General features: G+C 55.3%; 8 protein-coding genes and 1 pseudogene across 8 annotated transcripts; 3 read left to right on the forward strand and 6 right to left on the reverse strand.

Moving 5' to 3' along the window:
* Positions 1-10,732: 10,732 nt before the first annotated feature.
* Positions 10,733-40,402, reverse strand: LOC136024269 (acrosin-like). Its single transcript, XM_065699484.1, has 5 exons — positions 40,208-40,402; positions 13,028-13,228; positions 12,223-12,488; positions 11,686-11,834; positions 10,733-11,142 (listed from the first exon to the last, which is right to left on the reverse strand). The coding sequence occupies exons 2-5, from the start codon at positions 13,204-13,206 to the stop codon at positions 10,783-10,785; spliced, it is 954 nt and encodes a 317-aa protein (XP_065555556.1). The 5' UTR covers positions 13,207-13,228; positions 40,208-40,402; the 3' UTR covers positions 10,733-10,782.
* Positions 25,586-26,124, reverse strand: LOC136024270 (glial fibrillary acidic protein-like). The gene has a single exon (XM_065699485.1). The coding sequence runs from the start codon at positions 26,122-26,124 to the stop codon at positions 25,666-25,668; it is 459 nt and encodes a 152-aa protein (XP_065555557.1). The 3' UTR covers positions 25,586-25,665.
* Positions 40,403-41,731: 1,329 nt separating the features above from the next.
* Positions 41,732-44,793, forward strand: LOC136024271 (acrosin-like). Its single transcript, XM_065699486.1, has 4 exons — positions 41,732-42,547; positions 43,088-43,353; positions 43,742-43,890; positions 44,434-44,793. Exons 1-4 carry the CDS (start codon positions 42,246-42,248, stop codon positions 44,791-44,793), a joined length of 1,077 nt encoding a protein of 358 aa, XP_065555558.1. The 5' UTR covers positions 41,732-42,245.
* Positions 44,794-66,324: 21,531 nt separating this feature from the next.
* LOC136024006 (kinesin-like protein KIF18B) lies at positions 66,325-82,340 on the reverse strand. Its single transcript, XM_065699060.1, has 16 exons — positions 82,037-82,340; positions 80,583-80,740; positions 80,029-80,133; positions 79,650-79,760; positions 78,058-78,255; positions 77,695-77,871; positions 77,212-77,293; positions 76,994-77,099; positions 76,552-76,672; positions 76,157-76,284; positions 75,226-75,440; positions 74,247-74,775; positions 74,116-74,146; positions 67,198-67,244; positions 66,918-67,009; positions 66,325-66,583 (listed from the first exon to the last, which is right to left on the reverse strand). The coding sequence occupies exons 1-16, from the start codon at positions 82,338-82,340 to the stop codon at positions 66,480-66,482; spliced, it is 2,508 nt and encodes an 835-aa protein (XP_065555132.1). The 3' UTR covers positions 66,325-66,479.
* Positions 82,341-86,803: 4,463 nt separating this feature from the next.
* On the reverse strand, positions 86,804-89,563 carry LOC136024272 (acrosin-like). The gene is made up of 5 exons (XM_065699487.1): positions 89,493-89,563; positions 89,050-89,250; positions 88,234-88,499; positions 87,707-87,855; positions 86,804-87,163 (listed from the first exon to the last, which is right to left on the reverse strand). Exons 1-5 carry the CDS (start codon positions 89,561-89,563, stop codon positions 86,804-86,806), a joined length of 1,047 nt encoding a protein of 348 aa, XP_065555559.1.
* An 11,396-nt stretch (positions 89,564-100,959) lies between these two features.
* On the forward strand, positions 100,960-105,394 carry LOC136024273 (acrosin-like). The gene is made up of 5 exons (XM_065699488.1): positions 100,960-101,138; positions 101,689-101,954; positions 102,352-102,500; positions 103,044-103,361; positions 105,245-105,394. The coding sequence occupies exons 1-5, from the start codon at positions 100,960-100,962 to the stop codon at positions 105,392-105,394; spliced, it is 1,062 nt and encodes a 353-aa protein (XP_065555560.1).
* A 7,664-nt stretch (positions 105,395-113,058) lies between these two features.
* Positions 113,059-117,816, forward strand: LOC136024274 (acrosin-like). Its single transcript, XM_065699489.1, has 6 exons — positions 113,059-113,129; positions 113,365-113,565; positions 114,106-114,371; positions 114,760-114,908; positions 115,452-115,769; positions 117,667-117,816. The coding sequence occupies exons 1-6, from the start codon at positions 113,059-113,061 to the stop codon at positions 117,814-117,816; spliced, it is 1,155 nt and encodes a 384-aa protein (XP_065555561.1).
* Positions 117,817-121,152: 3,336 nt separating this feature from the next.
* Positions 121,153-130,545, reverse strand: LOC136024009 (kinesin-like protein KIF18B; annotated as a pseudogene).
* Positions 130,546-133,646: 3,101 nt separating this feature from the next.
* On the reverse strand, positions 133,647-136,415 carry LOC136024275 (acrosin-like). The gene is made up of 5 exons (XM_065699490.1): positions 136,345-136,415; positions 135,902-136,102; positions 135,096-135,361; positions 134,550-134,698; positions 133,647-134,006 (listed from the first exon to the last, which is right to left on the reverse strand). The coding sequence occupies exons 1-5, from the start codon at positions 136,413-136,415 to the stop codon at positions 133,647-133,649; spliced, it is 1,047 nt and encodes a 348-aa protein (XP_065555562.1).
* Between the last annotated feature and the right edge of the window lie 3,140 nt (positions 136,416-139,555).

Below are 139,555 nucleotides of genomic sequence, written 5' to 3' on the forward strand. Positions count from 1 at the left end.
GACGCTTTGCACGCCCACCTCTTCTTCTGGTGCATGGGGAGGGATGGGGATGAGGGATGGAGGGCACAGTGGGAAGCGGGAGCTGGGAATCAGGGAATCAGCCAGGTTGGGAAAGACCTTCAGGAGCATCAAGTCCAATCATTGCCCTACCATCAAGCCGTGGCATGAAGAAGGAGGGGGGACAGCTTCCATTAGACCAGGTTGCTCCATGCCCCATCCCTCCTTCTCCGTTCAACCCATCCCAGTGTCCCAGCACCCTCACTTCATTATCTCCAACCTGAACTTCCCTGTTCCAGTTGGAACCCTTCACCCTCCTCTCTACACCCAAATGATGAAGAAGAACCCAGCCTTCCATGGTTCTGTTTCATCCCTGCATCCAGCTGGAGCATCCCGCTTCCAGACTTGGGATCTTCCCTTGGGACCTCACACGCTTCAATGCTGTATCCATCCCACCACAAGCACCCATCCCAGCTTGCAACACCCATCCCAGCACACTTTGGACCTCTCCCAGATCCCAGCACTGGTGTCCCCAGTGCCAGGAAAAGGGACTGGGGTCAGCGCTCACCCTTGTCCATGTTCCTGGGTTCCCATTCACCCCTCATCCCACTAAGATCCCAGGAAGATCCTATTAAGATCCCATTAAGATCCCATTAGGATCCCTTTAGGACCCCATTAACATCCCAGTAAGACCCCGTCAGGATCCCATTAGGACCCCACTAGGATACATTAAGAATCCATGAAGATCCTTTAAGATCTAAGGAGGATCCCTTTAGGACTCCATTAATACCCCATTAATATCCCTTTAGGATCCAATTAATATCCCATTAATATGCCTTTAGTATCCCATTAATATCCTATTAGGATGATATTAGGACCCCTTTAGGACCCCATTAAGATCCATTTAGACCCCATTAAGATCCCATCAGGATGCCATTATGACCCCGTTAATATCCCATTAGGATCCCTCTAGGGCCCCATTAAGATCCCATTGGGACCCCATTAATATCTCACAAGACCACCCTCCCGCCCCCATAGCGGCCCCCCCGAATAGGGACACAGTGAGCGGGGGGGGGTGGGGGGGCACAGCCCCTGAGGTAGTCAGTGCGATGGAGGGGGGGTCAGTGGCAGGCTCAGTTTGGCACCGGGAGGGAGGGGATGGGGGGGTCCTGTCTCAGTGGGGTGCCACAGAGCGGCTCCTGTCCCCCCCCCACCATAGCAATGCTCAGTGGGGGGGACGACCCTCATCCATCACCCTGGTGGGGGGGGGGGGCATTAATGTCATGGGGGGGCAATAAGGGTTGGGGTTTAAGCTTCAAGCCCCAGGGTGATTTGTGGGGTGGCACCCTTAGGCCCATAGAGACCCCCCCCCACAATGGGGTGGGTGGTCCTGGATGGGGGAGGGGGTGGTCCCAGTCTGGGGGGAGGCCATGGTTGGAAGCATCCATTGGGAAGGTGCTAAAGTGGGGGGGGTGGGGACGGTCATGGGGGGGCACCCATCTCCAGCAGTTTTGGGGGGGGATGTCCACCTTTTGGGGGGGGCCCAATTACGGGGCGGACGGGGGTTTTGTAGTGGTCTTGATGGGTGTCCCTCCGCTGGGACCAGTGGCTTTTTACAGCCACAAGAGGTTGAGTTGTTACCCCTGTCAAAGTGCATCTGGATCTGCAGTCTCATTCTAGAGCTCAAACCCAGCTGTCAGGGCAGAAAGCGAACTGTTCTTTACCTGTTTATCTGCTAGGGTAGGAGCACGAGGGAAGAACTTGCATTAAGAGTGTTTGTTTTGTTCGGTTCCAGTGGCTCAGACAGTTTCTTATTGATGGAGCCCTTAAGCAGGGGCTGAGCGTGGAGATCCAGAAGAAAGAAGGGGGAGATGTGGGCAGTGGCGGCCATGAGACTGGCGTGAAAAAGAGCTCAGGAATGAGCCCTGAGGCCTTGGTGCTGTGACCAGCCCTGGCCCGAGGAGCTGGGGCCTTGGAGGGCAGAGGATGTGGGGGCTGTGCGAGGTCTGCAGCATGGAGATTGGACTGTTTACCTGGAGAGTTTCACAGGGGCCAGTGAGACGGAGCGTTGTATGGATGTGCAGGTTGGAAAGCACCGGACAAGGGGATAGAGAGGGCTGGGTTGTGACAAAGGTGGATTTGAGTCTCCTCATCAGCTCGAGTCCGTGCCGTGCTGCGCCCCAGTGCGTGCTGCTGGGATGGATCCCTGCTCACACGGCTCCCACGCACGTATCCGCAGGCAGGCGTGCACATCCATGCGTGTGCACATCTCACACACACACGTGCACATCCATGCGTGTGCACATCTCACACACACACGTGCACATCCATGTGTACCCATGCGCCCAGGGAAGCTCACACGTGCGCTTCCATCCCTCCACAGCCATGTGCAGCACACATGTGCCTGCCCTCGCACGTGTGTGCCCTGGGCAGATGCACACCCACGCTGCGGTCCCTGCCCATGGCCGCAGCCCTAGAGCTGCACACGCTCATCCACCCTTCCATGAGTGCACCAGGCACAGGCACAGCCACCCTGCTCTGCACACGCGGGCACCCATGGCCAGGGCACCCATGGCCACAGCCCCCGGACAGCCCCAGCATGAGCATGGACAAAGTGGGGTCTGGAGGCACAGGGCTGTAAGGGACATGGGGGTCCACACGGATGCCACCACAAGAGGCAGCCAGGATGAAGCTGGGGACAGGGGGTCACTGTAGGGATGCTGAGGACAGGGATGGGGACAGCTCGCACAGGCTGGCAGCGAGGTGGCATCTGATGGCTGGGAAAGGCTCCCTGAGTGCTGCAGCACAGGGACAGCAGCCAGGCCCTGCTGGACCACAGCCACCAGCACCGGGACACCGACAGCATCCGGACAGGGACGGTTGTGGCAACAGTCATGGGTGCGACCTGTGGGCACCCAGAGGCACTGCTTGCAGTGGGGCACTGTGGTGGCACTGGGGCAGCGCTGAGTTTACACCCATTGCCCCTTGTCCTAGCACTGGATATCACTGAGAAAAGCCTAGCTCCATCACCCTGACACCTACCCTTTACATATTTGTAAACTCTGATGAAGTCACCCCTCAGTCTCCTCTTCTCCAAGCTAAAGAGACCCAGCTCCCTCAGCCTCTCCTCATAAGGGAGGTGTTCCACCCCCTTCATCATCTCTGTGGCTCTGCGCTGGGCTCTTTCAAGCAATTCTGTGTCCTTCTTGAACAGAGGGGCCCAGAACTGGACGCAATATTCCAGATGCGGCCTCACCAAGGCTGAGTGGAGGGGGAGGAGAACCTCTCTTGACCTACTATCCACACCCTTTCTAATGCCCCCTAAAATGCCATTTGCCTTCTTGGCCACAAGAGCACATTGCTGGCTCATGGTCATCCTCCTGTCCACCAGGACCCCCAGGTCCCTTTCCCCTTCGCTGCTTTCCAGCAGGTCAGCCCCCAACCTGTGCTGGTCCATGGGGTTGTTCTTCCCCAGGTGCAAGACTCTACACTTGCCCTTGTTGAATTTCATCAAGTTTCTCCCCGCCCAACTCTCCAGCCTGTCCAGGCCTCGCTGAATGGCAGCACAGCCTTCGGGTGTGTCAGCCACTCCTCCCAGTTTTGTGTCCTCAGCGAACTTGCTGAGGGTGCACTCAGTTCCCTCATCCAGGTCCTGGATGAAAATATTAAACAGCACCGGTCCCAGCCGCGACCCCCGAGGGACTCCACTAGTCACAGACCTCCAGCTAGATTCTGCGCCATTGACCACAACTCTCTGCCTTCTTCCTTTCAACCAGTTCTCGATCCACCTCACTACTTGATCGTCAAGCCCACACTTCCTTTGCTTATCTATGAGGATGCTGTGAGAGACAGTATCAAATGCCTTACTGAAATCAGGAAAAACCACATCTACCGCTCTACCTTCATCCCTCCACCTAGTCACTTCCTCATAGAAGGCTATAAGGTTGGTCAGACGTGACTTCCCCTCATAAAACCATGTTGGCTGTTCTTAATGACCCCCTCATCCTTGATATGGCTAGAGATGGAGTCAAGAATAAGTTGTTCCATCCCCTTTCCAGGGATGGAGGTAAGGCTGACCGGTCTATAACTACCCGGGTCCTCCTTCTTGCCCTTCTTATAGACTGGTGTGACATTTGCCATCCGCCAATCCTCAGGCACGTCTCCCAGCACAGCCCCCTCTTAATGAGGCAAAGTGTCGTGGTTTAAACCCAACCACAAACCTCTTTTACTCACTCCCCTCCTTCTTGCCCTCCCCCTGCTTCTGGAGGGACGGAGAGGAGAATCGAAAAGAATGCAACTCCCACGGGTTGAGATAAGAACAGTTTAGTAACTAAGGTATAACACAAATCACTGCTGCTACCACCAGTAATAATAATTATAAAAGAAATAACAAGAGGAAAGAATACAACACCTCAATGCCAGCCGACCAATAACTCGCCCCACTCCCCCCAGCCGAGCACCGACCGATACCTCGTCCAACCCTGCAGTCCCTCTCGCCCTTCCGGGTAACTCCAAGTTACCTCCTGGGCATGACGTGCTGTGGTATGGAATACCTCTTTGGCTAGTTTGGGTCAGGTGTCCTGTCTCTGCTTCCTCCCAGCCTCCCCTCCTCCCTGGCAGAGCAGGAGGCTCACAAAGTCCTTGGCCAGACCAAACATTCGAGCAGCAACTGAAAACATCGGCGTTATCAGCGCTGTTCCCAGGCCAAAAGATCAAAGCACAGCACTGTACTAGCTCCTAAGAAGGAAAAAACTGACTGCTGCTGCTCAAACCATGACACAAAGGAACCAGTAACAGGCTGGAAGGTTTAAGGGGAGGCTTCCAGGCTGGGAGCAGGCAAAGGCGAAGGCGCCGCTGCCAGGCAGGAAAGGGCAGGAGGAGCCGGTGCCCCCGGTCCCCACGGGACTGCAGCACACCCGGAGCCACGGCCCCTCCGTCCTGCTCCCACCACACTTGCCCATCTTGGAGGGTGGCTACGAGGAGCTGGTGCAGGCAGCCAGATGTGTGCCAGCGCCCACGTGTGCCAGCGCCCACATGTGCCTTGGCAAGGCAGCAAAGGGGGTCAGGGGGTGCAAGGGACAAGTGCAGTCCCAGGGTAGGGATGCTCAGAGCTCTCTGCCCCAGGCCTGGGGCTTTGCAAGCAGCCGGAGCAAGGGGGACACAGAGAGCAGGGCGGCAGCAGCAGGGTTTTAGCAAGGGGGGAACAGCACCGAAGCACCCAAAGCAGCAGGGGCTGGGCCTGCACTCCAGGACACGGCCCAGGCTGGACGCCCCCAGCACAGCAAAGGGGCAGAAGGCACCCGCAGGAACCCCTGCATGAGCGGGGAAGCCACGATGGAGCTCAGCCCCAGGAGCAAGGGCCTTTGCCAGGCCCAAACCCAGCTCCCCCCAGGAGGGGGGCAAGAAGAAGCAGCTGATGTCTCTGCTCAGCCCTCTGCTTTGAACCAAACTATTTATGAACGACAATAGATCATCTGCTGCAAAACACATCCAGGGCTGGGCTGGGAATGGGGGACAGGGAAAGGGGGACAGGGAATGAGGACAAGGAATGGGGGACAGGGAATGGGGACAGGGCAGGGACTTGGGGGTGACTGTGAGGAGAAGAAACACTTAAGGGGAGCGCTGTGGGGCTGCAAGGAGGACGCAGAGGAAGGAAGAAATCTGGTAACTGGGTTAGGGACACGGGGAGGGGTCCGGGAGCCGTCAGCGCAAGAGCTTCATTGGCTGGGGGCGGGCGCAAGGGGTTGGGGACAGTTCCTTGGGTCTCCTCCTGCTGCCCTTCCGGGTGCTGTTCCCCCAGCGAGGCTCTGAGGAAGACAAGAGCAGAGAAACAGATGAGGCAGCTCCTGGGCAACAGCAGCAAACCCAGAGCCCCTCCTGAGGAGGATCCAAGCCTCCTCCTGATTGGGAGGAAACTCCAGGAACAAACTTGCCAGCAAAGATTTCAAGCTGACAAGCAGGTATTCTTTATTGCGGCGCCGGGAGACACGGGGGAGAGCTCCTCCTAACGTGTGTCTCCCCCTGTTGCTCCACAGGCTGTCCTTATCTAGTCCCTGGGCACACATACATTACGTCATTTTCCAGAAAGTTCCCCGCATGCGTACAGAATTGTGGCGGTGGTCTCTGAGGGTCGTTTACTTCCTCCAACAATCTTCATCACTTCTGGCAGCCTTTGGAGCATGCGCAGTAGATGCTCATACCAGTTTAATTGGTTCGTTAGCACAGGAGACATAATAATCCTCCTATCCTCCTACTTATCAGTTAGTTTAACTGTAGCCCATCCTGGACACCTGCCATTCCCAGATACTCCTTATCCCTGTGTCCTGCTCTTCTAGCCTGTTTTTCTTAAAACTCTGTCAACTATAACAATTTATCTTGCACAAGAATGCTCAGTGTGTTCTCCAGCTGCACTCTATTTTTTTTCGATGTACCATGCACTTCAGTAATTTTCCATTGCTACTGTTACAAAGCCATCAAACTTAGCATTACTTAAAACTGATTCTAAAGGTTTTTATATTCCATTTTGTGATTTTCTGTCCCCCTTGTTTCAAATCCCCCCTTTTTCTGTCCTTTTGCAAATTCTTTTGCAACATTTTATATATTACCATTACCATCAAAAGTCTTTTGAAATAATTTCCCGTTTCTACTTGGCGCTTAATTTCACTCCTTTTCCAGTCTTCATAATTTATCATAGCATTTACAACACCAGAGAGAACATTGTATCATACCACAAGTAATCAATAGTAAAATAATTAACACCAATATAGCTGCAACCAGTTGCCTCAACCAGGAGAGATCAGGTAATCATGAAGTTAACCCTTTCCATATTTTTTTTCAAAACCCCAGGAGGTGTCATCCATGGCCATTTCATGAAATATCTTAGTTTGTTTCCAAATTTCCTCCAGATCTGTTTCAATTCTGCCACTTTGGTCTATATAGGAGCAACAACTTTCACTGATTATGGAACAAACCCCTCCTTGTGATGTCAATAACATGTCTAGAGCCATTCGGTTTTGTAATACCACCTTAGATAGGCTAGTTATCTCTCGTTCTGCCTGGATTATATCAATGTTTTTACTTTCCATTTCCTCTATGGTTGCTGAGATATTTATAATTCACTTATTCCCAAAGATAGAATTAGCCCTCTTACAAAACTATGAAATGCAGTGTGCTGTTCAATAATAGGGTTAAACCCTTGCTTAATCTGTTTAGCAAAATTGGGTATTACAGCACCTAAGGTGCATGCCCCCGTCTAGTTGAGGGCTAGAGTCTTATAAGCATTTTCTCCACATAACCAATACCATCCTTTCCCTTTAGGAATGGGCCACCACTGAATTACGATACCATCTATATTAATAGTGTGATTGCAATTTGAATGGTGACCTACATCTGTGGCATTTAAACAAGCATGATCTCCTACCCTGGTTCCCAGTGTAATACATCTTTGTGCACAGGTGTAATATTTATTACCTGCATTAAGATTAACTATTCCAAATTTTAACTTTTCCTTCGAATACAGATTGCTAGTGTTCACCCACAAATTTGTCCATGAGACAGTGTTAGGAATTGGAACTCCAATTAATGGGAGATCCAGGCTTTCTCCTGATTTAGGCAACTGTGCACACACCCAACAGTCACTACGATTGAAAACCTTAGTGATATTCTGCACTAATTTCAGGTATAAGTTCTGGTCCCAAGCTTGTGCTCCGGTTATCATATGAGTCCTAATTGTGACCGACGCAATTTCACACGCAAGGGTCCTGAAGGCTTGACCTGCCATGTCTTCTCTGGCTCTGGTGCTTTCTTTATTCTTGAGTAATGTATTCAAGCAGGTTGTTCCTTTATCTTCACTGCTGTAAAGGTGGTCAGTAATCTCTGGTACGGTCCGCTCCACTTCTCCTGCAGAGGATCTCCAGAAAAATTCCTAACATAAACCCAGTCTCCAGATCTGAAAGGGTGGATCGGATAGTGTGGGAATCGCCCAGAGACGAGCTCATCAGATGATGACCGACAAGTCTCGTTTATTGCTAAGCAGATCGATACTTATATACCTTGCTTGCATGTTTATAGTTTGGTTACAGAGAGATCATTGGCTCATAGCTTTTACATGTTACAAGATCATTGGTTTGTAGCTTCTACATTTTTGCAGCTACACCGTGCACCCCCCCACCATCCTCCTTCTCATGCACTTATCACTTAGTGGCCTTGGCTGTGATTGGTCATAGTATGTTGCTGTTTGCCGGTGTCCTTCAGTTCCTCATTATCTGGCGTGAGAGGTTTGCACCATGTTCTACACAGATGTCTTGTTCCAGCTCGTTGACGGGAGTGTGACCTTTTGACCTTTTTCGACAAGCCAATCCTCCACACCCATTCAGCACCGTTACCCGTTCAGCACCATTACCCGTTCAGCACTGTTACCCATTCAGCACCCTTACGCTCAGCCCCTTGGACAGAACTCCCGTGGGTCAACACAGCCCCACAACACCAGCCCTTACACCCTGGGTTAGGTGCACGTGCCCATCCCACACCCTCCGCCACTGTCCCCAGGGGCCACCCATGTCCCCATCACCACCCTGGTACCCAGCAGTACCTGGTCCCCAGGGCTACCCTGGTCCTGGTGACCACCCTGGTCCCTGGGGACACCCCGATTCCCACATTAGTCCTAGGTGGCACCCTGGTCCTTGTTCCTACCATGGTCCCCATCACCACACTGGTCCCCAGAACAAGCCTGATCACCATCCCCGCATCCACCCTGGTCCTGGCGATGCTCCTCACACCCATCCCCAGTGGCCACTCTCAATCCTGTCCCAGCGGCCACCTTGGTCCCTGGGGGCATCCTGTGGTGGTCCCCCTGCTCCCCATCACCACTCTGCTCCTGATCATCCTCCTGGTCACAGCGGCCACCTTGAGCCCACGCCTGCCCCAAGCCAGGCAGCTCCTTACTTGTGCTGGAGGCTGCCGAGGTCCTGGCTGAGGTTGTCCCTCTGCATCTCCAGATGGGCCTTGGCAGTGGCCAAGTGCTCCACGCGGCCCCGCAGCTCACGCAGCTCTTCCGGTAGACGTCGGCCACACGCGAGGGCTCCTGGTCCCGCGCCTGGTTCAGCTCCAGCGCCAGCCCCCAGTTCTGCTGCTCCGGCAGCCGGACCTTCTCGACGGAGCTGGCGAAGCGGTCGTTGAGCTCCATCAGGTCCACCTTCTCCTTGCTGCGCGTCTCCCTGAACTCCGAGTTGAGCGCAGTGGCCAGCGAGAAATCCATCCTGCCCGTGCCCATGCGGGGACCCAGCCGGGTGCTGCGGGGCGCCCGGAGCCGCGCCGGGGAGCTGGCGGGGAGCACCCGGTGCAGCGGGGCGGCAGTACCGGAGCGGCGGCTGTAGGAGGACAGGCGCTGGCTCTCCATGACGATGGGATGGGCGCGATGCGCCGGGATGAGGGGTTTTATGGAGCCCCGGAGCCCCCGTCCCGCCGGCACTGGCCACTGGCCACAGAGCTGGAGGGATGGCACAAAACCCAGCCTCTGCGGCGCCTGCAGGGGTGAATGTGCCCTGGCACCCGGCCTGGGCACCGGGAACCGCCTGCCCCATCCACAGGCTCTGCTGGGATCCGGGGAGGGCCCGAGACAGCCAGCATGGGGAGCACAGAGCACGGCCATCCCTACCCATCCCTTCTCCATCCCCATCCCGGCTCCATCCCTACCCACGGGGCAGCCGGTGGGGTTCACTGGGCGCAATGCCCTGGGGACACGGGGTGCTGGGTCCGAGGTGTCACAGGGTGCCCGCTGCAGTGCCAGGGCTGTGCCTGCACCCTGGGGATCCATCCAGCAGCGTCTTGAGGTGCTCAGGGTAGGGAGAGCCCCTGGGCAGGCTCAGGGGTGGGTGTGCACCCCCCCGCCATCAGCCCCATCAGCTCCGTCAGCCCCATCACCTCCATCAGCTCCATCAGCTCCACCAGCTCCATCAGCCCCATCAGCTCCATCAGCTCCAACATCTCCATCAGCCCCATCAGCTCCATCAGCTCCATCACCTCCATCAGCCCCATCAGCTCCATCACCTCTATCAGGATATCTATCTCTTCTTTCCTCTTGTTATTTCTTTTTTCATTATTATTATTGGCGGTAGCAGCAGTGATTTGTGTTATACCTTAGTTACTAAACTGTTCTTATCTCAACCCGTGGGAGTTGCATTCTTTTTGATTCTCCTCTCCGTCCCTCCAGAAGCAGGGGGAGGGCAAGAAGGGGGGGAGTGAGCAAACGAGGTTTGTAGTTGGGTTTAAAGCACGACACTTGTGAGGTCCCAAGGGAAGATCCCAAGCCTGGAAGCAGGATGCTCCAGCTGGATGCAGGGATGAAGTGGGATGCTCCAGCTGGATGCAGGGATGAAACAGAACCATGGAAGGCTGGGTTCTCCTTCATCATTTGGGTGTGTTCGAACTGGAACAATGAAGTTCAGGTTGGAGATAAGGAAGTGAGGGTGCTGGGACACTGGGATGGGTTGAACGGAGAAGGAGGGATGGGGCATGGAGCAACCTGGTCTAATGGAAGCTGTCCCCCCTCCTTCTTCATGCCACGGCTTGATGGTAGGGCAATGATTGGACTTGATGCTCCTGAAGGTCTTTCCCAACCTGGCTGATTCCCTGATGCCCAGCTCCCGCTTCCCACTGTGCCCTCCATCCCTCATCCCCATCCCTCCCCATGCACCAGAAGAAGAGGTGGGCGTGCAAAGCGTCCCCTCTACGGGAAAACGAGGCAACTTTACTGCAGTTCAAGCCAACTGCAGGCGATGCCGCTCCTCAAGTCTTCTTCCCCCCTAGACCCTGCAGCAACTCCCGCACCCGAGTGGCGAATTCCACCAGCACCCGAACCGGGAACGAGCAGAAGCCACTGATGCTGGAGGCCGTGGGCGCCGGCATCGTCTCCTGGGTGGGAGTGTGGGAGACGTGCTGGTGGCTCCATGTCGGGGGCGTGGCGGAGGCTCCCGCGGAGCGGAACATCCCCAGCTGGTAGAGGATCCACTCATGGAAGTGCTGCGTTGAGGTGTAGACCCCCGGATGGTTGGCCCTGGCGCAGCCGCGGCCCCAGCTCGTCAGCCCCACAACCCAGAAGAAGTTGGCGCGCTTGTCCCGGCACATGAGGGGACCGCCGCTGTCACCCTATGGAGGAGAAGGAGAGAGGATGAGGATGGGGATGGGTGGCCATGGCAACGCCGGAGGGGACCGCCACTCTCCCCTGTGGGGATGGAAGGGTTCTCCTTCATCATTTGGGCGTGAAGGGGGACCTTCCACATGGATTGGAGCCGTAGGATGAGGAGTGATGGGTTCCAACTGGAACAGGGGAGTGTGGCTTGAGATAAGGAGAAGTTGTTCCATATGAGGGTGGTGGGACACTGGCATGGGTTGGATGGAGAAGGATGGATGGGGCTTGGAGCAACCTGGTCTAATGGAAGGCGTCCCTGCCCCTTGCTTCCACCTGGATGCTTTAAGCTCCTTCACAACCTAACCCATTCCATGAACCCGTGCTCATGACACGGTTTAGTGGTGGAATCTCGATGCTCTTAAAGCTCCAGCCTCTATGGTCTGTGCGCAGGGATGACGGCCCAGGAGGCGGATGCGCTTCCGCAGCTGGGATAAGGGGGGATGCAGAGCAAGGCCCTGAGGATGGGAGAGGAGAAGGGAGCCCCGATGGCACACCCCTACCTGGCAGGTGTCGATGCCTCCCTGCGGGTACCCAGCACAGAGGTTGTGTCTCTTGATGGCCCCTCGGTACCAATTGGTGCTGTTGCAGAGCTTGACATCGATGAGGCGGACCTTGGCCTCCTGCAGGGCTGATGAGGACGATGCCCCCGCTGTGGGGACACAAAGGGGGTCAGGGCTGGGGGTACAAGGGATGGCTTTGGGGTATTGGGGGCTGAGAAGCTCAATGGGATCCATCAACACCCCCCCACGGCCTGGGCTGCATCCTCTTTGCTCAGTATCCTCAACATAAGGAGGACGTGAAGGGACCTTCAGTGATGGGACAAGGGCTGATGGTTTCCAGCTCAACCAGGAATGCTCAGGTTGAACAGAATGAAGTGGTGGGACACTGGGATGGGTTGGATGGAGAAGGCTGCGATGACTCCATCCCCAGTTGGAGCAACCTCCAATAGGCCTGGATGAGCTTTACCCTCCCTTCCATCCCATTCCATGAACCCATGACCCAGCATTCCAAGGCCAACGGGGCCGTCGGGCACTCACTTCTGGCCTCCCTCGCGCCCCATCCGCTGATGAAGCACTCGGAGAGCTGGGATAGCCTGAGCGTCGCATCGGGCACGCAGGCCAGCTGCACGTGGTACCCGCACTGCACCGGCTGGTCCAGCTCCACCAAGGCGATGTCGAAGCCGCCGGAGATGCCGGTGTAATATTCATGGACCACGACCTGCCGTATCCGCCGCTTCTGGGTCTCGGCATTGGCCCAAGCCAGGTCCGTGATTCCAACCATCACGAACCAATCCGTGGTGAAGCTGGGAGGGAGTGGAAGAGCAGGGGTTGGAGCCGTAGGACAAGGCTGATGGGTTCCGACAGGGACTTGCAGGTTGGAGATAAGGAAGGGATTCCCTGTGAGGGTGCTGGGGCTCTGGGATGGCATGGACGGAGAAGGTTTGGATGCTCCATGCCTGGCAGTGCTCAAGGCCGGCTTGGAGCAAGCTGCTTTACGGAAGGCATCCCTGCCCATGGCAAGGGGTTGGAAGTGGGTGATCCCAAGCTCCTTTCCAACCCAACCCAGCCGATTCCATGATCCATTCGATCCTGTGCCATTCCATTCCATCTCATTCCATTCCATTCTAATCCATTCTAAGGAGAAGAGGGGTGGGAAGGAGTCACATTCCTGGTGCTTCCCAAAGGAAAGCACTGCCCCAGGGTGCCTTAGGCTCAAGGGCTGTCAAGCTGGAAGCAGCCTTCTCTTGTGCACTCTTCCCAGTGCATCCAGGATGGGGAATCGGACAGGATGGGAGCTGCTCCTGGGCTATTCCCTAAGGCTGGAATCCCTCCTCTGCCTTACTTTTGCCCGACGAAGCAGTGAGCAGCCGTGAGGACCCACTGGGGGGTGATGAGGGACCCCCCGCAGATGTGCGAGGAGCCGGTGCCCCTGGGGAACTGGATGCTGACGATCCATGGCCAGGCGCCCTGCTGCGCATCCACGCCTCCGACGATGCGTGACGTCCCATAGTAATCAGCCATGGGACGGGTACCGCAAGTGCCTCTGGAAGCAGAAGCCCAACACTTGATGGTTAGCGATGAAGGGCGAGCATGGTCCCACCCCACTGGTGCCGCAGGTACAAGGGACCCTATGGGGTGCCCCATAGCTGCGCTGTGCTACCACATGGGGTGATGGCAAGGAAGTGGTGCTCCCCCAATCCCACCATCCCACTGGTGTGCCCCTGGCTGGGAGCAGCAGCATCTCCCTATGGAATAGCAGGAGCCCCGGGGCCTGGTGCCACTCACCCACAGCTGTCCCAGGAGCCTCGCACCAGCCAGGCCGAGGCCAGCAGGATGACGGCACGGAGCAAAGCCATCGCTGCCAGCACCGCTAAGGGTGACAACAAGGAGCTGCAAGCACCACTGCACCCAAAGCACAACTGCCCCAGGGACACGGGTGCTGGATGCAGGTCCCTTGGAGCTGGTGCTGATGTCATAGAGAGGCAGGTTCCATGGGGGGCGGTTCAGTGGGGGGGAGTGGGGCGTGACCATGAGGGGTTCCATGGTGTGGGGGGGCATGCTGAGACGGGGGTGTTCTGATGGGCTTGGGGTGATTTGAATCCCTATGGGATGCTCTGGAGCCCTGTGGGATGCTCTGCTTGTGGGATGCACTGAATCCCTCTGGGATACTCCGGAGCTCTGTGGGATGCTCTGAATACCTCTGGGATGCTCTGGAGCCCTATGAGATGCTCTGAATACCTCTGGGATGCTCTGCTTGTGGGATGCTCTGAATCCCTCTGGGATGCTCTGGAGCCCTATGGGATGCTCTGAATCCCTCTGGGATGCTCTGCTTGTGGCATGCTGTGGAGCTCCCTTGTGCCACCAGCTCCTTCCCAAGATCCATACACCAGAGAACATCCACACTGCAGCACAGAGGTGTGGGATCATGGAGTCATGGAATCCTGGAGTCATGCAACGGGTTGGGTTGAAGGCACCTTAAAGCTCTTCCAGGTCCAACCCCTTCCATGGGCAGGAACACCTTCCATAGAGCAGGATGCTCCAAGCCCAATCCAACCATGCCCGCTCCCAAGAACACCCCACAAACCCAATTAACTTGGACGGTTTTACCTCAAGGGTTTCAAACCAGTCCAGCCATGTTTGGAAATCAGTGCACACACAGCCAGAATCATGGAAGCCACCCACTCAGACGGGGACTCTGGTACAATACGGGGACGCCCTAGGAACTGCCCCAGGAACAGAGGAAGAACGTGTCCAGGGGATGGTGGGATTCTTGAAGCTCCTGGGACTGAACGGTTATCGGGGATCCAGATTAAAGGCCCAACTAATTCAAACCCGAGTTTCCTCCTTAGGATATGAAGTAACAGGAGGACAGAGAGAACTTGGAATCGCCGGAAAAGAAGCCCTTTGTCAAACTCCACGACCGTTGACCGTCAAGGAGCTCCGGATGTTCCCGGGAATGACGGTATGGGGCAGACTTGAGATCCACGATTACGGTGTTCTGGTAGGACCACGCTAGGAACTGTTAAAAGGAAACCCTCCCTCTTTGGAACGGACTGATGCAGCAGAGGGGGCTTTTAGAAATTCAGGAAGAGAGCAAATGAGAGCTGCAGCTCTGGGACTTCCGGATGCAAACCAACCCTGTTGGCTGTATTCTGATGGAAAACAAGGAACAGCCTCGGGGGTCCTGGCTCAGGGACCCTAGAAAAGGGCAGTGGCATCGTTTGCGAAAGAGCTGAATGAAGCGAGCAGAGCACGGCCCGGATGCCTGAGGGCTGTGGCGGCGGTTCTCATGAATACGGAAGAGGCCGCAAACTCTCCTTGGGACAGAAGATGACTGTACTGGTGTCCATGTTGTATCGGCAGCCCTGGAACAGAAAGGAGCCCACTGGTTATCTCCTTCACGGTTTTCAAAGTACCAGGCCACCCCTGTGGAACAGGATGATATAGAAATTGTGGTCACCGATGTGGTGAACCCAGCATCCTTTCTGCAGGAACCACTAACACACGAGTGCTTGGCCACTGGAGAGACTGCGCATTGGAGCCCACCAGATTTGGTTCTTGGTTTACTGATGGGAACCGCTCCATGAAAAAGGGTGATCGAAAGGCAGGATATGCCCTTACCACCACTTGACAGGTAACAGAAGCTAAACCTTTACCAGCAAACCCCTCTGCCCGGAAGGCAGAAATAACAGCATTATCGAGAGCCTGGAACTGGCTAAAGACAAAAGGATCAATATTTGGGCTGATTCTAAATACGCGTTTGGTGTGGTCCGTGCACACGGAGCCATCTGGAAAGAACGAGGGCTTTTGAACAGCCAAGGGAAACAGATTAAACGTGCTGCAGAAACTGCTGTTCGGCTGCCTGAGGAAGGAGCTGTTATGTATTGTAGAGGGCATCAACACGGTGACCCTGATCAGGAAATCGGAACTAATTTGGCCGATTTGGAAGCCAAACGAGCATCTGAACAAGGTAAAATCATGTCCTTAATCCCTGACGGCAAACTGACAACTGGGAAATCTGAACCCAGATATTCAAAAGGGGATGAAAAGCTGACTGAAGAACTGAAAAGACAGGAAAACAAAGAGGGCTGGGTTCAGATAGCTGATGGGCCCACTGTAATTGCCTATAATCCACTCTGGAAGCTGGTTCAGGAGGAACATAATGAAACTCATTGGCTGAAAACAGAAATCAAACTGGGACAATCGGGTGAGGAAGTTCTCTTGGACAGCAGTGGCAAATAGATTTTTCTGAATGACTGAGCAAAGGAGGTTATTGCTATTTGTTGGTGTTCAAAAGAATATTGGGGACAAGAGCGACAGGTTTGGATTTTCCATTTCACCCTTGCAGACCTGGAGACCGGGGTTAAGAAGATTATACCTGTGTACAAAGCAGTGCCACAGGTGTAAGTCACTGTTCAAACTGCAATCACTCTATGAATATTAGATGGTTTCGCAGTTCAGTGGTGGCCCGTTCCTGAAGGGAAACGATGGGATGGGTTATGCGGAGAAAATGCTCATAATACTCCACCCCGACTGGAAGGGGGCATGCACCTTAGGTGCTGTGGTACCCATTCTTGCTAGTATTGGGTTCACAAGGGGGGGGTTGTTCCATAATCAATGGTTCCTACATAGATCAAAGTGGCAGAATTGAAACAGACCTGGAGGAAATTTGGAACCAAACGGAAATATTTCATGCAATGACCAACGATGATACCTCCTGGGGTTTTGAAGAAATCTGGTGTCGTAGTTTAAACCCTACCACAAAAGCTCGTTCACTCACTCCCCCCCCCCCCTTTTCTCTTTCTCCCTCTTTCTTTCCTTCCCCCCACCCCAACCCTCCCCGCTCCTGGAGGGATGGGGAGGAGAATCGAGAGAATGTAACTCCCACGGGTTGAGGTAAGAACAGCCCAGTAACTAAGGTATAACACAAATCACTGCTGCTACCGCCAACTGATAAGAGAAAATAGCAAGAGAACACGATACCACCGCCGAGCGAGTTCGAGCCCCCCGAAGTGAGACCGTGCCCTTCCGGGTAACTCCCAGTTACATCCTGGGCATGCCGTGCTGTGGTATGGAATACCTCTTTGGCTAGCTTGGGTCAGGTGTCCTGCCTCTGCTTCCTCCCAGCCTCCTCTCGTCCCCGGCAGAGCATGAGGCTCACAAAGTCCTTGGCCAGAATAAACATTATTTGACAACAACTAAAACCAATCGGTGTTATCAGCTCTGTTCCCAGGCTGGAAGTCAAAACACAGAGCTTGCGCCAGTTACTAAGAAGGAGCAAAACGGCTCCTGGTAAACCCAGGACAGGTGTCGTGTGTGTTCCATCAGAAGTGTGCTCCGCACCTCTTGGCTGTAAGCGGTGCAGGATGGCACCACGTTGTAAGCTCAAGCTCTAATCAGCAGAAACATCGGAAGCAAGGAATGTCCCTGTTGTCTGTGCCCCCAAACACACAGGAAAGGAACCACAGGCATCTCCGTAGCTTGTGATTTGAAAGGTTAAAGGGGGGCACTTAAAAACCCAACTGGTTCCAATTAGGGGAGGCCGTTCCAGGACATGGAATGGAAATGCCACGTGGACTTCACTTACCTTGACCCATGGTCTCCTATAGGAATTAGCAGTCAGTGTTTGGACTTGTAAAGACATCAACAGGAGTACAAAAAGGACTGTGTGACCTGAGCACACTTGTTTTGGCTTTAATGAAAGGAAGGGTATAAAAAACACAAGGGTACTCGATATAAAGGCTTCTTGGTGGAATTTGGGTGTTGGGAGAGTCGTGTCTGGCTTTCCCGGTCGGGATCTGTAAATGAAGGAAGAAGGGTGCTTTAAAACACCTTCACCGACAAGAAAAGCACTCCCTGAACAATACGAAATGCCGTGGCTTTCTCTGAAGCTTGCAAGTAGAGAAAAATCACTGAGTAATTATTTTGATTGCCAATTATCTCCACTATTATCCTGCTGTTCTGTTCTCAGTCCCTTCTGAACTCACTTTTGCTGCCCTTTGGAGGATACAACAGCTTCCCCAGCATCCAAAAGAGGGTTATTCATTGATATAGCCTTCAGATTGATGCAGTTTGAATTACAGTATGTTAAGGTGAAAAGTCTGGTCTCCTCGTTGCACCTAAACAGTGTGGAAATCGCTGAAGTGCCCATCTTTGTCCCTAAAATGGGAAGTTTGTAATTGTTACTGTACTGTTGTTAAGATTTAACAGGTGCAAAATCTTTGCAAGTCACTGGTTGTGAATCGTGTGAAACTGCCACGTCCTGCTAAAAAATACTGATTTATTATGCTATTTATTTGATGGGCTTGTCAGATCTATAGCATTTGAATTGTTTTTAACCCTTACATATTACCTAAGGAGTAAATTTAGTCTGTTCACGAAGATGAGACCTCACCTGGAGCATTGTGTGCAGTTCTGGTGTCCTCAACATAAAAAGGACATGGAGCTGTTAGAACAAGCCCAGAGGAGGCCACGAGGATGATCAGGGGCTGGAGCACCTCCCGTATGAAGACAGGCTGAGGAAGTTGGGGCTGTTCAGCCTGGAGAAGAGAAACTGCGTGGAGACCTCAGAGCAGCCTTCCAGTATCTGAAGGGGGGCTATAGGGATGCTGGGGAGGGACTCTTCGTCAGGGACTGTAGTGACAGGACAAGGAGTAACCGGTTAAAACTTAAACAGGGGAAGTTTAGATTGGATATAAGCAGGAAATCCTTTCCTGTTAGGGTGGTGAGACACTGGAATATAACCCCCATTTTCAAGAAGGGCAAAATGGAAGACCCGGGGAATTACAGAGCAGTCAGTCTCACCTCCATGCCTGGTTAAATCTTGGAGCACATTCTCCTGGATGGCATGCTAAGGCACATGAAAAACAACAAGGTGCTTGGTGGCAGCCAGCATGGCTTCACTAAGAGGAAATCCTGCCTGAGCAATTTGGTGGCCTTCTATGATGGGGCTACAGAGTTGATGGATAAGGGTAAAGCAGTTGATGTCATCTACCTGGACTTGTGCAAAGCGTTTGACACTGTCCCACACGACATCCTTCTCTCTAAATTGGAGAGATATCAATTTGATGGATGGACCACACGGTGGATAAAGAACTGGCTGGACGGCCACACACAAAGAGTTGTGGTCAATGGCTCGATGTCCGGCTGGAGACCGGTAACGAGTGGTGTCCCTCAGGGATCGGTGTTGGGACCGGTCTTGTTTAACATCTTCATCGCTGACGTGGACAGTGGGATTGAGTGTGCCCTCAGCACGTTTGCCGATGACACCAAGCTGTGTGGTCCGGTTGATACGCTGGAGGGAAGGGATGCCATCCAGAGGGACCTTGACACGCTTGTGAGGTGGGCTGATGCCAGCCTTATGAAGTTCAACCACGACAAGTGCAGGGTCCTACACCTGGGTCGGAGCAATCCCAGGCACAGCTACAGACTGGGCAAAGAAGAGATTCAGAGCAGCCCAAGGAGAAGGACTTGGGGGTGCTGGTCAATGAGAAAATGAACATGAGCTGGCTGCAGTGTGCGCTCGCAGCCCAGAAACCAACCGGATCCTGGGCTGCATCCAACCAGCAGGTGGAAGGAGGTGATCCTGCCCCTCTACTCTGCTCTTGTGAGACCTCACCTGGAGCATTGTGTGCAGTTCTGGTGTCCTCAACATAAAAAGGACATGGAACTGCTGGAACAAGTCCAGAGGAGGCCACGAGGATGATCAGGGGCTGGAGCACCTCCCGTATGAAGACAGGCAGAGGAAGTTGGGGCTGTTCAGCCTGGAGAAGAGAAGGCTGCGTGGGGACCTAATAGCAGCCTTCCAGTACCTGATGGGGGCCTATAGGGATGCTGGGGAGGGACTCTTCATCAGGGACTGTAGTGACAGGACAAGGGGTAACGGGTTAAAACTTAAACAGGGGAAGTTTAAATTGGATGTAAGGAGGAAATTCTTTCCTGTTAGGGTGGTGAGGCACTGGAATGGGTTGCCCAGGGTGGTTGTGAGTGCTCCATGCCTGGCGGTGTTCAAGGCCAGGTTGGATGAAGCCTTGTGTGGGATGGTTTAGTGTGAGGTGTCCCTGTCCATGGCAGGGGGGTTGGAACTGGATGATCTTGAGGTCCTTTCCAACCCTAACTATTCTAGGATTCTATGATTCTATGTGTGTGCACATCACACACACACACGTGCACATCCATGCGTGTGCACATCTCACACACACATGTGCACATCCATGTGTACCCATGCGCCCAGGGAAGCTCACACGTGCGCTTCCATCCCTCCACACCCATGTGCAGCACACATGTGCCTGCCCTCGCACGTGTGTGCCCTGGGCAGATGCACACCCGCGCTGCGGTCCCTGCCCATGGCCGCAGCCCTAGAGCTGCACACGCTCATCCACCCTTCCATGGGTGCACCAGGCACAGGCACAGCCACCCTGCTCTGCACACGCGGGCACCCATGGCCAGGGCACCCATGGCCACAGCCCCCGGACAGCCCCAGCATGAGCATGGACAAAGTGGGGTCTGGAGGCACAGGGCTGTAAGGGACATGGGGGTCCACACGGATGCCACCACAAGAGGCAGCCAGGATGAAGCTGGGGGCAGGGGGTCACTGTAGGGATGCTGAGGACAGGGATGGGGACAGCTCGCACAGGCTGGCAGCGAGGTGGCATCTGATGGCTGGGAAAGGCTCCCTGAGTGCTGCAGCACAGGGACAGCAGCCAGGCCCTGCTGGACCACAGCCACCAGCACCGGGACACCGACAGCATCCGGACAGGGACGGTTGTGGCAACAGTCATGGGTGCGACCTGTGGGCACCCAGAGGCATTGGTTGCAGTGGGGCACAGTGGTGGCACTGGGGCAGCGCTGAGTTTACACCCATTGCCCCTTGTCCTAGCACTCGATATCACTGAGAAAAGCCTAGCTCCGTCACCCTGACACCCACCCTTTACATATTTGTAAACTCTGATGAGGTCACCCCTCAGTCTCCTCTGCTCCAAGCTAAAGAGACCCAGCTCCCTCAGCCTCTCCTCATAAGGGAGGTGTTCCACCCCCTTCATCATCTCTGTGGCTCTGCGCTGGGCTCTTTCAAGCAATTCCCTGTCCTTCTTGAACAGAGGGGCCCAGAACTGGACGCAATATTGCAGATGCGGCCTCACCAAGGCTGAGTGGAGGGGGAGGAGAACCTCTCTTGACCTACTATCCACACCCTTTCTAATGCCCCCTAAGATGCCATTTGCCTTCTTGGCCACAAGAGCACATTGCTGGCTCATGGTCATCCTCCTGTCCACCAGGACCCCCAGTGTGGGAATCGCCGGGAGACGAGCTCATCAGATGATGACCGACAAGTCTCGTTTATTGCTAAGCAGATGGATACTTATAGACCTTGCTTGCACGTTTATAGTTTGGTTACAGAGAGATCATTGGCTCATAGCTTTTACATGTTACAAGATCATTGGTTTGTAGCTTCTACATTTTTGCAGCTACACCGTGCACCCCCCCACCAGCCTCCTTCTCATGCACTTATCACTTAGTGGCCTTGGCTGTGATTGGTCATAGTATGTTGCTGTTTGCCGGTGTCCTTCAGTTCCTCATTATCTGGCGTGAGAGGTTTGCACCATGTTCTACACAGATGTCTTGTTCCAGCTCGTTGATGGGAATGTGACCTTTTGACCTTTTTCGACAAGCCAATCCTCCACAATTCCCCCTTTTTCTTTATAAAGGAATAAGGACTGAGTCAGGAGTCGTTGTAAACAAGCAGAACAACATTGCAAAGCATAACAAAGTAACAAACCCCCTATAACTATGAGACCTATAACAGCGAAGCAGCTTGTAAAGCAAACGTATATGCAGCTCTATGAAGTGAAACTTCTAAAATCAGCTAAATATTTCTGAAGCGCTATAAGCGGGTTACATAAAAGATAATTTGACAGACTATACAAAAAGTCTTTGTTTCAGCCAACTCTGGCGAAGATGCCTTATAGACTGACAACCACCACAATACAATTCTACTGTAGGGTCACACTGATGACAAAACTACAGAGTTATCGAAGCACTTGTTGTATCACCAATCTCAGTTGTACCACTATATGCCTGTGGCCATGGACCGGATCTAGGAGGGCGACCGTGCTCAATGAAAGCTCTGTGTTGACTAAGGAGTTCAGTTCTTCTATTAGTGGCTGTAGCGCTCGGCGCAAGCAATGCTCCTCCCGGGCCTGCGAGTCAGGGTCCATACACTAGCTCGGAGACGCCGTCACTGGAGCTTCTGCAACAGCCGGTCTTAGTCACTTGGATGGTACCCACAAGGGTCCTGCAGGAGCACAAACACAGGCGTAACCACGGCCCAGATATATTACTTCTGCCGGTCCCTGCCACAAATCTGTATTAGGATCTCGATAGTACGCCTTAAAAGAAGGCTTTATCTTCTGCGCTTCTGTTTGTACAAAGTGCTTAATAACCGCTGGAGTTTGTTCATCACCAAAGATGCATAAATAATTTAACGTAATTTCACCCATATAATCAGCATCGATGACACCTGGAACAATGAATAGTCCTTTCAACGCAGATGATGATCTCCCCAGTAGCAAGGCTAGTCTCATAGATTCTTTTAACAATTCTGGACCTAGCTGGACTTGAGCCTCCTTAGTGGAGAACTGTCCAGTTCCCATCAGGTGTTGTAATTGCACCCCAATCAGGGGATCTCCCTGGCCTTGCTGAACTGCAACTGCCTCTTGACAGGCTTCCTGCCAATACATGTTCCATAACAACAACTGCGAAGGGGTGAGGATTAATTTCAAAATACTTTTAATATAACAGCAAATCCGTTCCCCAAATACATGACAACATCTGCCTAGTGGGTTCAAACTGAATGCCTGTAGAAATAACAGTTTGCCTTTACTGAGATAGCAATTTCCAATTTAAGGGAGACATTTCAGCATTTACTACCTGACCTTGAGCGTTAATCTGATACTTAACAGGAAAGGCGAGAATCTTTTCCTGCAACGCCTGCAAACAATCAAAATCATTGTTTGACAGGGCCTCTCTCTGAATAGATTTCCAGTCTATCACCTGGATTCGCATTTGTCTACCTGTGCTCTGCAACTTTACCTTTTTTCCTTCTCTCCCCCCCCCCCTTTTTTTTTTTTTTAAAGTTGTTCACCCTGCTTTGCACGGCTACAAACAACAGCCTGCTCGGCAAGCAGCTACAGCTGCCTGCCTGCTTCAGCAGCAGCCATAAATACCTGTCAGCAACCACACTTTTGCGTTAACCCTTTCTTGCCTGAAATGTTAAACCACTACCTGTTAAAAACTTTTACATGAACACGATAACAAAAAAAATACATAGAACACCATCTGCTCTCATCACACACACACACATACGTATGCATATGGGATCCCACAAGCACATTTCACACAACTACAATATTTGAAACACAAAATCCAGACAATCATTACTCGCACTACACAGTCCCACGTACAGGACATGGCACAAGGACTCTCTGAAGACTATCAGGAAACCAGCTCCAACAAGCATCATCGCAGTGTGAGGTGGCAGGCTCAGCCCTAGCGAGTGTCCCCACAGAAGCTCTGCCTCCCTCACATTGCATGAGGCTTGGGCTTTTATACTGATCAAAATGCACACTCATTCTGACACAGGTGGCCAGTCTATGTCAGAAGAAGTGGCCAGCAATATCTATAAAGGTTTCCAAGCATCAATAGAATCATAGACATTTGCTAACTTCTAGTACATGAGTATCACAGACAGACTGTATCAAATGAGTTGTATATGGGACCCCAAGTCCATGGTCCGTCACAGTCCGCTACAGTCCTCCCGATACCCCTGATAAGGGCATACGAGAGACCTTCCCACCACGGGTCTTGATCCAGCACATACATCACAGGGAAAGCACACAATACATCTGCATCCCACACCCATCTCGCTTCTCCCTTTACAGCTGTCCATTTATCATGAGGATCTGGGGGATATAAATCAGGCTTCTTTTCCGGCTCCATGTCAAAAGGATCATCCAGGTCAGCATCAGAATTAACAGGCGTCAGAACTTCAGAAGCAGCAACAGCAGCCTGATGAGCACGCACAGGCTCCTTCTTGGGGTCAATAGGGTCCGGGTCAAAAAGACTGTCTTAATCTCGGTCTTCAGACTTTGCAGCCGCGGTGGCAACTGGCAGAGGCTCAAGGGTGGCCAGGGGTGGCGGGGTGACACTGGGTTCCACGATCTCGCTTTTTGACTTTAACATCTCTAAAATAGTTCTCCAAATGACCAACAAATGTTTCACAGTGTCACTGCCCTCCGTGGCTGTGTTCTTCGGAGCTTTCCCGATCCCTGCTGTCTTCCCAGCCTTTTGTTTTAACAGGGTATTATACATAGCTTGCCAAATCTTATCTCCAAATTTTCGCCATTCTGCTAATTCATGGACAGTGTGAGGGTTAACAAAACATCCCTTAGACTGCCCATAAGCTAACAGTCCCTGCAGCTCTTTCTGCAGGTCGATCCCTTTAACCTGCCGCTTTTGTAAGAAGGCAGTAAATAAATCATACGCCGCTTGCCTTTCCATACCTTTGCGTGCTTGTTGCAGCCCCTTCAGGTTTCGGCGGCGCGTACCGGCCGGGCTCGTCTATACGGTCACCCAGGGTCCGGCGCTTAAAATCCTGAGATCTTGGCGCTTTGACCGTCCTGTGGCTGCGATCAGGACCCGAGCAGAACTTACGTCGTCCCACCGTGGGGTTCGAGGGATCACGCCGGGGTCACCATTTGTGGGAATCGCCCCGAGACGAGCTCATCAGATGATGACCGACAAGTCTCGTTTATTGCTAAGCAGATGGATACTTATAGACCTTGCTTGCATGTTTATAGTTTGGTTACAGAGAGATCATTGGCTTATAGCTTTTACATGTTACAAGATCATTGGTTTGTAGCTTCTACATTTTTGCAGCTACACCGTGCACCCCCCCACCATCCTCCTCATGCACTTATCACTTAGTGGCCTTGGCTGTGATTGGTCATAGTATGTTGCTGTTTGCCGGTGTCCTTCAGTTCCTCATTATCTGGCGTGAGAGGTTTGCACCATGTTCTACACAGATGTCTTGTTCCAGCTCATTGATGGGAGTGTGACCTTTTGACCTTTTTCGACAAGCCAATCCTCCACACCCATTCAGCACCGTTACCCGTTCAGCACCATTAACCATTCAGCACCGTTACCCATTCAGCACCGTTACCCGTTCAGCACCATTACCCATTATCCATTCAGCACCGTTACCCGTTCAGCACCAATGCCCATTCAACACCATTACCCGTTCATCACCGTTGCCCGTTCAGCACCGTTACCCATTCAGCACCATTACCCATTCAGCACCAATACCCATTCAACACCGTAACCCATTCAGCACCGTTACCCATTCAGCGCCGTTACCCGTTCAGCACCATTACCCGTTCCGCACCATTACCCGTTCAGCACTGTTACCCATTCAGCACCCTTACGCTCAGCCCCTTGGACAGACCTCCCGTGGGTCAACACAGCCCCACAACACCAGCCCTTACACCCTGGGTTAGGTGCACGTGCCCATCCCACACCCTCCGCCACTGTCCCCAGGGGCCACCCATGTCCCCATCACCACCCTGGTACCCAGCAGTACCTGGTCCCCAGGGCTACCCTGGTCCTGGTGACCACCCTGGTCCCTGGGGACACCCCGATTCCCACATTAGTCCTAGGTGGCACCCTGGTCCTTGTTCCTACCATGGTCCCCATCACCACACTGGTCCCCAGAACAAGCCTGATCACCATCCCCGCATCCACCCTGGTCCTGGCGATGCTCCTCACACCCATCCCCAGTGGCCACTCTCAATCCTGTCCCAGCGGCCACCTTGGTCCCTGGGGGCATCCTGGTGGTCCCCCTGCTCCCCATCACCACTCTGCTCCTGATCATCCTCCTGGTCACAGCGGCCACCTTGAGCCCACGCCTGCCCCAAGCCAGGCAGCTCCTTACTTGTGCTGGAGGCTGCCGAGGTCCTGGCTGAGGTTGTCCCTCTGCGTCTCCGGATGGGCCTTGGCAGTGGCCAAGTGCTCCACACGGCCCCGCAGCTCACGCAGCTCCTCCCGGTAGACGTCGGCCACACGCGAGGGCTCCTGGTCCCGCGCCTGGTTCAGCTCCAGCGCCAGCCCCCGGTTCTGCTGCTCCGGCAGCCGGACCTTCTCGACGGAGCTGGCGAAGCGGTCGTTGAGCTCCATCAGCTCCACCTTCTCCTTGCTGCGCGTCTCCCTGAACTCCGAGTTGAGCGCAGTGGCCAGCGAGAAATCCATCCTGCCCGTGCCCATGCGGGGACCCAGCCGGGTGCTGCGGGGCGCCCGGAGCCGCGCCGGGGAGCTGGCGGGGAGCACCCGGTGCAGCGGGGCGGCGGTGCCGGAGCGGCGGCTGTAGGAGGACAGGCGCTGGCTCTCCATGCCGATGGGATGAGGGGTTGCGATGCGCCGGGATGAGGGGTTTTATGGAGCCCCGTCCCCCCCGTCCCGCCGGCACTGGCCACTGGCCACAGAGCTGGAGGGATGGCACAAAACCCAGCCTCTGCGGCGCCTGCAGGGGTGAATGTGCCCTGGCACCCGGCCTGGGCACCGGGAACCGCCTGCCCCATCCACAGGCTCTGCTGGGATCCGGGGAGGGCCCGAGACAGCCGGCATGGGGAGCACAGAACACGGCCATCCCTACCAACCCTTCTCCATCCCTACCCACGGGGCAGCCGTGCCCTGGGGACACGGGGTGCTGGGTCCGAGGTGTCACAGGGTGCCCGCTGCAGTGCCAGGGCTGTGCCTGCACCCTGGGGATCCATCCAGCAGCGTCTTGAGGTGCTCAGGGTAGGGAGAGCCCCTGGGCAGGCTCAGGGGTGGGTGTGCACCCCCCCGCCATGCACACACACGAGGCTCTCCTGTGGTTCTGCCGCCTGATGATGCTGATGCTGACCTGGATGCTCCTTTGGAGCCGGGGCCTCTGGATCCGGGCAAGGAGCCTGGTTCACATCCCACACATCCTTATGACAAACGGGCAGCTGTAAAGGGAGAAGGGAGAGGGGCAGGGATGCGGATGGACAGAGAGCTTTCCCGGTGGCGTGTGTGCCGGAGCAGGACCCGCTGTGGGAAGGTCTCTGCTATGCTCTTATGAAAGATACCAGGCGAATGGTGACGGACCATGGACCCGGGGCCCCATAGACAGCTCATTTGACAGGGTCTCTCTGGGATACTCACGTACCAGGGGCTGGCACATACAAATAGATCCATGTTGTCATCGACCCCTGGAGACTTTTCCAGCCTGATCGTCCATCCTCACAGGGTCCTGGCGCCACGTTCTGTGCAGGGGGCTGTGGAGTGGCGTAATGATGGTCCGGGTTTTGTGTTTCAAACACTGCCATTGTGGGGAGTGTGCTTGTGCGATCCCATGCGTGTGTCTGTGTCCGTGTGCGTGTGTGTTGGTGGCAGGCAGTGTTCTGTGTGCTTTCTGTTGTCGGGTTCCCACATTAGTTTTTAAGGGGTTGGAAGCAGCAGTGCGGCCCCCTCAGCTGTTGCATCACCGTGTGCAAAAGAAGCTGCCTCCCGATCCGCTTCCCAGCGCTCCAGCGGTGGCACGGCCGGGATGGACACCGGAGCCGTGCAGTGAAGGAAAACAAACCCAAACCCTTTCCATCTATGGGAGCACTGGGGCAGTTTGTAGAGACCCCACAGACAAGGCCTAAAGAGCGCCTGCAGCACGCGGGGCACACGGGAGGAGCCCTGCTCAGTGTGTTTAAAGTGACCTGGGGGTGAATCCAGGGCTGGGAGGAACGGATGGATCGGGTGACACCAGAGCTGCTGGCTGGAACAGCGAGAGGGGCAGCGCAGCCCCAGCTCCATCAGCCCCGGCACCTCCATCGGCTCCATCAGCTCCATCAGCTCCATCAGCCCCATCACCTCCATCAGCCCCATCACCTCCATCAGTTCCATCAGCCCCATCACCTCCATCAGCTCCATCAGCCCCATCAACTCCATCAGCCCCATCACCTCCATCAGCCCCATCGGCTCCATCAGCTCCATCACCTCCATCAGCTCCATCAGCTCCATCAACTCCATCAGCCCCATCAGCTCCATCACCTCTATCAGCTCCATCAGCTCCATCAGCCCCATCACCTCCATCAGCCCCATCAGCTCCATCAGCTCCATCAGCCCCATCAGCTACATCAGCTCCATCACCTCCATCACCTCAATCAGCTCCATCAGCTCCATCAGCTCCATCACCTCCATCAGTTTCATCAGCCCCATCAGCTCCATCAGCCCCATCAGCTCCATCAGCTCCATCAGCCCCATTAGCTCCATCAGCTCCATCACCTCCATCAGCTCCATCAGCTCCATCACCTCCATCAGCTCCATCAGCTCCATCAACTCCATCAGCCCCATCAGCTCCATCACCTCTATCAGCTCCATCAGCTCCATCAGCCCCATCACCTCCATCAGCCCCATCAGCTCCATCAGCTCCATCACCTCCATCAGTTTCATCAGCCCCATCAGCTCCATCAGCCCCATCAGCCGCATCAGCTCCATCAGCCCCATTAGCTCCATCAGCTCCATCACCTCCATCAGTTTCATCAGCCCCATCAGCTCCATCACCTCCATCAGCTCCATCACCTCTATCAGCTCCATCACCTCTATCAGCTCCATCAGTTCCATTAGCCCCATCAGCTCCATCAGCTCCATCACCTTCATCAGCTCCAACGCCTCCATCAGCTCCATCCCCTCCATCAGCTCCATCAGCCCCAACAGCCCCATCAGCCCCATCAGCTCCAACGCCTCCATCAGCTCCAACACCTCCATCAGCTCCATCCCCTCCATCAGCTCCATCCCCTCCATCTGCCCCATCAGCTCCATCAGCCCCATCAGCTCCATCAGTTCCATTAGCCCCATCAGCTCCATCAGCTCCATCACCTTCATCAGCTTTATCACTTCCATCAGCTCCATCACCTCCATCAGTTCCATCAGCCCCATCAGCCCCATTAGCCCCATCAGCTCCATCACCTCCATCAGTTCCATTAGCCCTATCAGCTCCATCAGCTCCATCACCTTCATCAGCTTTATCACCTCCATCAGCTCCATCCCCTCCATCAGCTCCATCCCTTCCATCAGCCGCCAGCCAAGCAGCATCGGGGGGCAGGAGAAGAAGAAAACAAACCGAGACGACGCAGCCCTGGAACAGGAAGGAGCCAGTGCAGCTCCTGTGCTTCCAACCTGCCGGGCCCTTTAACCGCGGGGAATGGCCCAGCCGACTCCTGCAGTGTTAACACTGGGCCGCTTGCTCCTGCGGCTGCTGAACGCTCCTTGTGCATCAGGACGCCTCTGCCCTAAGGAAACCCTTCAACCTGCTGATAACCTGCGGGGTATTTGTGTCCTCCTGCCTACAGGTCCATGGCGGCTGCCTGCAGCGCTTGTCAAGCCTTGCCATGGGCTGGGCAGGGGAGTGGAGGAACCGGATGCCTCAGCTGCAGGAGCTGCCCGTGAATACCCCGAGCAGAAGGAGGCAGGAAGAGAGAAACGAATGATTGCAAAGCATCACTTGGGGGCAGCTGAAAGGTCACAGCTTCAATGTGTGTGCTTGTAACGTAGCAGTGAGCAGAGGCGGTGGTTTTGTGTGTACAGCACCTGTATTCACTGGCCAGGAGCTGATGAGAAACTGCACCTTGCATGGATTTGTCCCTTGTAAAAGAGGTGCTGGAGCGTGCACATTTGCAGCAGCTGCTAGAAACTGCTAAGGCAAAAGCCAGAGAGATTCCAACAGGATGGCAGTGTTCTAAAGCAGGCATCGAGAGCAGATCCATGGAACAAAACAGGGGCAGCTCAGGGTTAACCCCCAAGAACGCACAGTGAAAGTGTGGGATGTTTGGGATGTTTGGGATGCTGGATGGAGGACGGAGCTCCTGTACTGCGCCAGGGCAGCACCCACATGTGCCTTGGCAAGGCAGCAAAGGGGGTCAGGGGGTGCAAGGGACAAGTGCGGTCCCAGGGTAGGGATGCTCAGAGCTCTCTGCCCCAGGCCTGGGGCTTTGCAAGCAGCCGGAGCAAGGGGGACACAGAGAGCAGGGCGGCAGCAGCAGGGTTTTAGCAAGGGGGGAACAGCACCGAAGCACCCAAAGCAGCAGGGGCTGGGCCTGCACTCCAGGACACGGCCCAGGCTGGACGCCCCCAGCACAGCAAAGGGGCAGAAGGCACCCGCAGGAACCCCTGCATGAGCGGGGAAGCCACGATGGAGCTCAGCCCCAGGAGCAAGGGCCTTTGCCAGGCCCAAACCCAGCTCCCCCCAGGAGGGGGGCAAGAAGAAGCAGCCGATGTCTCTGCTCAGCCCTCTGCTTTGAACCAAACTATTTATGAACGACAATAAATCATCTGCTGCAAAACACATCCAGGGCTGGGCTGGGAATGGGGGACAGGGAAAGGGGGACAGGGAATGGGGACAGGGAATGGGGGACAGGGAATGGGGACAGGGAATGGGAGACAGGGAATGGGGACAGGGCAGGGACTTGGGGGTGACTGTGAGCAGAAGAAACACTTAAGGGGAGCGCTGTGGGGCTGCAAGGAGGACGCAGAGGAAGGAAGAAATCTGGTAACTGGGTTAGGGACACGGGGAGGGATCCAGGAGCCGTCAGTGCAAGAGCTTCATTGGCTGGGGGCGGGCGCAAGGGGTTGGGGACAGTTCCTTGGGTCTCCTCCTGCTGCCCTTCCGGGTGCTGTTCCCCCAGCGAGGCTCTGAGGAAGACAAGAGCAGAGAAACAGATGAGGCAGCTCCTGGGCAACAGCAGCAAACCCAGAGCCCCTCCTGAGGAGGATCCAAGCCTCCTCCTTCCCACCCCTCTCCAAGGACCCTTCCCAAGGCTGAGGCTGCAGCCAGGAACAGCAAACCCCAAACGGCCTCTTCCAGCAGCACCAAACATCCCATTCCCAGGTGTTTGCCCCCCCAGACTAGAACGGGGCTGGCACAGCAGCAGCTCGCCGAGGCAGGGAGCTCCCATCGGGGCTTGCTTCTCCTCTCCCATCCGCGGGGCCTTGCTCTGTATCCCCCCTTATCCCAGCTGCGGAAACGCATCCGCCTCCTGGGCCGTCATCCCTGCGCACAGACCATAGAGGCTGGAGCTTTAAGAGCATCGAGATTCCACCACTAAACCGTGTCATGAGCACGGGTTTATGGAATGGGTTAGGTTGTGAAGGAGCTTAAAGCATCCAGGTGGAAGCAAGGGGCAGGGACGCCTTCCATTAGACCAGGTTGCTCCAAGCCCCATCCATCCTTCTCCATCCAACCCATGCCAGTGTCCCACCACCCTCATATGGAACAACTTCTCCTTATCTCAAGCCACACTCCCCTGTTCCAGTTGGAACCCATCACTCCTCATCCTACGGCTCCAATCCATGTGGAAGGTCCCTCTTCACGCCCAAATGATGAAGGAGAACCCTTCCATCCCCACAGGGGAGAGTGGCGGTCCCCTCCGGCGTTGCCATGGCCACCCATCCCCATCCTCATCCTCTCTCCTTCTCCTCCATAGGGTGACAGCGGCGGTCCCCTCATGTGCCGGGACAAGCGCGCCAACTTCTTCTGGGTTGTGGGGCTGACGAGCTGGGGCCGCGGCTGCGCCAGGGCCAACCATCCGGGGGTCTACACCTCAACGCAGCACTTCCATGAGTGGATCCTCTACCAGCTGGGGATGTTCCGCTCCGCGGGAGCCTCCGCCACGCCCCCGACATGGAGCCACCAGCACGTCTCCCACACTCCCACCCAGGAGACGATGCCGGCGCCCACGGCCTCCAGCATCAGTGGCTTCTGCTCGTTCCCGGTTCGGGTGCTGGTGGAATTCGCCACTCGGGTGCGGGAGTTGCTGCAGGGTCTAGGGGGGAAGAAGACTTGAGGAGCGGCATCGCCTGCAGTTGGCTTGAACTGCAGTAAAGTTGCCTCGTTTTCCCATAGAGGGGACGCTTTGCACGCCCACCTCTTCTTCTGGTGCATGGGGAGGGATGGGGATGAGGGATGGAGGGCACAGTGGGAAGCGGGAGCTGGGAATCAGGGAATCAGCCAGGTTGGGAAAGACCTTCAGGAGCATCAAGTCCAATCATTGCCCTACCATCAAGCCGTGGCATGAAGAAGGAGGGAGGACAGCTTCCATTAGACCAATTTGCTCCATGCCCCATCCCTCCTTCTCCATTCAACCCATCCCAGTGTCCCAACACCCTCACTTCCTTATCTCCAACCTGAACTTCCCTGTTCCAGTTGGAACCCATCACCCTCCTCCCCACACCCAAATGATGAAGGAGAACCCAGCCTTCCATGGTTCTGTTTCATCCCTGCATCCAGCTGGAGCATCCCACTTCATCCCTGCATCCAGCTGGAGCATCCTGCTTCCAGGCTTGGGATCTTCCCTTGGGACCTCACAAGTGTCGACCCAACTACAAACCTCGTTTGCTCACTCCCCCCCTTCTTGCCCTCCCCCTGCTCCTGGAGGGACGGAGAGGAGAATCAGAAAGAATGCAACTCCCACGGGTTGAGATGAGAACAGTTTAGTAACTAAGGTATAACAGAAATCACTGCTGCTACCGCCAATAATAATAATGATAAAGGAAATAACAAGGGGGAAAATGCAACACCTCAACGCCAGCCGACCAATAACTCGCCCCAGTCCCCCCAGCAGAGCACCGACCGATGCCTCCTCCAACCCTGCAGTCCCAGCCCTTCCGGGTAACTCCCAGTTACATCCTGGCCATGCCGTGCTGTGGTATGGAATACCTCTTGGGCTAGTTTGGGTCAGGTGTCCTGTCTGATTCCTCCCGGCCTCCCCTCCTCCCTGGCAGAGCAGGAGGCTCACAAAGTCCTTGGCCAGACCAAACATTCGAGCAGCAACTGAAAACATCGGCGTTATCAGCGCTGTTCCCAGGCCAAAAAACGAAACCACAGCGCTGCACCAGCTACTAAGAAGGAGAAAAATGACTGCTGCTGCTGAACCCAGGACATTCAGAAAAATCTATTTGCCACTGCTGTCCCAGAGAACTTCCTCACCCGATTGTCCCAGTTTGATTTCTGTTTTCAGCCAATGAGTTTCATTATGTTCCTCCTGAACCAGCTTCCAGAGTGGATTATAGGCAATTACAGTGGGCCCATCAGCTATCTGAACCCAGCCCTCTTTGTTTTCCTGTCTTTTCAGATCTTCAGTCAGCTTTTCATCCCCTTTTGAATATCTGGGTTCAGATTTCCCAGTTGTCAGTTTGCCGTCAGGGATTAAGGACATGATTTTACCTTGTTCAGATGCTCGTTTGGCTTCCAAATCGGCCAAATTAGTTCCGATTTCCTGATCAGGGTCACCGTGTTGATGCCCTCTACAATACTTAACAGCTCCTTCCTCAGGCAGCCGAACAGCAGTTTCTACAGCACGTTTAATCTGTTTCCCTTGGCTGTTCAAAAGCCCTCGTTCTTTCCAGATGGCTCCTTGTGCATGGACCACACCAAACGCGTATTTAGAATCAGCCCAAATATTGATCCTTTTGTCTTTAGCCAGTTCCAGGCTCTCGATAATGCTGTTATTTCTGCCTTCCGGGCAGAGGGGTTTGCTGGTAAAGGTTTAGCTTCTGTTACCTGTCAAGTGGTGGTAAGGGCATATCCTGCCTTTCGATCACCCTTTTTCATGGAGCGGTTCCCATCAGTAAACCAAGAACCAAATCTGGTGGGCTCCAATGCGCAGTCTCTCCAGTGGCCAAGCACTCGTGTGTTAGTGGTTCCTGCAGAAAGGATGCTGGGTTCACCACATCGGTGACCACAATTTCTATATCATCCTGCTCCACAGGAGTGGCCTGGTACTTTGAAAACCGTGAAGGAGATAACCAGTGGGCTCCTTTCTGTTCCAGGGCTGCCGATACAACATGGACACCAGTACAGTCATCTTCTGTCCCAAGGAGAGTTTGCGGCCTCTTCCGTATTCATGAGAACCGCCGCCACAGCCCTCAGGCATCCGGGCCGTGCTCTGCTCGCTTCATTCAGCTCTTTCGCAAACGATGCCACTGCCCTTTTCTAGGGTCCCTGAGCCAGGACCCCCGAGGCTGTTCCTTTTTTCCATCAGAATACAGCCAACAGGGTTGGTTTGCATCCGGAAGTCCCAGAGCTGCAGCTCTCATTTGCTCTCTTCCTGAATTTCTAAAAGCCCCCTCTGCTGCATCAGTCCGTTCCAAAGAGGGAGGGTTTCCTTTTAACAGTTCCTAGCGTGGTCCTACCAGAACACCGTAATCGTGGATCTCAAGTCTGCCCCATACCGTCATTCCCGGGAACATCCGGAGCTCCTTGACGGTCAACGGTCGTGGAGTTTGACAAAGGGCTTCTTTTCCGGCGATTCCAAGTTCTCTCTGTCCTCCTGTTACTTCATATCCTAAGGAGGAAACTCGGGTTTGAATTAGTTGGGCCTTTAATCTGGATCCCCGATAACCGTTCAGTCCCAGGAGCTTCAAGAATCCCACCATCCCCTGGACACGTTCTTCCTCTGTTCCTGGGGCAGTTCCTAGGGCGTCCCCGTATTGTACCAGAGTCCCCGTCTGAGTGGGTGGCTTCCATGATTCTGGCTGTGTGTGCACTGATTTCCAAACATGGCTGGACTGGTTTGAAACCCTTGAGGTAAAACCGTCCAAGTTAATTGGGTTTGTGGGGTGTTCTTGGGAGCGGGCATGGTTGGATTGGGCTTGGAGCATCCTGCTCTATGGAAGGTGTTCCTGCCCATGGAAGGGGTTGGAGCTGGAAGAGCTTTAAGGTGCCTTCAACCCAACCCGTTGCATGACTCCAGGATTCCATGACTCCATGATCCCACACCTCTGTGCTGCAGTGTGGATGTTCTCTGGTGCATGGATCTTGGGAAGCAGCTGGTGGCAGAAGGGAGCTCCACAGCATCCCACAAGCAGAGCATCCCAGAGGTATTCAGAGCATCTCATAGGGCTCCAGAGCATCCCAGAGGTATTCAGAGCATCCCATAGGGCTCCAGAGCATCCCAGAGGTATTCAGAGCATCCCACAAGCAGAGCATCCCATAGGGATTGAGAACATCCAACAAGCTGAGCAACCCATCGGGATTCAGATCATCCCACAAAAAGAGCATCCCATAGGGTTTCAGAGCATCTCACAAGCAGAACATCCTACAGGGATTCAGGTCATCCCACAGGCAGAGCTTCCCATAGGTATTCAGAGCATCCCACAGGCAGAGCATCCTATAGGGACTCAGAGCATTCCACAAGCAGAGCAGCCCATACAGATTCACAGCATCCCACAAGCAGAGAATCAATCCCATGGGGATTCATAGCATCCAGTAGGTCTCCAGAGCATCCCACAGAGCTCCAGAGCATCCCACAGGGATTCAGAGCATCCCATAGGGCTCCAGAGCATCCCATAGAGACTCAGAGCATTCCACAAGCAGAGCAGCCCATACAGATTCCGAGCATCCCACAAGCAGAGCATCCCATTCGGATTCACAGCATCCCACAAGCAGAGAATCAATCCCATAGGGATTCACAGCATCCCACAGGGCTCCAGAGCATCCCACAGAGCTCCGGAGCATCCCAAAGGGATTCAGTGCATCCCACAAGCAGAGCATCCCACAGGGCTCCAGAGCATCCCATAGGGATTCAAATCACCCCAAGCCCATCAGAACATCACCCGACGCAATTTCATACGCAAGGGTCCTGAAGGTTTCACCTGCCATGTCTTCTCTGGCTCTGGTGCTTTCTTTATTCTTGAGTAATGTATTCAAGCAGGTTGTTCCTTTATCTTCACTGCTGTAAAGGTGGTCAGTAATCTCTGGTACGGTCCGCTGCACTTCTCCTGTAGAGGATCTCCAGAAAAATTCTTAACATAAACCCAGTCTCCAGATCTGAAAGGGTGGATCGGATAATCCAAACCTCTTGCTCTTGTCCCTACTATTCTCTTATTTATCTCTTCCAATTGTTTTCCTAAATTTATCAAAAACTGTCGTAGATAGCCTTCTCTCACTTCCTGAAGACTTTCCCCTGTAAACTGGGACTGATATGGTCTTCCATACAAAATCTCAAATGGGCTAACCTCTTCTTTTGACCGAGGTTTAGTTTGAATTCTTAATAGAGCCAGTGGTAACGCCTGGTACCAATATAAATTTGTTTCCTGACATATTTTACTAATCTGTTTAATCAGATGGTTCATCTTTTCTACTTACCCACTGGCCTGAGGCCTGTATGGAACACGTAGTTGCCAATCAATTTCAAATTTTTTTGCTAATTTCTTGTGACAATTTTGCACTAAAGTGTTAACCTCAGTCTGAAGAAACTGCCTCTGGTACTCCAAAACGAGGTATGATCTCGTTAAATAATATTTTAATCGCTTGTCTTGCATTATTTATCCTACAAGGGAATGCTTCTGGCCAGCCTGAAAAAGTATCCTTTAACACCAACAAATATTGATAACCTCCTTTTCTTGATAATTCAGAAAAATCTGTTTGCCACTGCTGTCCCAGGTAACTTCCTCTCACAATTGTCCTAATTTGATTTCTATTTTCACTTTTAGGATTATTCTTAAGACATAGCTGACATTGTTTTGTCACTTACTGAACTACAGTATATAGATTTCTTCCTACAATTTGTTTGTTTAAGTGTTTATACAAAGAGTTACTATCACAATGAGTTTTATTATGTCCCCCCTGAACTAACTTCCAGAGTTGGTTATAGGGGGTTACAATTCTCCCATCAGGTATCTGAACCCCACCCTCTTTATTTTCCTGTCCTTTTAGATCTTGAATCAATTTTCTATCCTCTTTTGAATATCTAGGTTTAGATTTCTCAATTGTTAGTTTGCCATCAGGGATTAAGGACATGATTTTAGATTGTTCAGCTGCTCGTTTGGCTTCAAAATCGGCCAAATTATTTCCAATTTCCTGATCAGAGTCACCTTGATGTCCTTTACAGTACATAATAGCTACTTGTTCAGGTAGCTGAACAGCTTCTAGTAATTGTAGAATTTCTGTAGCATGTTTAATCTGTTTCCCTTGTGTATTCAAAAGTCCTTGCTCTTTCCAGATAGCACCTCGTGCATGGACCACACCAAATGCGTATTTAGAATCAGTCCAAATATTTATCCTTTTATCTTCAGGCAGTTCCAGGGCTCTCGTTAATGTTATTATTTCTGCCTTCTGGGCAGAGGTGTTTGCTGGTAAAGGTTTAGCTTCTATTACCTGTGAAGTGGTGGTAACGGCATATCCTGCCTTTCGTTCACCTGCTTTCGTTCATGAAGCTACTACCTCAGTAAACCGAGAATCAGCGCCTTCCAGAGGTTTTTCTTTCAAGTCTGGTCGGCTCAAATACACAGTCTCTATGGTGGCCAAGCAATTGTGTGTTAGTAGTTCTGTCAGTTGTTCCTGAAGAAAGGATGCTGGATTCACCACATCGGTGACCACAATTTCTGTATCATCCTGTTCCACAAGGGTGGCCTGGTATTTTAAAAACCGTGAAGGAGATAACCAGTGGGCTCCTTTCTGCTCCAGGACTGCTGATACTGCATGGGACACTAGCACAGTAATCTTCTGTCCCAAGGTGAATTTGCGAGCCTCTTCAATATTTATGATGACTGCGGCCACAGCCCTCAGGCATCCGGGCCATCCTTTGCTCGCTTCATCCAGTTGTTTTGAAAAATATGCCACTGCCCTTCTGTATGGTCCTAGTTTCTGAGCAAGGACCCCCAAGGCTATTCCTTGTTTTTTATAGGAATATAGCCTAAAGGATTTAGTCACATCTGGAAGTCACAGAGTTGCAGCTCTCACTGGCTCTGTTTTTAAATTTTTAAAAGCCCCTCTGCTGTATCAGTCCGTTTTAAAGAGGGAGGGTTTCCTTTCAACAGTTCATACAGTGGTCTTACCAGAGCACCATAATCATGGATCCAAAGTCTGCACCCATCCGGTCATTCCCAGGAATGCCTGGAGCTCCTTGGTGGTTGACGGTCATGGAGTCTGACAAAGGGCTTCTTTTCTAGCAGCTCCAAGTTCTGTCTGTCCTCCTGCTATTTCATATCCTAGGTAGGAAACTCAGGTTTGGATTAGTTGGGCCTTTCATTTGGATACCCAATAACCATTCAGTCCCAGAAAATTGAATAATTCCACTGTCCACTGGATACATTCTGCCTTTGTTTCTGTAGCAATTAACAGGTCATCCACATATTGTAACAGAGTCCCGTCTGAGTAGGTGGCTTCCGTGATTCTAGTTCTCGTGCTAGCTGATTTCCAAACATTGCTGGACTGTTTTAAACTCTTTAGGTAATACTGCCCAAGTTAACTGAGTTTCCCTTTCTGTGTCAGGATTTTCCCATTCAAAAGCAAATAACTTTGGCTTTCTTTGGCCAATGGTAAGCAAAAGAAAGTGTCCTTTAAGTCCAGGATGGCAAACCATTTCTGATTATTATTCAGTTTAGCCAATAAGTCATACAAATTAGCTACTACTGGACGAATATACTCTGCTGTTTTGTTGATTGCCCTGAGATCTTGAACCAATCTGCACCTTTTGCCATCATATTCCTTTAGTGTCCAGATAGGAGTGTCATATTCCAAGTCACATTCAATTAATAATCTATATTTTAAAATGTATCAGTGATCGTTGATTCCCTTTGATCTTCTAATTTTGAGGGATATTGTTTTATTCTAATTGAGCAAGGCTCCCCCTCCTTTTTATTGACACTTTAAGAGGCAAAGCATTTTTCGCCTTACCTGGAACTTCAGATGCCCATACTCCCAGATATACCTGATTAAGTTTTTCTTCTATTGCAGGGAGGTCCTCCTGTTTGCTTTTCTGCTGAATTAAAGATAAACTCAAAACTGCAATTAATTGATTATTTTTAACTCTAAATTCCATTTTGCCTTCTTTAAATGTTGCTTCTCACCCTAATAAAGATTTAAGAGAATTTGGCATGCATAAAAATTTATGCATTCCTATTTGTTTTCCCAATTTGTACTTTAAAGGTTTCAGAAAGAATGCTTCACTTTTTTTTTTTTCCTGGTGGCCAGTAGCTCCCACATCTGTAGCGAATTCTTTTCTCTCTGATTTAATACCAAATAACTTGCTCCTGTAATTGCTAAAATTCCACTTTATTTCCTCTAGTCCCTAGTTTTAATTTAACCAGTGGATCTGGTAAGGTAGATTCCCCAGGTCCCCGTCAGTCTAGTTGCAATTCAGTCACCGGATCCACCCCATGGCACTGCCCCCCCACCCAGGGCAGTCTCACTTCCAGCGTCCAAACTCCCCACAGCCCGCACACCGATCCGCTTCCACAGAAGAAGAGCCCACTCCCCCACCTCTGCCCGACATCCCTCCTCCCAGGCTCAAACACAGGAGCTGCTCGAGCTCCCCTCCTTTCCCCCTTGGTTTTCCCTTTTGTTTTTTATCTCACAGTTGCTCACCCTGCTCTGCAGAGGCTGCAGGTGCCTGCCTCTGCAACAGCACTTCTGCTTTAACCTTTTCCTAACTCTGAATGTGAATCTGCCGCTTTTTGCCAGTGGCAGCAATCTCTTCCTCCTTATCAATATCAGATAGGACAGGTGCAGAGGGTGCTCCTCTCAGAGGTACCTGTGACACATACTTTTCCAACCTACCTTCCTGATTACTGTTTTTTTACTTTAAACATCTTTCCCCAATATCACAGGCTGAACAGCATCTCTCCATCTTAACTTTCAGTTTTTCCCTGTCCTTTTCCAAAGCGAAAATTAAGGGATCTGGCAGAGCTATATTAATTCTGCATTCAGTCCCTCACTCCACGTGGTTTCTTAAAGTGAAAAACACATCTGCATACATTACTTCATCCCATTTTCCTTGCCACCTCAAAACAACATTAATTGTAACAATATATTATAGTTCAGAGTTCCATTTTCAGGCCATTTTCCCTGATTTTCCAAAATATACAAAGGCCACCATCGGTTACAATATTTTACCAATGTTTTCTTATTTACCGAGCCCCCAGGAGACCCTCCAAGTTACTTCCAGTGTGCCAAAATGCACCCTAAAAGACTCTTTTTCAAGATCTCTTCACTCTGCTGACTTTCCATTATCAGTCTCACATTCACACACACACACGGGATCCCACAGACACACTGCACACAGTTACAACCCTGGAGACAGAGACTAAAATTCTATCAAACAAACAACAGTTAATAACACAGTTATAGCATCCTGTCACCAATACCAAAGCACACGACCAAAATCCTTAACGTAACAAGCCACAAAATAAATCAAATACCAACAAGATCCAAAACCATTTCCACAAGACACCCCCTGCGTTTTGTAGGACCCAAACCACAAGAAGCCCCCTGCTTCTTGTGGGTGTATACCAGACGGACGCTAGCAGCCGGGTATTCGCCTTTACCCACGAGATTTCCTATATCTCGATTTACGGAAGGCTTCCAAACCTTGCGTACGCTTACCAAACCAACCCAATTACCAATGCAGTCTTTATGCAAGATGCCCCTGCACCTTACAGACCATACAAAAGAAAAGAATACCTTTGATGAAGATGGTCCTTGTCTGCTCCTGCAGTGATCCGAATGAGTCGAGGGGTCCCTCCGGGAAAAATTCCCGAGGGCCCTAGGGAGCCCTGTCCTCAGTGGGTCCTGCAGCCGAGCAGAGAGGGTCCCATCTGGGTCGCCAGATTGATTGGGAGAAAACTCCAGGAACAAACTTGCCAGCAGAGTTTTCAAGCTGACAAGCAGGTATTCTTTATTGCGGCGCTGGGAGCCACGGGGGAGAGCTCCTCCTAACGTGTGTCTCCCCCTGTTGCTCCACAGGCTGTCCTTATCTAGTCCCTGGGCACACATACATTACGTCATTTTCCAGAAAGTTCCCCGCATGCGTACAGAATTGTGGCGGTGGTCTCTGAGGGTCGTTTACTTCCTCCAACAATCTTCATCACTTCTGGCAGCCTTTGGAGCATGCGCAGTAGATGCTCATACCAGTTTAATTGGTTCGTTAGCACAGGAGACATAATAATCCTCCTATCCTCCTACTTATCAGTTAGTTTAACTGTAGCCCATCCTGGACACCTGCCATTCCCAGATACTCCTTATCCCTGTGTCCTGCTCTTCTAGCCTGTTTTTCTTAAAACTCTGTCAACTATAACAATTTATCTTGCACAAGAATGCTCAGTGTGTTCTCCAGCTGCACTCTATTTTTTTCTATGTACCAGGCACTTCAGTAATTTTCCATAGCTACTGTTACAAAGCCATCAAACTTAGCATTACTTAAAACTGATTCTAAAGGTTTTTATATTCCATTTTGTGATTTTCTGTCCCCCTTGTTTCACTCCTTCCCACCCCTCTCCAAGGGCCCTTCCCAAGGCTGTGGCTGCAGCCAGGAACAGCAAACCCCAAACGGCCTCTTCCAGCAGCACCAAACATCCCATTCCCAGGTGTTTGCCCCCCCAGACTAGAACGGGGCTGGCACAGCAGCAGCTCACCGAGGCAGGGAGCACTCCCAGCGCCCATCACGCTGCAGGGAAAGGGCTTCCCTGGGTGCCTGCCTGGGTGCGGAGGAGCACAGGGCTCACCTGGGATGTGGGAGGGCTGCACACAGCTCTTGCTGCTGCGCTGCAGTTGGGCAGTGCAGCTCTGGAGGCCCCCCGGGCACAGCAGGGCGACGCTGGCACAAGGGAGCTCCAAGGCATCCCACAAGCAGAGCATCCCAGAGGTATTCAGAGCATCTCATAGGGCTTCAGAGCATCCCACAGGGATTCAGAGCATCCCATAGGGCTCCAGAGCATCCCATAGGGATTCAGACCATCCCCCAAGCAGAGCATCCCATAGGGATTCAGATCATCCCACAAGCAGAGCATCCCATAGGGATTCAGAGCATCCCACAAGCAGAGCATCCTATAGGGACTCAGAGCATTCCACAAGCAGAGCAGCCCATACGGATTCATAGCATCCCACAAGCAGAGAATCAATCCCATAGGGATTCAAAGCATCCAATAGGGCTCCAGAGCATCCCACAGAGTTCCGGAGCATCCCAAAGGGATTCAGTGCATCCCACAAACAGAGCATCCCACAGGGCTCCAGAGCATCCCACAGAGCTCCAGAGCATCCCATAGGGATTCAAATCACCCCAAGCCCATCAGAACACCCCCGTCTCAGCATGCCCCCACACAGCATGGAACCCCTCATGGTCACGCCCCACTCCCCCCCACTGAACCGCCTCCCATGGAACCTGCCTCTCTATGACATCAGCACCAGCTCCAAGGGACCTGCATCCAGCACCCGTGTCCCTGGGGCAGTTGTGCTTTGGGTGCAGTGGTGCTTGCAGCTCCTTGTTGTCACCCTTAGCGGTGCTGGCAGCGATGGCTTTGCTCCGTGCCGTCATCCTGCTGGCCTCGGCCTGGCTGGTGCGAGGCTCCTGGGACAGCTGTGGGTGAGTGGCACCAGGCCCCGGGGCTCCTGCTATTCCATAGGGAGATGCTGCTGCTCCCAGCCAGGGGCACACCAGTGGGATGGTGGGATTGGGGGAGCCCCACTTCCTTGCCATCACCCCATGTGGTAGCACAGCGCAGCTATGGGGCACCCCATAGCGTCCCTTGTACCTGCGGCACCAGTGGGGTGGGACAATGCTCGCCCTTCATCACTAACCATCAAGTGTTGGGCTTCTGCTTCCAGAGGCACTTGCGGTACCCGTCCCATGGCTGATTACTATGGGACGTCACGCATCGTCGGAGGCGTGGATGCGCAGCAGGGCGCCTGGCCATGGATCGTCAGCATCCAGTTCCCCAGGGGCACCGGCTCCTCGCACATCTGCGGGGGGTCCCTCATCACCCCCCAGTGGGTCCTCACGGCTGCTCACTGCTTCGTCGGGCAAAAGTAAGGCAGAGGAGGGATTCCAGCCTTAGGGAATAGCCCAGGAGCAGCTCCCATCCTGTCCGATTCCCCATCCTGGATGCACTGGGAAGAGTGCACAAGAGAAGGCTGCTTCCAGCTTGACAGCCCTTGAGCCTAAGGCACCCTGGGGCAGTGCTTTCCTTTGGGAAGCACCAGGAATGTGACTCCTTCCCACCCCTCTTCTCCTTAGAATGGATTAGACTGGCATGGAATGAGATGGAATGGAATGGCACGGGATCGAATGGATCATGGAATCGGCTGGGTTGGGTTGGAAAGGAGCTTGGGATCACCCACTTCCAACCCCTTGCCATGGGCAGGGATGCCTTCCGTAAAGCAGCTTGCTCCAAGCCGGCCTTGAGCACTGCCAGGCATGGAGCATCCAAACCTTCTCCGTCCATGCCATCCCAGTGCCCCAGCACCCTCCCAGGGAATCCCTTCCTTACCTCCAACCTGCAAGTCCCTGTCGGAACCCATCAGCCCTTGTCCTACGGCTCCAACCCCTGCTCTTCCACTCCGTCCCAGCTTCACCACGGATTGGTTTGTGATGGTCGGAATCACGGACCTGGCTTGGGCCAATACCGAGACCCAGAAGCGGTGGATACGGCAGGTCGTGGTCCATGTATATTACACGGGCATCTCCGGCGGCTTCGACATCGCCTTGGTGGAGCTGGACCAGCCGGTGCAGTGCGGGTACCACGTGCAGCTGGCCTGCGTGCCCGATGCGACGCTCAGGCTATCCCAGCTCTCCGAGTGCTTCATCAGCGGATGGGGCGCGAGGGAGGCCAGAAGTGAGTGCCCGACGGCCCCGTTGGCCTTGGAATGCTGGGTCATGGGTTCATGGAATGGGATGGAAGGGAGGGTAAAGCTCATCCAGGCCTATTGGAGGTTGCTCCAACTGGGGATGGAGTCATCGCAGCCTTCTCCATCCAACCCATCCCAGTGTCCCACCACTTCATTCTGTTCAACCTGAGCATTTCTGGTTGAGCTGGAAACCATCAGCCCTTGTCCCATCGCTGAAGGTCCCTTCACGTCCTCCTTATGTTGAGGATACTGAGCAAAGAGGATGCAGCCCAGGCCGTGGGGGGGTGTTGATGGATCCCATTGAGCTTCTCAGCCCCCAATACCCCAAAGCCATCCCTTGTACCCCCAGCCCTGACCCCCTTTGCGTCCCCACAGCAGGGGCATCGTCCCCATCAGCCCTGCAGGAGGCCAAGGTCCGCCTCATCGATGTCAAGCTCTGCAACAGCACCAATTGGTACCGAGGGGCCATCAAGAGACACAACCTCTGTGCTGGGTACCCGCAGGGAGGCATCGACACCTGCCAGGTAGGGATGTGCCATTGGGGCTCCCTTCTCCTCTCCCATCCTCAGGGCCTTGCTCTGCATCCCCCCTTATCCCAGCTGCGGAAGCGCATCCGCCTCCTGGGCCGTCATCCCTGCGCACAGACCATAGAGGCTGGAGCTTTAAGAGCATCGAGATTCCACCACTAAACCGTGTCATGAGCACGGGTTCATGGAATGGGTTAGGTTGGGAAGGAGCTTAAAGCATCCAGGTGGAAGCAAGGGGCAGGGACGCCTTCCATTAGACCAGGTTGCTCCAAGCCCCATCCATCCTTCTCCATCCAACCCATGCCAGTGTCCCACCACCCTCATATGGAACAACTTCTCCTTATCTCAAGCCAGACTCCCCTGTTCCAGTTGGAACCCATCACTGCTCATCCTACGGCTCCAATCCATGTGGAAGGTCCCTCTTCACGCCCAAATGATGAAGGAGAACCCTTCCATCCCCACAGGGGAGAGTGGCGGTCCCCTCCGGCGTTGCCATGGCCACCCATCCCCATCCTCATCCTCTCTCCTTCTCCTCCATAGGGTGACAGCGGCGGTCCCCTCATGTGCCGGGACAAGCGCGCCAACTTCTTCTGGGTTGTGGGGCTGACGAGCTGGGGCCGCGGCTGCGCCAGGGCCAACCATCCGGGGGTCTACACCTCAACGCAGCACTTCCATGAGTGGATCCTCTACCAGCTGGGGATGTTCCGCTCCGCGGGAGCCTCCGCCACGCCCCCGACATGGAGCCACCAGCACGTCTCCCACACTCCCACCCAGGAGACGATGCCGGCGCCCACGGCCTCCAGCATCAGTGGCTTCTGCTCGTTCCCGGTTCGGGTGCTGGTGGAATTCGCCACTCGGGTGCGGGAGTTGCTGCAGGGTCTAGGGGGGAAGAAGACTTGAGGAGCGGCATCGCCTGCAGTTGGCTTGAACTGCAGTAAAGTTGCCTCGTTTTCCCGTAGAGGGGACGCTTTGCACGCCCACCTCTTCTTCTGGTGCATGGGGAGGGATGGGGATGAGGGATGGAGGGCACAGTGGGAAGCGGGAGCTGGGAATCAGGGAATCAGCCAGGTTGGGAAAGACCTTCAGGAGCATCAAGTCCAATCATTGCCCTACCATCAAGCCGTGGCATGAAGAAGGAGGGGTTGAGATAAGAACAGTTTAGTAACTAAGTAACTAGTAACTAAGGTATAACAGAAATCACTGCTGCTACCGCCAATAATAATAATGAAAAAGGAAATAACAAGAGGAAAGAAGAGATAGAGATCCTGATAGAGGTGATGGAGCTGATGGGGTGATGGAGGTGATGGAGCTGATGGAGCTGATGGGGCTGATGGAGATGTTGGAGCTGATGGAGCTGATGGGGCTGATGGAGCTGATGGGGCTGATGGAGCTGATGGGGCTGATGGAGATGTTGGAGCTGATGGAGCTGATGGGGCTGATGGAGCTGATGGGGCTGATGGAGCTGATGGAGCTGATGGAGCTGATGGAAGTGATGGGGCTGACGGAGCTGATGGGGCTGATGGAGTTAATGGAGCTGATGGAGCTGATGGAGGTGATGGGGCTGATGGAGCTGGGGCTGCGCTGCCCCTCTCGCTGTTCCAGCCAGCAGCTCTGGTGTCACCCGATCCATCCGTTCCTCCCAGCCCTGGATTCACCCCCAGGTCACTTTAAACACACTGAGCAGGGCTCCTCCCGTGTGCCCCGCGTGCTGCAGGCGCTCTTTAGGCCTTGTCTGTGGGGTCTCTACAAACTGCCCCAGTGCTCCCATAGATGGAAAGGGTTTGGATTTATTTTCCTTCACTGCACGGCTCCGGTGTCCATCCCGGCCGTGCCACCGCTGGAGCGCTGGGAAGCGGATCGGGGGGCAGCTTCTTTTGCACACGGTGATGCAACAGCTGAGGGGGCCGCACTGCCGCTTCCAACCCCTTAAAAACTAACACGGGAACCCGACAACAGAAAGCACACAGAACACTGCCTGCCACCAACACACACGCACACGGACACAGACACACGCATGGGATCGCACAAGCACACTCCCCACAATGACAGTGTTTGAAACACAAAACCCGGACCATCATTACGCCACTCCACAGCCCCCTGCACAGAACATGGCGCCAGGACCCTGTGAGGATGGACGATCAGGCTGGAAAAGTCTCCAGTGTCGATGGCAACATGGATCTATTTGTATGTGCCAGCCCCTGGTACGTGAGTATCCCAGAGAGACCCTGTCAAATGAGCTCTCTATGGGGCCCCGGGTCCATGGTCCGTCACCATTCGCCTGGTATCTTTCATAAGAGCATAGCAGAGACCTTCCCACGGCAGGTCCTGCTCCGGCACACACGCCACCGGGAAAGCTCTCAGTCCATCCGCATCCCTGCCCCTCTCCCTTCTCCCTTTACAGCTGCCCGTTTGTCATAAGGATGTGGGGGATGTGAACCAGGCTCCTTGCCCGGATCCAGAGGCCCCAGCTCCAAAGGAGCATCCAGGTCAGCATCAGCATCATCAGGCGGCAGAACCACAGGAGAGCCTCGTGTGTGTGCATGGCGGGGGGGTGCACACCCACCCCTGAGCCTGCCCAGGGGCTCTCCCTACCCTGAGCACCTCAAGACGCTGCTGGATGGATCCCCAGGGTGCAGGCACAGCCCTGGCACTGCAGCGGGCACCCTGTGACACCTCGGACCCAGCACCCCGTGTCCCCAGGGCATTGCGCCCAGCAAACCCTCCGGCTGCCCCATGGGTAGGGATGGAGCCGGGATGGGGATGGAGAAGGGATGGGTAGGGATGGCCGTGCTCTGTGCTCCCCATGCCGGCTGTCGCGGGCCCTCCCCGGATCCCAGCAGAGCCTGTGGATGGGGCAGGCGGTTCCCGGTGCCCAGGCCGGGTGCCAAGGCACATTCACCCCTGCAGGCGCCGCAGAGGCTGGGTTTTGTGCCATCCCTCCAGCTCTGTGGCCAGTGGCCAGTGCCGGCGGGACGGGGGGGACGGGGCTCCATAAAACCCCTCATCCCGGCGCATCGCGCCCATCCCATCAGCATGGAGAGCCAGCGCCTGTCCTCCTACAGCCGCCGCTCCAGTACTGCCGCCCCGCTGCACCGGGTGCTGCCCGCCAGCTCCCCAGCGCGGCTCCGGGCGCCCTGCAGCACCCGGCTGGGTCCCCGCATGGGCACGGGCAGGATGGATTTCTCGCTGGCCACGGTGCTCAACTCGGAGTTCAGGGAGACGCGCAGCAAGGAGAAGGTGGAGCTGATGGAGCTCAACGACCGCTTCGCCAGCTCCGTCGAGAAGGTCCGGCTGCCGGAGCAGCAGAACCGGGGGCTGGCGCTGGAGCTGAACCAGGCGCGGGACCAGGAGCCCTCGCGTGTGGCCGACGTCTACCGGGAGGAGCTGCGTGAGCTGCGGGGCCGCGTGGAGCACTTGGCCACTGCCAAGGCCCATCTGGAGACGCAGAGGGACAACCTCAGCCAGGACCTCGGCAGCCTCCAGCACAAGTAAGGAGCTGCCTGGCTTGGAGCAGGCGTGGGCTCAAGGTGGCCGCTGTGACCAGGAGGATGGTCAAGAGCAGAGTGGTGATGGGGAGCAGGGGGACCACCAGGATGCCCCCAGGGACCAAGGTGGCCGCTGGGACAGGATTGAGAGTGGCCACTGGGGATGGGTGTGAGGAGCATCGCCAGGACCAGGGTGGATGCGGGGATGGTGATCAGGCTTGTTCTGGGGACCAGTGTGGTGATGGGGACCATGGTAGGAACAAGGACCAGGGTGCCACCTAGGACTAATGTGGGAATCGGGGTGTCCCCAGGGACCAGGGTGGTCACCAGGACCAGGGTAGCCCTGGGGACCAGGTACTGCTGGGTACCAGGGTGGTGATGGGGACATGGATGGCCCCTGGGGACAGTGGCGGAGGGTGTGGGATGGGCACGTGCACCTAACCCAGGGTGTAAGGGCTGGTGTTGTGGGGCTGTGTTGACCCACGGGAGGTCTGTCCAAGGGGCTGAGCGTAAGGGTGATGAATGGGTAACGGTGCTGAATGGGTAACGGTGCTGAATGGGTGTGGAGGATTGGCTTGTCGAAAAAGGTCAAAAGGTCACACTCCTGTCAACGAGCTGAAACAAGACATCTGTGTAGAACATGGTGCAAACCTCTCACGCCAGATAATGAGGAACTGAAGGACACCGGCAAACAGCAACATACTATGACCAATCACAGCCAAGGCCACTAAGTGATAAGTGCATGAGAAGGAGGATGGTGGGGGGGTGCACGGTGTAGCTGCAAAAATGTAGAAGCTACAAACCAATGATCTTGTAACATGTAAAAGCTATGAGCCAATGATCTCTCTGTAACCAAACTATAAACATGCAAGCAAGGTCTATAAGTATCCATCTGCTTAGCAATAAACGAGAGTTGTTGGTCATCATCTGATGAGCTCGTCTCTGGGCGATTCCCACACTATCCGATCCACCCTTTCAGATCTGGAGACTGGGTTTATGTTAGGAATTTTTCTGGAGATCCTCTACAGGAGAAGTGGAGCGGACCGTACCAGAGATTACTGACCACCTTTACAGCAGTGAAGATAAAGGAACAACCTGCTTGAATACATTACTCAAGAATAAAGAAAGCACCAGAGCCAGAGAAGACATGGCAGGTCAAGCCTTCAGGACCCTTGCGTGTGAAATTGCGTCGGTCACAATTAGGACTCATATGATAACCGGAGCACAAGCTTGGGACCAGAACTTATACCTGAAATTAGTGCAGAATATCACTAAGGTTTTCAATCGTAGTGACTGTTGGGTGTGTGCACAGTTGCCTAAATCAGGAGAAAGCCTGGATCTCCCATTGGAGTTCCAATTCCTAACACTGTCTCATGGACAAATTTGTGGGTGAACACTAGCAATCTGTATTCGAAGGGAAAGTTAAAATTTGGAATAGTTAATCTTAATGCAGGTAATAAATATTACACCTGTGCACAAAGATGTATTACACTGGGAACCAGGGTAGGAGATCATGCTTGTTTAAATGCCACAGATGTAGGTCACCATTCAAATTGCAATCACACTATTAATATAGATGGTATCGTAATTCAGTGGTGGCCCATTCCTAAAGGGAAAGGATGGTATTGGTTATGTGGAGAAAATGCTTATAAGACTCTAGCCCTCAACTAGACGGGGGCATGCACCTTAGGTGCTGTAATACCCAATTTTGCTAAACAGATTAAGCAAGGGTTTAACCCTATTATTGAACAGCACACTGCATTTCATAGTTTTGTAAGAGGGCTAATTCTATCTTTGGGAATAAGTGAATTATAAATATCTCAGCAACCATAGAGGAAATGGAAAGTAAAAACATTGATATAATCCAGGCAGAACGAGAGATAACTAGCCTATCTAAGGTGGTATTACAAAACCGAATGGCTCTAGACATGTTATTGACATCACAAGGAGGGGTTTGTTCTATAATCAGTGAAAGTTGTTGCTCCTATATAGACCAAAGTGGCAGAATTGAAACAGATCTGGAGGAAATTTGGAAACAAACTAAGATATTTCATGAAATGGCCATGGATGACACCTCCTGGGGTTTTGAAAAAAAATATGGAAAGGGTTAACTTCATGATTACCTGATCTCTCCTGGTTGAGGCAACTGGTTGCAGCTATATTGGTGTTAATTATTTTACTATTGATTACTTGTGGTATGATACAATGTTCTCTCTGGTGTTGTAAATGCTATGATAAATTATGAAGACTGGAAAAGGAGTGAAATTAAGCGCCAAGTAGAAACGGGAAATTATTTCAAAAGACTTTTGATGGTAATGGTAATATATAAAATGTTGCAAAAGAATTTGCAAAAGGACAGAAAAAGGGGGGATTTGAAACAAGGGGGACAGAAAATCACAAAATGGAATATAAAAACCTTTAGAATCAGTTTTAAGTAATGCTAAGTTTGATGACTTTGTAACAGTAGCAATGGAAAATTACTGAAGTGCACGGTACATAGAAAAAAAATAGAGTGCAGCTGGAGAACACACTGAGCATTCTTGTGCAAGATAAATTGTTATAGTTGACAGAGTTTTAAGAAAAACAGGCTAGAAGAGCAGGACACAGGGATAAGGAGTATCTGGGAATGGCAGGTGTCCAGGATGGGCTACAGTTAAACTAACTGATAAGTAGGAGGATAGGAGGATTATTATGTCTCCTGTGCTAACGAACCAATTAAACTGGTATGAGCATCTACTGCGCATGCTCCAAAGGCTGCCAGAAGTGATGAAGATTGTTGGAGGAAGTAAACGACCCTCAGAGACCACCGCCACAATTCTGTACGCATGCGGGGAGCTTTCTGGAAAATGACGTAATGTATGTGTGCCCAGGGACTAGATAAGGACAGCCTGTGGAGCAACAGAGAGACACACGTTAGGAGGAGCTCTCCCCCGTGTCTCCCGGCGCCGCAATAAAGAATACCTGCTTGTCAGCTTGAAAACTTTGCTGGCAAGTTTGTTCCTGGAGTTTCCTCCCAATCAGGAGGAAGCTTGGATCCTCCTCAGGAGGGGCTCTGGGTTTGCTGCTGTTGCCCAGGAGCTGCCTCATCTGTTTCTCTGCTCTTGTCTTCCTCAGAGCCTCGCTGGGGGAACAGCACCCGGAAGGGCAGCAGGAGGAGACCCAAGGAAGTGTCCCCAACCCCTTGCGCCCGCCCCCAGCCAATGAAGCTCTTGCGCTGACGGCTCCCGGATCCCTCCCCGTGTCCCTAACCCAGTTACCAGATTTCTTCCTTCCTCTGCGTCCTCCTTGCAGCCCCACAGCGCTCCCCTTAAGTGTTTCTTCTCCTCACAGTCACCCCCAAGTCCCTGCCCTGTCCCCATTCCCTGTCCCCCATTCCTTGTCCTCATTCCCTGTCCCCCTTTCCCTGTCCCCCATTCCCAGCCCAGCCCTGGATGTGTTTTGCAGCAGATGATCTATTGTCGTTCATAAATAGTTTGGTTCAAAGCAGAGGGCTGAGCAGAGACATCGGCTGCTTCTTCTTGCCCCCCTCCTGGGGGGAGCTGGGTTTGGGCCTGGCAAAGGCCCTTGCTCCTGGGGCTGAGCTCCATCGTGGCTTCCCCGCTCATGCAGGGGTTCCTGCGGGTGCCTTCTGCCCCTTTGCTGTGCTGGGGGCGTCCAGCCTGGGCCGTGTCCTGGAGTGCAGGCCCAGCCCCTGCTGCTTTGGGTGCTTCGGTGCTGTTCCCCCCTTGCTAAAACCCTGCTGCTGCCGCCCTGCTCTCTGTGTCCCCCTTGCTCCGGCTGCTTGCAAAGCCCCAGGCCTGGGGCAGAGAGCTCTGAGCATCCCTACCCTGGGACCGCACTTGTCCCTTGCACCCCCTGACCCCCTTTGCTGCCTTGCCAAGGCACATGTGGGCTCTGGCACACGTGGGCGCTGGCACACATCTGGCTGCCTGCACCAGCTCCTCGTAGCCACCCTCCAAGATGGGCAAGTGTGGTGGGAGCAGGACGGAGGGGCCGTGGCTCCGGGTGTGCTGCAGTCCCGTGGGGACTGGGGGCACCGGCTCCTCCTGCCCTTTCCTGCCTGGCAGCGGCGCCTTCGCCTTTGCCTGCTCCCAGCCTGGAAGCCTCCACTTAAACCTTCCAGCCTGCTCCTGCTTCCTTTGCCTCATTAAGAGGGGGCTGTGCTGGGAGACGTGCCTGAGTATTGGCGGATGGCAAATGTCACACCAGTCTATAAGAAGGGCAAGAAGGAGGACCCGGGTAGTTATAGTTTTATGAGGGGAAGTCACGTCTGACCAACCTTATAGCCTTCTATGAGGAAGTGACTAGGTGGAGGGATGAAGGTAGAGCGGTAGATGTGGTTTTTCTAGATTTCAGTAAGGCATTTGATACTGTCTCTCACAGCATCCTCATAGATAAGCAAAGGAAGTGTGGGCTTGACGATCAAGTAGTGAGGTGGATCGAGAACTGGTTGAAAGGAAGAAGGCAGAGAGTTGTGGTCAATGGCGCAGAATCTAGCTGGAGGTCTGTGACTAGTGGAGTCCCTCGGGGGTCGGGGCTGGGACCGGTGCTGTTTAATATTTTCATCCAGGACCTGGATGAGGGAACTGAGTGCACCCTCAGCAAGTGCGCTGAGGACACAAAACTGGGAGTGGCTGACACACCCGAAGGCTGTGCTGCCATTCAGCGAGGCCTGGACAGGCTGGAGAGTTGGGCGGGGAGAAACTTGATGAAATTCAACAAGGGCAAGTGTAGAGTCTTGCACCTGGGGAAGAACAACCCCATGAACCAGCACAGGTTGGGGGTTGACCTGCTGGAAAGCAGCGAAGGGGAAAGGGACCTGGGGGTCCTGGTGGACAGGAGGATGACCATGAGCCAGCAATGTGCTCTTGTGGCCAAGAAGGCAAATGGCATCTTAGGGGGCATTAGAAAGGGTGTGGATAGTAGGTCAAGAGAGGTTCTCCTCCCCCTCCACTCAGCCTTGGTGAGGCCGCATCTGGAATATTGCGTCCAGTTCTGGGCCCCTCTGTTCAAGAAGGACAGGGAATTGCTTGAAAGAGCCCAGCGCAGAGCCACAGAGATGATGAAGGGGGTGGAACACCTCCCTTATGAGGAGAGGCTGAGGGAGCTGGGTCTCTTTAGCTTGGAGAAGAGGAGACTGAGGGGTGACCTCATCAGAGTTTACAAATATGTAAAGGGTGGGTGTCAGGGTGATGGAGCTAGGCTTTTCTCAGTGATATCCAGTGCTAGGACAAGGGGCACTGGGTGTAAACTCAGCGCTGCCCCAGTGCCACCACTGTGCCCCACTGCGAGCAGTGCCTCTGGGTGCCCACAGGTCGCACCCATGACTGTTGCCACAACCGTCCCTGTCCGGATGCTGTCGGTGTCCCGGTGCTGGTGGCTGTGGTCCAGCAGGGCCTGGCTGCTGTCCCTGTGCTGCAGCACTCAGGGAGCCTTTCCCAGCCATCAGATGCCACCTCGCTGCCAGCCTGCGAGCTGTCCCCATCCCTGTCCTCAGCATCCCTACAGTGACCCCCTGCCCCCAGCTTCATCCTGGCTGCCTCTTGTGGTGGCATCCGTGTGGACCCCCATGTCCCTTACAGCCCTGTGCCTCCAGACCCCACTTTGTCCATGCTCATGCTGGGGCTGTCCGGGGGCTGTGGCCATGGGTGCCCTGGCCATGGGTGCCCGCGTGTGCAGAGCAGGGTGGCTGTGCCTGTGCCTGGTGCAATCATGGAAGGGTGGATGAGCGTGTGCAGCTCTAGGGCTGCGGCCATGGGCAGGGACCGCAGCGCGGGTGTGCATCTGCCCAGGGCACACACGTGCGAGGGCAGGCACATGTGTGCTGCACATGGCTGTGGAGGGATGGAAGCGCACGTGTGAGCTTCCCTGGGCGCATGGGTACACATGGATGTGCACGTGTGTGTGTGAGATGTGCACACGCATGTATGTGCACGTGTGTGTGTGAGATGTGCACATGCATGGATGTGCACGTGTGTGTGTGAGATGTGCACTCGCATGGATGTGCACGCCTGCCTGCGGATACGTGCGTGGGAGCCGTGTGAGCAGGGATCCATCCCAGCAGCACGCACTGGGGCGCAGCACGGCACGGACTCGAGCTGATGAGGAGACTCAAATCCACCTTTGTCACAACCCAGCCCTCTCTATCCCCTTGTCCGGTGCTTTCCCAACCTGCACATCCATACAACGCTCCGTCTCACTGGCCCCTGTGAAACTCTCCAGGTAAACAGTCCAATCTCCATGCTGCAGACCTCGCACAGCCCCCACATCCTCTGCCCTCCAAGGCCCCAGCTCCTCGGGCCAGGGCTGGTCACAGCACCAAGGCCTCAGGGCTCATTCCTGAGCTCTTTTTCACGCCAGTCTCATGGCCGCCACTGCCCACATCTCCCCCTTCTTTCTTCTGGATCTCCACGCTCAGCCCCTGCTTAAGGGCTCCATCAATAAGAAACTGTCTGAGCCACTGGAACCGAACAAAACAAACACTCTTAATGCAAGTTCTTCCCTCGTGCTCCTACCCTAGCAGATAAACAGGTAAAGAACAGTTCGCTTTCTGCCCTGACAGCTGGGTTTGAGCTCTAGAATGAGACTGCAGATCCAGATGCACTTTGACAGGGGTAACAACTCAACCTCTTGTGGCTGTAAAAAGCCACTGGTCCCAGCGGAGGGACACCCATCAAGACCACTACAAAACCCCCGTCCGCCCCGTAATTGGGCCCCCCCCAAAAGGTGGACATCCCCCCCCCAAAACTGCTGGAGATGGGTGCCCCCCCATGACCGTCCCCACCCCCCCCACTTTAGCACTTTCCCAATGGATGCTTCCAACCATGGCCTCCCCCCAGACTGGGACCACCCCCTCCCCCATCCAGGACCACCCACCCCATTGTGGGGGGGGGGTCTCTATGGGCCTAAGGGTGCCACCCCACAAATCACCCTGGGGCTTGAAGCTTAAACCCCAACCCTTATTGACCCCCCCATGACATTAATGCCCCCCCCCACCAGGGTGATGGATGAGGGTCGTCCCCCCCACTGAGCATTGCTATGGTGGGGGGGGGACAGGAGCCGCTCTGTGGCGCCCCACTGAGACAGGACCCCCCCATCCCCTCCCTCCCGGTGCCAAACTGAGCCTGCCACTGACCCCCCCTCCATCGCACTGACTACCTCAGGGGCTGTGCCCCCCCACCCCCCCCCGCTCACTGTGTCCCTATTCGGGGGGGCCGCTATGGGGGCGGGAGGGTGGTCTTGTGAGATATTAATGGGGTCCCAATGGGATCTTAATGGGGCCCTAGAGGGATCCTAATGGGATATTAACGGGGTCATAATGGCATCCTGATGGGATCTTAATGGGGTCTAAATGGATCTTAATGGGGTCCTAAAGGGGTCCTAATATCATCCTAATAGGATATTAATGGGATACTAAAGGCATATTAATGGGATATTAATTGGATCCTAAAGGGATATTAATGGGGTATTAATGGAGTCCTAAAGGGATCCTCCTTAGATCTTAAAGGATCTTCATGGATTCTTAATGTATCCTAGTGGGGTCCTAATGGGATCCTGACGGGGTCTTACTGGGATGTTAATGGGGTCCTAAAGGGATCCTAATGGGATCTTAATGGGATCTTAATAGGATCTTCCTGGGATCTTAGTGGGATGAGGGGTGAATGGGAACCCAGGAACATGGACAAGGGTGAGCGCTGACCCCAGTCCCTTTTCCTGGCACTGGGGACACCAGTGCTGGGATCTGGGAGAGGTCCAAAGTGCGCTGGGATGGGTGTTGCAAGCTGGGATGTGTGCTTGTGGTGGGATGGATACAGCATTGAAGCGTGTGAGGTCCCAAGGGAAGATCCCAAGTCTGGAAGCGGGATGCTCCAGCTGGATGCAGGAATGAAACAGAACCATGGAAGGCTGGGTTCTTCTTCATCATTTGGGTGTAGAGAGGAGGGTGAAGGGTTCCAACTGGAACAGGGAAGTTCAGGTAGGAGATAATGAAGTGAGGGTGCTGGGACACTGGGATGGGTTGAACGGAGAAGGAGGGATGGGGCATGGAGCAACCTGGTCTAATGGAAGCTGTCCCCCCTCCTTCTTCATGCCACGGCTTGATGGTAGGGCAATGATTGGACTTGATGCTCATGAAGGTCTTTCCCAACCTGGCTGATTCCCTGATTCCCAGCTCCCGCTTCCCACTGTGCCCTCCATCCCTCATCCCCATCCCTCCCCATGCACCAGAAGAAGAGGTGGGCGTGCAAAGCGTCCCCTCTACGGGAAAAGGAGGCAACTTTACTGCAGTTCAAGCCAACTGCAGGCGATGCCGCTCCTCAAGTCTTCTTCCCCCCTAGACCCTGCAGCAACTCCCGCACCCGAGTGGCGAATTCCACCAGCACCCGAACCGGGAACGAGCAGAAGCCACTGATGCTGGAGGCCGTGGGCGCCGGCATCGTCTCCTGGGTGGGAGTGTGGGAGACGTGCTGGTGGCTCCATGTCGGGGGCGTGGCGGAGGCTCCCGCGGAGCGGAACATCCCCAGCTGGTAGAGGATCCACTCATGGAAGTGCTGCGTTGAGGTGTAGACCCCCGGATGGTTGGCCCTGGCGCAGCCGCGGCCCCAGCTCGTCAGCCCCACAACCCAGAAGAAGTTGGCGCGCTTGTCCCGGCACATGAGGGGACCGCCGCTGTCACCCTATGGAGGAGAAGGAGAGAGGATGAGGATGGGGATGGGTGGCCATGGCAACGCCGGAGGGGACCGCCACTCTCCCCTGTGGGGATGGAAGGGTTCTCCTTCATCATTTGGGCGTGAAGAGGGACCTTCCACATGGATTGGAGCCGTAGGATGAGGAGTGATGGGTTCCAACTGGAACAGGGGAGTGTGGCTTGAGATAAGGAGAAGTTGTTCCATATGAGGGTGGTGGGACACTGGCATGGGTTGGATGGAGAAGGATGGATGGGGCTTGGAGCAACCTGGTCTAATGGAAGGCGTCCCTGCCCCTTGCTTCCACCTGGATGCTTTAAGCTCCTTCCCAACCTAACCCATTCCATGAACCCGTGCTCATGACACGGTTTAGTGGTGGAATCTCGATGCTCTTAAAGCTCCAGCCTCTATGGTCTGTGCGCAGGGATGACGGCCCAGGAGGCGGATGCGCTTCCGCAGCTGGGATAAGGGGGGATGCAGAGCAAGGCCCTGCGGATGGGAGAGGAGAAGGGAGCCCCGATGGCACATCCCTACCTGGCAGGTGTCGATGCCTCCCTGCGGGTACCCAGCACAGAGGTTGTGTCTCTTGATGGCCCCTCGGTACCAATTGGTGCTGTTGCAGAGCTTGACATCGATGAGGCGGACCTTGGCCTCCTGCAGGGCTGATGGGGACGATGCCCCCGCTGTGGGGACACAAAGGGGGTCAGGGCTGGGGGTACAAGGGATGGCTTTGGGGTATTGGGGGCTGAGAAGCTCAATGGGATCCATCAACACCCCCCACGGCCTGGGCTGCATCCTCTTTGCTCAGTATCCTCAACATAAGGAGGACGTGAAGGGACCTTCAGCGATGGGACAAGGGCTGATGGTTTCCAGCTCAACCAGAAATGCTCAGGTTGAACAGAATGAAGCGGTGGGACACTGGGATGGGTTGGATGGAGAAGGCTGCGATGACTCCATCCCCAGTTGGAGCAACCTCCAATAGGCCTGGATGAGCTTTACCCTCCCTTCCATCCCATTCCATGAACCCATGACCCAGCATTCCAAGGCCAACGGGGCCGTCGGGCACTCACTTCTGGCCTCCCTCGCGCCCCATCCACTGATGAAGCACTCGGAGAGCTGGGATAGCCTGAGCGTCGCATCGGGCACGCAGGCCAGCTGCACGTGGTACCCGCACTGCACCGGCTGGTCCAGCTCCACCAAGGCGATGTCGAAGCCGCCGGAGATGCCCGTGTAATATTCATGGACCACGACCTGCCGTATCCGCCGCTTCTGGGTCTCGGCATTGGCCCAAGCCAGGTCCGTGATTCCGACCATCACAAACCAATCCGTGGTGAAGCTGGGACGGAGTGGAAGAGCAGGGGTTGGAGCCGTAGGACAAGGGCTGATGGGTTCCGACAGGGACTTGCAGGTTGGAGGTAAGGAAGGGATTCCCTGGGAGGGTGCTGGGGCACTGGGATGGCATGGACGGAGAAGGTTTGGATGCTCCATGCCTGGCAGTGCTCAAGGCCGGTTTGGAGCAAGCTGCTTTACGGAAGGCATCCCTGCCCATGGCAAGGGGTTGGAAGTGGGTGATCCCAAGCTCCTTTCCAACCCAACCCAGCCGATTCCATGATCCATTCGATCCCGTGCCATTCCATTCCATCTCATTCCATTCCATTCTAATCCATTCTTAGGAGAAGAGGGGTGGGAAGGAGCCATATTCCTGCTGCTTCCCAAAGGAAAGCACTGTCCCAGGGTGCCTTAGGCTCAAGGGCTGTCAAGCTGGAAGCAGCCTTCTCTTGTGCGCTTTTCCCAGTGCATCCAGGATGGGGAATCAGACAGGATGGGAACTGCTGCTGGGCTATTCCCTAAGGCTGGAATCCCTCCTCTGCCTTACTTTTGCCCGACGAAGCAGTGAGCAGCCGTGAGGACCCACTGGGGGGTGATGAGGGACCCCCCGCAGATGTGCGAGGAGCCGGTGCCCCTGGGGAACTGGATGCTGACGATCCATGGCCAGGCGCCCTGCTGCGCATCCACGCCTCCGACGATGCGTGACGTCCCATAGTAATCAGCCATGGGACGGGTACCGCAAGTGCCTCTGGAAGCAGAAGCCCAACACTTGATGGTTAGCGATGAAGGGCGAGCATGGTCCCACCCCACTGGTGCCGCAGGTACAAGGGACCCTATGGGGTGCCCCATAGCTGCGCTGTGCTACCACATGGGGTGATGGCAAGGAAGTGGTGCTCCACCAATCCCACCATCCCACTGGTGTGGAATACCAGGAGCCCCGGGGCCTGGTGCCACTCACCCACAGCTGTCCCAGGAGCCTCGCACCAGCCAGGCCGAGGCCAGCAGGATGACGGCACGAAGCAAAGCCATCGCTGCCAGCACCGCTAAGGGTGACAACAAGGAGCTGCAAGCACCACTGCACCCAAAGCACAACTGCCCCAGGGACACGGGTGCTGGGTGCAGGTCCCTTGGAGCTGGTGCTGATGTCATAGAGAGGCAGGTTCCATGGGGGGGGGTTCAGTGGGGGGGAGTGGGGCGTGACCATGAGGGGTTCCATGGTGTGGGGGGGCATGCTGAGACGGGGGTGTTCTGATGGGCTTGGGGTGATTTGAATCCCTATGGGATGCTCTGGAGCCCTGTGGGATGCTCTGCTTGTGGGATGCACTGAATCCCTCTGGGATGCTCCGGAGCTCTGTGGGATGCTCTGGATCCCTGTGGGATGCTATGAATCCCTATGGGATTGATTCTCTGCTTGTGGGATGCTGTGAATCCGAATGGGATGCTCTGCTTGTGGGATGCTCGGAATCTGTATGGGCTGCTCTGCTTGTGGAATGTTCTGAGTCCCTATGGGATGCTCTGGAGCCCTATGGGATGCTCTGAATCCCTGTGGGATGCTCTGGAGCCCTATGGGATGCTCTGAATACCTCTGGGATGCTCTGGAGCCCTATGAGATTCTCTGAATACCTCTGGGATGCTCTGCTTGTGGGATACTCTGAATCCCTCTAGGATGCTCTGCTTGTGGCATGCTGTGGAGCTCCCTTGTGCCACCAGCTCCTTCCCAAGATCCATACACCAGAGAACATCCACACTGCAGCACAGAGGTGTGGGATCGCGGAGTCATGGAATCCTGGAGTCATGCAACGGGTTGGGTTGAAGGCACCTTAAAGCTCTTCCAGCTCCAACCCCTTCCATGGGCAGGAACACCTTCCATAGAGCAGGATGCTCCAAGCCCAATCCAACCATGCCCGCTCCCAAGAACACCCCACAAACCCAATTAACTTGGACGGTTTTACCTCAAGGGTTTCAAACCAGTCCAGCCATGTTTGGAAATCAGTGCACACACAGCCAGAATCATGGAAGCCACCCACTCAGACGGGGACTCTGGTACAATACGGGGACGCCCTAGGAACTGCCCCAGGAACAGAGGAAGAACGTGTCCAGGGGATGGTGGGATTCTTGAAGCTCCTGGGACTGAACGGTTATCGGGGATCCAGATTAAAGGCCCAACTAATTCAAACCCGAGTTTCCTCCTTAGGATATGAAGTAACAGGAGGACAGAGAGAACTTGGAATCGCCGGAAAAGAAGCCCTTTGTCAAACTCCACGACCGTTGACCGTCAAGGAGCTCCGGATGTTCCCGGGAATGACGGTATGGGGCAGACTTGAGATCCACGATTACGGTGTTCTGGTAGGACCACGCTAGGAACTGTTAAAAGGAAACCCTCCCTCTTTGGAACGGACTGATGCAGCAGAGGGGGCTTTTAGAAATTCAGGAAGAGAGCAAATGAGAGCTGCAGCTCTGGGACTTCCGGATGCAAACCAACCCTGTTGGCTGTATTCTGATGGAAAACAAGGAACAGCCTCGGGGGTCCTGGCTCAGGGACCCTAGAAAAGGGCAGTGGCATCGTTTGCGAATGAGCTGAATGAAGCGAGCAGAGCACGGCCCGGATGCCTGAGGGCTGTGGCGGCGGTTCTCATGAATACGGAAGAGGCCGCAAACTCTCCTTGGGACAGAAGATGACTGTACTGGTGTCCATGTTGTATCGGCAGCCCTGGAACAGAAAGGAGCCCACTGGTTATCTCCTTCACGGTTTTCAAAGTACCAGGCCACCCCTGTGGAACAGGATGATATAGAAATTGTGGTCACCGATGTGGTGAACCCAGCATCCTTTCTGCAGGAACCACTAACACACGAGTGCTTGGCCACTGGAGAGACTGCGCATTGGAGCCCACCAGATTTGGTTCTTGGTTTACTGATGGGAACCGCTCCATGAAAAAGGGTGATCGAAAGGCAGGATATGCCCTTACCACCACTTGACAGGTAACAGAAGCTAAACCTTTACCAGCAAACCCCTCTGCCCGGAAGGCAGAAATAACAGCATTATCGAGAGCCTGGAACTGGCTAAAGACAAAAGGATCAATATTTGGGCTGATTCTAAATACGCCTTTGGTGTGGCCCATGCACACGGAGCCATCTGGAAAGAACGAGGGCTTTTGAACAGCCAAGGGAAACAGATTAAACGTGCTGCAGAAACTGCTGTTCGGCAGCCTGAGGAAGGAGCTGTTATGTATTGTAGAGGGCATCAACACGGTGACCCTGATCAGGAAATCGGAACTAATTTGGCCGATTTGGAAGCCAAACGAGCATCTGAACAATGTAAAATCATGTCCTTAATCCCTGACGGCAAACTGACAACTGGGAAATCTGAACCCAGATATTCAAAAGGGGATGAAAAGCTGACTGAAGATCTGAAAAGACAGGAAAACAAAGAGGGCTGGGTTCAGATAGCTGATGGGCCCACTGTAATTGCCTATAATCCACTCTGGAAGCTGGTTCAGGAGGAACATAATGAAACTCATTGGCTGAAAACAGAAATCAAACTGGGACAATCGGGTGAGGAAGTTCTCTGGGACAGCAGTGGCAAATCGATTTTTCTGAATGACTGAGCAAAGGAGGTTATTGCTATTTGTTGGTGTTCAAAAGAATATTGGGGACAAGAGCGACAGGTTTGGATTTTCCATTTCACCCTTGCAGACCTGGAGACCGGGGTTAAGAAGATTATACCTGTGTACAAAGCAGTGCCACAGGTGTAAGTCACTGTTCAAACTGCAATCACTCTATGAATATTAGATGGTTTCGCAGTTCAGTGGTGGCCCGTTCCTGAAGGGAAACGATGGGATGGGTTATGCGGAGAAAATGCTCATAATACTCCACCCCGACTGGAAGGGGGCATGCACCTTAGGTGCTGTGGTACCCATTCTTGCTAGTATTGGGTTCACAAGGGGGGGTTGTTCCATAATCAATGGTTCCTACATAGATCAAAGTGGCAGAATTGAAACAGACCTGGAGGAAATTTGGAACCAAACGGAAATATTTCATGCAATGACCAACGATGATACCTCCTGGGGTTTTGAAGAAATCTGGTGTCGTGGTTTAAACCCTACCACAAAAGCTCGTTCACTCACTCCCCCCCCCCCCTTTTCTCTTTCTCCCTCTTTCTTTCCTTCCCCCCACCCCAACCCTCCCCGCTCCTGGAGGGACGGGGAGGAGAATCGAGAGAATGTAACTCCCACGGGTTGAGGTAAGAACAGCCCAGTAACTAAGGTATAACACAAATCACTGCTGCTACCGCCAACTGATAAGAGAAAATAGCAAGAGAACACGATACCACCGCCGAGCGAGTTCGAGCCCCCCGAAGTGAGACCGTGCCCTTCCGGGTAACTCCCAGTTACATCCTGGGCATGCCGTGCTGTGGTATGGAATACCTCTTTGGCTAGCTTGGGTCAGGTGTCCTGCCTCTGCTTCCTCCCAGCCTCCCCTCGTCCCCGGCAGAGCATGAGGCTCACAAAGTCCTTGGCCAGAATAAACATTATTTGACAACAACTAAAACCAATCGGTGTTATCAGCTCTGTTCCCAGGCTGGAAGTCAAAACACAGAGCTTGCGCCAGTTACTAAGAAGGAGCAAAACGGCTCCTGGTAAACCCAGGACAGGTGTCGTGTGTGTTCCATCAGAAGTGTGCTCCGCACCTCTTGGCTGTAAGCGGTGCAGGATGGCACCACGTTGTAAGCTCAAGCTCTAATCAGCAGAAACATCGGAAGCAAGGAATGTCCCTGTTGTCTGTGCCCCCAGACACACAGGAAAGGAACCACAGGCATCTCCGTAGCTTGTGATTTGAAAGGTTAAAGGGGGGCACTTAAAAACCCAACTGGTTCCAATTAGGGGAGGCCGTTCCAGGACATGGAATGGAAATGCCACGTGGACTTCACTTACCTTGACCCATGGTCTCCTATAGGAATTAGCAGTCAGTGTTTGGACTTGTAAAGACATCAACAGGAGTACAAAAAGGACTGTGTGACCTGAGCACACTTGTTTTGGCTTTAATGAAAGGAAGGGTATAAAAAACACAAGGGTACTCGATATAAAGGCTTCTTGGTGGAATTTGGGTGTTGGGAGAGTCGTGTCTGGCTTTCCCGGTCGGGATCTGTAAATGAAGGAAGAAGGGTGCTTTAAAACACCTTCACCGACAAGAAAAGCACTCCCTGAACAATACGAAATGCCGTGGCTTTCTCTGAAGCTTGCAAGTAGAGAAAAATCACTGAGTAATTATTTTGATTGCCAATTATCTCCACTATTATCCTGCTGTTCTGTTCTCAGTCCCTTCTGAACTCACTTTTGCTGCCCTTTGGAGGATACAACAGCTTCCCCAGCATCCAAAAGAGGGTTATTCATTGATATAGCCTTCAGATTGATGCAGTTTGAATTACAGTATGTTAAGGTGGAAAGTCTGGTCTCCTCGTTGCACCTAAACAGTGTGGAAATCGCTGAAGTGCCCATCTTTGTCCCTAAAATGGGAAGTTTGTAATTGTTACTGTACTGTTGTTAAGATTTAACAGGTGCAAAACCATTGCAAGTCACTGGTTGTGAATCGTGTGAAACTGCCACGTCCTGCTAAAAAATACTGATTTATTATGCTATTTATTTGATGGGCTTGTCAGATCTATAGCATTTGAATTGTTTTTAACCCTTACATATTACCTAAGGAGAAAATTTAGTCTGTTCACGAAGATGAGACCTCACCCGGAGCATTGTGTGCAGTTCTGGTGTCCTCAACATAAAAAGGACATGGAGCTGTTAGAACAAGCCCAGAGGAGGCCACGAGGATGATCAGGGGCTGGATCACCTCCCGTATGAAGACAGGCTGAGGAAGTTGGGGCTGTTCAGCCTGGAGAAGAGAAGCTGTGTGGAGACCTCAGAACAGCCTTCCAGTACCTGAAGGGGGCCTATAGGGATGCTGGGGAGGGACTCTTCGTCAGGGGCTGTAGTGACAGGACAAGGGGTAACGGGTTAAAACTTAAACAGGGGAAGTTTAAATTGGATGTAAGGAGGAAATCCTTTCCTGTTAGGGTGGTGAGGCACTGGAATGGGTTGCCCAGGGTGGTTGTGAGTGCTCCATGCCTGGCGGTGTTCAAGGCCAGGTTGGATGAAGCCTTGTGTGGGATGGTTTAGTGTGAGGTGTCCCTGTCCATGGCAGGGGGGTTGGAACTGGATGATCTTGAGGTCCTTTCCAACCCTAGCTATTCTAGGATTCTATGATTCTATGTGTGTGCACATCTCACACACACACGTGCACATCCATGTGTACCCATGCGCCCATGGAAGCTCACACGTGCGCTTCCATCCCTCCACAGCCATGTGCAGCACACATGAGCCTGCCCTCGCACGTGTGTGCCCTGGGCAGATGCACACCCGCGCTGCGGTCCCTGCCCATGGCCGCAGCCCTAGAGCTGCACACGCTCATCCACCCTTCCATGGGTGCACCAGGCACAGGCACAGCCACCCTGCTCTGCACACGCGGGCACCCATGGCCAGGGCACCCATGGCCACAGCCCCCGGACAGCCCCAGCATGAGCATGGACAAAATGGGGTCTGGAGGCACAGGGCTGTAAGGGACATGGGGGTCCACACGGATGCCACCACAAGAGGCAGCCAGGATGAAGCTGGGGGCAGGGGGTCACTGTAGGGATGCTGAGGACAGGGATGGGGACAGCTCGCAGGCTGGCAGCGAGGTGGCATCTGATGGCTGGGAAAGGCTCCCTGAGTGCTGCAGCACAGGGACAGCAGCCAGGCCCTGCTGGACCACAGCCACCAGCACCGGGACACCGACAGCATCCGGACAGGGACGGTTGTGGCAACAGTCATGGGTGCGACCTGTGGGCACCCAGAGGCATTGGTTGCAGTGGGGCACAGTGGTGGCACTGGGGCAGCGCTGAGTTTACACCCATTGCCCCTTGTCCTAGCACTGGATATCACTGAGAAAAGCCTAGCTCCATCACCCTGACACCCACCCTTTACATATTTGTAAACTCTGATGAAGTCACCCCTCAGTCTCCTCTTCTCCAAGCTAAAGAGACCCAGCTCCCTCAGCCTCTCCTCATAAGGGAGGTGTTCCACCCCCTTCATCATCTCTGTGGCTCTGCGCTGGGCTCTTTCAAGCAATTCCCTGTCCTTCTTGAACAGAGGGGCCCAGAACTGGACGCAATATTGCAGATGCGGCCTCACCAAGGCTGAGTGGAGGGGGAGGAGAACCTCTCTTGACCTACTATCCACACCCTTTCTAATGCCCCCTAAGATGCCATTTGCCTTCTTGGCCACAAGAGCACATTGCTGGCTCATGGTCATCCTCCTGTCCACCAGGACCCCCAGGTCCCTTTCCCCTTCGCTGCTTTCCAGCAGGTCAGCCCCCAACCTGTGCTGGTCCATGGGGTTGTTCTTCCCCAGGTGCAAGACTCTACACTTGCCCTTGTTGAATTTCATCAAGTTTCTCCCCGCCCAACTCTCCAGCCTGTCCAGGCCTCGCTGAATGGCAGCACAGCCTTCGGGTGTGTCAGCCACTCCTCCCAGTTTTGTGTCCTCAGCGAACTTGCTGAGGGTGCACTCAGTTCCCTCATCCAGGTCCTGGATGAAAATATTAAACAGCACCGGTCCCAGCCCCGACCCCCGAGGGACTCCACTAGTCACAGACCTCCAGCTAGATTCTGCGCCATTGACCACAACTCTCTGCCTTCTTCCTTTCAACCAGTTCTCGATCCACCTCACTACTTGATCGTCAAGCCCACACTTCCTTTGCTTATCTATGAGGATGCTGTGAGAGACAGTATCAAATGCCTTACTGAAATCAAGAAAAACCACATCTACCGCTCTACCTTCATCCCTCCACCTAGTCACTTCCTCATAGAAGGCTATAAGGTTGGTCAGACGTGACTTCCCCTCATAAAGCCATGTTGGCTGTTCTTAATGACCCCCTCATCCTTGATATGGCTAGAGATGGAGTCAAGAATAAGTTGTTCCATCACCTTTCCAGGGATGGAGGTAAGGCTGACCGGTCTATAACTACCCGGGTCCTCCTTCTTGCCCTTCTTATAGACTGGTGTGACATTTGCCATCCGCCAATCCTCAGGCACGTCTCCCAGCACAGCCCCCTCTTAATGAGGCAAAGGAAGCAGGAGCAGGCTGGAAGGTTTAAGGGGAGGCTTCCAGGCTGGGAGCAGGCAAAGGCGAAGGCGCCGCTGCCAGGCAGGAAAGGGCAGGAGGAGCCGGTGCCCCCGGTCCCCACGGGACTGCAGCACACCCGGAGCCACGGCCCCTCCGTCCTGCTCCCACCACACTTGCCCATCTTGGAGGGTGGCTACGAGGAGCTGGTGCAGGCAGCCAGATGTGTGCCAGTGCCCACGTGTGCCAGAGCCCACATGTGCCTTGGCAAGGCAGCAAAGGGGGTCAGGGGGTGCAAGGGACAAGTGCGGTCCCAGGGTAGGGATGCTCAGAGCTCTCTGCCCCAGGCCTGGGGCTTTGCAAGCAGCCGGAGCAAGGGGGACACAGAGAGCAGGGCGGCAGCAGCAGGGTTTTAGCAAGGGGGGAACAGCACCGAAGCACCCAAAGCAGCAGGGGCTGGGCCTGCACTCCAGGACACGGCCCAGGCTGGACGCCCCCAGCACAGCAAAGGGGCAGAAGGCACCCGCAGGAACCCCTGCATGAGCGGGGAAGCCACGATGGAGCTCAGCCCCAGGAGCAAGGGCCTTTGCCAGGCCCAAACCCAGCTCCCCCCAGGAGGGGGGCAAGAAGAAGCAGCCGATGTCTCTGCTCAGCCCTCTGCTTTGAACCAAACTATTTATGAACGACAATAAATCATCTGCAGCAAAACACATCCAGGGCTGGGCTGGGAATGGGGGACAGGGAATGGGGACAGGGAATGAGGACAAGGAATGGGGGACAGGGAATGGGGACAGGGAATGGGGACAGGGCAGGGACTTGGGGGTGACTGTGAGCAGAAGAAACACTTAAGGGGAGCGCTGTGGGGCTGCAAGGAGGACGCAGAGGAAGGAAGAAATCTGGTAACTGGGTTAGGGACACGGGGAGGCATCCGGGAGCCGTCAGCGCAAGAGCTTCATTGGCTGGGGGCGGGCGCAAGGGGTTGGGGACAGTTCCTTGGGTCTCCTCCTGCTGCCTTTCCGGGTGCTGTTCCCCCAGCGAGGCTCTGAGGAAGACAAGAGCAGAGAAACAGATGAGGCAGCTCCTGGGCAACAGCAGCAAACCCAGAGCCCCTCCTGAGGAGGATCCAAGCCTCCTCCTTCCCACCCCTCTCCAAGGGCCCTTCCCAAGGCTGTGGCTGCAGCCAGGAACAGCAAACCCCAAACGGCCTCTTCCAGCAGCACCAAACATCCCATTCCCAGGTGTTTGCCCCCCCAGACTAGAACGGGGCTGGCACAGCAGCAGCTCGCCGAGGCAGGGAGCACTCCCAGCGCCCATCACGCTGCAGGGAAAGGGCTTCCCTGGGTGCCTGCCTGGGTGCGGAGGAGCACAGGGCTCACCTGGGATGCGGGAGGGCTGCACACAGCTCTTGCTGCTGCGCTGCAGTTGGGCAGTGCAGCTCTGGAGCCCCCCCGGGCAGGGCAGGGCGACGCTGGCAAAGAGAAAGGGACCATTTCAAACCCGCAGGGCTCAGGGCAGAGGCCCCCCTCATCCCCAGCTGGCACAGGGGAGGTGGCACAGACACAGGCAAGGATGGGGGCTCGAGCCCCAGCGGGGAGCAGAGGCAGGAGCTGCCTGCACGGAGCACTGAGGGGCACAGGGGGCTGGTGCCTGTCTCACCTCTCCACTCGCCTCCGCTTCAGCGCAGGTGCTTTGGGGATGGAGGATGTTATAAATTGAGACCACAACGGATCATAATGCAATTGAAATTTTATTAATTATAGCAAGTAGAATATGAGCAAAGACAGCGCTGGACGACAGGGGAGTCTGCGCTCCGCCAACTGCCGTGTTAAATATTTCAAACAGCCCCTTTTTATACATCTTTACTTCTTTGTTCATGAAATAGTGCAAGTACTCTGCGCATGCTTCAGTTGTTGTTAGGGGGTAGTTTCCTGCCTCCTGGTGATCGATGAGACCAAGGTGAGAAGTTTTCCTCCTTTGATCCTTCATCCATATGTCTTTGCAGGGAGTTGTTAGTCTTATCTCTGCCAGTTCCTGGGACATCTTGCGGCTATCTTATCTTGGCCAGCTGTGTTTTATCTCTGTCAGTTCCTTTACATTTGGCTTAACATATATCTTAATAAACAATACACTAGTCTATAGTTTCTCACATGGAACATCTTACAGCTATCTTTAGGCAACATCTACTATGTTTGCATAAGCGATAAGCGATTGCGGTTGGCGACTGTTAGTCTATGTAAGCTGTGTCCGGTGACTGTTTGAGTAAGCAGTTTCATACTTTTTATTGCCTAACCTTTACATTGGGCTTAACATAAATCCTAATAAACAATATCCTAATTTATAGTTTCTCACAATCCCCCCTTTTTCTTTTATCCTATTATTGTTTATTAGATGCTGCTTTCATTTTCAGAATTGTAAGCCAACCTTTTTCCACACTCCCAACATTTACCATAACACTCACAAGGTAATTCCTTACAATCACAGGTATATTTTTTTACGTGGCATGACACATTCACAACAATCTTCATCCTCATCAATAGATACACTCTTATATTTTACCCCAGATCTCGTAGTTAAAATAAGCAGTTTAGCTATGTCAAACCCTTCTCTAATAAAGTGTAAAATATAGCGTAATATACAAGGCCCAAATATAAGTCTCAGAATCAACATGATAAGCGGTCCTGCTAGAGTAGACAACAAAGTGGTTAGCCAAGGTGAGACATTAAACCAGTTTTCATACCATGACCTGCTCGCCTCACGATCTTTCTTACGTTGATTTAACCTTTTCCGGAGTTCTATATTAAGGTTGTACAGGGAATTCAGGTTGTCCCGTCCCAGTGAAAGTGGTTATCACTTTGGATGTTTCTCAGGATATTAATTCCCACTTTAATGGTTCATGCGGGTTTCCATTTGCTTGGGTTATTATCAATAACAAAACTAATGGTATACCAGGAAAAAAGGGTGTCTGTCAATTTTGCCAATTTAAGTAGATTTTTACCAGTCCTGGGGAAGTTCGGCCATTGCTGGTTTTGCATCCCATTGTTCTGGTTCTTTTCTCCACAGTTTATTCCTCCTCTGCCTCGCCCGTCGACTCGGTTGCTTCGAGCCACGGGGTGTACCATCTTCTCGGCAGCAAGGGAATTCTTCAGGAGAACAGCTGTTTCGGGCTTTCTGCCTGTTTACATAGGCTTCCCACTTTGCAGCCTTAACTAATGGGGCAAAGCAAGATACAGTTAGTACTTCCCTTCTACACTTTATAATCAAAATTTCGGCTATAAAGGGGACTGGTTCATTGGAGTGGTAACAATAATATTGAGGGTTTATTCCTTTGGCAAAAATCTCCCACCACTCATGGGATTCCCAAATAATTTCTTGTTTTAGACTCTAATTGTTTTAATTTCCACTCAGTGAGAGTTCTTTGGATTTTCCAACACTGTGTGCAAACTCCTATTGGAGGGCATCCACATTCATAGTGTGTCCACCATTTATCCTGACATACCTTACACCTAAAACAAACAAATGGATAACAATTGCAATTCAAATTATTACACCTAATTCGTATATCTAGAGTACATACATTATTTACATCAGCATATCTTCTATATTCACTATTGTGTGGTTGCATAAGTTTAACAATTTCCTTCAACACACTTTGTACGTTTCCATATATAATAGAAAAGAGGAGAAATAATTATAGCAAATATAAACAGCAATACACACTTTATACCAAAAGATAATGCGGCAAAATAATTAAATAAAGTTTCTATTATTACGTTATCTTTTCAGGGTTATCTTGGTGTCCCCTGGAGTACTGATTACTTTCCAGTGGGGTCTCGTCACTGGGCCTTTAATGCGACTGGCTCCATTATTTTCTGGCCATTAAACAAATAATGTCCCAAATATTTCACTTTTTCCTCCACAAATTGTAACTTTTCTTGTGATACCCGTAGGCCCTTTTGTGCAGGAAAGTTTAGAAATCGAATGCTTTCTTTTCTTACATCCTCCTTATTATTCCCTGCTATGAGCAGATCATCTACATACTGTAACAGCACGTTCCCCGTTTGTACCTGGTATTCTTTTAAGAGCTCTTCCAGGTATGTTTGTAGCCCATATCCCTGGGAATACCTGATCCAGTATATTTTCAATCTGACTTCTCCCTCGACATGATTAGTGATCAAAATTAAGCTTTTAACATCTCTATATACTGTTGGTCCTTTACTTTTAAAGTGATCTCGCCTCCTTTGAAAGTAATGGTTGCTCCCAAGTGTTCTAACAAATCTCTCCCCAAAAGAGCTTTTGCGGAGTTAGGCATATACAAAAACTTATGGATGCCCCATTGTTTTCCCAATTGATATTTTAGTAGTTTACAAAAATAAGCCTTTTCACTTTGGCCAGTCGCCCCTTTTATCATCATATAATCGTCCCCAAAGGTATTAAAGCTTTGTTTAAAACTGAATACATTGCACCTGTATCAACCAAAAATTCCATTATAACCAGTGGATCTGCTAGGGAAGATTCCCCTGGTCCCGTCAGCCTAGTTCCAATTCAGTCACCCGAGCCACCCCATGGCACTCCCACTAGGGTAGTCTCACTCCCAGCTTCCAAACTCCTCATAGCACTCACACCGATCCGGTTCCACAGAAGAGGAGGTCACTCCCCCACTTCTGTCCGACATTCGTCCTCCACCAGTTTTAAAGCAACCAGCGCAGCCATGGCTGTAGCACGACCCAGCTTTTTCTTTTCTACCTATTTCCAATTCCTATACACTCTCCATGCTTCCTCCTTCACTCCCATCCACATTTATTCATCAATCGTTCAATCCCGTCTGTCAACATGTCTGTCTGCCTGCCCCAGCACCCATCTCATGCTCAAACACAGGAACTGCGGGAGCTTCCCTCCTTTCCCCTTTGGTTTTTCCTTTTTTATTTATTTATTTGTTATTTTTCACAGGTGCTCACCCTGCTCTGCAGGGGTTACAGATGCCCGCCTCTGCAACAGCACTTCTGGTTTAACCCCTTCTTAACCCTGAATGTGAATGTGCTGCTTGTTGCCAGTGACAGCAATTTCCTCCTCCTTATCAATACCTGATAGGACAGAGGCAGAGGGTGCTCCTCTCGGAGGTACCTGTGATATATAATTTTCTTGATGACTGTCCCAATATCACAGGCTGAACAACATCTCTCCATCTTAGCTTTCTGTTTTTCCTTGTCCTTTTCCAAAACCAAAATTAGGGATCTGGCAGAGTTATATTAATTTCACATTCTGTCTGCCACTCCAGGTGCTTTCTTAAAGTGAAACATATCTGCATACATTACTTCATTGCATTTTCTTGGCCACCTCAAAACCAACATAAATTGTAAAAAAAATGCATTAAAATTCAGAGTTCCATTTTTAGGCCATTTTTCCTGATTTTCCAAAGTTTATAAAGGCCACCATTGATTACAATATTTTACCAATGTTTTCTTGTTTACCGAGCCCCCAGAAGAACCTCCCAGTTCTTTCCAATGTGCCAAAATGTAACCCGATGGGCTTTTCTTCAGAATTCCCTTGTTTTGACCGGCTCCCATTTCAAACAATCTCTTACAAATCTCTATAGCTTCTCTTTCCCGGTGCTCTGCAAATGCACTTAAAATATGAGAGCACCCACACACAAGTTTTATGATATTCTCAGGGGATTCAGTAAGATAGTATCTCTGGGTTCTGCAGATCAACTCCCCTGTCGTTAGAACATAGTTTCAGTTCCAGCAAAATTTACACTGCCCTAGTATCCACAGCAGGTTCCACTGTTCAAAACTTATTATGCACTCATATGTCAGGTTACGAAGGTTTTCCTAATATCCCCCGTTGATTGTCCCAAAAAGAGAGACATTAATTGTTGTATTCCCATTTTATTTTTTTTTTTTTTTTTTTTTTGTAACCACATCTTCTCAAATTTTCTTTGATACCTTTTATAAACCCTTTCTCAGTTTTTCATTCTAACTTCTCGGAAGTCCGCCAGGATTTTGTGGCTTTTCTCCACAAAGTAATCTTTTATTTCTGGTCACCGATTAGGTAATTATAATTTTCTACCTGGCAGTGTTTTGTAAGACACCCCGAGCAGTATCTGCCCCACCGCTGTCCTGAGTGGCAATATCCACGTGAAATGCCACCCGTCCCATACAGTTACACTCCTACAAGGCACATACTCTCACAGGGCATATAGGAAATTCCCTTGCCCTTGTATTTCGTAAAATTATCCACTGCGGGAGGGGTAGCCGGACCTTCCCCCGCTTTCTAAGCTGCTTGATGGTTATACACAGACAAGACACAGGACAGAAAAACATAAACGCTTCGTCCGTCTCCGGCCGCTCCCCTCGCGGAGACACGGAACCGCGGATTAGGACTCCACACTCGCTTCGTAGCTACGCTACGTCTCAGTCACACAGAAACACATGGGATCCCACACACTCACGCTATGGTTCCGCTTGCCCTTCTCCTGCTTCCTACACGGTCATTAGCAGGTCCGCCCTGGCTCCCAAAACTTAGGATGCAGCGAAAACCCGGGCTCGCCCGATCCGCCTCCAGGATCGCTCGCAGCCGCGCTATCGGTCGACGAGCCCCCCAGCTTGCAAGCCCTACCTGCCACGGGGAACTCCGCTGTGCGCCAGACGTCTCTGCACGCCTTACCAGCAGCCCCGGGCCACGCGTACGCCCTACAGGCCCCCCAAAGTACCTAAATTCCAAGCATACCGCCTCTCCGCAGCCGGCGCAGGTCGCTGTCTGTCCCCGCAGTGAGCGGATGAGAAGCGGAGCTCCCCCAGGCAAGCGGCCTGGGGGGGGGCTTAGGATATCCGCTCCTCACCCGATCCTGCAGCCGAACAGAGGCCTCCTGGCTGGCTCGCCAAATTGATACGCGGATTGACTCCACAACTCGTTAAAGTTGTAAAGTAGGTATGCTTTATTCAGCGCTGAGGTGCATGGGGATCGTTCCTCCAAAGTATGCACACCCAGGGTCGTTTTTCCTTTACATTTATTCCCTTACGCCTATACATATTTAGTATCTGTCCCCGCTTCATATTATACCTTCTTTTTCTTTTGTTTAGGTTTTTTTTTTTTGTTTTTGTTTTTGTTTTTGTTTTTTTTTTTATCTCATTCAGCGGGTAAAGTCTAGCTCCCGGTCTTTTTAGCCACACTTCCGCATATTGACTCTCCTCAAGGTTAAGGGGTTTTTTATTATTAACCCAGAGGTTTAATTGCTGTCTTACCCAATCTTCTTCTGACCCATAGATTGGCCAAAAAACATTTTTTAAAAATCTTCTTCCCTCCCCATATCTTAGTACAATATTCTATCATTTTTTGCTTATCTTCCCCTAAGGTTCCAGGGAGACATCTCCAATTGTCTAAGATATATGCCAGAGGGGTATTCTTAGGTACAATGGGTACCCATCCCATGGGAGTCGAAGGCTTGCTGCCCTTCGCCCCCATCTTCTGGAATATCTCCGAACACACACTCACTCGCTCCCCCTTGTTCCTGGCCCAGTCCCTCGCGGGAGATGGGAACCGCAGTACTTAAGGGTCCACACTCGCTTGGTTCAGTATATCGAACCTCTCATTCGTTATATTCCAGGAAACCCAATCCCGCCCGAACGGTAAACCCGCGAACAATCTCTGCCGTGAACAATTTCACTCTGCAGTCCTCCGCCGCGAACTATTTCGCTCTGCGGAAAGTTTCGCAATATACTTACGCGTCCTGCGTCTTCGTCCGGACTCCCGTGCACAGAATTTTTATGGGATTTTACCGGTTCCTTCTTTGCTCATATTCTAGCATTTAGGTTCGTCGGTAAGGATGAGGTAAGCTGTTGGTCGCGGGGCCGCGAAATGTCGCGGGGCGCCTCCCCGGAGGACCAAAGCCCACCGTTCCTTATCCGAGTCACGGCACCAGAAATTGTTATAAATTGAGACCACAACGGATCATAATCCAATTGAAATTTTATTAATTATAGCAAGTAGAATATGAGCAAAGACAGCGCTGGACGACAGGGGAGTCTGCGCTCCGCCAACTGCCGTGTTAAATATTTCAAACAGCCCCTTTTTATACATCTTTACTTCTTTGTTCATGAAATAGTGCAAGTACTCTGCGCATGCTTCAGTTGTTGTTAGGGGGTAGTTTCCTGCCTCCTGGTGATCGATGAGACCAAGGTGAGAAGTTTTCCTCCTTTGATCCTTCATCCATATGTCTTTGCAGGGAGTTGTTAGTCTTATCTCTGCCAGTTCCTGGGACATCTTGCGGCTATCTTATCTTGGCCAGCTGTGTTTTATCTCTGTCAGTTCCTTTACATTTGGCTTAACATATATCTTAATAAACAATACACTAGTCTATAGTTTCTCACATGGAACATCTTACAGCTATCTTTAGGCAACATCTACTATGTTTGCATAAGCGATAAGCGATTGCGGTTGGCGACTGTTAGTCTATGTAAACTGTGTCCGGTGACTGTTTGAGTAAGCAGTTTCATACTTTTTATTGCCTAACCTTTACATTGGGCTTAACATAAATCCTAATAAACAATATCCTAATTTATAGTTTCTCACAGAGGAGCTCTTCATGGCCAGCGCTGGGATGGGGGCTCTGTAGCCAAGGAAAAGAGGGTCAGCGCCAGGGGATTCCCCCAGGCTGCAGGGCCGCAGATCCCCAAACGCACACTGAGCCCATCCAGGGCAGCACTTACCTAGGCATGAAGGGGCCCTCCTGCTTTGCTTGCTGGCACTGCCTCTTCTCCCTGTCCAAGCACTCTGAGTGGCGGACGGGAAGGGGCCCGATGGCGCTGGGGGATCTGCTGTCCGGGCAGACCTCAAAGGTCACATTGAGCTCATGGGCAGGCGGGGAGCACAGGTTCTGGGCAGCTGACACTGCCGGGGGCACACGGCTTTGGGGGACTGGTGCTGGGCAGGATTTGGGGGTGTAACCCAGTGGCACCGGGGAGCCAGGGGATGCTGGAGCTCCTGCTTCAAGCCAGGAAGTGCCAGGGCTCTCCGGACTGGGAATCTCCGCTGCCTTCCCACATCCCTGCTGCTGTTTCAATTGCCTCTTGACGCTGCGGCGAGGTCCTGATGGGGAGGCACTGCCCAGCCCAGACTTCCTGCTCTCAATCGGGCTGGAAGCCATGAGCACACGGCCGGAGAACGGAGCAGGCTGCTGCAGGCACTGCGGGGTGGGACTCAGCACCGGGGCACCGCACACGGTGACAGATGCCTCATCTAAAGCAGCAGGAAAGAAGCAGTCACCCCTCTGCCTGCAGCTCCCAGGAATGCCCGGAGCTCAGGGCATCCCCCTCTCCTCCAGCACCGCTCACTGGACTCTGCCCAACAAGCCCCACGGCAGTCACTTCCCAGCGGGGGTTTCCACCAAACCACATTAAACCCAGAGGAAAAGAGCCAGCACAAGGAATCCTGCCCCTGGCAGCCCAAAGGCACCAGCCTGCTCCCAGAGCAACTGCCTGTGGCAATGCCTGAGCTCTCCCAGGAACATGGGGTCTGCGCAGCCCACAGCTCGGCTGCTGGGTCCATGTGTTCGCAAGGAGGATGAGGAGGAAGAGCTCAGGCCTGGGCACACGTAGGCCGAGGACACAGCCAGGGTGACTTGGGCAAACGAACCACGGAGACAAAGGAGAGGGGCCAGCACCGACTGTCCCAGATCCAAATCCTCACCATCACAGCTCCACTTCGTCCTCTTGGCTGGGGGGGCCTCGCTGAGCTCTGCAGACCTGCTCAGAGGCCCGGCTTGCTCAGGGCTCCCACCAGTGTCCTGAGGGACCAGCTGGGCCAGTTCCTCAAGCACGAGGACCAAGTCAGGGGTGAGGAGGTTGGCAGCCTTCAGGACGGAACAGAGCTTCCGGATGCCACTCAGGCCAGAGGCCACAGGCCTGGGGACAGAGACAGGAACCAGTGAGCAGGAGACTTGAGCCAGTGTCACCAGGAACAGAGGCTCAGCACCACCAGCATCACCTCCGAGACACCAGCTCAGGTGGGGCAGGGCCCATTAGCAGAGCTCTGGGGGAAGAGAAGCCAATGGAAGCTGCGAGGTGCCCAAATGACAATCACTTGCTGGAGAAGAGCGAGCTGTGCGCTCAGCGCCTGCTTACAAGGGACCAGCCGGCACCTACAGACTTTTTGCTGCCCTTCAGGCACTCAATAGCTCGGCTGGAGACAGATCCAGGCCCACACCAAGGGCGGCTTCCCCCAGGAGACCTTTCTAAAGAGGTTCATTCTGCCAAGATGCTCGGGCAGAGCCATGAGCAGATGGTGCTGGGGGAGCCCTGCCAGGGCAGGACCCGGGGGAGCCAAGGCTGCAGCAAAGACTTCAGAGGCAGTTTCAGAACCAACAACACACACTTAAGGCTCCAGCAGTTGCTGTGCCTGGAAACCTTCGCAGCTGGCATTTCCAGCAGAGATTATTCCATGGGATTAGATCCCAGGAGCCAAATCCCTTCTTGTACAGGGCAGGCAGTCATCTGAAAGCAAAGATGTGGGCCCACCTTCATCTAGACCATCCCCAGGATGGTTACATGCAACAGCAGGGTGGACAGTCCACCTTCCCCAGGCAACCAAGAGGACACAGGGAGGGCAGGAGGACACTCACTTCTCTGTGCAGTGGCCGGACAGCCCCTGCAGTTTACTGCTTCCACCAAGCCTTGGCTGCTTCAGTCCCAGCCGCAGATCTGCCCGAAGGGATGCTCTGGGTCTGCTGGCAGGCATTGCCTCTGGAGCCTGGAGCAATCACCCAACATTCCTTACCCATCCAGCCCAGGGTAGCCCACATTTGAGCTGAGTTTGGTCCCCAAGATGCTTGTTCCCTGGGAAGTTAAGGGGTTTCGCTAGCAAACCACAGCCCAGCACGTGCTGAGCCAGGACACATGGACCCGCCGAGCTCCTGCCACCGCCCAGCAGGCCCAGTGCATCCCGTGAGAGCCCCAGCTTCTTCTGGGCCCTGCTCATCACGCCAAACCCTCCTGTGCTGCCCATCCCTCCTCTCACCTCTCCCTCCAATTCCAGCTGCATCTGAACACGCAAACCAGCCTGCAGCTCCTGCTGCTCTCCATCATTCTCCCCCTCATCATCGAGGGCCAAGCATGTCTTTGGGACAGCTTCCTCCAACCTACAGAAGCCAGAGAAGCCGGCACTGAGCCAGAGAAGATCCTCTGGTGAAGCACCATTTTGCATGACAAGTCTTGGGATGGATCAAACACAAGACTGGGCCTTTGCAACCCAGCGTCCCTTGGTGCTTGCGTGCTCTGCTCCAGCAGGTTCAGAACCAAACCCGACCACAGTCGAGATGATGCTGCACACCAGCGGCTCCTCTGCTTTCTGACAGGCACTAGGCTCTTACCAGCACTAAAACCCTGCAGGCTCCTTGACACAGGGGACACCAGGAGGTCACACACAAAAGCTCTCTTGCTTCTTTTCCCCCCAGCCTCACCTGGGCAGCTCCACTGGGCTCACGCTGGAGGGAGCCTGGGGCCCTGCTGCCTGCTTCTCTGCCTCTCGGGCAGCATCCTCATAAGCACGAAGCTTTGCCTTGCCACCTGCAAGGAAGGATCCTCTGTTTGCTCAGATGGTTTTATGACCCCTGGAGCTCAGAGGTTTGCATCCCAAACAGACCATAGCTGAAGGCAGAGCCCTGCCCTCCCCACCAGCATCTCACCTCCCCTTTCAGCTGCTCACACATCTCCACATATCCACAGACGTGGGAGGCAGAGCTGCGCGTGCTGCTCTTCAGCTGCAGAGACAGGGACGAGACAGAGGTTAAAGAAGCACTGGGGCAGCACACACCCTCTCCTGACACCGGAGCAGGGCAGCTCCTCAGCCTCCTCCAGGATGCAGGGTCCCCATGGAGCCCCGGGCTGCCTGCAGCAGACACAACCTGCACTCAGGGACCTACTGCCACAGTCACAAGCCTTTCTAGGCTCTGGGCCGGGGAGCTTTAGCAGAAGCCTAGGCACACACTGTCTGCAGCTCCATCAGCTGCTTTCTGCCCAGAGCAGCACCCCAGGGCTGGAAAACTCACGCTGGGTAAGGGAGGCTCCCACTGATCTCCCCCAGCACGCAGCAGACTCCCTCCCATCCATCAGCAGCTCCCAAACACACAACGCATCACCACCACCACCACCAGCTCCTCACTGACAGCTTGATCTCCTTGGCCCTGCTGGCATACTTGAGTGTGTTGTAGGTGTCCTCATAGGCCAGCACAGAGGCGCTCACCGCCGCCACCATGACGCTGCGGCAGTTGCCACCCAGGCAGTCCTTCAGCAGGCGCGTCAGCTTGCTGTCCCGGTACGGGATGTGGCTTTGCTTGCTCTGTAGCAAGAGATCCAGGACCTGCTCAGCTCTTGGCCCTTGGGCACTCAGCTCCTAACCCTGAGGCACAAGGGGATGGCTGCGCTCACCCCCAGCACCAGCAGCACTGACACTTGAGGACACGGCTCACATTCAGCCAGCCCAGGGAGCCAGAGCCCAGCAGGGCCATGTGGGGAACAGCGTTACCTTCGCATCAGCCAAGGCGTTGATGACGTTGATGAGGGCCAGCAGCAAGCGGTTGATGTTGGCCCCCTCCCGCAGCCGCTCTCCCCCGGTGTTGGCGACCGACGCCCGCTCTGAGCCTGCCAGGTCGATCAGGCTCATCTTGGCCACCTTCAGACCCCGACTGAGGCTGCCAGTGCAGTCGTGCTGCTTCACATGGATCTGTGAGGACAGACATGGGTGAGGCCGCAGCTCCACAAGGCTCATGGGGGCCGTGGCTGGAGGCGGCTCAACAGCAGGGCAAGAGGCTGATGTTTAGAACAGGATGGCCAAGTGGATCGTGTGGGCTGTGGGGCAGAGAGGAGCCTGACACGCCAAGAAGAGAAGCCAAAACCTCAGTGAGGGGACAAACAGCAAAACCATGGAAGGGGTCCTGCAGGAAGTGACAGAGCTGTGGAAAATAATCAGCATCTCCTATGCGTGGTGCACAAGCAGGGCAGAGCCGGCTGGGTCTCCAAAGGGCAAAACACCACCCACAGCCCCAGCACCAGTGGATTTTGTCAGACTCAAAGCACCAGTGGGGGGGCTACAAGCCCTCAAAAGAAGGGGCTTTCTGTGCCCCCTTGCAGGCATCAGCCAGGGCTTTCAGTGCTGAGCCCAGATCCCAGCTGGTAAGGGCGAGGAGGGACACAGCCACCAAGACTCATCTGGCAGCATCCTTCCTCTTCTGCATCCCGGAAGGTCTCCCTGGAGAATGCAAATACTTTCCCCACAGCCTTCAAACACACTCAGCCCCCAAGGAACAACGCCTGCACAGACTGGAGATGCCATGGAAGTGCTGGAGCCCACTAACAGGTCCTGCATCCTCACCCGACTGTGGCTCGCCTGCCAGGAGGCAAAGCTGGCAGCGGGAAGGGCACATTTCCAGCACAGCGAATGGATTCACAGCAGGCAGCAATCCAGCACCCCCCAACAAACCCAGCTGGGATGCCAGCTGGAAAAGCATCCAGACACCTGGACTTCCCCCTGGAAGCAGCCACGGGAGAGACACCAGGTTTAGACTGAAACTGCAGTCAGAGCCCTCCGTCTGCGCACGCAGCCGTGACCGCCCTGCTCATTCAGGAGAGGGCCCGGCTGCAACTGAAACCAACTGGCAGGTTTGCACAGGAGAGCACCAAGAAACTGGGGAGCCAATTCACAGAGCCCCTGCGGGAGGGCAATTCCCAGCTCAGTGCCAAGGAAGACACCATGGAGGAGACAGCCTGCTCCAGGCACCCTTTGCTATGGCTCAGGTTTCAGGGACAGCTCCCACACCTTGAGTCAACAAGAGTGAAAAGCACACAGTGAAGTTTCAGCCCCAAGAGACAGAACACCAAGCTGAGAGCGTGGAGCTGCCTGGGAGGCGTGGCCACCAGCATGACCAGTACCTCCCGTTCTGCAGCAGCATGGCCAGGGCCCTGCTCAGACCCATACCTCTGTTTGCAGGGCTACAACCACTCTGCTTTACCCCATGGCACATGAGGAGCAGGGGCAGGAACCCCAGGCCTGGCATGGCCTTGCTTCCTCGTCTCTTTTTAAGCACAAACCCCTGTGACACTGCAGCCACCAGCCCTCACCTGGAAGATGGCATGCGAGTGGGAGGAGACAGCGTTGGCATCAGTGGGATGCTGCGTCCGGTTTCTGTTGCCATTGGCCAACATCTCCAGAAGCTGCTCTGCTGAGGCAGGCTGGGAGAGAACAGGGAGAGGGATGATACCAGTGTGCCCCATCTGCAGGCACAGACACAACCCGGCCCAGAGCACCCACAACTCCGGCATCCTGCAGCACCGTGGGCCTCGTTTCAGCTCAGGCTCATGTTTGCTGCCAGCCAGGAGCTGTGCAGGTGGCACCCCCCTATCTTCAGACACCCCCATCTCCAGCACACGTCTGCTTTCAGAGCTGGTGGGGTGCAGCACTGCCCGTTTTTATACCTGGTGTGCCCATTTTAATACCTACCTGGTGGAAGGAGAGGCCCTGAACCACAGCTCCTCGCTCAGGATCCTCCCGGATGGCTGGCGGTCCCTTGGGCTCCAGCAGGTCATAGATCTGTTCGTTGTACACCTGAAGCAGGGAACTCACTGTAAGGCCGAGGTTTGGCTCCCCAGTGGTGAGCAGGGAGAGGAGCTCTGTAGCCCAGGGTCACACATGACCTCGTGTCCCACTCCCAACACCCCCTCCAGGACGTCACTGCACCCAGAGCCGCTGATGGTGCCCTAGGGGACAGCTCAGGAGGGCTTTCAGAGCAACGCACTTGGCCACAGCTCCTCTAAAGCCTTTCCAGCCAGGAACCCCTCATTGCTACGTGCACCGTGGCAAGGAGGAGAAAATGCCCCGATTCCAGACAGGAGAAACCAGGAACACCAGTTCATTGAACTGGCAGGCTGAGCATGCTTCCAGCTGGGCTCTAGGGCTGCCCTGGGGACACTGGGTACCCTGAACGTGGCACTACAGGGTCTGCATCAACCCCGAATCTTAGTGACAGTGACCCAGTTGCGGCAGCCACAATGCACCTCCTGGTAGGAGACTAGGACCTCACAGCTCTTCTCCTGCTTTCTGGCCTCCATCCTCCTGTACAGCTCCACCATGGTGAAGTACATGATGCCAGGGCTGTGCTCCGAGCCCAGCATGGTGTGGGTTTTCCCTGCTCCGGTCGCGCCATAGGCAAACACTGAGAGGAGAAAGGGCGGATGGGTGAAAGCCTGACTGGGAGCAGCAGAACGTCCGCTCCTTGCTGCAGAGGAGATGTGGAGATCTTCCCGCAGCAACCCCTGCAGCAGGGCTCGCTCACAGGCTCCCAGAGACGAGGCAAAGCCCATTACCCTCTGCACTACCGGCAGGAGCCTTCAGTGCAGGTCATTTCCTCAGTTCAGCCTCTCCCATTTAGCAGAAGCAGAATGGGTCCCCAAACCATCACCGCTTGGATGCTGCAGTCGCCTCCAAACTCTTCCCTTTAATAAACCAAGCAGCCCCATTCCCCCATCTCTCACCAGAATGGGTTTCTCCATCCAGCCCTCGTAATTCATCTCATTTTTCCACCCCAGCCTTTCAACACCCTCTTTAAAGCATCACCATCAGAGCAGGACACACTGATCTAGAGAGCCTCAGCCCTTCTCCCTGTTAGCAGCACTCGGTGCCTCGCAACTCTCTCCTTGAGGATCCTGGAGCTCTTTTATGCAGATAGAGACACGAGACGTGCCTGCCAGGTGGGCACGGTGACAGAGGCAGGCTTCAGCGCCTCGCCGAGCACACGGGGAGCCAGGAATAGCATCCTGCAGCGCCAGGGCCCCGCTCGGCACACGAGGAGACGGGAGCGTGGTGTCACCTGCTCGGTGCCTGCCTTACACAAGTGATGGGCTCATTAAGGCACCGTCGGCTGACGGCCTGCAAACGGCACAGGGGCTGCAGCACCATGAGAGGAGCTTTCAGGCCCAGCTTCATGGAGCTGCCAGCCTGGGGGATGCTCAGGAGGGGCACAGCAACCCCCAGAGCTCCCCAAGAAGTGGCTGCTTCACCCCAGATCCCCCTCCGAAACTCAGCATCCCCTGTGGATGCAGCCCCACATCCAACCTACCTTCACTCCTGCCACAGTGCTCTGCTTACTCCCCTTCAGGTCAGTGCCCACCACAACCAACAGGTCCCTCCCAGTCACACAGATCCCAGCCTGCACCCAGCTCCTGGGTTATCCCATCACAAGCGCAAGGCTTCCCACTCCTCTGTGTTAAGCTACACACCATTCTGGTTCGCCTTCCCCAGCCCAGCCGGGGCTCTCCCACAAACCACATCACATCCTGACCACACTTGCCATCACTAAGGGATGCCACCGACCAGTTGAAGGCTGCAGGTTTTGCACTGCTCTTGTGCCTCCCCCCACCACCTGCCTGCGGGCCCCCAAACTAAACCCACAGCTCTCCCAACAGACGGGGCAGGAGCTCCCAAAGGCTCCAAGCCATTCGGCAGCTCTCACCAGAGCAGTTGTAGCCCTCGAGGACGCTGTCCAGCAGCTCGGAGGTGGTGTGCTGGAACACCTCCTCCTGCGTGGCCTCTTCCCCGAAGACCCGGTCAAAGACAAAGTCCAGGCCCTTGCCCTTGGGCCCACGCGCGGGCAGCGCGCTGCCGGGGGGAGCCCCGGGCCCCGCGGGGGTGAGGACGATGCCGCGCTGGTTAACGACGTGCACGACCTGGGGCAGGGCCTGCTCACTGCGGGCCAGGGGCCACACACGCACCACCACAGCCACGGTGCCCTCCTCGGGCGGGGGGCACGGCCCCATGGGGGCAGCAGGGGCAGGCACCAGGGGCAGGCACCAGGCTGGCAGCAGGGGCAGGCACCAGGCTGCTGGCACGGCTCAGCTCCGAGCTCCGACGTCTCTCAACGGACCTCGCACACCCTGGGGGAGGGCAACGGCTCAGCGCGGGGGAAGCGTTTAAAGCAGGGGGGTCTTGAAGCTGGGCAGGGCCCTGCGCACCCCCCCTGCCCCAACCCCAGAGCCACCGCTGTAACCCCCAACTGCCTCCCCCACGGCCCCACATCCCCCCCACCCCGGCACCGACCCCCGACCCCCCTCCGGGCCCCCACAGCCACTCACCCCCTCCAGGGCCCTGCCCCACCGCCCTCCCTGATGCCTCGGACCCCTCACACCGGCTCCCCTCCGGCCCCACATCGCCCCACATCGCCCCCTAAGCCCCACTCGCTCGCCCCCGCCATAGCCCCCACCTCCTCTCTCCATTACCCATTCAGCACCGTTACCCAATCAGCACCATTACCCGTTCAGCACCATTACCCGTTCAGCACCATTACCCATTCAGCACCGTTACCCGTTCAGCACCGTTACCCATTCAGCACCGTTACCCTTTCAGCACCATTACCCGTTCAGCACCGTTACCCATTCAGCACCATTACCCGTTCAGCACCGTTACCCTTTCAGCACCGTTACCCGTTCAGCACCGTTACCCGTTCAGCGCCGTTACCCGTTCAGCGCCGTTACCCATTACCCATTCAGCACCGTTACCCTTTCAGCACCATTACCCATTCAGCACCGTTACCCATTCAACACCATTACCCTTTCAGCACCATTACCCGTTCAGCGCCGTTACCCGTTCAGCACCATTACCCATTCAGCACCGTTACCCGTTCAGCACCGTTACCCATTCAGCACCGTTACCCATTCAGCACCGTTACCCATTCAGCACTGTTACCCATTCAGCACCGTTACCCATTCAGCACCATTACCCGTTCAGCACCGTTACCCATTCAGCACTGTTACCCATTCAGCACCGTTACCCGTTCAGCACCGTTACCCATTCAGCACCGTTACCCGTTCAGCAACATTACCCATTCAGCACCGTTACCCGTTCAGCACCGTTACCCGTTCAGCACCGTTACGCTCAGCCCCTTGGACAGCCCCCCCCCACGGGTCAACACAGCCCCGCGACTCCAGCCCCTACACCCTGGGTTAGGTGCACGTGCCCATCCCACACCCTCCACCACTGTCCCCAGGGGCCACCCATGTCCCCATCACCACCCTGGTACCCAGCAGTACCTGGTCCCCAGGGCTACCCTGGTCCTGGTGACCACCCTGGTCCCTGGGGACACCCCGATTCCCACATTAGTCCTAGGTGGCACCCTGGTCCTTGTTCCTACCATGGTCCCCATCACCACACTGGTCCCCAGAACAAGCCTGATCACCATCCCCGCATCCACCCTGGTCCTGGCGATGCTCCTCACACCCATCCCCAGTAGCCACTCTCAATCCTGTCCCAGCAGCCACCTTGGTCCCTGGGGGCATCCTGTGGTGGTCCCCCTGCTCCCCATCACCACTCTGCTCCTGACCATCCTCCTGGTCACAGCGGCCACCTTGAGCCCACGCCTACCCCAAGCCAGGCAACTCCTTACTTGTGCTGGAGGCTGCCGAGGTCCTGGCTGAGGTTGTCCCTCTGCGTCTCCAGATGGGCCTTGGCAGTGGCCAAGTGCTCCACGCGGCCCCGCAGCTCACGCAGCTCCTCCCGGTAGACGTCGGCCACACGCGAGGGCTCCTGGTCCCGCGCCTGGTTCAGCTCCAGCGCCAGCCCCCGGTTCTGCTGCTCCGGCAGCCGGACCTTCTCGACGGAGCTGGCGAAGCGGTCGTTGAGCTCCATCAGCTCCACCTTCTCCTTGCTGCGCGTCTCCCTGAACTCCGAGTTGAGCGCCATGGCCAGCGAGAAATCCATCCTGCCCGTGCCCATGCGGGGACCCAGCCGGGAGCTGCGGGGCACCCGGAGCCGCGCCGGGGAGCTGGCGGGGAGCACCCGGTGCAGCGGGGCGGCGGTGCCGGAGCGGCGGCTGTAGGAGGACAGGCGCTGGCTCTCCATGCCGATGGGATGGGCGCGATGCGCCGGGATGAGGGGTTTTATGGAGCCCCGTCCCCCCCGTCCCGCCGGCACTGGCCACTGGCCACAGAGCTGGAGGGATGGCACAAAACCCAGCCTCTGCGGCGCCTGCAGGGGTGAATGTGCCCTGGCACCCGGCCTGGGCACCGGGAACCGCCTGCCCCATCCACAGGCTCTGCTGGGATCCGGGGAGGGCCCGCGACAGCCGGCATGGGGAGCACAGGGCACGGCCATCCCTACCCATCCCTTCTCCATCCCCATCCCGGCTCCATCCCTACCCATGGGGCAGCCGGAGGGTTTGCTGGGCGCAATGCCCTGGGGACACGGGGTGCTGGGTCCGAGGTGTCACAGGGTGCCCGCTGCAGTGCCAGGGCTGTGCCTGCACCCTGGGGATCCATCCAGCAGCGTCTTGAGGTGCTCAGGGTAGGGAGAGCCCCTGGGCAGGCTCAGGGGTGGGTGTGCACCCCCCCGCCATGCACACACACGAGGCTCTCCTGTGGTTCTGCCGCCTGATGATGCTGATGCTGACCTGGATGCTCCTTTGGAGCCGGGGCCTCTGGATCCGGGCAAGGAGCCTGGTTCGCATCCCCCACATCCTTATGACAAACGGGCAGCTGTAAAGGGAGAAGGGAGAGGGGCAGGGATGCGGATGGACTGAGAGCTTTCCCGGTGGCGTGTGTGCCGGAGCAGGACCCGCCGTGGGAAGGTCTCTGCTATGCTCTTATGAAAGATACCAGGCGAATGGTGACGGACCATGGACCCGGGGCCCCATAGAGAGCTCATTTGACAGGGTCTCTCTGGGATACTCACGTACCAGGGGCTGGCACATACAAATAGATCCATGTTGCCATCGACCCCTGGAGACTTTTCCAGCCTGATCGTCCATCCTCACAGGGTCCTGGCACCACGTTCTGTGCAGGGGGCTGTGAAGTGGCGTAATGATGGTCCGGGTTTTGTGTTTCAAACACTGCCATTGTGGGGAGTGTGCTTGTGCGATCCCATGCGTGTGTCTGTGTCTGTGTGCGTGTGTGTTGGTGGCAGGCAGTGTTCTGTGTGCTTTCTGTTGTCGGGTTCCCGTATTAGTTTTTAAGGGGTTGGAAGCAGCAGTGCGGCCCCCTCAGCTGTTGCATCACCGTGTGCAAAAGAAGCTGCCCCCCGATCCGCTTCCCAGCGCTCCAGCGGTGGCACGGCCGGGATGGACACCGGAGCCGTGCAGTGAAGGAAAACAAACCCAAACCCTTTCCATCTATGGGAGCACTGGGGCAGTTTGTAGAGACCCCACAGACAAGGCCTAAAGAGCGCCTGCAGCACGCGGGGCACACGGGAGGAGCCCTTCTCAGTGTGTTTAAAGTGACCTGGGGGTGAATCCAGGCCTGGGAGGAACGGATGGATCGGGTGACACCAGAGCTGCTGGCTGGAACAGCGAGAGGGGCAGCGCAGCCACAGCTCCATCAGCCCCATCACCTCCATCAGCTCCGACAGCCCCATCACCTCCATCAGCTCCATCAGCTCCATCAGCCCCATCAGTTCCATCAGCCCCATCAGCTCCATCAGCCCCATCAGCTCCATCAGCTCCAACATCTCCATCAGCCCCATCAGCTCCATCAGCTCCATCACCTCCATCAGCCCCATCAGCTCCATCACCTCTATCAGGATATCTATCTCTTCTTTCCTCTTATTATTTCCTTTATCATTATTATTATTGGTGGTAGCAGCAGTGATTTCTGTTATACCTTAGTTACTAAACTGTTCTTATCTCAACCCGTGGGAGTTGCATTCTTTCTGATTCTCCTCTCCGTCCCTCCAGGAGCAGGGGGAGGGCAAGAAGGGGGGGAGTGAGCAAACGAGGTTTGTAGTTGGGTTTAAAGCACGACACTTGTGAGGTCCCAAGGGAAGATCCCAAGCCTGGAAGCAGGATGCGCCAGCTGGATGCAGGGATGAAGTGGGATGCTCCAGCTGGAGGCACCATGGAAGGCTGGGTTCTCCTTCATCATTTGGGTGTGTTCCAACTGGAACAGGGAAGTTCAGGTTGGAGATAAGGAAGTGAGGGTGCTGGGACACTGGGATGGGTTGAATGGAGAAGGAGGGATGGGGCATGGAGCAACCTGGTCTAATGGAAGCTGTCCCCCCTCCTTCTTCATGCCATGGCTTGATGGTAGGGCAATGATTGGACTTGATGCTCCTGAAGGTCTTTCCCAACCTGGCTGATTCCCTGATTCCCAGCTCCCGCTTCCCACTGTGCCCTCCATCCCTCATCCCCATCCCTCCCCATGCACCAGAAGAAGAGGTGGGCGTGCAAAGCGTCCCCTCTACGGGAAAACGAGGCAACTTTACTGCAGTTCAAGCCAACTGCAGGCGATGCCGCTCCTCAAGTCTTCTTCCCCCCTAGACCCTGCAGCAACTCCCGCACCCGAGTGGCGAATTCCACCAGCCCCCGAACCGGGAACGAGCAGAAGCCACTGATGCTGGAGGCCGTGGGCGCCGGCATCGTCTCCTGGGTGGGAGTGTGGGAGACGTGCTGGTGGCTCCATGTCGGGGGCGTGGCGGAGGCTCCCGCGGAGCGGAACATCCCCAGCTGGTAGAGGATCCACTCATGGAAGTGCTGCGTTGAGGTGTAGACCCCCGGATGGTTGGCCCTGGCGCAGCCGCGGCCCCAGCTCGTCAGCCCCACAACCCAGAAGAAGTTGGCGCGCTTGTCCCGGCACATGAGGGGACCGCCGCTGTCACCCTATGGAGGAGAAGGAGAGAGGATGAGGATGGGGATGGGTGGCCATGGCAACGCCGGAGGGGACCGCCACTCTCCCCTGTGGGGATGGAAGGGTTCTCCTTCATCATTTGGGCGTGAAGAGGGACCTTCCACATGGATTGGAGCCGTAGGATGAGCAGTGATGGGTTCCAACTGGAACAGGGGAGTCTGGCTTGAGATAAGGAGAAGTTGTTCCATATGAGGGTGGTGGGACACTGGCATGGGTTGGATGGAGAAGGATGGATGGGGCTTGGAGCAACCTGGTCTAATGGAAGGCGTCCCTGCCCCTTGCTTCCACCTGGATGCTTTAAGCTCCTTCCCAACCTAACCCATTCCATGAACCCGTGCTCATGACACGGTTTAGTGGTGGAATCTTGATGCTCTTAAAGCTCCAGCCTCTATGGTCTGTGCGCAGGGATGACGGCCCAGGAGGCGGATGCGCTTCCGCAGCTGGGATAAGGGGGGATGCAGAGCAAGGCCCTGCGGATGGGAGAGGAGAAGGGAGCCCCGATGGCACATCCCTACCTGGCAGGTGTCGATGCCTCCCTGCGGGTACCCAGCACAGAGGTTGTGTCTCTTGATGGCCCCTCGGTACCAATTGGTGCTGTTGCAGAGCTTGACATCAATGAGGCGGACCTTGGCCTCCTGCAGGGCTGATGGGGACGATGCCCCCGCTGTGGGGACACAAAGGGGGTCAGGGCTGGGGGTACAAGGGATGGCTTTGGGGTATTGGGGGCTGAGAAGCTCAATGGGATCCATCAACACCCCCCCACGGCCTGGGCTGCATCCTCTTTGCTCAGTATCCTCAACATAAGGAGGACGTGAAGCGATGGGACAAGGGCTGATGGTTTCCAGCTCAACCAGAAATGCTCAGGTTGAACAGAATGAAGCGGTGGGACACTGGGATGGGTTGGATGGAGAAGGCTGCGATGACTCCATCCCCAGTTGGAGCAACCTCCAATAGGCCTGGATGAGCTTTAACCTCCCTTCCATCCCATTCCATGAACCCATGACCCAGCATTCCAAGGCCAACGGGGCCGTCGGGCACTCACTTCTGGCCTCCCTCGCGCCCCATCCGCTGATGAAGCACTCGGAGAGCTGGGATAGCCTGAGCGTCGCATCGGGCACGCAGGCCAGCTGCACGTGGTACCCGCACTGCACCGGCTGGTCCAGCTCCACCAAGGCGATGTCGAAGCCGCCGGAGATGCCGGTGTAATATTCATGGACCACGACCTGCCGTATCCGCCGCTTCTGGGTCTCGGCATTGGCCCAAGCCAGGTCCGTGATTCCGACCATCACGAACCAATCCGTGGTGAAGCTGGGACGGAGTGGAAGAGCAGGGGTTGGAGCCGTAGGACAAGGGCTGATGGGTTCCGACAGGGACTTGCAGGTTGGAGGTAAGGAAGGGATTCCCTGGGAGGGTGCTGGGGCACTGGGATGGCATGGATGGAGAAGGTTTGGATGCTCCATGCCTGGCAGTGCTCAAGGCCGGCTTGGAGCAAGCTGCTTTACGGAAGGCATCCCTGCCCATGGCAAGGGGTTGGAAGTGGGTGATCCCAAGCTCCTTTCCAACCCAACCCAGCCGATTCCATGATCCATTCGATCCCGTGCCATTCCATTCCATCTCATTCCATGCCATTCTGTGCCATTCTAATCCATTCTATGGAGAAGAGGGGTGGGAAGGAGCCACACTCCTGGTGCTTCCCAAAGGAAAGCACTGCCCCAGGGTGGCTTAGGCTCAAGGGCTGTCAAGCTGGAAGCAGCCTTCTCTTGTGCGCTCTTCCCAGTGCATCCAGGATGGGGAATCGGACGGGATGGGAGCTGCTCCTGGGCTATTCCCTAAGGCTGGAATCCCTCCTCTGCCTTACTTTTGCCCGACGAAGCAGTGAGCAGCCGTGAGGACCCACTGGGGGGTGATGAGGGACCCCCCGCAGATGTGCGAGGAGCCGGTGCCCCTGGGGAACTGGATGCTGACGATCCATGGCCAGGCGCCCTGCTGCGCATCCACGCCTCCGACGATGCGTGACGTCCCATAGTAATCAGCCATGGGACGGGTACCGCAAGTGCCTCTGGAAGCAGAAGCCCAACACTTGATGGTTAGCGATGAAGGGCGAGCATGTTCCCACCCCACTGGTGCCGCAGGTACAAGGGACCCTATGGGGTGCCCCATAGCTGCGCTGTGCTACCACATGGGGTGATGGCAAGGAAGTGGGGCTCCCCCAATCCCACCATCCCACTGGTGTGCCCCTGGCTGGGAGCAGCAGCATCTCCCTATGGAATAGCAGGAGCCCCGGGGCCTGGTGCCACTCACCCACAGCTGTCCCAGGAGCCTCGCACCAGCCAGGCCGAGGCCAGCAGGATGACGGCACGGAGCAAAGCCATCGCTGCCAGCACCGCTAAGGGTGACAACAAGGAGCTGCAAGCACCACTGCACCCAAAGCACAACTGCCCCAGGGACACGGGTGCTGGGTGCAGGTCCCTTGGAGCTGGTGCTGATGTCATAGAGAGGCAGGTTCCATGGGGGGGGGTTCAGTGGGGGGGGAATGGGGCGTGACCATGAGGGGTTCCATGGTGTGTGGGGGCCTGCTGAGACGGGGGTGTTCTGATGGGCTTGGGGTGATTTGAATCCCTATGGGATACTCTGGAGCTCTGTGGGATGCTCTGGAGCCCTGTAGGATGCTCTGCTTGTGGGATGCACTGAATCCCTTTGGGATGCTCCAGAACTCTGTAGGATGCTCTGGAGCCCTATTGGATGCTTTGAATCCCTATGGGATTGATTCTCTGCTTGTGGGATGCTATGAATCCATATAGGATTCTCTGCTTGTGGGATGCTCTGAATCTGTATGGGCTGCTCTGCTTGTGGAATGCTCTGAGTCCCTGTAGGATGCTCTGCTTGTGGGATGCTCTGAATCCCTATAGGATGCTCTGCTTGTGGGATGATCTGAATTCCTATGGGATGTTCTGCTTGAGGGATGGTCTGAATCCCTATGGGATGCTCTGCTTGTGGGATGGTCTGAATCCCTATGGGATGCTCTGGAGCCCTATGGGATGCTCTGAATCCCTGTGGGATGCTCTGGAGCCCCATGAGATGCTCTGAATACCTCTGGGATGCTCTGCTTGTGGGATGCCTTGGAGCTCCCTTGTGCCAGCGTTGTCCTGCCATGCCCGGGGGGCCTCCAGAGCTGCACTGCCCAACTGCAGCGCAGCAGCAAGAGCTGTGTGCAGCGCTCCCGCATCCCAGGTGAGCCCTGTGCTCCTCCGCACCCAGGCAGGCACCTAGGGAAGCCCTTTCCCTGCAGCGTGATGGGCGCTGGGAGTGCTCCCTGCCTCGGTGAGCTGCTGCGGTGCCAGCCCCGTTCTAGTCTGGGGGGGCAAACACCTGGGAATGGGATGTTTGGTGCTGCTGGAAGAGGCCGTTTGGGGTTTGCTGTTCCTGGCTGCAGCCACAGCCTTGGGAAGGGCCCTTGGAGAGGGGTGGGAAGGAGTGAAACAAGGGGGACAGAAAATCACAAAATGGAATATAAAAACCTTTAGAATCAGTTTTAAGTAATGCTAAGTTTGATGGCTTTGTAACAGTAGCAATGGAAAATTACTAAAGTGCATGGTACATAGAAAAAAAATAGAGTGCAGCTGGAGAACACACTGAGCATTCTTGTGCAAGATAAATTGTTATAGTTGACAGAGTTTTAAGAAAAACAGGCTAGAAGAGCAGGACACAGGGATAAGGAGTATCTGGGAATGGCAGGTGTCCAGGATGGGCTACAGTTAAACTAACTGATAAGTAGGAGGATAGGAGGATTATTATGTCTCCTGTGCTAACGAACCAATTAAACTGGTATGAGCATCTACTGCGCATGCTCCAAAGGCTGCCAGAAGTGATGAAGATTGTTGGAGGAAGTAAACGACCCTCAGAGACCACCGCCACAATTCTGTACGCATGCGGGGAACTTTCTGGAAAACGACCTAATGTATGTGTGCCCAGGGACTAGATAAGGACAGCCTGTGGAGCAACAGAGAGACACACGTTAGGAGGAGCTCTCTCCCGTGTCTCCCGGCGCCGCAATAAAGAATACCTGCTTGTCAGCTTGAAAACTTTGCTGGCAAGTTTGTTCCTGGAGTTTCCTCCCAATCAGGAGGAGGCTTGGATCCTCCTCAGGAGGGGCTCTGGGTTTGCTGCTGTTGCCCAGGAGCTGCCTCATCTGTTTCTCTGCTCTTGTCTTCCTCAGAGCCTCGCTGGGGGAACAGCACCCGGAAGGGCAGCAGGAGGAGACCCAAGGAACTGTCCCCAACCCCTTGCGCCCGCCCCCAGCCAATGAAGCTCTTGCGCTGACGGCTCCCGGATCCCTCCCCGTGTCCCTAACCCAGTTACCAGATTTCTTCCTTCCTCTGCGTCCTCCTTGCAGCCCCACAGCGCTCCCCTTAAGTGTTTCTTCTGCTCACAGTCACCCCCAAGTCCCTGCCCTGTCCCCATTCCCTGTCCCCCATTCCCTGTCCCCATTCCCTGTCCCCCATTCCTTGTCCCCATTCCCTGTCCCCCTTTCCCTGTCCCCCATTCCCAGCCCAGCCCTGGATGTGTTTTGCAGCAGATGATTTATTGTCGTTCATAAATAGTTTGGTTCAAAGCAGAGGGCTGAGCAGAGACATCGGCTGCTTCTTCTTGCCCCCCTCCTGGGGGGAGCTGGGTTTGGGCCTGGCAAAGGCCCTTGCTCCTGGGGCTGAGCTCCATCGTGGCTTCCCCGCTCATGCAGGGGTTCCTGCGGGTGCCTTCTGCCCCTTTGCTGTGCAGGGGGCGTCCAGCCTGGGCCGTGTCCTGGAGTGCAGGCCCAGCCCCTGCTGCTTTGGGTGCTTCGGTGCTGTTCCCCCCTTGCTAAAACCCTGCTGCTGCCGCCCTGCTCTCTGTGTCCCCCTTGCTCCGGCTGCTTGCAAAGCCCCAGGCCTGGGGCAGAGAGCTCTGAGCATCCCTACCCTGGGACCGCACTTGTCCCTTGCACCCCCTGATCCCCTTTGCTGCCTTGCCAAGAGCACTCACAACCACCCTGGGCAACCCATTCCAGTGCCTCAGCACCCTAACAGGAAAGAATTTCCTCCTTACATCCAATTTAAACTTCCCCTGTTTAAGTTTTAACCCGTTACCCCTTGTCCTGTCACTATAGTCCCTGATGAAGAGTCCCTCCCCAGCATCCCTATAGGCCCCCATCAGGTACTGGAAGGCTGCTATTAGGTCCCCACGCAGCCTTCTCTTCTCCAGGCTGAACAGCCCCAACTTCCTCCGCCTGTCTTCATACGGGAGGTTCTCCAGCCCCTGATCATCCTCGTGGCCTCCTCTGGACTTGTTCCAGCAGTTCCATGTCCTTTTTATGTTGAGGACACCAGAACTGCACACAATGCTCCAGGTGAGGTCTCACAAGAGCAGAGTAGAGGGGCAGGATCACCTCCTTCCACCTGCTGGTTGGATGCAGCCCAGGATCCGGTTGGTTTCTGGGCTGCGAGCGCACACTGCAGCCAGCTCATGTTCATTTTCTCATTGACCAGCACCCCCAAGTCCTTCTCCTTGGGCTGCTCTGAATCTCTTCTTTGCCCAGTCTGTAGCTGTGCCTGGGATTGCTCCGACCCAGGTGTAGGACCCTGCACTTGTCGTGGTTGAACTTCATAAGGCTGGCATCAGCCCACCTCACAAGCGTGTCAAGGTCCCTCTGGATGGCATCCCTTCCCTCCAGCGTATCAACCGGACCACACAGCTTGGTGTCATCGGCAAACGTGCTGAGGGCACACTCAATCCCACTGTCCACGTCAGCGATGAAGATGTTAAACAAGACCGGTCCCAACACCGATCCCTGAGGGACACCACTCGTTACCGGTCTCCAGCCGGACATCGCGCCACTGACCACAACTCTTTGTGTGTGGCCGTCCAGCCAGTTCTTTATCCACCGAGTGGTCCATCCATCAAATTGATATCTCTCCAATTTAGAGAGAAGGATGTCGTGTGGGACAGTGTCAAACGCGTTGCACAAGTCCAGGTAGATGACATCAACTGCTTTACCCTTATCCATCAGTTCTGTAGCCCCATCATAGAAGGCCACCAAATTGCTCAGGCAGGATTTCCTCTTAGTGAAGCCATGCTGGCTGCCACCAAGCACCTTGTTGTTTTTCATGTGCCTTAGCATGCCATCCAGGAGAATGTGCTCCAAGATTTAACCAGGCATGGAGGTGAGACTGACTGCTCTGTAATTCCCCGGGTCTTCCATTTTGCCCTTCTTGAAAATGGGGGTTATATTCCAGTGTCTCACCACCATAACAGGAAAGGATTTCCTCCTTATATCCAATCTAAACTTCCCCTGTTTAAGTTTTAACCCGTTACCCCTTGTCCTGTCACTACAGTCCCTGACGAAGAGTCCCTCCCCAGCATCCCTATAGCCCCCCTTCAGATACTGGAAGGCTGCTCTGAGGTCTCCACACAGCTTCTCTTCTCCAGGCTGAACAGCCCCAACTTCCTCAGCCTGTCTTCATACGGGAGGTGCTCCAGCCCCTGATCATCCTCGTGGCCTCCTCTGGGCTTGTTCTAACAGCTCCATGTCCTTTTTATGTTGAGGACACCAGAACTGCACACAATGCTCCGGGTGAGGTCTCATCTTCGTGAACAGACTAAATTTACTCCTTAGGTAATATGTAAGGGTTAAAAACAATTCAAATGCTATAGATCTGACAAGCCCATCAAATAAATAGCATAATAAATCAGTATTTTTTAGCAGGACGTGGCAGTTTCACACGATTCACAACCAGTGACTTGCAAAGGTTTTGCACCTGTTAAATCTTAACAACAGTACAGTAACAATTACAAACTTCCCATTTTAGGGACAAAGATGGACACTTCAGCGATTTCCACACTGTTTAGGTGCAACGAGGAGACCAGACTTTCCACCTTAACATACTGTAATTCAAACTGCATCAATCTGAAGGCTATATCAATGAATAACCCTCTTTTGGATGCTGGGGAAGCTGTTGTATCCTCCAAAGGGCAGCAAAAGTGAGTTCAGAAGGGACTGAGAACAGAACAGCAGGATAATAGTGGAGATAATTGGCAATCAAAATAATTACTCAGTGATTTTTCTCTACTTGCAAGCTTCAGAGAAAGCCACGGCATTTCGTATTGTTCAGGGAGTGCTTTTCTTGTCGGTGAAGGTGTTTTAAAGCACCCTTCTTCCTTCATTTACAGATCCCGACCGGGAAAGCCAGACACGACTCTCCCAACACCCAAATTCCACCAAGAAGCCTTTATATCGAGTACCCTTGTGTTTTTTATACCCTTCCTTTCATTAAAGCCAAAACAAGTGTGCTCAGGTCACACAGTCCTTTTTGTACTCCTGTTGATGTCTTTACAAGTCCAAACACTGACTGCTAATTCCTATAGGAGACCATGGGTCAAGGTAAGTGAAGTCCACGTGGCATTTCCATTCCATGTCCTGGAACGGCCTCCCCTAATTGGAACCAGTTGGGTTTTTAAGTGCCCCCCTTTAACCTTTCAAATCACAAGCTACGGAGATGCCTGTGGTTCCTTTCCTGTGTGTCTGGGGGCACAGACAACAGGGACATTCCTTGCTTCCGATGTTTCTGCTGATTAGAGCTTGAGCTTACAACGTGGTGCCATCCTGCACCGCTTACAGCCTAGAGGTGCGGAGCACACTTCTGATGGAACACACACGACACCTGTCCTGGGTTTACCAGGAGCCGTTTTGCTCCTTCTTAGTAACTGGCGCAAGCTCTGTGTTTTGACTTCCAGCCTGGGAACAGAGCTGATAACACCGATTGGTTTTAGTTGTTGTCAAATAATGTTTATTCTGGCCAAGGACTTTGTGAGCCTCATGCTCTGCCGGGGACGAGGGGAGGCTGGGAGGAAGCAGAGGCAGGACACCTGACCCAAGCTAGCCAAAGAGGTATTCCATACCACAGCACGGCATGCCCAGGATGTAACTGGGAGTTACCCGGAAGGGCACGGTCTCACTTCGGGGGGCTCGAACTCGCTCGGCGGTGGTATCGTGTTCTCTTGCTATTTTCTCTTATCAGTTGGCGGTAGCAGCAGTGATTTGTGTTATACCTTAGTTACTGGGCTGTTCTTACCTCAACCCGTGGGAGTTACATTCTCTCGATTCTCCTCCCCATCCCTCCAGGAGCGGGGAGGGTTGGGGTGGGGGGAAGGAAAGAAAGAGGGAGAAAGAGAAAAGGGGGGGGGGAGTGAGTGAACGAGCTTTTGTGGTAGGGTTTAAACCACGACACCAGATTTCTTCAAAACCCCAGGAGGTATCATCATTGGTCATTGCATGAAATATTTCCGTTTGGTTCCAAATTTCCTCCAGGTCTGTTTCAATTCTGCCACTTTGATCTATGTAGGAACCATTGATTATGGAACAACCCCCCCCTTGTGAACCCAATACTAGCAAGAATGGGTACCACAGCACCTAAGGTGCATGCCCCCTTCCAGTCGGGGTGGAGTATTATGAGCATTTTCTCCGCATAACCCATCCCATCGTTTCCCTTCAGGAACGGGCCACCACTGAACTGCGAAACCATCTAATATTCATAGAGTGATTGCAGTTTGAACAGTGACTTACACCTGTGGCACTGCTTTGTACACAGGTATAATCTTCTTAACCCCGGTCTCCAGGTCTGCAAGGGTGAAATGGAAAATCCAAACCTGTCGCTCTTGTCCCCAATATTCTTTTGAACACCAACAAATAGCAATAACCTCCTTTGCTCAGTCATTCAGAAAAATCGATTTGCACATCTGCGGGGGGTCCCTCATCACCCCCCAGTGGGTCCTCACGGCTGCTCACTGCTTCGTCGGGCAAAAGTAAGGCAGAGGAGGGATTCCAGCCATAGGGAATAGCCCAGGCGCAGCTCCCATCCTGTCCAATTCCCCATCCTGGATGCACTGGGAAGAGCGCACAAGAGAAGGCTGCTTCCAGCTTGACAGCCCTTGAGCCTAAGCCACCCTGGGGCAGTGCTTTCCTTTGGGAAGCACCAGGAGTGTGGCTCCTTCCCACCCCTCTTCTCCATAGAATGGATTAGAATGGCACAGGTTGATTCCTGATTCCTGATTCCTGATTCAATCAGGAGCATCAAGTCCGCTCATTGCCCTACCATAAAGCCGTTGCATGAAGAAGGAGGGGGGACAGCTTCCATTAGATCAATTTGCTCCATGCCCCATCCCTCCTTCTCCATTCAAGCCATCCCAGTGTCCCAACACCCTCACTTCCTTATCTCCAACCTGAACTTCCCTGTTCCAGTTGGAACTCATCACCCTCCTCCCCACACCCAAATGATGAAGGAGAACCCAGCCTTCCATGGTTCTGTTTCATCCCTGCATCCAGCTGGAGCATCCCACTTCATCCCTGCATCCAGCTGGAGCATCCTGCTTCCAGGCTTGGGATCTTCCCTTGGGACCTCACAAGTGTCGTGCTTTAAACCCAACTACAAACCTCGTTTGCTCACTCCCCCCCTTCTTGCCCTCCCCCTGCTCCTGGAGGGATGGAGAGGAGAATCAGAAAGAATGCAACTCCCACGGGTTGAGATGAGAACAGTTTAGTAACTAAGGTATAACACAAATCACTGCTGCTACCACCAATAATAATAATGATAAAGGAAATAACAAGGGGGAAAATGCAACACCTCAACGCCAGCCGACCAATAACTCGCCCCAGTCCCCCCAGCAGAGCACCGACCGATGCCTCCTCCAACCCTGCAGTCCCAGCCCTTCCGGGTAACTCCCAGTTACATCCTGGCCATGCCGTGCTGTGGTATGGAATACCTCTTGGGCTAGTTTGGGTCAGGTGTCCTGTCTCTGCTTCCTCCCGGCCTCCCCTCCTCCCTGGCAGAGCAGGAGGCTCACAAAGTCCTTGGCCAGACCAAACATTTGAGCAGCAACTGAAAACATCGGCGTTATCAGCGCTGTTCCCAGGTGTCGTGGTTTAAACCCAACCACAAACCTCTTTTACTCACTACCCCCCCTTCTTGCCCTCCCCCTGCTTCTGGGGGGACGGAGAGGAGAATCAAAAAGAATGCAACTCCCACGGGTTGAGATAAGAACAGCCCAGTAACTAAGGTATAACATAGATCACTACTGCTACCACCAATGATAATAATGCTAAAGGAAATAACAAGAGGAAAGAATACAACACCTCAACACCAGCCGACCAATAACTCGCCCCACTCCCCCCAGCCGAGCACCGACCGATACCTCCTCCAACCCTGCAGTCCCTCTACCCCTTCCGGGTCACCCTCCGTTACATCCTGGGCATGACGTGCTGTGGTATGGAATACCTCTTTGGCTAGCTTGGGTCAGGTGTCCTGTCTCTCCTTCCTCCTGGCCTCCCCTCCTCCCTGGCAGAGCATGAGGCTCAGAAGGTCCTTGGCCAGACCAAACATTCGAGCAGCAACTGAAAACATCGGCGTTATCAGCGCTGTTCCCAGGCCAAAAGATCAAAGCACAGCACTGCACTAGCTCCTAAGAAGGAGAAAACTGACTGCTGCTGCTCAAACCAGGACACCAGGCCAAAAAACGAAACCACAGCGCTGCACCAGCTACTAAGAAGGAGAAAAATGACTGCTGCTGCTGAACCCAGGACATTCAGAAAAATCTATTTGCCACTGCTGTCCCAGAGAACTTCCTCACCCGATTGTCCCAGTTTGATTTCTGTTTTCAGCCAATGAGTTTCATTATGTTCCTCCTGAACCAGCTTCCAGAGTGGATTATAGGCAATTACAGTGGGCCCATCAGCTATCTGAACTCAGCCCTCTTTGTTTTCCTGTCTTTTCAGATCTTCAGTCAGCTTTTCATTCCCTTTTGAATATCTGGGTTCAGATTTCCCAGTTGTCAGTTTGCCGTCAGGGATTAAGGACATGATTTTACCTTGTTCAGATGCTCGTTTGGTTTCCAAATCGGCCAAATTAGTTCCGATTTCCTGATCAGGGTCACCGTGTTGATGCCCTCTACAATACATAACAGCTCCTTCCTCAGGCAGCCGAACAGCAGTTTCTGCAGCACGTTTAATCTGTTTCCCTTGGCTGTTCAAAAGCCCTCGTTCTTTCCAGATGGCTCCGTGTGCATGGGCCACACCAAAGGCGTATTTAGAATCAGCCCAAATATTGATCCTTTTGTCTTTAGCCAGTTCCAGGCTCTCGATAATGCTGTTATTTCTGCCTTCCGGGCAGAGGGGTTTGCTGGTAAAGGTTTAGCTTCTGTTACCTGTCAAGTGGTGGTAAGGGCATATCCTGCCTTTCGATCACCCTTTTTCATGGAGCGGTTCCCATCAGTAAACCAAGAACCAAATCTGGTGGGCTCCAATGCGCAGTCTCTCCAGTGGCCAAGCACTCGTGTGTTAGTGGTTCCTGCAGAAAGGATGCTGGGTTCACCACATCGGTGACCACAATTTCTATATCATCCTGTTCCACAGGGGTGGCCTGGTACTTTGAAAACCGTGAAGGAGATAACCAGTGGGCTCCTTTCTGTTCCAGGGCTGCCGATACAACATGGACACCAGTACAGTCATCTTCTGTCCCAAGGAGAGTTTGCGGCCTCTTCCGTATTCATGAGAACCGCCGCCACAGCCCTCAGGCATCCGGGCCGTGCTCTGCTCGCTTCATTCAGCTCTTTCGCAAACGATGCCACTGCCCTTTTCTAGGGTCCCTGAGCCAGGACCCCCGAGGCTGTTCCTTGTTTTCCATCAGAATACAGCCAACAGGGTTGGTTTGCATCCGGAAGTCCCAGAGCTGCAGCTCTCATTTGCTCTCTTCCTGAATTTCTAAAAGCCCCCTCTGCTGCATCAGTCCGTTCCAAAGAGGGAGGGTTTCCTTTTAACAGTTCCTAGCGTGGTCCTACCAGAACACCGTAATCGTGGATCTCAAGTCTGCCCCATACCGTCATTCCCGGGAACATCCGGAGCTCCTTGACGGTCAACGGTCGTGGAGTTTGACAAAGGGCTTCTTTTCCAGCGATTCCAAGTTCTCTCTGTCCTCCTGTTACTTCATATCCTAAGGAGGAAACTCGGGTTTGAATTAGTTGGGCCTTTAATCTGGATCCCCGATAACCGTTCAGTCCCAGGAGCTTCAAGAATCCCACCATCCCCTGGACACGTTCTTCCTCTGTTCCTGGGGCAGTTCCTAGGGCGTCCCCGTATTGTACCAGAGTCCCCGTCTGAGTGGGTGGCTTCCATGATTCTGGCTGTGTGTGCACTGATTTCCAAACATGGCTGGACTGGTTTGAAACCCTTGAGGTAAAACCGTCCAAGTTAATTGGGTTTGTGGGGTGTTCTTGGGAGCGGGCATGGTTGGATTGGGCTTGGAGCATCCTGCTCTATGGAAGGTGTTCCTGCCCATGGAAGGGGTTGGAGCTGGAAGAGCTTTAAGGTGCCTCCAACCCAACCCGTTGCATGACTCCAGGATTCCATGACTCCATGATCACACACCTCTGTGCTGCAGTGTGGATATTCTCTGGTGTATGGATCTTGGGAAGGAGCTGGTGGCACAAGGGAGCTCCACAGCATCCCACAAGCAGAGCATCCCAGAGGTATTCAGAGCATCTCATAGGGCTCCAGAGCATCCCAGAGGTATTCAGAGCATCCCATAGGGCTCCAGAGCATCCCACAGGGATTCAGAGCATCCCACAAGCAGAGCATCCCATAGGGATTGAGAACATCCAACAAGCTGAGCAACCCATAGGGATTCAGATCATCCCACAAAAAGAGCATCCCATAGGGTTTCAGAGCATCTCACAAGCAGAACATCCTACAGGGATTCAGGTCATCCCACAGGCAGAGCTTCCCATAGGTATTCAGAGCATCCCACAGGCAGAGCATCCTATAGGGACTCAGAGCATTCCACAAGCAGAGCAGCCCATACGGATTCACAGCATCCCACAAGCAGAGAATCAATCCCATGGGGATTCACAGCATCCAATAGGTCTCCAGAGCATCCCACAGAGCTCCAGAGCATCCCACAGGGATGCAGAGCATCCCATAGGGCTCCAGAGCATCCCATAGGGACTCAGAGCATTCCACAAGCAGAGCAGCCCATACAGATTCAGAGCATCCCACAAGCAGAGGATCCCATTCGGATTCACAGCATCCCACAAGAAGAGAATCAATCCCATAGGGATTCACAGCATCCCACAGGGCTCCAGAGCATCCCACAGAGCTCCAGAGCATCCCATAGGGATTCAAATCACCCCAAGCCCATCAGAACATCCCCGTCTCAGCATGCCCCCCCACACCATGGAACCCCTCATGGTCACGCCCCATTCCCCCCCACGGAACCCCCCCCCCATGCCTCTCTATGACATCAGCACCAGCTCCAAGGGACCTGCACCCAGCACCCGTGTCCCTGGGGCAGTTGTGCTTTGGGTGCAGTGGTGCTTGCAGCTCCTTGTTGTCACCCTTAGCAGTGCTGGCAGCGATGGCTTTGCTCCGTGCCGTCATCCTGCTGGCCTCGGCCTGGCTGGTGCGAGGCTCCTGGGACAGCTGTGGGTGAGTGGCACCAGGCCCCGGGGCTCCTGCTATTCCATAGGGAGATGCTGCTGCTCCCAGCCAGGGGCACACCAGTGGGATGGTGGGATTGGGGGAGCCCCACTTCCTTGCCATCACCCCATGTGGCAGCACAGCGCAGCTATGGGGCACCCCATAGGGTCCCTTGTACCTGCGGCACCAGTGGGGTGGGAACATGCTCGCCCTTCATCGCTAACCATCAAGTGTTGGGCTTCTGCTTCCAGAGGCACTTGCGGTACCCGTCCCATGGCTGATTACTATGGGACGTCACGCATCGTCGGAGGCGTGGATGCGCAGCAGGGCGCCTGGCCATGGATCGTCAGCATCCAGTTCCCCAGGGGCACCGGCTCCTCGCACATCTGCGGGGGGTCCCTCATCACCCCCCAGTGGGTCCTCACGGCTGCTCACTGCTTCGTTGGGCAAAAGTAAGGCAGAGGAGGGATTCCAGCCTTAGGGAATAGCCCAGGAGCAGCTCCCATCCCGTCCGATTCCCCATCCTGGATGCACTGGGAAGAGCGCACAAGAGAAGGCTGCTTCCAGCTTGACAGCCCTTGAGCCTAAGCCACCCTGGGGCAGTGCTTTCCTTTGGGAAGCACCAGGAGTGTGGCTCCTTCCCACCCCTCTTCTCCATAGAATGGATTAGAATGGCACAGAATGGCATGGAATGAGATGGAATGGAATGGCACGGGATCGAATGGATCATGGAATCGGCTGGGTTGGGTTGGAAAGGAGCTTGGGATCACCCACTTCCAACCCCTTGCCATGGGCAGGGATGCCTTCCGTAAAGCAGCTTGCTCCAAGCCGGCCTTGAGCACTGCCAGGCATGGAGCATCCAAACCTTCTCCGTCCATGCCATCCCAGTGCCCCAGCACCCTCCCAGGGAATCCCTTCCTTATCTCCAACCTGCAAGTCCCTGTCGGAACCCATCAGCCCTTGTCCTACGGCTCCAACCCCTGCTCTTCCACTCCCTCCCAGCTTCACCACGGATTGGTTCGTGATGGTCGGAATCACGGACCTGGCTTGGGCCAATGCCGAGACCCAGAAGCGGCGGATACGGCAGGTCGTGGTCCATGAATATTACACCGGCATCTCCGGCGGCTTCGACATCGCCTTGGTGGAGCTGGACCAGCCGGTGCAGTGCGGGTACCACGTGCAGCTGGCCTGCGTGCCCGATGCGACGCTCAGGCTATCCCAGCTCTCCGAGTGCTTCATCAGCGGATGGGGCGCGAGGGAGGCCAGAAGTGAGTGCCCGACGGCCCCGTTGGCCTTGGAATGCTGGGTCATGGGTTCATGGAATGGGATGGAAGGGAGGGTAAAGCTCATCCAGGCCTATTGGAGGTTGCTCCAACTGGGGATGGAGGCATCCCAGCCTTCTCCATCCAACCCATCCCAGTGTCCCACCACTTCATTATATTCAACCTGGGCATTTCTGGTTGAGCTGGAAACCATCAGGCCTTGTCCCATCGCTGAAGGTCCCTTCACGTCCTCCTTATGTTGAGGATACTGAGCAAAGAGGATGCAGCCCAGGCCGTGGGTGGGTGGGGGGGGTGTTGATGGATCCCATTGAGCTTCTCAGCCCCCAATACCCCAAAGCCATCCCTTGTACCCCCAGCCCTGACCCCCTTTGTGTCCCCACAGCGGGGGCATCGTCCCCATCAGCCCTGCAGGAGGCCAAGGTCCGCCTCATTGATGTCAAGCTCTGCAACAGCACCAATTGGTACCGAGGGGCCATCAAGAGACACAACCTCTGTGCTGGGTACCCGCAGGGAGGCATCGACACCTGCCAGGTAGGGATGTGCCATCGGGGCTCCCTTCTCCTCTCCCATCCGCAGGGCCTTGCTCTGCATCCCCCCTTATCCCAGCTGCGGAAGTGCATCCGCCTCCTGGGCCGTCATCCCTGCGCACAGACCATAGAGGCTGGAGCTTTAAGAGCATCGAGATTCCACCACTAAACCGTGTCATGAGCACGGGTTCATGGAATGTGTTAGGTTGGGAAGGAGCTTAAAGCATCCAGGTGGAAGCAAGGGCCAGGGACGCTTTCCATTAGACCAGGTTGCGCCAAGCCCCATCCATCCTTCTCCATCCAACCCATGCCAGTGTCCCACCACCCTCATATGGAACAACTTCTCCTTATCTCAAGCCACACTCCCCTGTTCCAGTTGGAACCCATCACTCCTCATCCTACGGCTCCAATCCATGTGGAAGGTCCCTCTTCACGCCCAAATGATGAAGGAGAACCCTTCCATCCCCACAGGGGAGAGTGGCGGTCCCCTCCGGCGTTGCCATGGCCACCCATCCCCATCCTCATCCTCTCTCCTTCTCCTCCATAGGGTGACAGCGGCGGTCCCCTCATGTGCCAGGACAAGCGCGCCAACTTCTTCTGGGTTGTGGGGCTGACGAGCTGGGGCCGCGGCTGCGCCAGGGCCAACCATCCGGGGGTCTACACCTCAACGCAGCACTTCCATGAGTGGATCCTCTACCAGCTGGGGATGTTCCGCTCCGCGGGAGCCTCCGCCACGCCCCCGACATGGAGCCACCAGCACGTCTCCCACACTCCCACCCAGGAGACGATGCCGGCGCCCACGGCCTCCAGCATCAGTGGCTTCTGCTCGTTCCCGGTTCGGGTGCTGGTGGAATTCGCCACTCGGGTGCGGGAGTTGCTGCAGGGTCTAGGGGGGAAGAAGACTTGAGGAGCGGCATCGCCTGCAGTTGGCTTGAACTGCAGTAAAGTTGCCTCGTTTTCCCGTAGAGGGGACGCTTTGCACGCCCACCTCTTCTTCTGGTGCATGGGGAGGGATGGGGATGAGGGATGGAGGGCACAGTGGGAAGCGGGAGCTGGGCATCAGGGAATCAGCCAGGTTGGGAAAGACCTTCAGGAGCATCAAGTCCAATCATTGCCCTACCATCAAGCCGTGGCATGAATAAGGAGAGGGGACAGCTTCCATTAGACCAGGTTGCTCCATGCCCCATCCCTCCTTCTCCATTCAACCCATCCCAGTGTCCCAGCACCCTCACTTCCTTATCTCCAACCTGAACTTCCCTGTTCCAGTTGGAACACACCCAAATGATGAAGGAGAACCCAGCCTTCCATGGTTCTGTTTCATCCCTGCATCCAGCTGGAGCATCCCGCTTCCAGACTTGGGATCTTCCCTTGGGACCTCACACACTTCAATGCTGTATCCATCCCACCACAAGCACCCATCCCAGCTTGCAACACCCATCCCAGCACACTTTGGACCTCTCCCAGATCCCAGCACTGGTGTCCCCAGTGCCAGGAAAAGGGACTGGGGTCAGCGCTCACCCTTGTCCATGTTCCTGGGTCCCCATTCACCCCTCATCCCACTAAGATCCCAGGAAGATCCTATTAAGATCCCATTAAGACCCCAATAGGATCCCTTTAGGACCCCATTAACATCCCAATAAGACCCCGTCAGGATCCCATTAGGACCCCACTAGGATAGGTTCAGAATCCATGAAGATCTTTTAAGATCTAAGGAGGATCCCTTTAGGACTCCATTAATACCCCATTAATATCCCTTTAGGATCCAATTAATATCCCATTAATATGCCTTTAGTATCCCATTAATATCCTATTAGGATGATATTAGGACCCCTTTAGGACCCCATTAAGATCCATTTAGACCCCATTAAGATCCCATCAGGATGCCATTATGACCCCGTTAATATCCCATTAGGATCCCTCTAGGGCCCCATTAAGATCCCATTGGGACCCCATTAATATCTCACAAGACCACCCCACCCCCCCCCATAGCGGCCCCCCCGAATAGGGACACAGTGACCGGGGGGGGGGGGGGGGGGGGCACAGCCCCTGAGGTAGTCAGTGCGATGGAGGGGGGGTCAGTGGCAGGCTCAGTTTGGCACCTGGGGGGAGGGGATGGGGGGGTCCTGTCTCAGTGGGGCGCCACAGAGCGGCTCCTGTCCCCCCCCCACCATAGCAATGCTCAGTGGGGGGGACGGCCCTCATCCATCACCCTGGTGGGGGGGGGCATTAATGTCATGGGGGGGTCAATAAGGGTTGGGGTTTAAGCTTCAAGCCGCAGGGTGATTTGTGGGGTGGCACCCTTAGGCCCATAGAGACCCCCCCCACAATGGGGTGGGTGGTCCTGGATGGGGGAGGGGGTGGTCCCAGTCTGGGGGGAGGCCATGGTTGGAAGCATCCATTGGGAAGGTGCTAAAGTGGGGGGGGTGGGGACGGTCATGGGGGGGCACCCATCTCCAGCAGTTTTGGGGGGGGGATGTCCACCTTTTGCGGGGGGGCCCAATTACGGGGCGGACGGGGGTTTTGTAGTGGTCTTGATGGGTGTCCCTCCACTGGGACCAGTGGCTTTTTACAGCCACAAGAGGTTGAGTTGTTACCCCTGTCAAAGTGCATCTGGATCTGCAGTCTCATTCTAGAGCTCAAACCCAGCTGTCAGGGCAGAAAGCGAACTGTTCTTTACCTGTTTATCTGCTAGGGTAGGAGCACGAGGGAAGAACTTGCATTAAGAGTGTTTGTTTTGTTCGGTTCCAGTGGCTCAGACAGTTTCTTATTGATGGAGCCCTTAAGCAGGGGCTGAGCGTGGAGATCCAGAAGAAAGAAGGGGGAGATGTGGGCAGTGGCGGCCATGAGACTGGCGTGAAAAAGAGCTCAGGAATGAGCCCTGAGGCCTTGGTGCTGTGACCAGCCCTGGCCCGAGGAGCTGGGGCCTTGGAGGGCAGAGGATGTGGGGGCTGTGCGAGGTCTGCAGCATGGAGATTGGACTGTTGACCTGGAGAGTTTCACAGGGGCCAGTGAGACGGAGCGTTGTATGGATGTGCAGGTTGGGAAAGCACCGGACAAGGGGATAGAGAAGGCTGGGTTGTGACAAAGGTGGATTTGAGTCTCCTCATCAGCTCGAGTCCGTGCCGTGCTGCGCCCCAGTGCGTGCTGCTGGGATGGATCCCTGCTCACACGGCTCCCACGCACGTATCCGCAGGCAGGCGTGCACATCCATGCGTGTGCACATCTCACACACACACGTGCACATCCATGCGTGTGCACATCTCACACACACACGTGCACATCCATGCGTGTGCACATCTCACACACACACGTGCACATCCATGTGTACCCATGCGCCCAGGGAAGCTCACACGTGCGCTTCCATCCCTCCACAGACATGTGCAGCACACATGTGCCTGCCCTCGCACGTGTGTGCCCTGGGCAGATGCACACCCACGCTGCGGTCCCTGCCCATGGCCGCAGCCCTAGAGCTGCACACGCTCATCCACCCTTCCATGAGTGCACCAGCCACAGGCACAGCCACCCTGCTCTGCACACGCGGGCACCCATGGCCAGGGCACCCATGGCCACAGCCCCCGGACAGCCCCAGCATGAGCATGGACAAAGTGGGGTCTGGAGGCACAGGGCTGTAAGGGACATGGGGGTCCACACGGATGCCACCACAAGAGGCAGCCAGGATGAAGCTGGGGGCAGGGGGTCACTGTAGGGATGCTGAGGACAGGGATGGGGACAGCTCGCACAGGCTGGCAGCGAGGTGGCATCTGATGGCTGGGAAAGGCTCCCTGAGTGCTGCAGCACAGGGACAGCAGCCAGGCCCTGCTGGACCACAGCCACCAGCACCGGGACACCGACAGCATCCGGACAGGGACGGTTGTGGCAACAGTCATGGGTGCGACCTGTGGGCACCCAGAGGCATTGGTTGCAGTGGGGCACAGTGGTGGCACTGGGGCAGCGCTGAGTTTACACCCATTGCCCCTTGTCCTAGCACTCGATATCACTGAGAAAAGCCTAGCTCCATCACCCTGACACCCACCCTTTACATATTTGTAAACTCTGATGAAGTCACCCCTCAGTCTCCTCTTCTCCAAGCTAAAGAGACCCAGCTCCCTCAGCCTCTCCTCATAAGGGAGGTGTTCCACCCCCTTCATCATCTCTGTGGCTCTGCGCTGGGCTCTTTCAAGCAATTCCCTGTCCTTCTTGAACAGAGGGGCCCAGAACTGGACGCAATATTGCAGATGCGGCCTCACCAAGGCTGAGTGGAGGGGGAGGAGAACCTCTCTTGACCTACTATCCACACCCTTTCTAATGCCCCCTAAGATGCCATTTGCCTTCTTGGCCACAAGAGCACATTGCTGGCTCATGGTCATCCTCCTGTCCACCAGGACCCCCAGGTCCCTTTCCCCTTCGCTGCTTTCCAGCAGGTCAACCCGCAACCTGTGCTGGTCCATGGGGTTGTTCTTCCCCAGGTGCAAGACTCTACACTTGCCCTTGTTGAATTTCATCAAGTTTCTCCCCGCCCAACTCTCCAGCCTGTCCAGGCCTCGCTGAATGGCAGCACAGCCTTCGGGTGTGTCAGCCACTCCTCCCAGTTTTGTGTCCTCAGCGAACTTGCTGAGGGTGCACACAGTTCCCTCATCCAGGTCCTGGATGAAAATATTAAACAGCACCGGTCCCAGCCGCGACCCCCGAGGGACTCCACTAGTCACAGACCTCCAGCTAGATTCTGCGCCATTGACCACAACTCTCTGCCTTCTTCCTTTCAACCAGTTCTCGATCCACCTCACTACTTGATCGTCAAGCCCACACTTCCTTTGCTTATCTATGAGGATGCTGTGAGAGACAGTATCAAATGCCTTACTGAAATCAGGAAAAACCACATCTACCGCTCTACCTTCATCCCTCCACCTAGTCACTTCCTCATAGAAGGCTATAAGGTTGGTCAGACGTGACTTCCCCTCATAAAGCCATGTTGGCTGTTCTTAATGACCCCCTCATCCTTGATATGGCTAGAGATGGAGTCAAGAATAAGTTGTTCCATCACCTTTCCAGGGATGGAGGTAAGGCTGACCGGTCTATAACTACCCGGGTCCTCCTTCTTGCCCTTCTTATAGACTGGTGTGACATTTGCCATCCGCCAATCCTCAGGCACGTCTCCCAGCACAGCCCCCTCTTAATGAGGCAAAGTGTCGTGGTTTAAACCCAACCACAAACCTCTTTTACTCACTCCCCTCCTTCTTGCCCTCCCCCTGCTTCTGGAGGGACGGAGAGGAGAATCGAAAAGAATGCAACTCCCACGGGTTGAGATAAGAACAGTTTAGTAACTAAGGTATAACACAAATCACTGCTGCTACCACCAGTAATAATAATTATAAAAGAAATAACAAGAGGAAAGAATACAACACCTCAACACCAGCCGACCAATAACTCGCCCCACTCCCCCCAGCCGAGCACCGACCGATACCTCGTCCAACCCTGCAGTCCCTCTCGCCCTTCCGGGTAAGTCCAAGTTACCTCCTGGGCATGACGTGCTGTGGTATGGAATACCTCTTGGGCTAGTTTGGGTCAGGTGTCCTGTCTCTGCTTCCTCCCGGCCTCCCCTCCTCCCTGGCAGAGCATGAGGCTCAGAAGGTCCTTGGCCAGACCAAACATTCGAGCAGCAACTGAAAACATCGGCGTTATCAGCGCTGTTCCCAGGCCAAAAGATCAAAACACAGCACTGCACTAGCTCCTAAGAAGGAGAAAACTGACTGCTGCTGCTCAAACCAGGACATTATCCACCCCTTATTCCATACCATTCACGTCATGATCAGATCCCACATCTTCAATATGCCATCACTCTTACATATATATACACATCTACATATAGACAGAGAAAAAGATCATTTCTTAGTGCATGGACCTATAAAGCTGCTGAGTCCATCTGGTCCATGATGTCAGGCTCCATCTCTTGTAACAGTCTCTCAGAGCAGGAGAGGCTGTGTGCAGTGTTCACACTAGTGAATAACCTGGGCAATAGTGTCCATTGCTAAGTCCACCCCTCGACCATGAGTCCATCTCTGTGTTGCATCTCTGCCCTGATAGCCTGAAGTGCCATGGCCCACCAGGCTCAAAATAATTCACTGTCCCCTTCAGCAGTTTCTGCAGCTTGTTGCTGGGGGCTCCATAGAGCTGCCTTCCATCTCCAATGCTTCCAAGGCACTGGAGGGGTCCAGTGGACTAGATACTGGCTCATACTGTCCCACACACCCTGCCACTCATGGCTGTCCAGCCTTGGGGAAGATCTCTTGGTCCTCCCATATTGTTGTCTAACCCCAGACAAGACCCAAACCTGACTCTGCTTAACTTCTGAGATCAGACAAAATGGTCGTGGGTAGAACACCCTCTGTGTGTGTGCCAACATGCTGATCGCCATCACAACCAGCAGGCAGGTCCCAAGGGTACCCACAGGCCATTCAAACCCGTCAGAACCCTCAAACGATGCTGCTGTGCTTGTCCCTGGGGCTGGTGCAGCTGCTGTGCCTGCCGGCTCTCCCTCCACCAGCTTCTCTTTCCCTGGGTGCAGCTTTTCCTGCTCTGCCGTGCTGGGAAATGCTGCGGGGACTCCTGCATCCTCCTGGGGCTCGGCGGGCGGCTGCCGGGGGACGCTCTCGGCCGCTGCGGGGCTGGGCTCGGCCGCAGGGCTCGGCTCCTCCACGGGGCTCGGCTCCTCCGCGGGGCTCGGCTCCTCGGCCGCCTCCTCCCGCTGCTCAGCAGCTGCCTTCCTCCCGGGCTCGGGCCCCGCTCCCGCCGCCGCCTGCTCCCCGGGGCCGCTCCCCCTCGGCTCCCCGCGGCCTCACAAAGACAGAGGCGAGGACAAGGGCCAGGGCGGTGAAGAGCAGCGGGACGGCCGGGTACAAGTCCACGGCCACGTCCATCCCTCCCTGCTGCTGGAGCCCACCCGTATTACAAGCCATAGCCATAAAGTACAGTGAAACAAAAACCTTAGCCCAAGCCCCACACTTGATAAACACTAACACAGGGAATACCGGCTCTAGGTAATGTACTACATTCTGAAGCTCTGAGAGCAAGAGAAACAACTTTGAGAGCCAATAAATCAGCACTGTGACGACTATTAATCTGATCATCTCCGTCGTTATCTCAACCCTTCGTGCCCCACGTTGGGCGCCAAAAAGAACTGTCGTGGTTTAAACCCAACCACAAACCTCTTTTACTCACTCCCCTCCTTCTTGCCCTCCCCCTGCTTCTGGAGGGACGGAGAGGAGAATCGAAAAGAATGCAACTCCCACGGGTTGAGATAAGAACAGTTTAGTAACTAAGGTATAACACAAATCACTGCTGCTACCGCCAATGATAATAATGATAAAGGAAATAACAAGAGGAAAGAATACAACACCTCAACACCAGCCGACCAATAACTCGCCCCACTCCCCCCAGCCGAGCACCGACCGATACCTCGTCCAACCCTGCAGTCCCTCTCGCCCTTCCGAGTAACTCCAAGTTACCTCCTGGGCATGACGTGCTGTGGTATGGAATACCTCTTTGGCTAGTTTGGGTCAGGTGTCCTGTCTCTGATTCCTCCCAGCCTCCCCTCCTCCCTGGCAGAGCATGAGGCTCAGAAAGTCCTTGGCCAGACCAAACATTCGAGCAGCAACTGAAAACATCGGCGTTATCAGCACTGTTCCCAGGCCAAAAGATCAAAGCACAGCACTGTACTAGCTCCTAAGGAGGAGAAAACTGACTGCTGCTGCTCAAACCATGACACAAAGGAACCAGTAGCAGGCTGGAAGGTTTAAGGGGAGGCTTCCAGGCTGGGAGCAGGCAAAGGCGAAGGCGCCGCTGCCAGGCAGGAAAGGGCAGGAGGAGCCGGTGCCCCCGGTCCCCACGGGACTGCAGCACACCCGGAGCCACGGCCCCTCCGTCCTGCTCCCACCACACTTGCCCATCTTGGAGGGTGGCTACGAGGAGCTGGTGCAGGCAGCCAGATGTGTGCCAGCGCTCACGTGTGCCAGAGCCCACATGTGCCTTGGCAAGGCAGCAAAGGGGGTCAGGGGGTGCAAGGGACAAGTGCGGTCCCAGGGTAGGGATGCTCAGAGCTCTCTGCCCCAGGCCTGGGGCTTTGCAAGCAGCCGGAGCAAGGGGGACACAGAGAGCAGGGCGGCAGCAGCAGGGTTTTAGCAAGGGGGGAACAGCACCGAAGCACCCAAAGCAGCAGGGGCTGGGCCTGCACTCCAGGACACGGCCCAGGCTGGACGCCCCCAGCACAGCAAAGGGGCAGAAGGCACCCGCAGGAACCCCTGCATGAGCGGGGAAGCCACGATGGAGCTCAGCCCCAGGAGCAAGGGCCTTTGCCAGGCCCAAACCCAGCTCCCCCCAGGAGGGGGGCAAGAAGAAGCAGCCGATGTCTCTGCTCAGCCCTCTGCTTTGAACCAAACTATTTATGAACGACAATAAATCATCTGCTGCAAAACACATCCAGGGCTGGGCTGGGAATGGGGGACAGGGAAAGGGGGACAGGGAATGAGGACAAGGAATGGGGGACAGGGAATGGGGACAGGGCAGGGACTTGGGGGTGACTGTGAGCAGAAGAAACACTTAAGGGGAGCGCTGTGGGGCTGCAAGGAGGACGCAGAGGAAGGAAGAAATCTGGTAACTGGGTTAGGGACACGGGGAGGGATCCGGGAGCCGTCAGCGCAAGAGCTTCATTGGCTGGGGGCGGGCGCAAGGGGTTGGGGACAGTTCCTTGGGTCTCCTCCTGCTGCCCTTCCGGGTGCTGTTCCCCCAGCGAGGCTCTGAGGAAGACAAGAGCAGAGAAACAGATGAGGCAGCTCCTGGGCAACAGCAGCAAACCCAGAGCCCCTCCTGAGGAGGATCCAAGCCTCCTCCTGATTGGGAGGAAACTCCAGGAACAAACTTGCCAGCAAAGTTTTCAAGCTGACAAGCAGGTATTCTTTATTGCGGCGCCGGGAGACACGGGGGAGAGCTCCTCCTAACGTGTGTCTCCCCCTGTTGCTCCACAGGCTGTCCTTATCTAGTCCCTGGGCACACATACATTACGTAATTTTCCAGAAAGTTCCCCGCATGCGTACAGAATTGTGGCGGTGGTCTCTGAGGGTCGTTTACTTCCTCCAACAATCTTCATCACTTCTGGCAGCCTTTGGAGCATGCGCAGTAGATGCTCATACCAGTTTAATTGGTTCGTTAGCACAGGAGACATAATAATCCTCCTATCCTCCTACTTATCAGTTAGTTTAACTGTAGCCCATCCTGGACACCTGCCATTCCCAGATACTCCGTATCCCTGTGTCCTGCTCTTCTAGCCTGTTTTTCTTAAAACTCTGTCAACTATAACAATTTATCTTGCACAAGAATGCTCAGTGTGTTCTCCAGCTGCACTCTATTTTTTTTCTATGTACCATGCACTTCAGTAATTTTCCATTGCTACTGTTACAAAGCCATCAAACTTAGCATTACTTAAAACTGATTCTAAAGGTTTTTATATTCCATTTTGTGATTTTCTGTCCCCCTTGTTTCACTCCTTCCCACCCCTCTCCAAGGGCCCTTCCCAAGGCTGTGGCTGCAGCCAGGAACAGCAAACCCCAAACGGCCTCTTCCAGCAGCACCAAACATCCCATTCCCAGGTGTTTGCTCCCCCAGACTAGAACGGGGCTGGCACAGCAGCAGCTCGCCGAGGCAGGGAGCACTCCCAGCGCCCATCACGCTGCAGGGAAAGGGCTTCCCTGGGTGCCTGCCTGGGTGCGGAGGAGCACAGGGCTCACCTGGGATGTGGGAGGGCTGCACACAGCTCTTGCTGCTGCGCTGCAGTTGGGCAGTGCAGCTCTGGAGGCCCCCCGGGCACAGCAGGGCGACGCTGGCACAAGGGAGCTCCAAGGCATCCCACAAGCAGAGCATCCCAGAGGTATTCAGAGCATCTCATAGGGCTTCAGAGCATCCCACAGGGATTCAGAGCATCCCATAGGGCTCCAGAGCATCCCATAGGGATTCAGACCATCCCCCAAGCAGAGCATCCCATAGGGATTCAGATCATCCCACAAGTAGAGCATCCCATAGGGATTCAGAGCATCCCACAAGCAGAGCATCCTACAGGGACTCAGAGCATTCCACAAGCAGAGCAGCCCATACGGATTCATAGCATCCCACAAGCAGAGAATCAATCCCATAGGGATTCAAAGCATCCAATAGGGCTCCAGAGCATCCCACAGAGTTCTGGAGCATCCCAAAGGGATTCAGTGCATCCCACAAACAGAGCATCCCACAGGGCTCCAGAGCATCCCACAGAGCTCCAGAGCATCCCATAGGGATTCAAATCACCCCAAGCCCATCAGAACACCCCCGTCTCAGCATGCCCTCACACAGCATGGAACCCCTCATGGTCACGCCCCACTCCCCCCCACTGAACCGCCCCCCATGGAACCTGCCTCTCTATGACATCAGCACCAGCTCCAAGGGACCTGCATCCAGCACCCGTGTCCCTGGGGCAGTTGTGCTTTGGGTGCAGTGGCGCTTGCAGCTCCTTGTTGTCACCCTTAGCGGTGCTGGCAGCGATGGCTTTGCTCCGTGCCGTCATCCTGCTGGCCTCAGCCTGGCTGGTGCGAGGCTCCTGGGACAGCTGTGGGTGAGTGGCCCCGGGGCTCCTGGTATTCCATAGGGAGATGCTGCTGCTCCCAGCCAGGGGCACACCAGTGGAATGGTGGGATTGGTGGAGCACCACTTCCTTGCCATCACCCCATGTGGTAGCACAGCGCAGCTATGGGGCACCCCATAGGGTCCCTTGTACCTGCAGCACCAATGGGGTGGGACCATGCTCGCCCTTCATTGCTAACCATCAAGTGTTGGGCTTCTGCTTCCAGAGGCACTTGCGGTACCCGTCCCATGGCTGATTACTATGGGACGTCACGCATCGTCGGAGGCGTGGATGCGCAGCAGGGCGCCTGGCCATGGATCGTCAGCATCCAGTTCCCCAGGGGCACCGGCTCCTCGCACATCTGCGGGGGGTCCCTCATCACCCCCCAGTGGGTCCTCACGGCTGCTCACTGCTTCGTCGGGCAAAAGTAAGGCAGAGGAGGGATTCCAGCCTTAGGGAATAGCCCAGGAGCAGCCCCCATCCTGTCCGATTCCCCATCCTGGATGCACTGGGAAGAGCGCACAAGAGAAGGCTGCTTCCAGCTTGACAGCCCTTGAGCCTAAGGCACCCTGGGGCAGTGCTTTCCTTTGGGAAGCAGCAGGAATGTGGCTCCTTCCCACCCCTCTTCTCCTTAGAATGGATTAGAATGGCATGGAATGAGATGGAATGGAATGGCACGGGATCGAATGGATCATGGAATCGGCTGGGTTGGGTTGGAAAGGGGCTTGGGATCACCCACTTCCAACCCCTTGCCATGTTCAGGGATGCCTTCCGTAAAGCAGCTTGCTCCAAGCCGGCCTTGAGCACTGCCAGGCATGGAGCATCCAAACCTTCTCCGTCCATGCCATCCCAGTGCCCCAGCACCCTCCCAGGGAATCCCTTCCTTACCTCCAACCTGCAAGTCCCTGTCGGAACCCATCAGCCCTTGTCCTACGGCTCCAACCCCTGCTCTTCCACTCCCTCCCAGCTTCACCACGGATTGGTTCGTGATGGTCGGAATCACGGACCTGGCTTGGGCCAATGCCGAGACCCAGAAGCGGCGGATACGGCAGGTCGTGGTCCATGAATATTACACCGGCATCTCCGGCGGCTTCGACATCGCCTTGGTGGAGCTGGACCAGCCGGTGCAGTGCGGGTACCACGTGCAGCTGGCCTGCGTGCCCGATGCGACGCTCAGGCTATCCCAGCTCTCCGAGTGCTTCATCAGCGGATGGGGCGCGAGGGAGGCCAGAAGTGAGTGCCCGACGGCCCCGTTGGCCTTGGAATGCTGGGTCATGGGTTCATGGAATGGGATGGAAGGGAGGGTAAAGCTCATCCAGGCCTATTGGAGGTTGCTCCAACTGGGGATGGAGTCATTGCAGCCTTCTCCATCCAACCCATCCCAGTGTCCCACCACTTCATTCTGTTCAACCTGAGCATTTCTGGTTGAGCTGGAAACCATCAGCGCTTGTCCCATCGCTGAAGGTCCCTTCACGTCCTCCTTATGTTGAGGATACTGAGCAAAGAGGATGCAGCCCAGGCCGTGGGGGGGTGTTGATGGATCCCATTGAGCTTCTCAGCCCCCAATACCCCAAAGCCATCCCTTGTACCCCCAGCCCTGACCCCCTTTGTGTCCCCACAGCGGGGGCATCGTCCCCATCAGCCCTGCAGGAGGCCAAGGTCCGCCTCATCGATGTCAAGCTCTGCAACAGCACCAATTGGTACCGAGGGGCCATCAAGAGACACAACCTCTGTGCTGGGTACCCGCAGGGAGGCATCGACACCTGCCAGGTAGGGATGTGCCATCGGGGCTCCCTTCTCCTCTCCCATCCGCAGGGCCTTGCTCTGCATCCCCCCTTATCCCAGCTGCGGAAGCGCATCCGCCTCCTGGGCCGTCATCCCTGCGCACAGACCATAGAGGCTGGAGCTTTAAGAGCATCGAGATTCCACCACTAAACCGTGTCATGAGCACGGGTTCATGGAATGGGTTAGGTTGTGAAGGAGCTTAAAGCATCCAGGTGGAAGCAAGGGGCAGGGACGCCTTCCATTAGACCAGGTTGCTCCAAGCCCCATCCATCCTTCTCCATCCAACCCATGCCAGTGTCCCACCACCCTCATATGGAACAACTTCTCCTTATCTCAAGCCACACTCCCCTGTTCCAGTTGGAACCCATCACTCCTCATCCTACGGCTCCAATCCATGTGGAAGGTCCCTCTTCACGCCCAAATGATGAAGGAGAACCCTTCCATCCCCACAGGGGAGAGTGGCGGTCCCCTCCGGCGTTGCCATGGCCACCCATCCCCATCCTCATCCTCTCTCCTTCTCCTCCATAGGGTGACAGCGGCGGTCCCCTCATGTGCCGGGACAAGCGCGCCAACTTCTTCTGGGTTGTGGGGCTGACGAGCTGGGGCCGCGGCTGCGCCAGGGCCAACCATCCGGGGGTCTACACCTCAACGCAGCACTTCCATGAGTGGATCCTCTACCAGCTGGGGATGTTCCGCTCCGCGGGAGCCTCCGCCACGCCCCCGACATGGAGCCACCAGCACGTCTCCCACACTCCCACCCAGGAGACGATGCCGGCGCCCACGGCCTCCAGCATCAGTGGCTTCTGCTCGTTCCCGGTTCGGGTGCTGGTGGAATTCGCCACTCGGGTGCGGGAGTTGCTGCAGGGTCTAGGGGGGAAGAAGACTTGAGGAGCGGCATCGCCTGCAGTTGGCTTGAACTGCAGTAAAGTTGCCTCGTTTTCCCGTAGAGGGGACGCTTTGCACGCCCACCTCTTCTTCTGGTGCATGGGGAGGGATGGGGATGAGGGATGGAGGGCACAGTGGGAAGCGGGAGCTGGGAATCAGGGAATCAGCCAGGTTGGGAAAGACCTTCAGGAGCATCAAGTCCAATCATTGCCCTACCATCAAGCCGTGGCATGAAGAAGGAGGGGGGAGAGCTTCCATTAGACCAGGTTGCTCCATGCCCCATCCCTCCTTCTCCGTTCAACCCATCCCAGTGTCCCAGCACCCTCACTTCATTATCTCCAACCTGAACTTCCCTGTTCCAGTTGGAACCCTTCACCCTCCTCTCTACACCCAAATGATGAAGAAGAACCCAGCCTTCCATGGTTCTGTTTCATCCCTGCATCCAGCTGGAGCATCCCGCTTCCAGACTTGGGATCTTCCCTTGGGACCTCACACGCTTCAATGCTGTATCCATCCCACCACAAGCACCCATCCCAGCTTGCAACACCCATCCCAGCACACTTTGGACCTCTCCCAGATCCCAGCACTGGTGTCCCCAGTGCCAGGAAAAGGGACTGGGGTCAGCGCTCACCCTTGTCCATGTTCCTGGGTTCCCATTCACCCCTCATCCCACTAAGATCCCAGGAAGATCCTATTAAGATCCCATTAAGATCCCATTAGGATCCCTTTAGGACCCCATTAACATCCCAGTAAGACCCCGTCAGGATCCCATTAGGACCCCACTAGGATACATTAAGAATCCATGAAGATCCTTTAAGATCTAAGGAGGATCCCTTTAGGACTCCATTAATACCCCATTAATATCCCTTTAGGATCCAATTAATATCCCATTAATATGCCTTTAGTATCCCATTAATATCCTATTAGGATGATATTAGGACCCCTTTAGGACCCCATTAAGATCCATTTAGACCCCATTAAGATCCCATCAGGATGCCATTATGACCCCGTTAATATCCCATTAGGATCCCTCTAGGGCCCCATTAAGATCCCATTGGGACCCCATTAATATCTCACAAGACCACCCTCCCGCCCCCATAGCGGCCCCCCCGAATAGGGACACAGTGAGCGGGGGGGGGTGGGGGGGCACAGCCCCTGAGGTAGTCAGTGCGATGGAGGGGGGGTCAGTGGCAGGCTCAGTTTGGCACCGGGAGGGAGGGGATGGGGGGGTCCTGTCTCAGTGGGGCGCCACAGAGCGGCTCCTGTCCCCCCCCCACCATAGCAATGCTCAGTGGGGGGGACGACCCTCATCCATCACCCTGGTGGGGGGGGGGGGCATTAATGTCATGGGGGGGCAATAAGGGTTGGGGTTTAAGCTTCAAGCCCCAGGGTGATTTGTGGGGTGGCACCCTTAGGCCCATAGAGACCCCCCCCCACAATGGGGTGGGTGGTCCTGGATGGGGGAGGGGGTGGTCCCAGTCTGGGGGGAGGCCATGGTTGGAAGCATCCATTGGGAAGGTGCTAAAGTGGGGGGGGTGGGGACGCTCATGGGGGGGCACCCATCTCCAGCAGTTTTGGGGGGGGATGTCCACCTTTTGGGGGGGGCCCAATTACGGGGCGGACGGGGGTTTTGTAGTGGTCTTGATGGGTGTCCCTCCGCTGGGACCAGTGGCTTTTTACAGCCACAAGAGGTTGAGTTGTTACCCCTGTCAAAGTGCATCTGGATCTGCAGTCTCATTCTAGAGCTCAAACCCAGCTGTCAGGGCAGAAAGCGAACTGTTCTTTACCTGTTTATCTGCTAGGGTAGGAGCACGAGGGAAGAACTTGCATTAAGAGTGTTTGTTTTGTTCGGTTCCAGTGGCTCAGACAGTTTCTTATTGATGGAGCCCTTAAGCAGGGGCTGAGCGTGGAGATCCAGAAGAAAGAAGGGGGAGATGTGGGCAGTGGCGGCCATGAGACTGGCGTGAAAAAGAGCTCAGGAATGAGCCCTGAGGCCTTGGTGCTGTGACCAGCCCTGGCCCGAGGAGCTGGGGCCTTGGAGGGCAGAGGATGTGGGGGCTGTGCGAGGTCTGCAGCATGGAGATTGGACTGTTTACCTGGAGAGTTTCACAGGGGCCAGTGAGACGGAGCGTTGTATGGATGTGCAGGTTGGAAAGCACCGGACAAGGGGATAGAGAGGGCTGGGTTGTGACAAAGGTGGATTTGAGTCTCCTCATCAGCTCGAGTCCGTGCCGTGCTGCGCCCCAGTGCGTGCTGCTGGGATGGATCCCTGCTCACACGGCTCCCACGCACGTATCCGCAGGCAGGCGTGCACATCCATGCGTGTGCACATCTCACACACACACGTGCACATCCATGCGTGTGCACATCTCACACACACACGTGCACATCCATGTGTACCCATGCGCCCAGGGAAGCTCACACGTGCGCTTCCATCCCTCCACAGCCATGTGCAGCACACATGTGCCTGCCCTCGCACGTGTGTGCCCTGGGCAGATGCACACCCACGCTGCGGTCCCTGCCCATGGCCGCAGCCCTAGAGCTGCACACGCTCATCCACCCTTCCATGGGTGCACCAGGCACAGGCACAGCCACCCTGCTCTGCACACGCGGGCACCCATGGCCAGGGCACCCATGGCCACAGCCCCCGGACAGCCCCAGCATGAGCATGGACAAAGTGGGGTCTGGAGGCACAGGGCTGTAAGGGACATGGGGGTCCACACGGATGCCACCACAAGAGGCAGCCAGGATGAAGCTGGGGACAGGGGGTCACTGTAGGGATGCTGAGGACAGGGATGGGGACAGCTCGCACAGGCTGGCAGCGAGGTGGCATCTGATGGCTGGGAAAGGCTCCCTGAGTGCTGCAGCACAGGGACAGCAGCCAGGCCCTGCTGGACCACAGCCACCAGCACCGGGACACCGACAGCATCCGGACAGGGACGGTTGTGGCAACAGTCATGGGTGCGACCTGTGGGCACCCAGAGGCACTGCTTGCAGTGGGGCACTGTGGTGGCACTGGGGCAGCGCTGAGTTTACACCCATTGCCCCTTGTCCTAGCACTGGATATCACTGAGAAAAGCCTAGCTCCATCACCCTGACACCTACCCTTTACATATTTGTAAACTCTGATGAAGTCACCCCTCAGTCTCCTCTTCTCCAAGCTAAAGAGACCCAGCTCCCTCAGCCTCTCCTCATAAGGGAGGTGTTCCACCCCCTTCATCATCTCTGTGGCTCTGCGCTGGGCTCTTTCAAGCAATTCTGTGTCCTTCTTGAACAGAGGGGCCCAGAACTGGACGCAATATTCCAGATGCGGCCTCACCAAGGCTGAGTGGAGGGGGAGGAGAACCTCTCTTGACCTACTATCCACACCCTTTCTAATGCCCCCTAAGATGCCATTTGCCTTCTTGGCCACAAGAGCACATTGCTGGCTCATGGTCATCCTCCTGTCCACCAGGACCCCCAGGTCCCTTTCCCCTTCGCTGCTTTCCAGCAGGTCAACCCGCAACCTGTGCTGGTCCATGGGGTTGTTCTTCCCCAGGTGCAAGACTCTACACTTGCCCTTGTTGAATTTCATCAAGTTTCTCCCCGCCCAACTCTCCAGCCTGTCCAGGCCTCGCTGAATGGCAGCACAGCCTTCGGGTGTGTCAGCCACTCCTCCCAGTTTTGTGTCCTCAGCGAACTTGCTGAGGGTGCACTCAGTTCCCTCATCCAGGTCCTGGATGAAAATATTAAACAGCACCGGTCCCAGCCGCGACCCCCGAGGGACTCCACTAGTCACAGACCTCCAGCTAGATTCTGCGCCATTGACCACAACTCTCTGCCTTCTTCCTTTCAACCAGTTCTCGATCCACCTCACTACTTGATCGTCAAGCCCACACTTCCTTTGCTTATCTATGAGGATGCTGTGAGAGACAGTATCAAATGCCTTACTGAAATCAGGAAAAACCACATCTACCGCTCTACCTTCATCCCTCCACCTAGTCACTTCCTCATAGAAGGCTATAAGGTTGGTCAGACGTGACTTCCCCTCATAAAACCATGTTGGCTGTTCTTAATGACCCCCTCATCCTTGATATGGCTAGAGATGGAGTCAAGAATAAGTTGTTCCATCACCTTTCCAGGGATGGAGGTAAGGCTGACCGGTCTATAACTACCCGGGTCCTCCTTCTTGCCCTTCTTATAGACTGGTGTGACATTTGCCATCCGCCAATCCTCAGGCACGTCTCCCAGCACAGCCCCCTCTTAATGAGGCAAAGTGTCGTGGTTTAAACCCAACCACAAACCTCTTTTACTCACTCCCCTCCTTCTTGCCCTCCCCCTGCTTCTGGAGGGACGGAGAGGAGAATCGAAAAGAATGCAACTCCCACGGGTTGAGATAAGAACAGTTTAGTAACTAAGGTATAACACAAATCACTGCTGCTACCACCAGTAATAATAATTATAAAAGAAATAACAAGAGGAAAGAATACAACACCTCAACACCAGCCGACCAATAACTCGCCCCACTCCCCCCAGCCGAGCACCGACCGATACCTCGTCCAACCCTGCAGTCCCTCTCGCCCTTCCGGGTAACTCCAAGTTACCTCCTGGGCATGACGTGCTGTGGTATGGAATACCTCTTTGGCTAGTTTGGGTCAGGTGTCCTGTCTCTGCTTCCTCCCAGCCTCCCCTCCTCCCTGGCAGAGCAGGAGGCTCACAAAGTCCTTGGCCAGACCAAACATTCGAGCAGCAACTGAAAACATCGGCGTTATCAGCGCTGTTCCCAGGCCAAAAGATCAAAGCACAGCACTGTACTAGCTCCTAAGAAGGAAAAAACTGACTGCTGCTGCTCAAACCATGACACAAAGGAACCAGTAACAGGCTGGAAGGTTTAAGGGGAGGCTTCCAGGCTGGGAGCAGGCAAAGGCGAAGGCGCCGCTGCCAGGCAGGAAAGGGCAGGAGGAGCCGGTGCCCCCGGTCCCCACGGGACTGCAGCACACCCGGAGCCACGGCCCCTCCGTCCTGCTCCCACCACACTTGCCCATCTTGGAGGGTGGCTACGAGGAGCTGGTGCAGGCAGCCAGATGTGTGCCAGAGCCCACATGTGCCTTGGCAAGGCAGCAAAGGGGGTCAGGGGATGCAAGGGACAAGTGCGGTCCCAGGGTAGGGGTGCTCAGAGCTCTCTGCCCCAGGCCTGGGGCTTTGCAAGCAGCCGGAGCAAGGGGGACACAGAGAGCAGGGCGGCAGCAGCAGGGTTTTAGCAAGGGGGGAACAGCACCGAAGCACCCAAAGCAGCAGGGGCTGGGCCTGCACTCCAGGACACGGCCCAGGCTGGACGCCCACAGCACAGCAAAGGGGCAGAAGGCACCCGCAGGAACCCCTGCATGAGCGGGGAAGCCACGATGGAGCTCAGCCCCAGGAGCAAGGGCCTTTGCCAGGCCCAAACCCAGCTCCCCCCAGGAGGGGGGCAAGAAGAAGCAGCCGATGTCTCTGCTCAGCCCTCTGCTTTGAACCAAACTATTTATGAACGACAATAAATCATCTGCTGCAAAACACATCCAGGGCTGGGCTGGGAATGGGGGACAGGGAAAGGGGGACAGGGAATGAGGACAAGGAATGGGGGACAGGGAATGGGGACAGGGCAGGGACTTGGGGGTGACTGTGAGCAGAAGAAACACTTAAGGGGAGCGCTGTGGGGCTGCAAGGAGGACGCAGAGGAAGGAAGAAATCTGGTAACTGGGTTAGGGACACGGGGAGGGATCCGGGAGCCGTCAGCGCAAGAGCTTCATTGGCTGGGGGCGGGCGCAAGGGGTTGGGGACAGTTCCTTGGGTCTCCTCCTGCTGCCCTTCCGGGTGCTGTTCCCCCAGCGAGGCTCTGAGGAAGACAAGAGCAGAGAAACAGATGAGGCAGCTCCTGGGCAACAGCAGCAAACCCAGAGCCCCTCCTGAGGAGGATCCAAGCCTCCTCCTTCCCACCCCTCTCCAAGGACCCTTCCCAAGGCTGTGGCTGCAGCCAGGAACAGCAAACCCCAAACGGCCTCTTCCAGCAGCACCAAACATCCCATTCCCAGGTGTTTGCCCCCCCAGACTAGAACGGGGCTGGCACAGCAGCAGCTCGCCGAGGCAGGGAGCACTCCCAGCGCCCATCACGCTGCAGGGAAAGGGCTTCTCTGGGTGCCTGCCTGGGTGCGGAGGAGCACAGGGCTCACCTGGGATGCGGGAGCGCTGCACACAGCTCTTGCTGCTGCGCTGCAGTTGGGCAGTGCAGCTCTGCAGCCCCCCCGGGCAGGGCAGGGCGACGCTGGCAAAGAGAAAGGGACCATTTCAAACCCGCAGGGCTCAGGGCAGAGGCCCCCCTCATCCCCAGCTGGCACAGGGGAGGTGGCACAGACACAGGCAAGGATGGGGGCTCGAGCCCCAGCGGGGAGCAGAGGCAGGAGCTGCCTGCACGGAGCACTGAGGGGCACAGGGGGCTGGTGCCTGTCTCACCTCTCCACTCGCCTCCGCTTCAGCGCAGGTGCTTTGGGGATGGAGGAGCTCTTCATGGCCAGCGCTGGGATGGGGGCTCTGTAGCCAAGGAAAAGAGGGTCAGCGCCAGGGGATTCCCCCAGGCTGCAGGGCCGCAGATCCCCAAACGCACACTGAGCCCATCCAGGGCAGCACTTACCTAGGCATGAAGGGGCCCTCCTGCTTTGCTTGCTGGCACTGCCTCTTCTCCCTGTCCAAGCACTCTGAGTGGCGGACGGGAAGGGGCCCGATGGCGCTGGGGGATCTGCTGTCCGGGCAGACCTCAAAGGTCACATTGAGCTCATGGGCAGGCGGGGAGCACAGGTTCTGGGCAGCTGACACTGCCGGGGGCACACGGCTTTGGGGGACTGGTGCTGGGCAGGATTTGGAGGTGTAACCCAGTGGCACCGGGGAGCCAGGGGATGCTGGAGCTCCTGCTTCAAGCCAGGAAGTGCCAGGGCTCTCCGGACTGGGAATCTCCGCTGCCTTCCCACATCCCTGCTGCTGTTTCAATTGCCTCTTGACGCTGCGGCGAGGTCCTGATGGGGAGGCACTGCCCAGCCCAGACTTCCTGCTCTCAATCGGGCTGGAAGCCATGAGCACACGGCCGGAGAACGGAGCAGGGTGCTGCAGGCACTGCGGGGTGGGACTCAGCACCGGGGCACCGCACACGGTGACAGATGCCTCATCTAAAGCAGCAGGAAAGAAGCAGTCACCCCTCTGCCTGCAGCTCCCAGGAATGCCCGGAGCTCAGGGCATCCCCCTCTCCTCCAGCACCGCTCACTGGACTCTGCCCAACAAGCCCCACGGCAGTCATTTCCCAGCGGGGGTTTCCACCAAACCACATTAAACCCAGAGGAAAAGAGCCAGCACAAGGAATCCTGCCCCTGGCAGCCCAAAGGCACCAGCCTGCTCCCAGAGCAGCTGCCTGTGGCAATGCCTGAGCTCTCCCAGGAACATGGGGTCTGCGCAGCCCACAGCTCGGCTGCTGGGTCCATGTGTTCGCAAGGAGGATGAGGAGGAAGAGCTCAGGCCTGGGCACACGTAGGCCGAGGACACAGCCAGGGTGACTTGGGCAAACGAACCACGGAGACAAAGGAGAGGGGCCAGCACCGACTGTCCCAGATCCAAATCCTCACCATCACAGCTCCACTTCGTCCTCTTGGCTGGGGGGGCCTCGCTGAGCTCTGCAGACCTGCTCAGAGGCCCGGCTTGCTCAGGGCTCCCACCAGTGTCCTGAGGGACCAGCTGGGCCAGTTCCTCAAGCACGAGGACCAAGTCAGGGGTGAGGAGGTTGGCAGCCTTCAGGACGGAACAGAGCTTCCGGATGCCACTCAGGCCAGAGGCCACAGGCCTGGGGACAGAGACAGGAACCAGTGAGCAGGAGACTTGAGCCAGTGTCACCAGGAACAGAGGCTCAGCACCACCAGCATCACCTCCGAGACACCAGCTCAGGTGGGGCAGGGCCCATTAGCAGAGCTCTGGGGGAAGAGAAGCCAATGGAAGCTGCGAGGTGCCCAAATGTCAATCTCTTGCTGGAGAAGAGCGAGCTGTGCGCTCAGCGCCTGCTTACAAGGGACCAGCCGGCACCTACAGACTTTTTGCTGCCCTTCAGGCACTCGATAGCTCGGCTGGAGACAGATCCAGGCCCACACCAAGGGCGGCTTCCCCCAGGAGACCTTTCTAAAGAGGTTCATTCTGCCAAGATGCTCGGGCAGAGCCATGAGCAGATGGTGCTGGGGGAGCCCTGCCAGGGCAGGACCCGGGGGAGCCAAGGCTGCAGCAAAGACTTCAGAGGCAGTTTCAGAACCAACAACACACACTTAAGGCTCCAGCAGTTGCTGTGCCTGGAAACCTTCGCAGCTGGCATTTCCAGCAGAGATTATTCCATGGGATTAGATCCCAGGAGCCAAATCCCTTCTTGTACAGGGCAGGCAGTCATCTGAAAGCAAAGATGTGGGCCCGCCTTCATCTAGACCATGCCCAGGCTGGTTACGTGCAACAGCAGGGTGGACAGTCCACCTTCCCCAGGCAACCAAGAGGACACAGGGAGGGCAGGAGGACACTCACTTCTCTGTGCAGTGGCCGGACAGCCCCTGCAGTTTACTGCTTCCACCAAGCCTTGGCTGCTTCAGTCCCAGCCGCAGATCTGCCCGAAGGGATGCTCTGGGTCTGCTGGCAGGCATTGCCTCTGGAGCCTGGAGCAATCACCCAACATTCCTTACCCATCCAGCCCAGGGTAGCCCACATTTGAGCTGAGTTTGGTCCCCAAGATGCTTGTTCCCTGGGAAGTTAAGGGGTTTCGCTAGCAAACCACAGCCCAGCACGTGCTGAGCCAGGACACATGGACCCACCGAGCTCCTGCCACCGCCCAGCAGGCCCAGTGCATCCCGTGAGAGCCCCAGCTTCTTCTGGGCCCTGCTCATCACGCCAAGCCCTCCTGTGCTGCCCATCCCTCCTCTCACCTCGCCCTCCAATTCCAGCTGCATCTGAACAGGCAAACCAGCCTGCAGCTCCTGCTGCTCTCCATCATTCTCCCCCTCATCATCGAGGGCCAAGCATGTCTTTGGGACAGCTTCCTCCAACCTACAGAAGCCAGAGAAGCCGGCACTGAGCCAGAGAAGATCCTCTGGTGAAGCACCATTTTGCATGACAAGTCTTGGGATGGATCAAACACAAGACTGGGCCTTTGCAACCCAGCGTCCCTTGGTGCTTGCGTGCTCTGCTCCAGCAGGTTCAGAACCAAACCCGACCACAGTCGAGATGATGCTGCACACCAGCGGCTCCTCTGCTTTCTGACAGGCACTAGGCTCTTACCAGCACTAAAACCCTGCAGGCTCCTTGACACAGGGGACACCAGGAGGTCACACACAAAAGCTCTCTTGCTTCTTTTCCCCCCAGCCTCACCTGGGCAGCTCCACTGGGCTCACGCTGGAGGGAGCCTGGGGCCCTGCTGCCTGCTTCTCTGCCTCTCGGGCAGCATCCTCATAAGCACGAAGCTTTGCCCGCAGCTCTGTCACCTGCAAGGAAGGATCCTCTGTTTGCTCAGATGGTTTTATGACCCCTGGAGCTCAGAGGTTTGCATCCCAAACAGACCATAGCTGAAGGCAGAGCCCTGCCCTCCCAACCAGCATCTCACCTCCCCTTTCAGCTGCTCACACATCTCCACATATCCACAGACGTGGGAGGCAGAGCTGCGCGTGCTGCTCTTCAGCTGCAGAGACAGGGACGAGACAGAGGTTAAAGAAGCACTGGGGCAGCACATACCCTCTCCTGACACCGGAGCAGGGCAGCTCCTCAGCCTCCTCCAGGATGCAGGGTCCCCATGGAGCCCCGGGCTGCCTGCAGCAGACACAACCTGCACTCAGGGACCTACTGCCACAGTCACAAGCCTTTCTAGGCTCTGGGCCGGGGAGCTTTAGCAGAAGCCTAGGCACACACTGTCTGCAGCTCCATCAGCTGCTTTCTGCCCAGAGCAGCACCCCAGGGCTGGAAAACTCACGCTGGGTAAGGGAGGCTCCCACTGATCTCCCCCAGCACGCAGCAGACTCCCTCCCATCCATCAGCAGCTCCCAAACACACAACGCATCACCACCACCACCACCAGCTCCTCACCGACAGCTTGATCTCCTTGGCCCTGCTGGCATACTTGTGTGTGTTGTAGGTGTCCTCATAGGCCAGCACAGAGGCGCTCACCGCCGCCACCATGACGCTGCGGCAGTTGACACCCAGGCAGTCCTTCAGCAGGCGCGTCAGCTTGCTGTCCCGGTACGGGATGTGGCTTTGCTTGCTCTGTAGCAAGAGATCCAGGACCTGCTCAGCTCTTGGCCCTTGGGCACTCAGCTCCTAACCCTGAGGCACAAGGGGATGGCTGCGCTCACCCCCAGCACCAGCAGCACTGACACTTGAGGACACGGCTCACATTCAGCCAGCCCAGGGAGCCAGAGCCCAGCAGGGCCACGTGGGGAACAGCGTTACCTTCGCATCAGCCAAGGCGTTGATGACGTTGATGAGGGCCAGCAGCGAGCGGTTGATGTTGGCCCCCTCCCGCAGCCGCTCTCCCCCGGTGTTGGCGACCGACACCCGCTCTGAGCCTGCCAGGTCGATCAGGCTCATCTTGGCCACCTTCAGACCCCGACTGAGGCTGCCAGTGCAGTCGTGCTGCTTCACATGGATCTGTGAGGACAGACATGGGTGAGGCCGCAGCTCCACAAGGCTCATGGGGGCCGTGGCTGGAGGCGGCTCAACAGCAGGGCAAGAGGCTGATGTTTAGAACAGGATGGCCAAGTGGATCGTGTGGGCTGTGGGGCAGAGAGGAGCCTGACACGCCAAGAAGAGAAGCCAAAACCTCAGTGAGGGGACAAACAGCAAAACCATGGAAGGGGTCCTGCAGGAAGTGACAGAGCTGTGGAAAATAATCAGCATCTCCTATGCGTGGTGCACAAGCAGGGCAGAGCCGGCTGGGTCTCCAAAGGGCAAAACACCACCCACAGCCCCAGCACCAGTGGATTTTGTCAGACTCAAAGCACCAGTGGGGGGGCTACAAGCCCTCAAAAGAAGGGGCTCTCTGTGCCCCCTTGCAGGCATCAGCCAGGGCTTTCAGTGCTGAGCCCAGATCCCAGCTGGTAAGGGCGAGGAGGGACACAGCCACCAAGACTCATCTGGCAGCATCCTTCCTCTTCTGCATCCCGGAAGGTCTCCCTGGAGAATGCAAATACTTTCCCCACAGCCTTCAAACACACTCAGCCCCCAAGGAACAACGCCTGCACAGACTGGAGATGCCATGGAAGTGCTGGAGCCCACTAACAGGTCCTGCATCCTCACCCGACTATGGCTCGCCTGCCAGGAGGCAAAGCTGGCAGCGGGAAGGGCACATTTCCAGCACAGCGAATGGATTCACAGCAGGCAGCAATCCAGCACCCCCCAACAAACCCAGCTGGGATGCCAGCTGGAAAAGCATCCAGACACCTGGACTTCCCCCTGGAAGCAGCCACGGGAGAGACACCAGGTTTAGACTGAAACTGCAGTCAGAGCCCTCCGTCTGCGCACGCAGCCGTGACCGCCCTGCTCATTCAGGAGAGGGCCCGGCTGCAACTGAAACCAACTGGCAGGTTTGCACAGGAAAGCACCAAGAAACTGGGGAGCCAATTCACAGAGCCCCTGCGGGAGGGCAATTCCCAGCTCAGTGCCAAGGAAGACACCATGGAGGAGACAGCCTGCTCCAGGCACCCTTTGCTATGGCTCAGGTTTCAGGGACAGCTCCCACACCTTGAGTCAACAAGAGTGAAAAGCACACAGTGAAGTTTCAGCCCCAAGAGACAGAACACCAAGCTGAGAGCGTGGAGCTGCCTGGGAGGCGTGGCCACCAGCATGACCAGTACCTCCCGTTCTGCAGCAGCATGGCCAGGGCCCTGCTCAGACCCATACCTCTGTTTGCAGGGCTACAACCACTCTGCTTTACCCCATGGCACATGAGGAGCAGGGGCAGGAACCCCAGGCCTGGCATGGCCTTGCTTCCTCGTCTCTTTTTAAGCACAAACCCCTGTGACACTGCAGCCACCAGCCCTCACCTGGAAGATGGCATGCGAGTGGGAGGAGACAGCGTTGGCATCAGTGGGATGCTGCGTCCGTTTCTGTTGCCATTGGCCAACATCTCCAGAAGCTGCTCTGCTGAGGCAGGCTGGGAGAGAACAGGGAGAGGGATGATACCAGTGTGCCCCATCTGCAGGCACAGACACAACCCGGCCCAGAGCACCCACAACTCCGGCATCCTGCAGCACCGTGGGCCTCGTTTCAGCTCAGGCTCATGTTTGCTGCCAGCCAGGAGCTGTGCAGGTGGCACCCCCCTATCTTCAGACACCCCCATCTCCAGCACACGTCTGCTTTCAGAGCTGGTGGGGTGCAGCACTGCCCGTTTTTATACCTGGTGTGCCCATTTTAATACCTACCTGGTGGAAGGAGAGGCCCTGAACCACAGCTCCTCGCTCAGGATCCTCCCGGATGGCTGGCGGTCCCTTGGGCTCCAGCAGGTCATAGATCTGTTCGTTGTACACCTGAAGCAGGGAACTCACTGTAAGGCCGAGGTTTGGCTCCCCAGTGGTGAGCAGGGAGAGGAGCTCTGTAGCCCAGGGTCACACATGACCTCGTGTCCCACTCCCAACACCCCCTCCAGGACGTCACTGCACCCAGAGCCGCTGATGGGGACAGCTCAGGAGGGCTTTCAGAGCAACGCACTTGGCCACAGCTCCTCTAAAGCCTTTCCAGCCAGGAACCCCTCATTGCTACGTGCACCGTGGCAAGGAGGAGAAAATGCCCCGATTCCAGACAGGAGAAACCAGGAACACCAGTTCATTGAACTGGCAGGCTGAGCATGCTTCCAGCTGGGCTCTAGGGCTGCCCTGGGGACACTGGGTACCCTGAACGTGGCACTACAGGGTCTGCATCAACCCCGAATCTTAGTGACAGTGACCCAGTTGCGGCAGCCACAATGCACCTCCTGGTAGGAGACTAGGACCTCACAGCTCTTCTCCTGCTTTCTGGCCTCCATCCTCCTGTACAGCTCCACCATGGTGAAGTACATGATGCCAGGGCTGTGCTCCGAGCCCAGCATGGTGTGGGTTTTCCCTGCTCCGGTCGCGCCATAGGCAAACACTGAGAGGAGAAAGGGCGGATGGGTGAAAGCCTGACTGGGAGCAGCAGAACGTCCGCTCCTTGCTGCAGAGGAGATGTGGAGATCTTCCCGCAGCAACCCCTGCAGCAGGGCTCGCTCACAGGCTCCCAGAGACGAGGCAAAGCCCATTACCCTCTGCACTACCGGCAGGAGCCTTCAGTGCAGGTCATTTCCTCAGTTCAGCCTCTCCCATTTAGCAGAAGCAGAATGGGTCCCCAAACCATCACCGCTTGGATGCTGCAGTCGCCTCCAAACTCTTCCCTTTAATAAACCAAGCAGCCCCATTCCCCCATCTCTCACCAGAATGGGTTTCTCCATCCAGCCCTCGTAATTCATCTCATTTTTCCACCCCAGCCTTTCAACACCCTCTTTAAAGCATCACCATCAGAGCAGGACACACTGATCTAGAGAGCCTCAGCCCTTCTCCCTGTTAGCAGCACTCGGTGCCTCGCAACTCTCTCTTTGAGGATCCTGGAGCTCTTTTATGCAGATAGAGACACGAGACATGCCTGCCAGGTGGGCACGGTGACAGAGGCAGGCTTCAGCGCCTCGCCAAGCACACGGGGAGCCAGGAATAGCATCCTGCAGCGCCAGGGCCCCACTCGGCACACGAGGAGACGGGAGCGCGGTGTCACCTGCTCGGTGCCTGCCTTACACAAGTGATGGGCTCATTAAGGCACCGTCGGCTGACGGCCTGCAAACGGCACAGGGGCTGCAGCACCATGAGAGGAGCTTTCAGGCCCAGCTTCATGGAGCTGCCAGCCTGGGGGATGCTCAGGAGGGGCACAGCAACCCCCAGAGCTCCCCAAGAAGTGGCTGCTTCACCCCAGATCCCCCTCCGAAACTCAGCATCCCCTGTGGATGCAGCCCCACATCCAACCTACCTTCACTCCTGCCACAGTGCTCTGCTCACTCCCCTTCAGGTCAGTGCCCACCACAACCCACAGGTCCCTCCCAGTCACACAGATCCCAGCCTGCACCCAGCTCCTGGGTTATCCCATCACAAGCGCAAGGCTTCCCACTTCTCTGTGTTAAGCTACACACCATTCTGGTTCACCTTCCCCAGCCCAGCCGGGGCTCTCCCACAAACCACATCACATCCTGACCACACTTGCCATCACTAAGGGATGCCACCGACCAGTTGAAGGCTGCAGGTTTTGCACTGCTCTTGTGCCTCCCCCCACCACCTGCCTGCGGGCCCCCAAACTAAACCCACAGCTCTCCCAACAGACGGGGCAGGAGCTCCCAAAGGCTCCAAGCCATTCGGCAGCTCTCACCAGAGCAGTTGTAGCCCTCGAGGACGCTGCCCAGCAGCTCGGAGGTGGTGTGCTGGAACACCTCCTCCTGCGTGGCCTCTTCCCCGAAGACCCGGTCAAAGACAAAGTCCAGGCCCTTGCCCTTGGGCCCACGCGTGGGCAGCGCGCTGCCGGGGGGAGCCCCGGGCCCCGCGGGGGTGAGGACGATGCCGCGCTGGTTAACGACGTGCACGACCAGGGGCAGGGCCTGCTCACTGCGGGCCAGGGGCCGCACACGCACCACCACAGCCACGGTGCCCTCCTCGGGCGGGGGGCACGGCCCCATGGGGGCAGCAGGGGCAGGCACCAGGGGCAGGCACCAGCGGCAGGCACCAGGCAGGCAGCTCCTTACTTGTGCTGGAGGCTGCCGAGGTCCTGGCTGAGGTTGTCCCTCTGCGTCTCCAGATGGGCCTTGGCAGTGGCCAAGTGCTCCACGCGGCCCCGCAGCTCACGCAGCTCCTCCCGGTAGACGTCGGCCACACGCGAGGGCTCCTGGTCCCGCGCCTGGTTCAGCTCCAGCGCCAGCCCCCGGTTCTGCTGCTCCGGCAGCCGGACCTTCTCGACGGAGCTGGCGAAGCGGTCGTTGAGCTCCATCAGCTCCACCTTCTCCTTGCTGCGCGTCTCCCTGAACTCCGAGTTGAGCGCCGTGGCCAGCGAGAAATCCATCCTGCCCGTGCCCATGCGGGGACCCAGCCGGGTGCTGCGGGGCGCCCGGAGCCGCGCCGGGGAGCTGGCGGGGAGCACCTGGTGCAGCGGGGCGGCGGTGCCGGAGCGGCGGCTGTAGGAGGACAGGCGCTGGCTCTCCATGCCGATGGGATGGGCGCGATGCGCCGGGATGAGGGGTTTTATGGAGCCCCGGAGCCCCCGTCCCGCCGGCACTGGCCACTGGCCACAGAGCTGGAGGGATGGCACAAAACCCAGCCTCTGCGGCGCCTGCAGGGGTGAATGTGCCCTGGCACCCGGCCTGGGCACCGGGAACCGCCTGCCCCATCCACAGGCTCTGCTGGGATCCGGGGAGGGCCCGCGACAGCCGGCATGGGGAGCACAGAGCACGGCCATCCCTACCCATCCCTTCTCCATCCCCATCCCGGCTCCATCCCTACCCATGGGGCAGCCGGAGGGTTTGCTGGGCGCAATGCCCTGGGGACACGGGGTGCTGGGTCCGAGGTGTCACAGGGTGCCCGCTGCAGTGCCAGGGCTGTGCCTGCACCCTGGGGATCCATCCAGCAGCGTCTTGAGGTGCTCAGGGTAGGGAGAGCCCCTGGGCAGGCTCAGGGGTGGGTGTGCACCCCCCCGCCATGCACACACACGAGGCTCTCCTGTGGTTCTGCCGCCTGATGATGCTGATGCTGACCTGGATGCTCCTTTGGAGCCGGGGCCTCTGGATCCGGGCAAGGAGCCTGGTTCACATCCCACACATCCTTATGACAAACGGGCAGCTGTAAAGGGAGAAGGGAGAGGGGCAGGGATGCGGATGGACTGAGAGCTTTCCCGGTGGCGTGTGTGCCGGAGCAGGACTCGCCGTGGGAAGGTCTCTGCTATGCTCTTATGAAAGATACCAGGCGAATGGTGACGGACCATGGACCCGGGGCCCCATAGAGAGCTCATTTGACAGGGTCTCTCTGGGATACTCACGTACCAGGGGCTGGCACATACAAATAGATCCATGTTGCCATCGACCCCTGGAGACTTTTCCAGCCTGATCATCCATCTTCTCGGGGTCCTGGCGCCACGTTCTGTGCAGGGGGCTGTGGAGTGGCGTAATGATGGTCCGGGTTTTGTGTTTCAAACACTGTCATTGTGGGGAGTGTGCTTGTGCGATCCCATGCGTGTGTCTGTGTCTGTGTGCGTGTGTGTTGGTGGCAGGCAGTGTTCTTTGTGCTTTCTGTTGTCGGGTTCCCACATTAGTTTTTAAGGGGTTGGAAGCAGCAGTGCGGCCCCCTCAGCTGTTGCATCACCGTGTGCAAAAGAAGCTGCCCCCCGATCCGCTTCCCAGTGCTCCACCGGTGGCACGGCCGGGATGGACACCGGAGCCGTGCAGTGAAGGAAAACAAACCCAAACCCTTTCCATCTATGGGAGCACTGGGGCAGTTTGTAGAGACCCCACAGACAAGGCCTAAAGAGCGCCTGCAACACGCGGGGCACACGGGAGGAGCCCTGCTCAGTGTGTTTAAAGTGACCTGGGGGTGAATCCAGGGCTGGGAGGAACGGATGGATCGGGTGACACCAGAGCTGCTGGCTGGAACAGCGAGAGGGGCAGCGCAGCCCCAGCTCCATCAGCCCCGGCACCTCCATCGGCTCCATCAGCTCCATCAGCTCCATCAGCTCCATCAGCCCCATCACCTCCATCAGTTCCATCAGCCCCATCAGCTCCATCAGCTCCATCACCTCCATCAGCCCCATCAGCTCCATCAGCTCCATCACCTCTATCAGCTCCATCAGCCCCAACAGCCCCATCAGCTCCATCAGCCCCATCAGCTCCAACGCCTCCATCAGCTCCATCCCCTCCATCAGCTCCATCCCCTCCATCTGCCCCATCAGCTCCATCAGCCCCATCAGCCCAATCAGCTCCATCAGCTCCAACATCTCCATCAGCCCCATCAGCTCCATCAGCTCCATCACCTCCATCAGCCCCATCAGCTCCATCACCTCTATCAGGATATCTATCTCTTCTTTCCTCTTGTTATTTCCTTTATCATTATTATTATTGGTGGTAGCAGCAGTGATTTCTGTTATACCTTAGTTACTAAACTGTTCTCATCTCAACCCGTGGGAGTTGCATTCTTTCTGATTCTCCTCTCCGTCCCTCCAGGAGCAGGGGGAGGGCAAGAAGGGGGGGAGTGAGCAAACGAGGTTTGTAGTTGGGTTTAAAGCACAACACTTGTGAGGTCCCAAAGGAAGATCCCAAGCCTGGAAGCAGGATGCGCCAGCTGGATGCAGGGATGAAGTGGGATGCTCCAGCTGGATGCAGGGATGAAACAGAACCATGGAAGGCTGGGTTCTCCTTCATCATTTTGGTGTGTTCCAACTGGAACAGGGAAGTTCAGGTTGGAGATAAGGAAGTGAGGGTGCTGGGACACTGGGATGGGTTGAACGGAGAAGGAGGGATGGGGCATGGAGCAACCTGGTCTAATGGAAGCTGTCCCCCCTCCTTCTTCATGCCACGGCTTGATGGTAGGGCAATGATTGGACTTGATGCTCCTGAAGGTCTTTCCCAACCTGGCTGATTCCCTGATTCCCAGCTCCCGCTTCCCACTGTGCCCTCCATCCCTCATCCCCATCCCTCCCCATGCACCAGAAGAAGAGGTGGGCGTGCAAAGCGTCCCCTCTACGGGAAAAGGAGGCAACTTTACTGCACTTCAAGCCAACTGCAGGCGATGCCGCTCCTCAAGTCTTCTTCCCCCCTAGACCCTGCAGCAACTCCCGCACCCGAGTGGCGAATTCCACCAGCACCCGAACCGGGAACGAGCAGAAGCCACTGATGCTGGAGGCCGTGGGCGCCGGCATCGTCTCCTGGGTGGGAGTGTGGGAGACGTGCTGGTGGCTCCATGTCGGGGGCGTGGCGGAGGCTCCCGCGGAGCGGAACATCCCCAGCTGGTAGAGGATCCACTCATGGAAGTGCTGCGTTGAGGTGTAGACCCCCGGATGGTTGGCCCTGGCGCAGCCGCGGCCCCAGCTCGTCAGCCCCACAACCCAGAAGAAGTTGGCGCGCTTGTCCCGGCACATGAGGGGACCGCCGCTGTCACCCTATGGAGGAGAAGGAGAGAGGATGAGGATGGGGATGGGTGGCCATGGCAACGCCGGAGGGGACCGCCACTCTCCCCTGTGGGGATGGAAGGGTTCTCCTTCATCATTTGGGCGTGAAGAGGGACCTTCCACATGGATTGGAGCCGTAGGATGAGGAGTGATGGGTTCCAACTGGAACAGGGGAGTGTGGCTTGAGATAAGGAGAAGTTGTTCCATATGAGGGTGGTGGGACACTGGCATGGGTTGGATGGAGAAGGATGGATGGGGCTTGGAGCAACCTGGTCTAATGGAAGGTGTCCCTGCCCCTTGCTTCCACCTGGATGCTTTAAGCTCCTTCTCAACCTAACCCATTCCATAAACCCGTGCTCATGACACGGTTTAGTGGTGGAATCTCGATGCTCTTAAAGCTCCAGCCTCTATGGTCTGTGCGCAGGGATGACGGCCCAGGAGGCGGATGCGCTTCCGCAGCTGGGATAAGGGGGGATGCAGAGCAAGGCCCTGCGGATGGGAGAGGAGAAGGGAGCCCCGATGGCACATCCCTACCTGGCAGGTGTCGATGCCTCCCTGCGGGTACCCAGCACAGAGGTTGTGTCTCTTGATGGCCCCTCGGTACCAATTGGTGCTGTTGCAGAGCTTGACATCAATGAGGCGGACCTTGGCCTCCTGCAGGGCTGATGGGGACGATGCCCCCGCTGTGGGGACACAAAGGGGGTCAGGGCTGGGGGTACAAGGGATGGCTTTGGGGTATTGGGGGCTGAGAAGCTCAATGGGATCCATCAACACCCCCCCCACCCACCCACGGCCTGGGCTGCATCCTCTTTGCTCAGTATCCTCAACATAAGGAGGACGTGAAGGGACCTTCAGCGATGGGACAAGGGCTGATGGTTTCCAGCTCAACCAGAAATGCTCAGGTTGAACAGAATGAAGTGGTGGGACACTGGGATGGGTTGGATGGAGAAGGCTGCGATGACTCCATCCCCAGTTGGAGCAACCTCCAATAGGCCTGGATGAGCTTTACCCTCCCTTCCATCCCATTCCATGAACCCATGACCCAGCATTCCAAGGCCAACGGGGCCGTCGGGCACTCACTTCTGGCCTCCCTCGCGCCCCATCCGCTGATGAAGCACTCGGAGAGCTGGGATAGCCTGAGCGTCGCATCGGGCACGCAGGCCAGCTGCACGTGGTACCCGCACTGCACCGGCTGGTCCAGCTCCACCAAGGCGATGTCGAAGCCGCCGGAGATGCCGGTGTAATATTCATGGACCACGACCTGCCGTATCCGCCGCTTCTGGGTCTCGGCATTGGCCCAAGCCAGGTCCGTGATTCCGACCATCACGAACCAATCCGTGGTGAAGCTGGGAGGGAGTGGAAGAGCAGGGGTTGGAGCCGTAGGACAAGGGCTGATGGGTTCCGACAGGGACTTGCAGGTTGGAGGTAAGGAAGGGATTCCCTGGGAGGGTGCTGGGGCACTGGGATGGCATGGACGGAGAAGGTTTGGATGCTCCATGCCTGGCAGTGCTCAAGGCCGGCTTGGAGCAAGCTGCTTTACGGAAGGCATCCCTGCCCATGGCAAGGGGTTGGAAGTGGGTGATCCCAAGCTCCTTTCCAACCCAACCCAGCCGATTCCATGATCCATTCGATCCCGTGCCATTCCATTCCATCTCATTCCATGCCACTCTAATCCATTCTAAGGAGAAGTGGGTTGGGAAGGAGCCACATTCCTGCTGCTTCCCAAAGGAAAGCACTGCCCCAGGGTGCCTTAGGCTCAAGGGCTGTCAAGCTGGAAGCAGCCTTCTCTTGTGCGCTCTTCCCAGTGCATCCAGGATGGGGAATCGGACGGGATGGGAGCTGCTGCTGGGCTATTCCCTAAGGCTGGAATCCCTCCTCTGCCTTACTTTTGCCCGACGAAGCAGTGAGCAGCCGTGAGGACCCACTGGGGGGTGATGAGGGACCCCCCGCAGATGTGCGAGGAGCCGGTGCCCCTGGGGAACTGGATGCTGACGATCCATGGCCAGGCGCCCTGCTGCGCATCCACGCCTCCGATGATGCGTGACGTCCCATAGTAATCAGCCATGGGACGGGTACCGCAAGTGCCTCTGGAAGCAGAAGCCCAACACTTGATGGTTAGCGATGAAGGGCGAGCATGTTCCCACCCCACTGGTGCCGCAGGTACAAGGGACCCTATGGGGTGCCCCATAGCTGCGCTGTGCTGCCACATGGGGTGATGGCAAGGAAGTGGGGCTCCCCCAATCCCACCATCCCACTGGTGTGCCCCTGGCTGGGAGCAGCAGCATCTCCCTATGGAATAGCAGGAGCCCCGGGGCCTGGTGCCACTCACCCACAGCTGTCCCAGGAGCCTCGCACCAGCCAGGCCGAGGCCAGCAGGATGACGGCACGGAGCAAAGCCATCGCTGCCAGCACCGCTAAGGGTGACAACAAGGAGCTGCAAGCACCACTGCACCCAAAGCACAACTGCCCCAGGGACACGGGTGCTGGATGCAGGTCCCTTGGAGCTGGTGCTGATGTCATAGAGAGGCAGGTTCCGGGGGGGGGGGGGGGGTTCAGTGGGGGGGAGTGGGGCGTGACCATGAGGGGTTGCAGGGTGTGGGGGCCTGCTGAGACGGGGTGTTCTGATGGGCTTGAGGTGTTTTCAATCCCTATGGGATGCTCTGGAGCTCTGTGGGATGCTCTGGAGCCCTGTGGGATGCTCTGCTTGTGGGATGCACTGAATCCCTTTGGGATGCTCCGGAACTCTGTGGGATGCTCTGGAGCCCTATTGGATGCTTTGAATCCCTATGGGATTGATTCTCTGCTTGTGGGATATTATGAATCCCTATAGGATTCTCTGCTTGTGGGATGCTCTGAATCTTTATGGGCTGCTCTGCTTGTGGAATGCTCTGAGTCCCTGTAGGATGCTCTGCTTGTGGGATGCTCTGAATCCCTATGGGATGCTCTGCTTGTGGGATGGTCTGAATCCCTATGGGATGCTCTGCTTGTTGGATGGTCTGAATCCCTATGGGATGCTCTGGAGCCCTATGGGATGCTCTGAATCCCTATGGGATGCTCTGGAGCCCTATGGGATGCTCTGAATCCCTGTGGGATGCTCTGCTTGTGGGATGCCTTGGAGCTCCCTTGTGCCAGCGGCTCCCTGCCCTGCCCGGGGGGGCTCCAGAGCTGCACTGCCCAACTGCAGCGCAGCAGCAAGAGCTGTGTGCAGCGCTCCCGCATCCCAGGTGAGCCCTGTGCTCCTCCGCACCCAGGCAGGCACCCAGGGAAGCCCTTTCCCTGCAGCGTGATGGGCGCTGGGAGTGCTCCCTGCCTCGGCGAGCTGCTGCTGTGCCAGCCCCGTTCTAGTCTGGGGGGGCAAACACCTGGGAATGGGATGTTTGGTGCTGCTGGAAGAGGCCGTTTGGGGTTTGCTGTTCCTGGCTGCAGCCACAGCCTTGGGAAGGGCCCTTGGAGAGGGGTGGGAAGGAGTGAAAGAAGGGGGACAGAAAATCGCAAAATGGAATATAAAAACCTTTAGAATCAGTTTTAAGTAATGCTAAGTTTGATGGCTTTGTAACAGTAGCAATGGAAAATTACTAAAGTGCATGGTTCATAGAAAAAAAATAGAGTGCAGCTGGAGAACACACTGAGCATTCTTGTGCAAGATAAATTGTTATAGTTGACAGAGTTTTAAGAAAAACAGGCTAGAAGAGCAGGACACAGGGATAAGGAGTATCTGGGAATGGCAGGTGTCCAGGATGGGCTACAGTTAAACTAACTGATAAGTAGGAGGATAGGAGGATTATTATGTCTCCTGTGCTAACGAACCAATTAAACTGGTATGAGCATCTACTGCGCATGCTCCAAAGGCTGCCAGAAGTGATGAAGATTGTTGGAGGAAGTAAACGACCCTCAGAGACCACCGCCACAATTCTGTACGCATGCGGGGAACTTTCTGGAAAACGACGTAATGTATGTGTGCCCAGGGACTAGATAAGGACAGCCTGTGGAGCAACAGAGAGACACACGTTAGGAGGAGCTCTCCCCCGTGTCTCCCGGCGCCGCAATAAAGAATACCTGCTTGTCAGCTTGAAAACTTTGCTGGCAAGTTTGTTCCTGGAGTTTTCTCCCAATCAATCTGGCGACCCAGATGGGACCCTCTCTGCTCGGCTGCAGGACCCACTGAGGACAGGGCTCCCTAGGGCCCTCGGGAATTTTTCCCGGAGGGACCCCTCGACTCATTCGGATCACTGCAGGAGCAGACAAGGACCATCTTCATCAAAGGTATTCTTTTCTTTTGTATGGTCTGTAAGGTGCAGGGGGCATCTTGCATAAAGACTGCATTGGTAATTGGGTTGGTTTGGTAAGCATACGCAAGGTTTGGAAGCCTTCCGTAAATCGAGATAGGAAATCTCGTGGGTAAAGGCGAATACCCGGCTGCTAGCGTCCGTTTGGTATACACCCACAAGAAGCAGGGGGCTTCTTGTGGTTTGGGTCCTACAAGACACAGGGGGTGTGCTGTGGAAATGGTTTTGGATCTTGTTGGTATTTGATTTATTTTGTGGCTTGTTACGTTAAGGATTTTGGTCGTGTGCTTTGGTATTGGTGACAGGATGCTATAACTGTGTTATTAACTGTTGTTTGTTTGATAGAATTTTAGTCTCTGTCTCCAGTGTTGTAACTGTGTGCAGTGTGTCTGTGGGATCCCGTGTGTGTGTGTGAATGTGAGACTGATAATGGAAAGTCAGCAGAGTGAAGAGATCTTGAAAAAGAGTCTTTTAGGGTGCATTTTGGCACACTGGAAGTAACTTGGAGGGTCTCCTGGGGGCTCGGTAAATAAGAAAACATTGGTAAAATATTGTAACTGATGGTGGCCTTTGTATATTTTGGAAAATCAGGGAAAATGGCCTGAAAATGGAACTCTGAACTATAATATATTGTTACAATTAATGTTGTTTTGAGGTGGCAAGGAAAATGGGATGAAGTAATGTATGCAGATGTGTTTTTCACTTTAAGAAACCACGTGGAGTGAGGGACTGAATGCAGAATTAATATAGCTCTGCCAGATCCCTTAATTTTCGCTTTGGAAAAGGACAGGGAAAAACTGAAAGTTAAGATGGAGAGATGCTGCTCAGCCTGTGATATTGGGGAAAGATGTTTAAAGTTAAAAAACAGTAATCAGGAAGGTAGGTTGGAAAAGTATGTGTCACAGGTACCTCTGAGAGGAGCACCCTCTGCACCTGTCCTATCTGATATTGATAAGGAGGAAGAGATTGCTGCCACTGGCAAAAAGCGGCAGATTCACATTCAGAGTTAGGAAAGGGTTAAAGCAGAAGTGCTGTTGCAGAGGCAGGCACCTGCAGCCTCTGCAGAGCAGGGTGAGCAACTGTGAGATAAAAAACAAAAGGGAAAACCAAGGGGGAAAGGAGGGGAGCTCGAGCAGCTCCTGTGTTTGAGCCTGGGAGGAGGGATGTCGGGCAGAGGTGGGGGAGTGGGCTCTTCTTCTGTGGAAGCGGATCGGTGTGCGGGCTGTGGGGAGTTTGGACGCTGGAAGTGAGACT

Source organism: Lathamus discolor, chromosome 20, assembly GCF_037157495.1.
Source record: "Lathamus discolor isolate bLatDis1 chromosome 20, bLatDis1.hap1, whole genome shotgun sequence".
NCBI classification, from domain to species: Eukaryota; Metazoa; Chordata; class Aves; order Psittaciformes; family Psittacidae; genus Lathamus; species Lathamus discolor.

Coding starts and splice junctions, on each gene's coding strand:
- LOC136024269 (XM_065699484.1), bottom strand. CDS start 13,206: ATGGCTGATTACTATGGGACGTCACGCATCGTCGGAGGCGTGGATGCG. Junction 11,835..12,222: donor GGGCGCGAGGGAGGCCAGAA/GTGAGTGCCCGA, acceptor GTGTCCCCACAG/CGGGGGCATCGTCCTCATCA. Junction 11,143..11,685: donor GAGGCATCGACACCTGCCAG/GTAGGGGTGTGC, acceptor TCTCCTCCATAG/GGTGACAGCGGCGGTCCCCT.
- LOC136024270 (XM_065699485.1), bottom strand. CDS start 26,124: ATGGAGAGCCAGCGCCTGTCCTCCTACAGCCGCCGCTCCGGCACCGCC.
- LOC136024271 (XM_065699486.1), top strand. CDS start 42,246: ATGGGGCACCCCATAGCGTCCCTTGTACCTGCGGCACCAGTGGGGTGG. Junction 43,354..43,741: donor GGGCGCGAGGGAGGCCAGAA/GTGAGTGCCCGA, acceptor GCGTCCCCACAG/CAGGGGCATCGTCCCCATCA. Junction 43,891..44,433: donor GAGGCATCGACACCTGCCAG/GTAGGGATGTGC, acceptor TCTCCTCCATAG/GGTGACAGCGGCGGTCCCCT.
- LOC136024006 (XM_065699060.1), bottom strand. CDS start 82,340: ATGGGGCCGTGCCCCCCGCCCGAGGAGGGCACCGTGGCTGTGGTGGTG. Junction 78,256..79,649: donor ACTCGCATGCCATCTTCCAG/GTGAGGGCTGGT, acceptor CTGTCCTCACAG/ATCCATGTGAAGCAGCACGA. Junction 76,285..76,551: donor AGCTGGAATTGGAGGGAGAG/GTGAGAGGAGGG, acceptor TGATTGCTCCAG/GCTCCAGAGGCAATGCCTGC.
- LOC136024272 (XM_065699487.1), bottom strand. CDS start 89,563: ATGGCTTTGCTCCGTGCCGTCATCCTGCTGGCCTCGGCCTGGCTGGTG. Junction 89,251..89,492: donor GGCTCCTGGGACAGCTGTGG/GTGAGTGGCACC, acceptor TTCTGCTTCCAG/AGGCACTTGCGGTACCCGTC. Junction 87,164..87,706: donor GAGGCATCGACACCTGCCAG/GTAGGGATGTGC, acceptor TCTCCTCCATAG/GGTGACAGCGGCGGTCCCCT.
- LOC136024273 (XM_065699488.1), top strand. CDS start 100,960: ATGGCTGATTACTATGGGACGTCACGCATCGTCGGAGGCGTGGATGCG. Junction 101,955..102,351: donor GGGCGCGAGGGAGGCCAGAA/GTGAGTGCCCGA, acceptor GTGTCCCCACAG/CGGGGGCATCGTCCCCATCA. Junction 102,501..103,043: donor GAGGCATCGACACCTGCCAG/GTAGGGATGTGC, acceptor TCTCCTCCATAG/GGTGACAGCGGCGGTCCCCT.
- LOC136024274 (XM_065699489.1), top strand. CDS start 113,059: ATGGCTTTGCTCCGTGCCGTCATCCTGCTGGCCTCAGCCTGGCTGGTG. Junction 114,372..114,759: donor GGGCGCGAGGGAGGCCAGAA/GTGAGTGCCCGA, acceptor GTGTCCCCACAG/CGGGGGCATCGTCCCCATCA. Junction 114,909..115,451: donor GAGGCATCGACACCTGCCAG/GTAGGGATGTGC, acceptor TCTCCTCCATAG/GGTGACAGCGGCGGTCCCCT.
- LOC136024275 (XM_065699490.1), bottom strand. CDS start 136,415: ATGGCTTTGCTCCGTGCCGTCATCCTGCTGGCCTCGGCCTGGCTGGTG. Junction 136,103..136,344: donor GGCTCCTGGGACAGCTGTGG/GTGAGTGGCACC, acceptor TTCTGCTTCCAG/AGGCACTTGCGGTACCCGTC. Junction 134,007..134,549: donor GAGGCATCGACACCTGCCAG/GTAGGGATGTGC, acceptor TCTCCTCCATAG/GGTGACAGCGGCGGTCCCCT.